At 32.2% G+C, this 144,179-nt stretch overlaps 6 protein-coding genes across 6 annotated transcripts; 2 read left to right on the forward strand and 4 right to left on the reverse strand.

Annotated features, from left to right (window-relative positions):
- The first annotated feature begins 50,591 nt into the window (after positions 1-50,591).
- Positions 50,592-51,208, forward strand: LOC121125644 (cuticle protein 19.8). Its single transcript, XM_040720837.2, has 2 exons — positions 50,592-50,683; positions 50,741-51,208. The coding sequence occupies exons 1-2, from the start codon at positions 50,678-50,680 to the stop codon at positions 51,140-51,142; spliced, it is 408 nt and encodes a 135-aa protein (XP_040576771.1). The 5' UTR covers positions 50,592-50,677; the 3' UTR covers positions 51,143-51,208.
- Positions 51,209-76,350: 25,142 nt separating this feature from the next.
- Positions 76,351-76,933, forward strand: LOC121125233 (uncharacterized). The gene is made up of 2 exons (XM_040720378.2): positions 76,351-76,400; positions 76,466-76,933. Exons 1-2 carry the CDS (start codon positions 76,395-76,397, stop codon positions 76,865-76,867), a joined length of 408 nt encoding a protein of 135 aa, XP_040576312.1. The 5' UTR covers positions 76,351-76,394; the 3' UTR covers positions 76,868-76,933.
- Positions 76,934-84,345: 7,412 nt separating this feature from the next.
- LOC121125224 (uncharacterized) lies at positions 84,346-84,977 on the reverse strand. Its single transcript, XM_040720365.2, has 2 exons — positions 84,878-84,977; positions 84,346-84,812 (listed from the first exon to the last, which is right to left on the reverse strand). Exons 1-2 carry the CDS (start codon positions 84,881-84,883, stop codon positions 84,411-84,413), a joined length of 408 nt encoding a protein of 135 aa, XP_040576299.1. The 5' UTR covers positions 84,884-84,977; the 3' UTR covers positions 84,346-84,410.
- Positions 84,978-88,159: 3,182 nt separating this feature from the next.
- On the reverse strand, positions 88,160-88,828 carry LOC121125655 (uncharacterized). Its single transcript, XM_040720851.2, has 2 exons — positions 88,698-88,828; positions 88,160-88,632 (listed from the first exon to the last, which is right to left on the reverse strand). Exons 1-2 carry the CDS (start codon positions 88,701-88,703, stop codon positions 88,231-88,233), a joined length of 408 nt encoding a protein of 135 aa, XP_040576785.1. The 5' UTR covers positions 88,704-88,828; the 3' UTR covers positions 88,160-88,230.
- A 4,797-nt stretch (positions 88,829-93,625) lies between these two features.
- Positions 93,626-94,294, reverse strand: LOC121125225 (uncharacterized). The gene is made up of 2 exons (XM_040720366.2): positions 94,164-94,294; positions 93,626-94,098 (listed from the first exon to the last, which is right to left on the reverse strand). Exons 1-2 carry the CDS (start codon positions 94,167-94,169, stop codon positions 93,697-93,699), a joined length of 408 nt encoding a protein of 135 aa, XP_040576300.1. The 5' UTR covers positions 94,170-94,294; the 3' UTR covers positions 93,626-93,696.
- Positions 94,295-119,621: 25,327 nt separating this feature from the next.
- LOC121125430 (uncharacterized) lies at positions 119,622-123,010 on the reverse strand. The gene is made up of 2 exons (XM_040720631.2): positions 120,029-123,010; positions 119,622-119,962 (listed from the first exon to the last, which is right to left on the reverse strand). Exons 1-2 carry the CDS (start codon positions 120,302-120,304, stop codon positions 119,681-119,683), a joined length of 558 nt encoding a protein of 185 aa, XP_040576565.1. The 5' UTR covers positions 120,305-123,010; the 3' UTR covers positions 119,622-119,680.
- Between the last annotated feature and the right edge of the window lie 21,169 nt (positions 123,011-144,179).

Consider the following 144,179-nt stretch of genomic DNA (forward strand, 5'->3'; position numbering starts at 1 on the left):
CGGAGCAGTTGTCATGTGGTAGGTGGATTACAGATAGAAGAGAAGCCCAATGAATTTCCTTAGTCACTTCCCCCATCCCTAGATCAAAATCAACATGACAAGAGTTCCCTAGATGGATGGATGAATGATCATGTTTACTGCCTACCTATGCAAGTAGCATGCATTGCCAACAGATGATTTGTGAACACCTTAGTAAGTTTCTGATCAAATAGAATAGTACAAAAGCAAGTTTTCCTCGCCTTAGTTTCGATCCTGTGTCTCATATTCCCCCAGGATTCGTCTTTGTTCATACCTTTTATAGGTCCTCATGTCAAACTGCATAGTGAACATATCAATCATAGCAATAAGAACTGCGGAATTGTATCATAAGGACCTTTGCACTGCCTCATGTGTCCAAAAGGTCTCCCCAAATTTCCCCGTGAGGTTAAATCCCCAAAGTTTCCTCGTCGAAGTAACTTCTGATTATGACATTGCGAATTAGTTGATTATTTTTTTATCGTTAGAATTGATTTACCTGCCCCGGTTTTTTAAATGTTATCTTTTTATTATTACGAATTATGTATATATATTAAATCAAATAGTAACAGAATACAAATTCTAAAGTAAATAAATATATATATTTCATACGTTCATAGATCTGTTCTTCCCAGTCGTTAACTCTATAGTCGTAGTAGTATCATGAAGAACAGGAGCTGTAGGTCCTTCTAGGCGAGGAGGGTCACAAAATTGTGGTAGAGGAAGAGGTACTAAATCAATTATATTGAGGCAATTATTGTTGAGAGACATTATGAGTTGTACATATTATATACGAGTGTTTTTCGTACATATAATTCAACAATTATTTCAACAGCTAAACTAGTTCTTGTTATTGTATCCATCAAATTATTCCGTATAGGAGAACTCGCCATGAACATTTATGTTAACATTGAGTGATTTACTTCTAATGATAAATACAACTTCTGTTAAAAGAGAATATGCCCGAATTTATTGTATTATACAAAGAAATCTTAATGAGATTTTTTAAATTCTGCATCATTACTTTAAAATCGAAACTTGTCAATTCCTTTTCAAATATATAATTTCTATTAAAAATATGATATATTCAAATGACTGGAGGTTACAAAAACGGGATTGGAAGAGTTAACTTTTTCAAATGTATCTTTTTCATCAACAAATAACAGAAAATCCGGTTACCGAAAACCGATTACCCTCTAGTACGCTAAGATAAAAAATTAGAAACTGAAGAATATTAAATGAAAATAAAAAAGTAAGCATGAATGTGAAAATCAATATTTTTTGGAGTTCTACATTATATACATCAAGGAAACTGAAGGATTCTCGACAATGAAATATTTTTCTCAGACTAAAAGACGAAAAAAAAGTCGACTTTGGAAGGAACAGGATTCAAGCGTTTCAACGAAGGAGCTGTGGTGAGAAATGAAACTCTTTGTTCCTCACTGGGTAATTTATTCGGGAACTATTTCCTATTTTGTAACTCTCCAGTTCTAAATAACTATTTATATGTAATATCAGAATAGAATATGCATTGTTGGCCAAAATATCGAAAAAAGAGAAGCACATTATCTTTACAAGTGTATGTAGAATTATCTTGCACTTGTTTTCCAATGACAAAAGAGACTCAGTAGTAATAAATGAGTATACAATGATTCTGTAGAGGATCTGGAGAAATTTATATATAGGGAAAATGATTAACAAGATCCCAAGTCACTATCACATACCTTGAGATGAAGAGGCGCTCGCACAATCAACAATCATTCCATTAAAGGATACAAGATCCACTGACCGAGTGGATCCCTTGTTCAAGGGATCTCGCCTTAAGAGTCGAGATCCCTTTAGAAATAAAAAATTGAAAGTTGATTATATGATTATAGCAAAAATTCCATAATTGGGGGGGAGTCTCCAGTCCCTGTGGGCGCTTCTGTTAGCTGACATGACGTTTAATGAAATTAGGCGCAAGGACAATAATGAAATAAACACAAATCCCACTTTGTATCTAAATAGTATGATCATCTTCAACAATTGTGGGACAAATATTGATGACGTGCTCATTTTTCCGCCAATTGGGTCATAGCGACTACAGCGGCTTTTAGCTAATATATTAAAACGTCATGAAAAATGCTTGAGACGTGAGCTGCTTAACAGTTATGACGTTTCATTAGATTAAGGGCTAGTAGCTATGAGATGAGAAAATTACAAAAACCCCACTCCGCATCTATCAATATTATAGGAAGGAATCTTTCTTTTGTCGATCCTCAATTCTTCTCCCAGTGCAACAAGGACTTACAGTTACTATTGTATCGGTCCCTATATAGTATTGAAGACTACAATCCCCTCCAGTTCACTCTTGGCCCTGTCCGGTCTAGTTCTGTAGTGCATATCAGTCCCAAAATCTTATAAATTTCGGATCTTGATGCCGTTAAAAAACTAAATTTCTATATTTTTATCAGTTAAAATAATAACAGTATAATGGACTGGTCCCAAGACGGGATTTGGGCCAAATAAATAAGAATTAACACAAAGCTAGGTATATTTATAATCCCACAATGAATCATTTTTAGTTTGCTCTCTCTTACATTGTCATATTTATTATGATACTAAAGATGACGTCATTTTATAATTTTTTCTAGTGATATAGGTAACTTTTTCTTCATCAAGTTACAGAATTTGCAATGTACATCCATTTGAAAAGGTGACTTCATCGAGGTTGCATTGTTAACTATAGAGTAATATTCAAGTTTACTCTATGGTCCTAGCCAATAGTAAAGTGTCTATGTAGCCAACTATTATTGGACAAATATTAATGATGTGGTCTTTGTTTTGCAAATTGGTTTAGGGACTGCAGGGGCTAGCAGTTAATCTATTAAATGTCATGGTAGTTAAGCTACTCATCTCTTAAGCTTTTTTCAAATTGTCAGAATTTAAAAAGTAAATTTTTTTATTTTTTTACAACGCCGGCAAGTTTTTTCAAACTTTAGTCATGCTTGTCTAATGTGGGCCTTGAGTCCCAGTTGAAATTATGAGACGACTAAGTTATGCATATAACACGTCCATACCCATATGTGAAAATAAAATAAACCAAAAATAAACGAGGTAATCCTAATAATTTAAATTTGAATGTTTGGGAGGAGGGAAGCTTTATTATATCAGCTGCAAGGAGCCGTGAGAGGAAGAAAAACAAACTTATACCTCTAATTACATAACAAGGACATTCAGTCATCCCATAATTATTGGCACCAAATATTTATACTCAGATATTCTATTATTTTAACCAAAAAACTATAATATAAAATGATAATTATAAGAAATGCTTATTAATAATTAATGATCTAAACTGTGTCTACTATAATAAACAGACAAATTTGTTTATTTTATTTTTAGAGACAATAGTTTTAAAAAATACATGGGGAAAATATTCACAGCCCTTTAATTAATAGTCAAATTGTGTAACTTTTATTTTTGATAACTTCAACTAACATTTTATTATAATTTACAATAAAGTTCAAATATGATTTAGAAGTAATAATGCAAAATGACTCGAGTTCTTAAATATTTTTGGGTTTTCCGGCATGAACCCGTTTTTTTAACTCACCCCAAAGATTTTCAATAGGACTGATGTCTGGATTGAACGAAGGCCAGACCAAATCCTTAATCTTACTCCTTTGAAGATACGAGAACGCAAATTTGTAGGAATGCTTTGGGTCATTGTCTTGTTGGAACAACATCTTACACAGAGGCCTAATATTTTTAAGGATGATTTCAAATTTTTGTCTAAAATATTCACATAATCTTCTTTTTTCAGTTTTCCATTAACTCTGACAAGCCTTCCAGTAGAAAAACTGCCCCAAAGTAGGAACGTAATATAGCTATCGTGTTACACGGACAGAAGGCCTCTCCAGATTTTCTCCAAACGAACTGGGTAGAGCTGTTACCAAAAAGCTCGATTTTTGTTTAATTTGACCACAATACTGTTGACCAAAATGTCATACATATCCTTCTTCAAGTGTTCTTTAGGCAGTTTTAACTTTGATTTAAGTTGTCAATGTTTCAGTAAGGGTGTCTTACATGGACGTCTCTCATGATAGCCTTCTTTGTGAAGCATTCTATATTTTGATCGTCGTGAAACAACAATCCCATTCTTCTCTAAATCATCTTAAGTCATCATAGTATTTGTTTTGGGGTTAATTTTAACTTCCTTGACTAATTTTCTTCGCAATTGAGGAGATAGATGGCCAATTACTTGTAAATCGATGTGTATCCCCCCTGCTTTACTTAAAAATTTAACAATATTATCTTTGACTTAAACACAATGTTCTTTGGTCTTGGCAATACTATACAATACCAGTGAGGTAGTTCATCACGTCTAAAAAGATTTTGAATGGAGGATTTAAAGTACTCAGATTAAAGAAGCTCTCGACTCACTTGATCTTCTTGTTTGAGTAAAAGCATATTACAAATGATGTTCTAGACTCGGATGAAAAAAATACAACAAATATCGAGAACTGACCATGAAAATAGGCAAAACTTTTGAGGGTTTCAATACTTTTGCACATATTAATATTTAAAATCTAAATAAGATAATAAATCTTGAGGAAAAGCTATCGAAAAAGCATCATTTAGTATTCTTTAATAAGGACTTATAATAAGCAGTAATTATAAATGCATAAGAAGACTCTATAAAAATGAATTACTCCGATATCAATCCCCAATTCTACTCTTTTATAATTCCCAACCCTTCTATTATTGTTACTCTCCTTCTTCCATGAGCACAGGAACAGGTTACTACTTCAAACATAGATGTTCCCTTCTCAAGAATTAAATAATAATAGCTCAGAGGCAGATACAATTCGAGTCACAGACCAGAAAAACGTTATCCGTACAAAGGGATACAAATTCTAAGCAAGAAAATAGCTCATTCAGATGAAATAAAATATGTATGTAAACATACACGAAAAACTACCCTTGAGAAAATTGCCATCTTGAAAATTTTCCCTCATTTACCAACAAAATCGCAATACCTTGGACAAAAATTTGTTTTGTGCAATAGTAACCGCCACAGCCAATTCACGAAGCATTTAAACCCCCATCCAAATGCTTCAGAATGAACCCCAAGCCTAGCGGCAGTTTAAGACTATGGGAGGTACGCCATCCAGATTAAAAACCACTCCCACTGCTTCACAATGTATATATACAGGGTGTCCATGATAAATTGGAACTATCTTGAAATTCAACCTGCTTGATAAAAATTGAATTTGGAGTGTATTTGTTAATATGAAAAAGTTAGACACGATATTAAACAATAAATTTATTCAACATGTCCTCCCTCACCAGCCACCATTTTCTCCATCCTGCCCCTAAAGGATTTGTATGCCCTGATGACTTCCGCGGAATCGACTGCATTCCACTCCCTCGTAATGGAGCCATTCAGGGCCGCGATGCTCTTGTGGCTGACCTTGCACATCTCCCTCTCCAACTTCCCCTAACAGTAGTAATCACACGGATTGAGGTCGGGTGACTTGGAGGGCCAGGTGTTGCAATCCCAGAAAGTGATGTCGTGGGAGTTGAAGAGGTTTGTGGTCCTCATGGCGCTGAGTCTTGTTGGAATATGAACTCCCTCCCAGCGGCCGTATCCGTCATCCAGGGGATGACGAACTCCTCCATGACTTCGCAGTATCTTATCGCGTTAACCCTTTCCTTGGGATTGAAGAAGAAAGGAGGCATCACCTTACCGGTGCTGCAGATGACACCCAATTCGAGGATGGCGTCTCTCCTTGCTTGTTCCATGATGACTATTGTTTGTTGTCAAAACAATTGTGGTGGAAGTTATAGTGTATTGTTCACGCAACCTTTTATATTAGTATGATTTAACCCCGAATATCCACATTATGGATCTGAATGAAGTTTAAAGTAGTTCCAATTTATAGTGGACACCCTGTATGAGGCAATGACAAGAAATCATTGCTTTAAAAATATATGTTAAAAGGAGAAAAATGGGGTTTTCTATTTGTAGCTATTTTTATTTCATGAAAAAAGAAAAGACTACTCTTGCAGCACAAAATTTCACCACCTATATATATAAGTTCCAAAAACTGTAGAAACCCCGTATTGTTCAGAAGTTTTAGTGTAATTTGAAAATGCTTCAGAAAAGCCGGAATATGCTCTTAAAGATAGCAGCACATCATTAAATTAGATTAAAGGGATGATTAAAACTTGATGTTGGTCAGATGAAGCTGTTTACTGGCTGATATGAAATCATTATTATTCTTATATTTTCAATCTTTCGACGCCATGGTTATATTGACACAATACATTTTCGTCATAAATTCCTCGATTTATTTTTTATCTATTGACGATATCTCAGATATCTGGACAATGGAAAATGGAAACATCACATTTGTAATGTTGGATGCAGAAGAAGGATGTAGAACTGAATAGTTTCTCCCAAATGGTGGTTCTTCTTCTCTAGGACCATTGGATCCATTAGAAAAACAAAACTTCTTGTTTTAATTGATTTGATAATGAATATCTTTTTTTAAGATTGTCTTCTATTCTTTCCATTAGGTCATAAATCCTATGTGTTACATACCTTTCGGTACATTTTCAACATAATCAACTAATTTATAATGAGTTATCATCTCATTTTGATCTAAAACAAGGACTCTCACATGAATAGGAAACTGAGGTGTTTTGATCACGTGAAACCAAAAGAAGAAGAAAACTACGTTTTCTTGTGAAGAGTATGACTTACATAGTAAATATTTGAAATATTTAATTTGAAAGAAATCGTAGCAATTCGGGATATTTTATTCTAGATGAAGGATTTAAAGTTTGTAAGACAAATTTTACAATTTATTTTTGTTGTGATGTCATCGAAAAAGGATTTTTTAGTACATATTTATATTATAAAATATTGTATTAAATTGTTATTCATGACAAAGCATGTATTAATTTATTTGTAGTTGTTTATTATTGTTTTGCTTTTAAATTTATGAATAATTTTGGTTTTAATCGAAGAATATACTTATACAGAGATGTGAATATGTAATGTTTAATAATAATTAATTATGAGTCGATTTTGTGATCATATTACATTAAATATGTAACTTGAGAGAATCCTTTCATACTCGTAATTTTGTAAGTCTAAATCTAACGTGATTCTATTTAATTAATTTGATGACACATGTTAAGTTAAGGTCTAATGGTCCGAAATACTTAAATAACTGATGCATCATTATCAGTAATAACCATGATCTTTTGCAAGTAAACATCAAGATGAAATAAAAATGAATTATAGTGTCACATCACTTTATTATTTTTATATCTAGGGTGGGAAAATAGGTTTATCTTTTTGTTTAAAATTCGGAGGAGCGTAATAATATCCTTAGTGGCACGTCTATTATACAGAGTGATGAGGCCAATTCTTTTGATTTTGCATTCATAGTTTCGGTATCTCCCAATGAAGGAAAAAACTACACAAACCTAACCTGCACCTTTTCTAAGGACTTAATAAGGTAGTCCTTAGAAAAGGTTCCTAGATCTCAGATCCCTACATTAAATTTGGGAGGACATCAAGTTTATATAGTCTTACCATGAGCGAAGAGCCACGTGTTTTGAAACTCCTTTCAATAATTCCCATGTTTCCATTGCCCTTTTTTATAATGTAAACACATTAACCAATTTGACCAATAATGAACAATATATACAAAGTTAAAAAAAGGGGCGGGAAATACGAAATTACTTTTTCCGCAACCCTATATATATTTATGTGAGCTCCTGAAGGTAAATCAGAATTGGAAAAAAATAAATATACTGAGCCTTAGATTCCTTAACACGCTGAATAATGATAAATTTGTATTACTTTTTGCCTATTAAATACAAATATGGGAGAAGTATAAATATGGCGTGTATATGGAATGGCTTTAGGTTTGTCGGATTAGTTCATCGACGCTTCATCATTGCATCATTATGATCTTCACATATATCACGTTTTGCCCATCGTCCAAAAGGTTGTATATGCCTACAGAAAAAAGAAAAGCCTTTTTTCCAGTTAGGATTCTATGTTTTGTCACTCAGAGTATTGAAATACTTGAACCAGTTGTGCAGCAAGGTAATTGCTTTGATTCTTAGGCAGTTACTCTCTCGTATTAAAAATGATTTCACCTCCATTTAATTCTATTTAACAAATGAAAATATTTATCAAGTTAATGATTTGATGGTTTTATTACAGAGAAAAAGATAGACCGATACATTTTTCTTAATTAATGTAGAAGTTTAAGTTTCTGAAAAATAAAGATCTTGGACCACAAATTTCTTTTCACAGAGCAGGCATTAAAAATGGGTCGTGCAATTGGTCTTCCAGCACCACAGATTAAAAGAAGAAAGGAGCTGCTCAAGTAGAATCATATTAAGATAATGACTGGCTACGTCACATCCCAAAACTCAATCCCATAGAAAATCTTTATCAGTGGACAAACTTACAAAATCGGCTAGGGATCAAATAATTATTTTCTTCTATTTTATACATAAGAAAAGAATAGACATGATAATCCTGACAATTTGAAAAATGTTTATGAGAAGAGCAGCTTAGCTGTAATTACTTTTTAATGGATCAGTTTAAAGCAGTTGTGAGAAAACGAGGAAAGGAAAGTATACAATTTCACTCTGTATCTAACAAGAACATAGGCCGCTAAGAGGAAATGACGACAACTTCGTATCGAGAGCAGAATGGGGGGTTCATGTACTCGGAAATCATGGGCAACAAACCAAGGGAGGGCACTTATAACTGGTCGTTTAATAGGTCTTGCAGCCCGACAATGACTCAAAAAACCTATGGCCAATTTCTCTTCTCTTAAAAATAACTCTCTTTAAAATTATTTCTCTTCCCAAAATCCCATTTACCGTAAACTCATTGTTTTATTTAAAACCTCTCCCAAGAACGATATCTTTCTTTTGATTAACTTATCCGATATATATGCCAATCTGCTATTCTCTAAAACTGCTTCTTGCCATTCCATTCTTTCTAATACTTTCTAAGGGTAATTCCCCATTAATGGATTCTCCTTATATCCTTAGTTATTTGTATAAGTCTGCATGATCCGTTGTTTCTCTCTCCCTCTAGTGCAGTCCCCATTGCTTGAAGGAACATTTGTTTCGAGATTCAAGAAAATAATTTATTAATGTACAAGAAAAAAAAATAATAAGACATTGACTGTCATGCTGTTAGCTGTATTATTATCTTTATAAAGTATTTTTCCCTCCACTAATTTGTAGTTAAATTGTCTCAACACTTCTAAAATACTGTTATTTTATCATAAACTTCTTTTGGTATTCATTTTTATGAACGTAATTTCCGAAAATACCTTGTGCCAAGATTCTCAACTTTTAACCGTTGTTGTATATTGCAACTCTTCCTCAAAAAAGGAAATAGAAACTCCTTGACTCCTCTCTCCAAGGTGATCCAAATCGTTAACAACTCATACTATGTCAGCTATTGATTTGTCTTGGTGTTCTTAATGTTGATTTATTGAACTCAAATTATTTCCGTTGAAGCTGTAAAATTACTAACTATTAACACACCCTTACATATATTATACCTATTTAGTAGGGAAAATATCAAAATAATAGTGAACGTTCTTAGTTTTGTTGTAGCTCCCAACTTTCCCTTATAAAAACGAAAAAAGGGCTAAACTCAGTTTTTCCTAAGCCAATTCTTCCCAGGCAAGGAATTAATATTTAATTGTTGTTGGAAATGTTTCACAGCTTAATAAGAGCTAATTCGAACTCAACCAACCAACATTCAGAATAATGGTTAGGGGGAAATCAGTAGAAAAATCGACAGCTGACAGTAAAAAATCACGTTTTATTTTTTTGTTAGTGAGGTATCACCTGGTCAGGGAAGGAATCGATCAGAATCAGACAATTTGTAAGGTGTTTTTCTATGTAACAAAATGATACTTAATTGTTTTCGTCGTACGTTCAATGAAGTATTCACAGTACTTTGGATAATGCAAATGATTCAACATTCCATGGATGTTCCATAAATATATGGTGCCATTTTTGACATTTTAATACAAAATTACTAAAGTATAAAATTTATGTGGCACATTTTAATATTCGAACGCCATCTGTTATATTACTCATGAATACATAATAATCATACACCAGACTAATTGTTATTATTTACACATTTATCACAGAAAATATTGAAGTCCATGGTAGAATTCTGGGTGAATTAGGAAACAAGTTTATTAGCTATTAATTATTAATTTAAACACAAAGAACAAGGTTTAGTCATCATATCCGGCCTCAGAATTGATTTTGAGCTCCAAGGGGTGGTGGAAGCTGCTGAGGACACTCTGGTTGGACTCGGACCTCATGGAGTCTCACGCTTTGTTGACAGAGGTCTTCAGGGGGCAGGTGCTGCTGTGGCGTCTCCTACCGGCCGTGAAAATGCGCCTAGATGGAATAGTCCCCAAATTTGGACTCAGTGAAGTCTTCCATAGCAATTTGTTAGATGAGTTTCTCAGCAACTCTTTTATGGCCTTCAGGCGACGTGTAAAGCCTGTGATTGTTTATGAAGGTGGTCATATTGAGTGTTGTTTTTTTCTTCAAAAACTTTGTCTTACTAAGAATGATAGTTTTTATATTTTATAAATACTATATATAAGTCGACCTGTATAGGCTTTGATTATTGCTGCTGTCGAGAAAAAAAAAAAGTAAAAGTTTGAGTGTATACTACAAACGATAGTATTTTGCTTGGCTGGTTCAGTCGTGAATTATCGTGCATCGAGTATAGAGGTCTCAAAGAAAAAAAATCGTCATATTTTACATTTGTATTACCTGAAATGAAAGGTGCGTCGAAAGCTACAAAAGAAAATTTGGGATGTACAATGATCTCATATTCTTTCAGTTCGTGTAGCATAAGAAGGGTTCTAGCGATTTTTTCCCCTGTTCAATTCTACCCTCTGCTTATTATGAACAACTCTACTACTTGTCATCAATCGAAGTAATTATTCATGTAGAATAGTTAACCAAAAACCTCAAAAGCCTTGGCTGCAAGATAGGTATTATAAACAGGGGTGGGGAACCTTAACGACAGAGCTCCCTTGTTTTTGAGTGAAAAAATTAGAAAGTTTGTAATCAGGGCTGTTATGATGAAACGATGACATATCTACACATTTCCTACCTACAAATGCAAAGCAACGTCGAAAATGCAAAAAAAATTCTTAATAATAGTAAATACAAAGTAACAGTGGCTGTTTTCGTCAGCTATCGCTATTTCTCCTTATGTTCCCGTAATAAGTGTTCTGAACGTTGATTTGTTAAACTAGAATTATCTATGGGTAAGTTGTGAACCCTTCCCAGCAATTATTCAATATTAATTCCATAGTTTGGAATAATTGGCAAACTACCAATGAATTTTGGGTCTTTTTTCTAATACTTTCGAATGAAAGGTTTCGTGATACGAACAAGGTAACAAGGTGTCAGAGATCCAGTGTATATAATATTACAAAACTTGAAGAAAGTCTGCATTAGTTCATAATGGCAAATAATTATTAACCATGAACGAAACTTAAAGTTGTACTAAACTAATTTATTTGATAAAATAGGCTACTTTACCACCATATTATAATATTAGTAATAATGCTACCTTGCAGAGGAAACATTTGAAATTGAGACTTTTTCAAGGGTCTATAATGAAGGCAGGTGTAAATTGGACGGATAAGTGGGACTAAAGATTTAATACAAAGTGGCAGCCCCCTCCTGTTAACTTTAGTATATTCCTGGTCTTCCAGATATCTGGTTCCCCTGACACAGGATGTCACTTTAAGTGAATCAACAAATAACGTCCCTTTATCATTTTCTCTTTCCCCATTATCCAAAAAGTTTTGAAACTATTTTAAAACTTAATAACTTAGTATATACCACGACAATTTGACTTTTTACCCTTTCTACAGAGAACCCTTTTTGTTTACGTTAAATTGAAAACACAAGAGACTACAAATTATAATGTTGAAAGAATAACAAATGCGAAAGATTGCAAGCTTGCCACTTATTGAGGCCAAATATGGCTCTCCTAGACAAAGGATATATCCAGGAGGTCTAGTTTTTATTTTAACAGAATGGAGCCCCCGCCTACACGGCCATGATTGTCCAGGAGTAATTTGAATACAATTGTAAATTCTGGGACAATAAATCTTAGCCTCCCCAGTCACAGGATCTAAATCTGGTGGTCAGTAGATTCCCAGGCCTGCCAGCCAGTTGGTCCCTCTGAAAATCCTGGAATTCCTTTTTGATTCCACTGATAAGTCCGTCTGTGGTTTTGTTGGGGGATTTGGTTGGTTTGCCAGATAAAGTCGTGAAAAATGTGTCGAATCCATTGGATACTTTTTTTTTTTGAGTGTGGGAGGATGCCCAGTCCTCCTGCTACATTAAGTACTTCCATTGGCGACAATGTCGATCCAGGGGTTCTACATAATCTGTAGCACGTCTAGGGGAGCACATGAGGATGAATGACATGATCTTCAGAGCAAATACCATCACGTGAACTGGGAACTTTGTCTGCAAAAACGACAGGCAGATTTGGGGCAGAAGACCAACCCCTTGTTGTCCCAGAGTTCGAGCTATTTCTATGTTATCACTCCCTGCCTGGATTCCAAGGAGGGCTCTGTGCATTTTCAAAATATTTGGAACTACCGATTCGCCAATTAATTTCAACTGGTGCAATTTTGAACAAGCTATCTATCAAAAGAAAATCAGCCTGTATTTCCCAAGAGAGCGCTATAGTGGCGTCATAGACAGCCTCCTGAAAATCATCATGGTACCCCGAAAAATATGAATAATATTTTGAAAGAGAGCAGCTTATTTGGAATGACGTTTCATTAGATCAGCCAAAATCAGATGTGACCAGGGGGATGAGGACATTTAAATAATTGAAGTCATATGTATGAATAACTAAAATGATGATGCTCATTTCGACTTTATGTCGAACAAGGATTTACAACTACAAGTCTATAACAAATCACCAAGGTTACTATTTGTCTTTTAAGAGCACGCACAAATGTTCAATCAAGTTTTTTGAATATAATGGAATGTAGTAGAAAAGGATGTTAAATACTCAAGAATTAAGTAATAATGATAACAGCTAAAGTAAATAAAATTTACTGCTTAGTTTGCCAACTCCACAAAAATGGCCGAGCAAAAAAATACACGCATATTTCTCCAATTACTTATATAGCACTAGTAATCATAGTTTATTTGAGTACCAAATGTCTAAAGCTATCGAAATAACTACTTTAAGCACTTAAATTGTAAGCTATAGAACGCCCATATATTATTAGGTTTCTTACTTATTAAAAGTAATTCAATAACGACCTTCATTTTTTATACTTATTCCAATAAAGGAAACGATAAATATTGTCGTCTACGATAAACAGAAAAATACTATTAATATCGATGGTTATTTTATATCTACACAGAAAAATTATGAATGTATTTAAGCTGAACCTTCAGGTATGAATCTGTAAATAAGGCGTATTGTCATAAATAAAATAAAACAACTCATTTACATAAATGTAATTAGTGAAGGTATATGTATATTTATAATTATCTTTTCAAAAAGTGCATTCTTGAGTCTAAGCCCAAATAGAGATTCAATTCATTATTTTTAGAATTAATAGAATGGCTTTGTACACATGCATATAACTGGAGTTTTCAAAAATGGAATCTATACAAAGTGTAATATTTTGTTGTAATCCACAATTATTATTTATTTCTTTCCTAAAGTATATTGTTTTTTCTTCAAAGTTTTATCAAAAAATTTGCATTTCAAATAAACTATAATCAACATAAATATAAATTAAATTTGAAATAATTAACGTGATATCCCAAATCAGTTTTAAAAATATGTTTAGTTTAATCATGACTAAAATAGGTTTGCCTTGCGTTGAACGGAGCAATAAGAAATTAAAATTATTTAAGAACTCTTCTGCTTAATACATATATAATAAAAAAATTGAGATCTTAAATTTGAAGAATTATTCTCATATTTGTTTTATGAGTATTAGTGTAGCAATATCTAGGCATTATATAGGCACTCTTCTTTCATGCGAAGAGGAAGTAGCTGTTTATTCTGATTCAGATGGCGAACTCACAGTATTCCAGCCGCTTCTTTAAGCATCAAGAAAATTTCCTAACATCCCATAATAAAGTTGTAGTCCGGGGCCAAATTAAAGTTTATAATCTACCACCGCCCCGTTTCTAGGCACCAGCAAATCCTTCTAATATGATATAGTACGCCCCAGCCCATGAGTTGTGCATTTGAACTGATGCACCTGAGTAAAGTTAAACTTCTCCACCGCCGCTTCCCTGAGAATCAAGATACCCTCAAAGTATCCTAAAATACACCCCGGCTCTCAAGTTGTACGGGTGAAGTACTGGGTATCAAAGCAGTTTAAATTGTACTGTCACCGCATTTTCTAATGCCAAGAGCTCCATTTAATTTACACGAATACATTCCCGATCAAAGGTTGTGTATATGACCTCGTAGTCCCTGAGGCAGGTTAAATTATTCCACGACCGCTTCCCAGAGCATTAAAGAACCCTTCTAATAGATCCTAATGACATCGGGAAAAGTAAATTATTTCATCAATTTTGATGAAAATCGCCAATACTTTAAAAGCATACGGAGAATTGGGACTGATCCTATGACCCAGGCAACTTCTTTTACACTGGCTTTCAAGCTTCCTTCTATTTTGAAAATACAGAGTTGTATAACATGAGTTAATTTAGGACAGGGATACTATAAGTAGACCGAAGTTTCAATACCGTTTGGCCGCAGGAGAAAGTTTAATTATGCAGCCACTTCTAATTTGTTGAAGTAATTTGACTTCTAAAAATACAATGTCGCCAATAAGTCTTAGCACAGCAACTTCATCTTAATATATCTCCGATACAGTTATATATTTTTTAGAGTTATGTTTGTTGTAGGTGATTCACGGAACCTCCACTTTTTTGTAAACGTTTTCTTGAGCTTCTAACGATGACATTATGAACCCCAAGCACGAAATCATTTCGATTCATTTGGAAGGGAAGAGCTCTTGGTCCATTAGTGAGGCCTTGAAAGACCTCAAGGTATCCCATTCGTTCACTACACGATCAAGCAGTACAAATACAACAAGAATGTCGATGACAGGCGTAGGAGTGGTCGCCCGAGATTCATGTGGATAGCGAGGTGATTAAGGGAACGAGGTCGAAGACCAATCGCAAAAAGAAGTACTACATAAGAAAGATGGTTCATCAGACTGGTATCTTTGGAGAAACCATGATTAGGGTGGTCATGGAGGATCGGAGGATGAAGTAGTATCGTTTACATTAGCGGCAGGCTTTCAGCAAGACTGCAATGGCAATGAGGCTGACTCGGGGGAAGGTGCTTCTAAAATTCCTCAATTCTTATACGTAAGTTTCAATCATTTGGACTGATGAGTAGATCTTCACCGTTGAGCTTGTTTTACACTAGCCACATCGATAGGGTCCTGGGTTGGAGCAACTAGGATATTCTTATGAACAAGCACAACGTGTTAACCCAGTAATGATGGTACTGTTACCTTTTTATTTTAATAAATTTTGAGAATACAATATCTGATTATAAAGTTTAATCACAAATAAGTTTACTCACGAAACACAAAAAGTAACATTAGTGATTTGTTGGCTGTTTTAAGTGTAAGCCCTTGTTGGACTCAGAGTAGAATTGAAGGATCGAACACAGAATAACTCCTGTTCTCAATATACTTGCTAAATTTGATGTAGAATTTGCATGTATTCCCATCCTCGTTCTCTCTGAACTGATTGTATTTAATCTAATAAAAAGTGAGGACAGCTAAGCTACTCTTCCTCACAACTTTCTTCTAATTGTCCGGGTGATCATGTCAATTTTGGTTTTCTCATATACAGTGAATGAAATATGTAAGTACTTGATCGTTTACCGAAACTGTAAATTTGTCTACTTATTTGAGGTCTGGGGACAGGGTAGGCCAATCCATGGCCTATTTCTTGAGCCATTCATATGTTTTTTCGGACGTATCTTTCGTGGCATTGTTGTGATTGAAGGCCCATTACACAATTCATTTTCTGTGCCCTGCTCTGAGTCCAAGATTTCCTTTGAATATGTCGACGTCACTATTTGTCTCTAAGCAAAGAAACACCCCCAAAATATAACGTTTCTAGTGCCATGCTTGACTGTGAGGATGGTGGTCTTATAGTATTTTTAATAATAAAATTTCAAATATTAATTTTTTTTGAAAAAAAAAATGATATTACATTTTTTTACTCTGTTGCATAATTTTGCCGAGTGACCTTTTTTAAGAAAATAAATCCTTAAAAAATTATTTTACTCGTTTTTTTCGCATTAATTTCTTACTCTTGACCAAAAAAACAAACAAAAATACAGCCCCTACAGACCACAGCAGCGGATACCCTTACAAAGAAACGACTTACAGCAAAACAGTCCATTAAATTCACTAAACCTCCATTTAAAATGCGTAAATATACGCATAAAGCTTAAACAAGGCCTTATAAAGATAAATCAAATTATGCAAATAATTTGATTCAATGTTTCCGGAGTACATTGAAAAGTACTTTCGATCCAATGCAGATTCAAAGAAGTAAAAGGGATTTTTATAGATCTCGGGTGTAGAATATCCCAGTTAAACAAAATAAAAAAAACATATAAAAATGATTTAAAATGGAGATGACCATTTGGAAGATTCTATGAGATGATCTTTTTTATGTAGATATAGTATAATCTTAATATTCAAGTCAATCTCAAACAGATTTTAAACTCTTCCATTTCCTCCCCTTATAGTAGTCAATGCGATTCTCTAAAATGCATTTTTGAACTGGGTTATGGAAAAAGAAAAAAAATCATGCAACGCCTTGGATTATACGTGTATATAGGTCCATAAATTATGTTTACTTCATCAAACGAGTTCATGAGGAATGAACATAGATACATATTTCCATGTATTTAAGTAACACACATTGGACAATAGAGCTCCAAGGCTCTATTTGATTTGTATGATTCTTATCAACGTTCCTATTTTAAATATGGCCAACTAGGAAAACTATAATTATTAAGTAACCTCACATGTATGAAAATAAATATTTTCCTAAATAGTAGTAATTGAAATTAATTGCATTTATTTATATAAATACAAGGGCTGGTGCAGTACGGGGTGGTACCACAGTTCGGTTCAGTACGCTTTTATCCTCGGTTCGGTACATATATATATGTATAATTACATATTAATAATTATTTTTTTTATCATTCTATATTTGGTTAATATATTTTACGTAACACAAATATATATATAAAAAAACCCAAAGAAATTGCGTTAAAAAATCGAACAAATATTTTGCGTTTTGAGATATAGGTATATAGCCTCTTAATTATTTAGGCAACAACTTTTAAATAATTTAACCGTTCTTTGTACTTCTTTAATTCAAGGTAAACCTTTTTTTTTTTAAAGATTTCGTATACGTATCCTTGCCCAATAAATAGTTATGGATAGCGGATTTAATAATGAGTTGAATATACTTTCTTCGGATACTTACAAGTATGTAGTTTTCTGAAAATATTGTTCCAAATGAATCGTTTAACCCAGTGGAATTACATCAAACATGTCAGGCTCATTTACAAAGACAACATTTTTTCAACAGTTTACAATATTCTGACTGGAAATCGGTTTTGTTTATTACTGGAATGTATAAACAAGCTCATCTTTTTTGAAAAAAAATATACATACATTCATGAATAATAGTATTATTTATCCTGTGTATATTTCATATCAACCTTTGTTTTTTCTAGAGATGTGAAGTATATTTAGGAATTATTTTATAAACGATCAAAGAATAAAATATAGACAAAACTTGAAAAACTACGTTAGTTCTATTAAAAAACCCATTTTACTAGTATACCTTGAAGGGTGTTTGCACTTAACCGTGGGTTTAGCGTACATCCCCTGCCCTGTCAAATAAATATGTTCATAAAAAGCGAGAGTCGGTACTAAAAATTTTCTTTGGAAGAATTGTGAATTTTTTTCATACAATAATATAGGACATTTTTTTTTGTAAAAAAAAAAAAGAACCTTTTGTTCTTCCACAAAATAATAAATAACTTTTTTATGAAATTTTTTTTTTAAAGAAAAGTATTCAATATTACTATATAGATGATAGTTATAAAGTTTCTTTACAATTAAAAACAAACTAAATCGATAAATAGGATGTAAAGACGTCATGGGCAACACTCTTGGATGGAACAGAAGAGGAGGCTGATAAAGGAATAAAAGTTATAATATTTAAGAACTGTACATATGAGAGTTCTCTGCTAGAGTGGGACAGGCATGATTGGACAAGTAGTCTCACCTGAAATGTTACGATGGCCGAAGATCAGGCCATGGGCTAAATCCATCATATTTGAAATTACACACCAGAGCTCAATTGATCGCGCTCTTGCAGTGTCCATGTGTTGTTTCCCTAGAATCTATAAACTGTAGAGAAATATATTGGGAATGAAAGTTGTCTCTTCCAGGATCTGGAGCTCCGGCTGCTGCTTGTTTGGTATTTTGTGCATGAGCAAGGACTGCACTCAAGGGAAGATGCTTGATTTCAAGACTAATTGTTCGGTTTGAAAATAAGTTGGCTCGAGTAGAATGGAAAAATCATCTCAAATTACTTTCTTCATAAATAATTAATATAATTTGTTTAATTTATATTCAACTTAAAAAACAATATGTTATCGTTTTTTAAATGACTTTTTTTCAAAAAGGTCAATTATTTTTTGGGGCCTTTTTCCTCGATTGTGTCAGTATTTAATGGTATGATTTTTTTATAGGTATATATTTTTATCTATTTCTAAAAAAAGTTCCAAATGACTTCCTTTGTTTTCCAGTACTCTCCCTCTTTCCGAAAAAAACCATTTTTCATAAATAATTTAGTTCATTCCTAATCGAATTCAGGTTTTTAAATATCTACCGCACTTCTATATTCGCTAAAAACTGCCATCTTTACAGCCTGGTAAGCCATAGATACGCCCTTCTTCGTCAGGAGCTGTCAATCTGTTTCCTGGCGTATCATGGCTGTTATTGCATGTAAAGGAAGACATATTGAAATGAAGCTAAATAAAGTATTTAAACATATCCTAAATTTGTTTTGAGTTATATTTCCTAGATTCCATAAAAACTACGTTTATTCCTAATTTAGTCATGTTATTGCAAGTTCTGAGTCACGACTCTGTACATTTATTTTTTCTTGTTAACTGTTGATTTTCTCCTTCTTTTCCTCTACTCAGTATTCTGCACGTTGATTAGTTGCATTAAAATAAGCTTCTGTTAAGCTATGAACACTTTTCAAATAGTAATTTCATAGTTGGGAAAAATTGGCCCAGAATTGTTTAACTACAAACTGGTTTTGGGCTATTTCTTTTCTCTTTCTTTCCTATGATAAGTTGCGTAGTCCAATAAATGCATTTCATGGATCTATCGTATGCTTGAGCAGCACTAAATTGAGCACTACTCCGAGCGAACCTAAAAATTCTGCAGTGAGCGCGGGAGCCCCCGCATTGCTTTAAATAATGAACGAGAGCGAGAGTGCACTCATCATTTCAGAAGAAGGATAAAATCACTTGAATTTTAGCTCATTTATATAGTTTTTTATTAATTTTCTATTTTTACTTCCAAAATCTCAAGATAAGCTAGAATCTTTTTTCCCATGCTGTCATGATCTTTGACTCTCTGCTCTTTTCGGTTGACAAGTTTGCCTCTCATGTAGGTAGTCACTCTAAAAAGACTTAGATATCAGTTCCCTCAGATACATAACCATCTCCTTTCTTTGTGAAGATACAGTTGGAAGATCAATCTTTATTTTTTATAAACGAATTTTCGAACTGAAATACGATTTTCTTATATTTTTAAATAGTAAAGTAACATAAGATCTCCAAATCTCCCACATAGGTAAGTTTAAAAACTTGAGAAACATTTGTTCATGCTCTAGCTAATTATCATGCTTTAACTCTTTGATAGTCCATAAATCCATGTAAATACAAGTCCCCTAAGACAGTGGTTCCCAAACTTTGGTGCACCCAAGTCATAAGGAAGCACAAATATCATTTCTTGACACACCTATTTCAATTAAACCAATCATTTGGATTATTATAAGCTATTACAAATAATATTTGATTGTCACCAATCCTACGGTACACTTTAATTTTCAATATATTAAATTTAATTGCAGTCATAAAGAATTGTCAAATTCAAATATACCCATACGAAAAAAAAAGCACGCTCAGAATTTCTTAAATTTACTAATGCTCTGAATAAAGGTAACGAAGTGTTCTTTAAAGTCCTTTAGTTAGAACCAAATATTTCAATATTATAATCACTCAGCCTTAATAATAAATTAATGTAATTGGGAAATATACATTAAAAAGTGTCTGGAAAAGATTTTTTAGAAACGAAAAGTATTTTCATAATCTTTGAATAATAAAATCCCGTATTCATCTTAGATGAATATTTTTAGATACATCAAGGAAACAATTTTAGAGATGAAGATATATGCAATGCCTTAAAATACAGAAAGGCATTTCAAAGAGTTTAGTGAAGTAAAATAGTCATTGTCTGATTCGTATTGCCTGCAATATATGTACGTATATATAGATTTATGAATATAAATTATACGCATATGCATAATATGTTTTCGTAACGTACCTATAGGTATAGAGTGTGTCGCTGTGAATCGGAAACGAATTTTTCCAAAGCTCAACTTCATCAAATTCTCAAAAAGTAAGACAACAAGACTTTATACAATTATTGAACCTTTCAGCTCCCTCCCTCTCCACGGCAGCTTTTAGCCTTTAACAATCACATAGGTGGTGGGACAAGTCTACCTCAGACCACCCTTCCAGATTCAATAGTCCAGAGATTTGCAGTCTGCTGAGTAAGGAGGCAACATTATCCAAGGCCAGAAATTTGTCTAGTTGTCTTAGTTCATTTTAATTTTTTGTGAGGACCTGTGGATTTTTGAAAGAAAAAAAAATAATCCAAAAATTATTTATTTGAAATTTACTATATATATTTTTTTTTTTCAAAAATTTAATATTTTGTGAACAGGAGTGGATTTTGGAATTGCTGTTACTTTACAGCCAATAAAAAAAAAGAGATTGATGGACGCAAAAATTTTCATATGGATTTAAAGTAGTTCACATTGAGTGGATATTTGAGTTAGATATTATATTTAACGTTACTGGCTGTAATCAAGGTTAATAGTATTTCTATTAATCTTGGCTACAAAGTATTTTTTCAATACCGCCTACATTTGAGGGTTTAGTTCAAAATATCTATTTATTTGTATGAAAAAATTCTGGGATGAATTAAAATACCAGAGAGTGTTAGCTGTAGGTTTTAACCTCCATTTTATCTATCTGACCTATTTTGGCCCCAATATTGCATTATAAATATAATTTATAAATTTCCTAATGGAAAACTAAAATTGAGGAACGTTTACAAGCCTGTACGGACGTCAAAATATTAAATGTCAAGACACTTATCTAACAATGCCCAATTATAGAATGTCCATTGTTTTTTTAACTTTATATATTCACTTAGCAACTTAAAATGATTGGATTTCAACAGATGAATGTTCATTTTATTAATCAAAGACAAAAAATTATAAGATTTACAGCAAATAGAAAAATATCTATATTGAATATTCGGTTCTGGGACCTTTGACCAAATTCCATTTTGCCAAACGAACACATTGCTGAACATTAATAATAGTTAAATTTTATAATGATTCAAACACCAATACTATGTAGTTTTGATAGTCATTCCAATATCTTTCATTTAATTGATCAAATATATCATAATTTTTCCTGAATAATGGATTCATTTAATAATTAATAATCCTTGAACAGTTGACTAGAACCGTTGCAACAAAAATCATGACAGCCGTGCCAAAAATAAATAAATTAGAAAGAGAAAAAATGTTTAAAGAAAATAGCAATAGTTGTCTAAAATTAATCAAATATTCATAAAAAGAGCACTTCATAATAGCAATTTGTGTAAATAATTAATTAATAATCTTATTTTTATTTATTTGGCAGGTTTCGACTATTGGCTAAAAAAACCCAATATTTTTTACTCATGATAAAATATAAAAAAACATTTTGATAGAATGTAATAAAACAATATGATAAAATCTAATGAAATAATATGGTAAAATTAAATGACGTAATGTGGTGTTGAATTAAAGTAAATGTGGATTATTTTTTTAAAGTATATTAAAACCGTAAAGTGAAGGGGTTCTTCTCACCTCTTTGGGGAGACTGTTCCATATCCGTATAGTTCGATTTAAAAAAGCTATATATATAATTAGTACTGCTAAAGAACAAACTAAAAAAATTACTTTATTTACTACCAACCAACTGATTTCAGTTCTATTGTCTTCTTTTTATTTAAAAAAGAGCAAGGGATAAAATAAATATCTTATTCTATTGTTCCATCAATACGATCTAAACATCTTTTTCTGAAATAAGTATGGTTCATCAACAAAAAAACAATTTTAAACGAAAATCTGGAAAGTGAGCAATTTTCAATATATTGTTTAACATCATAAATACTAGAGTCGGCTTTCACGGTGTTGCTCGGGTATTAAGTGATTATAACTAATTAATAACTCTTCTGCTTCTTATAAAACAAAAAAATAAAGACTGTCCGCATTTCTAGTCACCAAGGAACTCTTCTAATATGCTATAAATCATGAACCTCTTTAGCTATCTGGACTACATGCAGATGAATCAAAAAGCGCACCATCTACAAGACACTGTTTAAAAAAAAAAAAAAAATGGATTACTAATTCTTTTCAATACTGAAAAATACTATACTTATACCTTCAGGAGTACGATCGTAACTGTTAAGTTAAAGGTGATGGGTTGGAAATGCTGTTCCCACGGATGTCGTCAAGGTTATGACGGCACCCCTAAGATCCTATACCATAGTTTTCCTGGTTTCAATGTTCCTCATAATCTGGATCTTGAATCCAAACGGTGAGAGGGCTATTCCAAGACAGAAAGTGGATCTCAAAGTGAATTCAAAAATATAGTTAATACTATTAATTACAAATAATTCAATTTTACGAAATCGGATTATATTACTCATTCCGTAGACTATAGGCAGGGCAGTAGTGGTCGTCAATTTATTCGGCAACTGGAACTAAGGTAGGGCTCTCATGGGTCCAAGTTCAACAACAGGTTCTAGCTTTGGGTAAAAGGCTAAGTTACTTTAAACGAAAATATAGAACTAATTCAAGGATTGACATATGCACTTAATGGAATAAGTTAACTTTTCTGGAGACTGAAAAAGGATACTATCTCTTCAGTGTGGTCAAACCTTCCGCTCAAACTCTCTTCTCCTCCGCCTCTTCCTGGATCCTGCCGAGCATCCACTTGTGACCTACGACTCCAGCTCGAAAACGAGCGCCAGGAAGCCTAGGAGCTCAAAATGTTTGGGTAAAAAGAGGCGATAACCGATAACAAGGGTTATCTTTAGTTGAAAAGTGAAACATTACAGTCGAGATTTATACTAATCAAATACCCCAAATTGACCCTTGTTAAGCTGGAAGCGACTGAAGACCTTGATATTAAGGCTGTTCTCGAAATCCAAGAAAACCTTACCTTTCGAATTTTTCATGAGCATCATTCGCTAAGCAATAGTTCTGTCTCCCACTGTCTTACTACATTAATTTTGGGCATGTTAAAAAAATGAATCAAAATTCTATAAAGTAACCCTGGTAATTTAAAGAATATTTTGGAGGAGAGCAACTTAGCCGTTTCATTAGATCAGCTGTGACAAGGGAGGAGGGGGAGAAGGAAATAAACAAGGACATAAGCAAGAATTTCCCTGAGGTTGATCCTTAATTCTACTTTGACTCCAACAAGGACCTACAATTATTACTCTGCAACTAATACTTAAGGTTACTCCTAGTCTTTTATGGTCACACACAAATGCTCAATCTCCCTTAGAATATAAAGCAATGTAGAAAAAAGGGAAGTTGACTACTCATGAGTGTTGTCATTATAACATCAGCTTGGGAAATGAAAATTCATTCTATAAATTAATATTTCAAACGAAACAAAACTTGTGAGGTAGAAAATACACACGATTTTCATCCCTACTTATAATGTTCATAGATGATTTTTGCATTTTATATCATAAAGTTGTTCTCATTATTCTTTCATTCTTGAGGAGAGAACATACTATACGTATAAACTATAAAGTGTAACCACGAATGAGTTTGCTTATGAAGGTCGGAGAGTAATGCAGAGGAGGTATAATTGTAAGGCCATGTTGGACTCGGAGTAGAATTAAGGATCCACATCAAAAGCGATGAAAATCCAGTGTAGAATGGACATGTTTAAAAAAAAAAGAAACCAAAGGTCAACATGGTAACCCGGACAATTTGAAGAATAATTTGGAGGAAAAAAGAATAATGCTCTTGACGTTTCATTAAATCAGCTACAATCAGCTGTGAAGGAAATAAACAAACACATTGTCAAGAATTAATCCAATATCGATCCCCAATTCTACACTGAGTTCAACAGGACTATAATATGCGTCTGCAATAAATCCTCAAGGTTTTGCTTTGCCTTTTATGAGCACTCAAGAATGTATAATCATGTTTTGAATATAATTGAATCTATTTAGGGAAGTATGCTCACTACTCGGGAATTAAGTAAGTATGACAACGGCTGAGGAAATGACAATTTATTCCTCTGATTAACAATTCCGAAAAAAAAACCGATCCTGCTAAAAATATACAAGATTTCCATTACTCCACATCGGAGTAATTCCTTCCTACAATATCATTGTTATATGGTGTTTGTGTTCTTAAGATTCCAGAACGGTTCAGATAGTAATTTTTTTGCCTTCAAGGCAATGACGGCCTGTGACTCACCTGTACAACGTGAGGGGTGAGGTGTATTTTGGATATAAGAAGGATTCTTATATCATTTTCATTGGTGCTCAGGGAAGTGGCATTGGAAGAATTTAACCTGCCTTAGAGATCAGCAGCTCATATACAAGACCGGTGGGCATGAGTGTCTTCTAGCTTATTAAAAAGGGTTCTAGGTGCTTATAAATGCGATCTTGGTATAGCTTAAACTGCCTTGAGGCCAAGTACTTCACCTGTACTACTGAGAGGCAGAGTGTATTTCGGGACAATGGGAGGGTTCTTTGTTACTCCCTGAAGGGGCAACCGAGAAAAATATGATTTGCCCGAAAACAATTGTTCGCCTGACAACCCGTGGGTTGGAGTATATTATAGAATATTAGAAGACTTCCTTGGTGCCTAGAAACACATTAGAAGTATAGTTTAACCTGTATTTTGGCACAGTACTTCACCTGTATTTTGTATTTTGGGATATAAGGAGGGTTTCTGGATGCTCAGGGAAGCAACTGCGAGACTGCGAGTTGGGCGTCTGACCCAGAATAAAGCAACTATTTTCTTTTAGCGTGAAAGTCATAAAAACAACAAGAGAATAATTCTTAAAATTTCACAGTCTTTATATATTGTTTTATATTAAGCAGAAGAGTTCCTGATTAAGTTCAATTTCTTAATGTCCCAAGCAACGCCGGGCAAGCCTATTTTAGTATATGATTAAATCAACCTTAAAAACGAACAAATATTCAAGGTGAACTCGACCGCCTAAAAGCAATTTTTTTTTTTTTTTTTTTTGCTTTTTGTTGAATTAAACGCTTTAAATAAACTCCTTTGATGTAAAAACAATTAACAAATCAAAGTGTTATTCCATTTCAAAGAAAACCATTGAACTATACGATGTTTTTTTTTAAATATTTAAATTGCATTTAACCCTCAATTGATACGAAAAATCTAATTAATACAGGGTATTACTTAGATAGTAAAGTATGCAATAATAAAATTGAATATGAAATGTAAAACTTTTCAGAAAAAGATATATTTTGTTCACTTATAGGTAACTCAATCCTCATAACACCTGATAATTCTCTCCCAACTCTTCCGGTTGAACGTACATATATTAAATCAATTACTCACGTGCACTTTAAAAGCACATGTGCATTAAATACCTTCATTCAATAATATTTTTTTAATCATTGTATCAAACTAATACATAGGTATTGAAATTATTTTCCATTTTTTTTTTTTTTTTGTGAACAGCTATGGATATTTGAAATTTTTTTCCAACAATTTTTTTTTGTAAACAACTAAGTACCCTTGAGATTTTTAAAAAAAAATTTAATATTTTAAACTTTCCCTCCCATACAGCCAAGAGGAACTAAAACTTATATACCAACAATATGGCTGACTTTTTCCCTTCTATATTGTGGCCCCTCCTCCTCCGCGCAAGTGGCAGTGCAGAAAAGACTGTTGATACCATTGGCATCTTCATCCAGACTCCTTAAAACATCAAAAGGTCAATTAAAGATGAGAATGATGTTATAATGGACAATATAGTCAAGAAGAACCAAAAAATTATGTACCAAAAATATGGCTGACTACTGTCCAGCCTCCATTTGTCCTTTCTCTGATCCTTACCTCTACCCCCTGGACGTTGCTAGTTGTTTGTTAAGGCAAAGTATGCACGATACACCTCTCATTTAAATTCGCTCCAAGGTGTCATCATAACCGCGTTATACGCCATGGACACAACCTTTATGGTCAAGAGCTGCGAATCTGTTCAACGGCGTGTTGAGGCTGTTATTGCTTGTGAAGGAAGGATATATTTAATACAAAATATTGCTAAATTTATGTAGTATTTAAACAAATCATGAATTAATTTTGAGATGTTTTTTTCTAGATTCTATAAAAATCTCTTTTTTTTGTAATTTAGTCATGCTAATGCAAGTTTTGGGTCACTATTCTGTAATGTTTGAGGTTTAGTAATTTCTTCTGCCATGCAAATGTTTGTTTTCATCTCGGTTTGTTTCTAAGCAGGACGCATCAAAAAGTTACTGACGGATTTTGATAAAACTGTGTAGGAAGAAATTTTGATAGATTCAGGTCACAAAAATCATTAAAAATTAAGAATATATATATATATACATATATTTTCAGGGTAGTTTGAGTAATTTTAAGTTGACTTTAGTCAACTCGAGTTTTATGAGTTCGAGTAACACTCGAATCCAACACTACATTTATAACTAAATATATTTATATTACAATTGAACCAAATCTGTGTATACTTAGGTACATATATATATATACTATGAGCCATCATTTTCTCTGCATGAGATCGAAAACAATAAGAGGAATGATAAGTGTTTTATAGATATTTACTGCATGAATCTTTGAAGTCATAAATAAGGGCACTCTTTGATAAATTATCCTTCTCTTTCTCCTGGGCAAAGGCGAACATCTAAGTATTTAGAAGCATTTCCTTCCTTAAATATGTAGTTAATTACAAAGGGATTTACTTATGTATATAGGCAAGTGAAGCCAATGCCTCAAGGGTAACATTATATATACGACGTGTGTTCAAAAAGTAAGGTGACTTTGTATTTTTGTCCGAAAAAATATTTATTTATTTGTCAATATTTATGTCGTCCCTTTTAAAGTAATTCCCCTCAGATTTAATACATTTGTTCTAACGCTTCTCCAATTCTAGAAGCACTTATCATAAGCACTTTTGGGTATAGTCTTAAGATCTTCCAGTGATGGAGTCTTTATCTCCTAAATCATTGCAAATCTCTGTCTTGTCAATGGTCTCTTCACTTTTGGGAGTAAGAAAAAGTCAAACAGGGTTAAATTTGAGGTATGATTGGGGTGTTGTTTTTGGTAAAAAATATCTCACAAGCATCGATAATGAGCAGGGGCATTATAGTGATGCCAAACACACGAATGGTATTACCACGATTCAGTATATTTTCTTCCTATGGTTTCTCCCCAGTGGCGCATAACTTCAAGATAGTACTCTTTATTGAACACACGACCATATTGTAAGAAATCCTGATGCACTTAAACTCGGTAGTAAAAAAAAAAACAGTGAGCAAAACTTTGCCATTTAATCGAACTTTGCGTACTTTTTTTGGTCTTGGCACATCTGGCCTATTCTATTGGGACGGTTGGGCTTTGCCTTCGATAGTGTAAGCATATATGTATGATTTGCCACAAGTTATGACCCTTTTGAGAGAATCAAAATCATCGTTGACGTCTGTCAACAGCTCGAAAGCGATGCTCATCCGACAATTTTGTCCCCCTCAAAATAATTAAGTAGTTTCGAAACAAACTTCTCCGACACTCGTGTTATGCCCAAAACCTTCAAAAAAAAAAGAATATGGCACGAGCCATTTGTGAATATCCTCAGAAACTTCTCTGATGGTGATTCAACGGTTTTCAAAAACAAATTTATTCACTCCTTTAACGTTCTCAACGTGATTGGGTGTCCAGAGCGAGGTTCATCATTAGTGTCTTCCTGGCCATCTTGGAAGAGTTTGTACCACTTGTAAACATATTTTTACTCAAAACAGTTTCACGGTATGCCATTGTCAATATTTCAAGTGTATTGGAGGACTTCATTTCATTTTTTACATGAAATTTTATGGAAATTCCTTGCTCCATGCTGTTCAATTGCACAAAAATCACCGAATACGCAAAATACTCCCAACCGTTTTGCCTCTCACAAACAAACTAAGCATATTTTATAGCTGAAATAGTATAGATATGTTTTTTTTTGTGAGTGTACTAGCATAAAAGAATAAAAAAATTGACCATACGTACATGGCATATCACGTTGTCCTGAAGACATCGCCACATTGGCGAACGGATTCGCAGCACTTTACGATGAAGGGTTGTGTCAATGGCGTATCACGTTGTCATGAAGACAGCCTCAATATTTTTTAATTTTCTTAATTAATTTCACCCTTTTCAATGTGATTTTCCTCTCCCTCCTTGGCACGAGCAACGCCGGGTAATCCTCAACTAGTTTTCTTTCAAATGAAACTCAGAAAAAAAACCACCAAATTTGAATGAGATGTATGGCAGATATTTATCCACTGTAAACTGCAAAGTCCATGGGGTTGAGGTCAGGACTGGTGAAGGACCACATATAGGCAGACCAAAGTCGGCCATATTGTTGCAAAAGAAGTGATAGTTCTTCTTGCATGTATGGGGGTGTAATGGACTTATTGATGTAGGAGGCAGTCGATATGTAGATAACAGTGGTTTCTGCAGCCTTTGCTGGCACTGACTCTACTCTGAAGGAGATCACACACGTGTTCCTTTTTGGGTGTTGCTTTTTCAATTTTATACCTACAGACAAAACAAAACTTGATCTTTTTTTTTTTTTTTGTGTTTAATTTTCCTTTAATTGTTTAGATGGAGCTGTTTCACTAGTAAAGTCTGAGTAAACAGTATAGTATTACATTTGCTCCATCTAGACTAATAATTTTGTGTAAAGTCCATTTACATAAAGAATATTTCTTTCTCTAGGAATGAACGAGGTGCAAACCATCGCACATTGAGCTCAGGATAATAATTTTTCCCAAGTGCGTTGTCCATGAGCTACGTCGATTGCACTTGCTTATTCTTGTTTCAGCTTTCGTTTGGTTGCTTATTATGACACTTTGTTTAAAAAAATAACGGGATAAAAAATTAATTAAATGCCACTGCGAGATTTGGTTACCCACTCTGTATGTAAAGCCAGAAAATCTGAGACTCCGAAAAAGCCATGGCTCCCTTTTTTTGGATAATTTACAATTATTAAATAACTGATTAAAAAAAGGATACCTGCGTCCCATTTTCCCCAAAGGGGTTCTCTTATTACTTCCTACAAATCCTTTAAACCCGTAAAAAACTGGACATTTCATTCAACTACATATTTAAAAGTAGTTCGGACGCTCTGAATAGGATATATAAAGAAGAGATGTGCGGAAAAATCAGCACGATTGGTGAACCTGAAAAAAAGAAAGCAAGAAAGAAAATACAGTTATTGGCCCCTTCACATTCAAAAACGGATGGTGGAGCCTGTATAAGTCCTTACATTGCAATAAAAATCAAGTTTCCAGTCTTTACTCACAAGTTTATCTTTCAAGTCCTTGAATATTTTTATCTCGTCCAAAGAAAGTAAAAACTGAAATGATTTTTGAGTCCAACCCATAATCTTTCATTGTGTGATGAAGCCAAGTGACAAGTCTTCAAAATATGAACTCGAGTGCAAGGCGGGTTCCAAGTCTTGGATCCAAAGCACCTTACGTCTGATGTATACATATTCAAACTACAGTTATTTAAAGATTTCATCTCGTACAATGTGCTCATAATCGTTATGATTTTTCATATACATGACGTTAAGATCAAATCAGCGCATTTTCCAAAAGTTGTCACTAAGGCCACATTTGAAAATTGATTTGAATTTAATATACGGATGTTAAAAAAGAGCTTATTTGAGGTATCCACCTTCAGCATCAATTACAAGTTGGACAATCCGGCGATGACAACGTAGTTCTTGGGATTATTTGTTTTTTTTTTTTTTTTGGTGGGGTTGGGATTATTTTTGTAAACAAGAAAATAAGAAAAATTAAATTTTTTCGAAAAAAATATATAATCACCAGTTATTCTAAAAAAAATTAAAAATTCTGGAAAAAAATTTAAAAAAAATTAAATTCCAAATATTAAATTTTTTGTAAAAAAAAACTTCAAAAATACAAAGCTATTCTCAACAAATTCCAAAAAATCATATCTGTTAACAAAAAATTAAATATTTTGGAAAAAAATTCAAAAATTAACTATGAAATATTTAAATATTAAAAAAACCCAAAACTCCACAGCTCTTCATAAAAAGTTCATAGTATTAAATTATCTAGTAAAAAGCAAAAAATCCAATATTGGGGGGGAGAATCATAATCAAAATCAAAAAATTTCTAGAATTTGCGAGCTCCTTGCACCCTTTTTGGACGGACAGACAGACAAACTTTGCTTTATTTATAAGGATATGTAATTATTCCTGAGGGAATTTGTAGCTTTATATTGGCAAAATATCCATTTTTAATTGCTTGCTTACAAATTAGAAATTTAAAAAAAAAAAACTACTTGATTTAATTAATAAAATTATTTTATGCGAGCTACTAAAATCAAAGAAAATGTATTGATAAGAGAAAACATGCTTGGGGGTAGAGACATATCGGTGCTCCACTGCCACATCCCAACATCTCTACTTCATCATTTTGTCTGTTCAAGACAGGATCAACAGTCAATGTCTTCTTATGAGAAAAAATCACAAGGAGTCAACAAGTTCCCTGGGTGGTTTTGGATCTTTTTTGCACGTTTCACACGGACTTTTCTCTTCCTGTACTGTCGACAAAGGCCGCGGAATACGGCGCAGATACTTTCTTTTTGTCTTTTTTAGAGCCTAGACACCACAGATGAGGACTAATTCATCTTAATTCAGCCATGTCAGCAATTGGGGTACTCTAAATTTTTCTTAAAGGCCGAATTCAGGCAATCGACGGACACAGAGGATTCTTGCCTGAATCGGAAGAGTGGCTGAGGTCCTCCCTGACCTTCAACTGCATGGATACATTGTAAACCGTCTTCCTCGAGCCTCCAGTCTGCTCCAAGACGGCCATCTTGGACAATCTCCCCGGGAGGAGTGCTGCGATCTAAATCGTCTTCTCATACTCCACGGTGTTGGTAGCGACTAGAAAAATTTTTTTCTTAGTTATCGACAGCTTATTATGTATGCTATACCATTGTTCATCGGAACAATCGTCAAAAAAATGATTTTTAACCTCTTAAAATTTGAATAATAGAGATGATTAAATAATAACGGTTGGCTTGGCACGTTGTGCGTTGAGTACAAGTTGAATTATTTACTAGTACATTGTAAAATGTGCAATTTAGTCGTCTTAAAATACTTTATTTAATTACAACATTAGTCATTTTCAATGACTAATATTATTAGATACAACTATTTTATTTTGCTCCATTAAAATTTTCTAATTTAAAGTGTATTTACGAGTAATATAGCTCCAGGTATTTGAACGTTATAATGTGCCATTATCCTCATCATATGTAATGAATAATCTTCATTTATAATGCGTCCTTTCATTTTACTTTGTTAAAGCTTTTGCAAGTTTTGAAAATTGCAATATTACTTATAGAGACAGTCTGCAGCAACCTAACTTCCTTTTTCTAAAAGGCAAATAAACAAGTTTTATTAATCAGAAAAGTTTTATTTATGTTTCATAATAATAGTACACATTAAAAGTTTTGTTTTACACAGCTTTAAATATCACATCCAGTGAGTGACGTTGCCCATTGTTGAATACACCGTATGCTCCTGAAACATTAAATTCGAAGATTTGCAATTCTTTATTTTAAATGGAGGTTTACTGAATTTAATAAAACGTATTGCTTCAACGTTGTTTCTTTGTTTTTCCTTTTGATTTCTCGTATTATTCTTTTTGTCAATCTGAGGAGTCGGGTGGTCAACGGTAGCCAATAAATGACAATATTGTGCCTAATATTTTATATAATTCATGCAACCTCATCATTGCTGATGTGTACTAAAATTTGAAAATGGAAATGATGTAACTATTATAATAGTTCAGCTGTTTAGCAGGTAATTATATACGGTTTTTTTAAAGGCAGGGAGGGGTTCTTGTTTAGCCAGCTCATTAACCCCGTTATAAAAAGGAAGTCCCTTAAAAAAGGCTTAAATAACTGTTTATGCCCCTCAACTGTTCTATGATTTCAAACACTATATTTCTTCTAATGCTTCACCGATGAACAACATTTAACTTTTAAATTAACGACGAATAATAATATACAGGGTTGTAGGATTTAAACAAATCTTTGAATTTCTGAAGAAAATTATTGAACATGAAAAAAAAAAAACGTTCCCCAATGATTTATAAACTGAACTTTGGTTTTTCAATAAATATATATATTTTTTTTTTGTTCATTTTTTCGTTTCTCATTAAAAACTTGGAGCTGGAAGTTGTTAAAGGGATACTTTTTTTATAAAAAAAGTTCCAAAGTCAACTGTCAACATCAACCATAATATAATATTATAGTTGTATGATGGTTTATATTTCCCCTCATCAAAAGGCAAAGGGTAGGGTATTTATTTCAAAAACGGAGACAGATACAGACTTTAGACACAAAATAAAAGTTGTTCAGAATTATGAGTTACGTACCTAATGCTATGTTGAATTCTGGTCAGATAAGATTCTTAGGCTCTGGAGGGGGGTGGGGCATTTTGTTTCCGTAAATAAGTTAATTTTTTTCATAAGACATTTTTTGTAGGTTGGGGTTGTTGATTCGAAAACCCCTCATTTTTTTAAGTTTCCAAACGACTCCAAAAGCTGAATAAAACAGACACAGGGATGGATATCGGTCATGAGAAATCCATTCACAGATTTAAGAGAGAGATGGCTACGGTATAGTCTTCATACGTCAACAGTCTTCACCAACAAGTCGAAATAAGATGAAACGGAGAGGCTCTGCTCTTTTTGTAAAGATTGTTCGCAGTCATCCTTCAATCTTTTTTATGAATGCAGTTGAATGATACCTGTAAGGGAAATCGTGGAACAGAAAATTGGGGACGCACTCAGAATAAAACTACATAACGAAGATTGGCTGGTGGCTATGCCTCTGACGATTCAGGCTCACCTAAAGGCTGACGTAGTCATTACGAAAGTTATATGCATTTAATACTTCACCCGGACTATGGACTCAATAATATAGAGGACAAAACTCGATGATTTTATTCACGGACAATTGAGGGTGCTTTGTGTAGATAGATAATTATTTATGAGAACTGGGTGGATATCCTCACTTCTCTTCAGTCGCATGGTAGTTTGCCCAACAGATCTACTGGTTTTATAAGTTATATGTATGTATATGGAAAAGGGCAATAAATCCTATTCTAATTATCCAATTTAGACAAACTACACAAATTTAGAATTCTTAAAAATTGGATTATATCAATTTTAACTATTTGACAGTATTAGATATGACGTAGCCCATTGTTTAATATACCAAAGTGAGGTATTTTAATACAAAATGTTGTTTTTCATTTTTGGTTTCTCTGGAAGTTACTTTTCATTTAAACGTTTTAGAGGGATAACTATTTCATACAAAAATAATATATATATATATATTGCCAACATATTTTATTTTATAATTGTTGATAATTAATTGATTAAACAATATCGACTTAGTTTTTTCCGAGTACATTCGTTTCTAATTATTTGATGAAAAAAATGGCACAAATTATAATATTATTCTGATGACATGCATTTTAGCTGTCTAGAATGCCTATTTGTTGAGTTATTCCCTTACATTTTTTTTTTGTAGATTTCTAATTATGAAATTTAATTTAAATAATTGTTTGGTATATTAGAAATTGAAGTAATAAACTGAGTTTCATAAATTGCAGCCGAGTGATTCCAAGTAAAATCTATCAAAAGACTGACTTTTTCACAGTACCATCTTCGATTTTTTTTAATGTTGAGAATATACTTCCTTATTAGTGAAACACTCAAAAATCCAAACTTTTTTTATCATCTGGCTTAGGATTTAGAGGCTTCTTAAAAGTTGGTATTAACACCGTCCCCTATTTTTAAATTGCTATATTTTTTATATAAAAATAAGTTTTTAGTGATGTATTCGATTCCACTTAATTACTGCATGCTAAAATCCAAGCATGTGCAATCGTACAAACTCAAATATAATACTTGGCCTATATCTTCAAAAATCAGCTCTTCCTCCGCACAAATTTTTATCTATAATATAGTGGTGCATCAACATAAAAACAGTCTTGAGCAATAATCAAGAAATCAATAGAATGCCTTATTATTTTTTAGCTAATAACAAGAAAAGGGATTTGTGTATGAGTGCAAGGAGAAGGCGGGAGCAAAATATATATGATATTTCTGAATTAAGATCCTTGTTACTATCATCTACATTTTATATGATTTTGCTAGAAGAAAATGAGTTATTACTATAGAGAAGAGAACCTTCAATATATAAGAGAGTGCAGGGAAAATATCATAATTATTAGAATTAGAATTTGTGAGTGGTAGCTCAATCGCTCAGAAAATTGTTCTCTTTCACCTATTTGGGAAAAATAACTCGTTTTGCTCTTTTTTCTGCGAAAATTATTCATTTTTCTAAAATTGAGAAATCCTGATCTTCTGTTTAAGCAAAAGGTTGGACGTATAGTCAGAGGTGGTAATGATGAGATACCTCAATCCAAAAATACTTTTGGAAGATTACACCAACTGTAAATTTGCTCCAACTACTAATATGGACGTTGAACACCCTTTAGTATGTTTAAAAATACCAATACTAATCGAATGGAAGATGAAGAGAAGAAAATCCTTCATAAATCTTGATTATTCGATAAGATACAGGGTGTCCACGATAAATTGGAACCATCTTAAAATTCAACCTGCTTGATAAAAATGGAATTTTGAGTGTATTTGTTAATATGAAAAAGTTAGACATTATATTAAACAATAAATTTATTCAACATGTCCTCCCTCAGCAGCCACCATCTTCCCCATCCTGCCCCTAAAGGATTTGTATACCCTGATGACTTCCGCAGAATCGACAGCATTCCACTCTCTCATAATGGAGCCCTTCAGGGCCGCGATGCTCATGTGGCTGACCTAGCACACCTCCCTCTCCAACTTCCCCTACCAGTAGTAATCACACGGATTGAGGTCGGGTGAGTTAGAGGGCCAGGTGTTGCGATCTCAGAATGTGATGTCGTGGGAGTTGAAGAGGTTAGTGGTCCTCAGGGCGATGTGTGCGGGCGCTGAGTCTTGTTGGAATATGAGTTCCCTCCCAGCGGCCGTATCCTTCATCGAGGGGATGATGAACTCCTCCATGACTTCGCAGTACCTTATCCCGTTAACCCTTTCCTTGGGATTAAAGAAGAAAGGACGCATCACCTCACCGGTGCTGCAGATGACATCCAGGGTCATCACGGAGGCCGAAAACTTTGTGGTGAAGACTGGAGGGACCTCTTCTCTCTCCTTGGCAAGCTACCTGTCATTCTGGACGTTGTAACTTCTGTCGACAGTCCAGTTCTTCTCATCGGAGAAGAAGATGATTCTTCATCCATGGCTCTCCAGGTCATTGAGGAGACGCTTACCGTTGGTGAGCCTGGTGGTCTTCATGGATGCCGTGAGGATGTGTTGTTTGGCCATTCGGTATGACCTGTACCTGAGGTCCTCATTCACAGCCTTGGATACCAGCTGCTTGTTCACTCCACGTTTCTTGGCCAACCTGGACAAGGAAGTCTCCGGTGAAGCCTTGATGGACTTCCAGACGCCTTCAAGGAAGCAGACCTTCCCCTCAACCTCCCAGGCATTGAAGACCCGGTACACCGTGGTCTTGGGGTAGTTAAGAAGCTTGTAGATAGCAGAGGGCTTGTGTCCCGCGCGAGCCAATTCGAGGATGGTGTCTTTCCTTGCTTGTTCCATGATGACTATTGTTTGTTGTCAAAACAATTGTGGTGGAAGTTATAGTGTATTGTTCACGCAACCTTTTATATTCGTATGATTTAACCCCCAATATCCACATTATGGATCTGGATGAAGTTTAAAGTAGTTCTAATTTATCATGGACTCCCTGTATAGCAAAATTATAGCAAATCAATAAATTATGATAAATTTAAAACAATTTTGATACTTTTAGTGTTCATTTTTTTTAAACTTTAGCACTATTTTTTTTTCGCTGATGTGGGCCAAAAAATTATTTAAAAATCAAAATTTAAATTATTATATTATATATATTTAAAAATGTATAAATTTATTTTATTAAACATTTGAAAAATAATTTACGTCAAAGATTGGCAAGAGTTCTTCTTGTAAAGGGAATGGTTGACACACCAACGATTCATTAATTAATAACTATAAAGGAAGAACGGGCTCACGCTTAGCCGTTTTTCATTGTTTAATCGCTATGCTTAGCATTTTCTTTACACAAATTCTATCTTTACTCATAGCTACTACATACATATATGCCAATATTTAATAGTTTGAATCAACTACGGGCTTTGTACTGAAATTAGTGGGATTAACTAAGACACCAATGAATTTTAGATATCACTTTGAACTTTTACTTTATTTAAGATACTTAAATTAGTATATTGTATAGGTTTGCCAGCATCTCTACAATATATCTTTCTATCACGAAGCTGGAGATAGGGACAGAGAATAATTGAAATTCAATTATCCCTACCTTTTAATAATAAGAAAATAACATCCCTAGAAGTGTAATTGATCACAATGACTGGATTAAGTTTCCAAATAAGTTTAGATATTCTTTAGAGTTTGTACTGCATAATTCTATTAATACATATACATGTGCATAGTAATTTTCTGTTTCAGAAGTTAATGGATTTGATGACAGAAGTTCATCCCCATGATAACTATTACGTTCATCCTGTAATTTTACTGTAATGGTTCGTGGTATATACAAAAGTTGCAGTCCTTAATTAATGCTATGTGAGCTCCTCGGAAACTCACAACTTCCTCCACATAATGATCATTCAAGGTGCTAATTGTTTGAATATTTATAGAAAGTCAAAATCCTTTATTCCTACACCAGGGGCATTCAAAGGGGGGGGGCCAAAGTACCCCCCAAATTAAGGAATTTGTGCTCTTACAAAAAAAAATATATTTGAAATTTAATTTAATTTTTTCCCAAAAATTTAATTTTTTTAAAATAATTGTGAATTTTGGAAATTTTTCTCCAAGAAATTTAATTTTTTTACGAGAAAGTTTATATTAAAAATTAAATTATTTAAGTACAGCTGGGGATTTTTGAAATTTTTTTTGGAAAAATGTAACATTTTTTTCATAAAATTTTTTACTTTTGGAATTTTTGCAAAAAATTATGAAAATTTAACTCCCCTCCAAAAAAAAAATAAAAAGATATTTTTGTGAGTCAAATAAGCACTGTAATAATAATATGCCCAATAATATGTTTCTCATTATATCAAATCATTCTTGTTGGGTTTTGTGTTGACAGGACACAAATATATTTTCAAAGGGTCACCACTCTTTTTTATATGGGATGCCTTTGTCCTATTTTTTATATTTCAATGTTTAACCCGAATGAATTATAAGCCAAAAATAAGCAAAGTCAACCCAGAAATAAGAGTGTCATAACCAAAACATGTGGAGCAACACAGATCTGCAATTCTGGAGCCATCTGCGTGCGGAAAATATCTACATCAAAGATCATACTATATACCAAGCAACCATTTAGTAGGCACACCAAAAGCTTCCACAAGGTCCAAATCAAAGCCAAAGAGACCAAAAGAATAGTTTGAGGCAGTTAAAGGCACCATTGAAGGCAGAAGAGGCAAGGTAACTGATAATGGTCTTATTTGTGAATTTAACAAGAGCCAGACTACTATTCCAACTTGTTGAAGCAAGAGTTTTAATGCCTATGAGAAGACTCGTTAGGGTTTGAAGCCTTTGGATCGAATAAGGTGTCCCAAAAACTTTTTTTTTTTTTTTTAATTTGAAAATTTAAACTTCAAATTATTTAGAAAAAAAAGTTCAAAAATCCATAGATAGATTCAAAAATTACATTTTCTGGGAAAAAAAAATTCAAAATTAATTTCAAATATTAATCTTTTTGGGAAAAAATCAACAACTATTTATAGAAATTCAAATTTAAAAAAAAAATCCGTAGTTATTCTTACAAAAAATAAATGTTTGGAAGAATAATTTCATAAATTCTCAGTTATACACAGAAAATTAAAGTTTTTGGAAAAAAATTGAATAAAAATCCATAGTTATTCTGAAAAAAATTTCAACTATTAAATTGTTTACATTTTTTTTTTTTTCAAACATTCAATTTTTTATTAAAAATCAAAAAAAAAAATTTTTTTTTTTTTTTTTGGGGGGGCTATATCCCCTCCGCCCCACCCCCTCTGGTAATACTTGTTTTAAATATTTAAAAGTTGCTCCTGTAATACCTTTCCAGGGACAAATATTTTCCTACTTTTTAAATAATATAATATATGTTAATACTTTTTTATTATAATTACTTTTTATTATCTCCAACTGTGATGAATAAAAACATTAAAGCCTCATGGAACATTTTCATAAGTGATTATACAAACTTAAAATGTTATTATTCAAAACGACCTTACTAACCAAATAATATAATAAAATAAATAAAAGATTCAACGTGCCATTGCTACGACTTAAAATGTATAAATGATGACATTTTATGACTTAAGGAATTTTAATTGACTCTATCATGAAAAGAGTGGTTCATCTAAACGTTCGCAACCCAAGAAAAAAAAAAAAGTTAAACTCTGCTGAGACTTTATTTCTAAATTGATTTTATAAAAAACTTCACAAAAATAAACATTATGACGTAAACTTGACATTCAATCACTAAAAGAGCCGTTAGCTTGTATTACACATTAAAAATGTCCCCAAAAACGTCCACACAATCTTATTGACTGTCCCACTGAATAAAGTCCGGAACGCACTCCTTATAGCAGCTCTGAAGCATCTTGTAGTGCCATGATTTCAGTCCAAATATGTGTAATTGACATGCCTTGTATTTCTAGTTATCTTGTATTACTCTATCTCATCTAGGAATCTTCTTTGCAGTCCATATACATAAAGTATGTATATTTCCTTCTCTAGGAACAACCGGGATACGAACCTACGCACATAGAGTTCAAAAGAATAATTTTATACAGAGTCCATTGAGCTACGTCGTTTTCAATTTTTAATCAAGTTTTGATGAACATTAAAAATGGTCAAAATTATTTTTTCTTAATGTTAGAACCTTTCTGTGCTGTCAAGTATTATAATATAGCGCCTCTATATAATATGAAACATATAATTATGCATTTTAAAATAAATATATTATAAACTTTGAATGACATACTAACATATGTGCATGACAAAATTTGTGTAGATGAGAAGTACATCTTTAATTTTTTGTAAAAAACATGCCAAATCGAAATTCGTGTAGAAAGTTGCAAAAAACTTTTTTGTCGTAATTCAAGGAAATAATTTCTTGTTGGCCATTGAGTTACATCGTTCCATCTAGATTCCCTTACTCTTCCTTTGGTTCTAACTCTTGGAGAACTCAGAGGTCCACTTGATCTGGTCTTAATGTTTTTAGAAAGATGAAGGACCACAGCAGTTGTCAAATCAATAGCATATCCAATTTCAAATTGTTATATATTTTAGTTTTAGTGTTAGAATTCCATATTGTAATATATGGATTTTGAATTATTCAGACCCTTAAACTTTAAATTATTTTAAAGTTCGTGTAATTTTTAGATGTTAAAGATTATCCAGGTCTTATAGAGTACAATATGAGACTGGGAAAAAGTTGGTCCCTAGAGTAAGATCAAAAAATTCTGTAATTGATATGAGACCAAGAAAATATTGCTTCATAAAGTATGAACGAAAAATATCGTTCCTAGGTTTGAGACCCCAGAAGGGACAGAAAAATATGTCTAGAAAAAATCACATAACACCGAACAAAAACTTTTTTTTTTTGGTGCTCGACCGATTCTCAAGACTATTAAAGAAAATAATATTTTCTGAGGAATAAATATCTAGACCCTTTAAGAGGATTGAATTTAACAGGGAAATAATTAAGGAGAAATTTTGTACAAATGAATTGAAGACATTAATCGAATTTATCTATCACTGCAGAATCCAAAACTGATTTCAGTTTTTCTAATAGTCACCTATTATCGTTCAGAGTCATTTTCACCCTTAAAACAATCTCCAAATTAAAAGTAGGAATAATAATACTTATAGATAAGTGTTTTTATTGATTCTGTATCTTGTTCTGAACTTGATATATTTCCATTTTTAGGCTGCAAGTGTTGAAAGAGGACTCTCTTCTTTAGACCCTCATAACTTATTTATAATACATAGTAATGAGAAATTTCATAACTTATATTATAGAAAAATGTTCAATAAATCTATTGAAAGATATATATAAAAAGTATGCATCTCAAGTTATTTTTGTACTATGACAGTTATGATATTATTGATCACTATGTATTATGAATAAGTTATAAAGGTCTAAAGAAGAGCGTCATTTTTCAGCCAAAAATGGAAATATGTTGAGTTCATAACAAGATATGGAAACAATAAAAACACAAACAGCCTGGCGTTGTCTTGATAATATCTTGTTGTCTCCTATTCACCAATGCTGACCGCAGCTTCAAATTGTCGAGTCATCACAGAAGTAGGGAGAATTGAGAGGGGAAAAAATTTCTCTCGCCACTGTCGTACCATATACATCGCAAATATTCTTGGTCGCTTTTGAAGTGTTTTTCCCTTTCAGGTAGCAAAAATGTAAAATAGGGTGAAAATATTCCTGTAAGACCTCCATACTTGACGCACAATAATTCACGTTTGAACCGGCAAAGGGAAATACTATTGTTTTTAGTACCATTTAAACGTTTGTATTATATAGTGTCACCTTTAGAACGCCTTATCGTATGATCCGACTAATAATGAACAATATATATTTATTGTTCATTTCCCCCAACCTAATATATGCATGACTTGCAGACATATTTGTAATACAATTATTGGATTCAATCTTGAACAAATTATAAAAAAGTATTCAGATATGTTCATTTTGTATTTAAACGAACAAAATTAAAAGAAATTTTTTTTTCGATTATATAGAAACAATATGCCTTTAGCCAATATTGCATTTAGAACGCTCATATTTTTCATTTACTTTTTATAAAGACTTTTGCAGTTTCTTAACTAAGAGGCTTTCTCTAACTGTTCCTCTCAAAAATAAATGGAAATTGGGTTAATATGATGGAGGAATTATAAATAAAGCAGAAATATATTTGTTGTATCTCTCGTCCTGATTCAATTATACGTTCATCGATAGCTGTTATTGCATCCAAAAGATCAATTCCTTATATGCCCTTTTGATATTTAGAAACATTATCAGGAAATGTCATATTCAGTTACTTTTTTTTAACTCTATTCTACTAAATAGCCATAATTAATAGAATATCTTTGAAATCACATCTGTGTTGAGTTAAACACCATGAAAACCATTAGTCTCGCTCCTGCTTTCTCCCTAAGCTCTACAATAATCACATCCCTTTGAGGCATACCCTCACAGTAACAATAGTTTGCAAAATCATATGAATATTAGGTTGCAATGTCAACGGGAATGTGTTTTTCTGTAAAAAATCTTAAATTTCCCCTTCCCTAATTATATTTACAATTGTAATGGGTAAATTTTAAAACTAGTAGTAGTTTATTTATTCAAGGAAAAGGCCGGCTGCAAAATTTTCTCAGTCACCTCCTATTATTTGTTAGAATTTCCTTACTTATAGTTTTATTTGCACTTAAACAAACATTATAATGACCAACATATAATTATGAGGGAAAGAACAAGTTATGACCACGAAGTGTATAATTAAAGTTCCTTAATGTCTTTATAGAAACTGTAATTATAAATATTTCTATAGTTAATGCAGAGGGTTTAGCTGTTATAATTATATCTTTTTGATTAAGGTGAACGAACTAATGCTCGTATATTTAATAAAAGACGTAATATAATGTTTTTTGAACTTTCGTCTAGAGAAACAATTATTCTTTGAGTTTTCAGAAGTAACAAAAATTAGCAATTTTTGCTTTTAAAAAAATTATAAATTGAAAAGTTTCCTAAAGTAATCAGGGTAAAACAAAACAAAAAATTAGTTTTATTATTTATATATAACTCTTTTATTTTCAACAATTAGGTATGAAAATCAACAACTAACAAATATGTAGAGTGAGTCCTCAATTCTCACCAATTAGCATCCAGGGTGCGATCTCTATCCAACAACCAACAAAGAAATTCATTTACAGGGTGAGGACTTGGAAGTCAACTACAAGGTTGTTATGCAACATGTCTTCCCATGGTTGCAGAGCAAGTTCCCGAGGGACAACTATGTGTTCACCCAAGACTGCGCCTGGCACACATTCCAAGAAGGTGTAGTATTTCTGAGGGAGGACATGGCTCCCTTCGGGCCAGTAGACTTCCGGCTTTCATCCTCACCCGACGTGAACTCCCTGGACTTCACTATATGGTCATTTAGGAGGGCAAGGTGAAAAAAACTTCCCGCCCAAATGTCCATACCTTGAAATCCGCGATCACAGACGAGTAGACAACTTGTTCTTGGACTTCATCAAGGTCAGTTGTGCTTATGTTTGTCCCCGTATTGAAGCCATCATTCAGACTGGAGGGGGACAATGTTTAGAAAATTGTTGAAACTTCAAAAGTTTACCGTGAAAATGCCACAAAATAAAAATATGAGCAAGTGAAAACGGCTTTTAAAATTTTCTAATTTTCAAGTACCAAACCTGTATATAGATTTTCTCCTAAACTAATCATCCGATTTCAATAAAAACCAAAGCCAAATGAAAGATGAATAAATATAAAACTAGTTTCATTCAATATAATCGTTTTTGGCCTCAATAACAGCCTCAAATCGACCTTGGAAACGGGAGAAGATCTTTTTGACAGTCTTGTTTTGCAAATTCCCGTTTTTCTCACTGATCCTGGAAATAAGCTCGGATTTTTTGTTGCTGGAGGATCTGTTGGCTAGTTGCTCAACTTCACTCCACACAAAGAAGTCCATGGGGTCAAGGTAGGGTGAGCTTGGAGGTCAAAGACTGGGTCCAACGGCGCCAAAAGAAAAATCAATCTGACAACCAGGTCAACGTTTTCTTTACAGTACACTTTGCTGTTGATTCAAAATCTCCTCCAGACTCTTCCAGTTCGTTTCTGTCTCTTCAGATAAAGGACTTGTCCAGGTTTACAAAGTTATCAATCGCTAAAATTGTCTCGTTTGGTGCGGATCGCAATAAGGGCAATCTGCCTTTTCCATAACTGTGGAGTAAATACTTTGTTGATTGATGTTGTTGTTTTTTAAGACACGCCAAATACTGCTGACTAGCCGCCAAAACAACGAACAACATCCTACCTTTGCACAGAATCAAATTATTTTGTTAAACAACTGTTACATGCAGTAATTCAAGTTGTTACCTTTGGTGACTCACACAACCTTCCATCCGAAAAAAAACCGAAAAAAGGCCCAAAATCAGTGGAAAACTCTGAAGTTAGTATTAAATAATAATTGTTGAGCTTAAAAAGAGCTAATCATAATTCAACCAATCAACGTTCAGAACAAAGATTCGGAGAACAGAAGAAGAAGAAACCTCGACAGCTGACAAATACAATTTTTTTTGTGTGTTATTCAAGTAACGTTGCCACATATATAGAACTAGAAAAAAATTGCATGAAGTTCATTTGATTTGACATCCTGTAGTGTGTTAAACAGCTCAATTTCAGGTCAAAATCACATTATAAAGTATTTACTTTTATGTATAGATATTGTCTTCTGCTCACTCCTTTCATTCAGCGTACACGTGGCTCTCCAGTTATTTATATATTTTAATTGTCCTTCACACATTCGCAGTTTTATTTTAAGAATATAAATATTCAATAATTATGGAACATTCACTTATTCACGGTTTTTGAAATAACATTTATTAAAAATTATTTTCAATTTTAAAATAAAAAATGGACTAATCCCTCAACGCCAAATGGGCAGACATTTAGCCTGAGTGCGTAGAATAGCACGAAAGTTTGCTCCTCTGCATGGTCAATGCACACCCAGTTCGGAAGGAAATAGTTTGAAGATTGCGTAGAATCATGGAAAATACGTCTGTGGTGCATCAACATAAAAACCTTCTGAAACAAAAGTTTAAAAAAATCCCAATTTATTTTTTTACGTCCTTTATGTATATATTGAGCAAAATATTTCATAGACAGTTTTGAGTCAATTATAGGCTTATTATTCAAATTTGTGGTAAGAGTTAAAATACCCAATACTTTTAACTGTAGTTTAGAACATTCATTTGATTTAAGACTCTATTTATTAAGCCTTTCAAATAAAATCTATCAATTATATAAATTTGTTAATGTGGCGATCCATTTTGGCTCCTTAAGTTCAATTTTTAGCGGTTGCAATGGTTTAGTACGAATAATTTGTTCATATAAATTGACGATAATTTGTTGACGGATATAAATGTAATCTATTCTTTATTTTGAGATAAACAATTCCTGCTTAATTTTGTGTTGATGTGCAACATATATAAATAATTATTGACTTGTATTGTCCATGGATGACTAAGATACGTAATGTACCTTTGAATACTTACACTCGTAAATGGGAGCATGTGCCTCGATGCTTTGGCATTAATCTTTATTGAACCCTCAGGTAAATACAAATATATTCATACATTGTATATATAAAGAAGTCAACATTGTTTCACGTACAGTTTTTATGGGAGAAGGGGGGAGAGGTAAATTTATAATTATTGTATTCATTTTTAATCTTGGTTTTCCGGATCCTAATAAATATATAATTATTCGCCTAAATACAACTATTAATACACTCCAAGAAATATAATACTCTATTCTTATAATTTTCAAGGCTAAATGATGATTGAATCCATTTACTAATATTTCAATACATGAAAATCTTAATACAATATCGATATAATACATATAATTAAAGACTAAAATTTACTTAATCTAAAAAAATAGCACATATTAACATCCGTTACTTCTCTGGACTGATTATTCACCGCAGAGATTAATATATCCTCGATATATCAAGTATGTTTTATACATGTTTCCTTTGCCTTCTATTTAGATTCTTCATTAATAATCCTAATTCCTGAATTCAATTTTGGAGTTACTATCAAACTACATAATTAGTTATTGGGGTTTCAAAGAAAATATATAAAGATTTCTTATTGTTTATTTTGGCTAATGATTCCTACCCTTGTGCAGTTTATTATTGTCTAAGGGTCTGCGATGTTATCAATATTTATTTATTTTTTGTAAAATTAGGCAAGAACACCAGAAATCCTTTTCTTTTCATTTCTAAGAAATGTATGTGAAGTCATACCCCCTCTCAGTCAGACAATAGTATTCTATTAAAATAAGAGACTGACATACGTAAATATAATATATTTAAAAAAAATGAAATATTATGAATTTTATACATGAGATATACTAATAAAATTTAAAGATATTTGATATAGGTCTAAAAACCTTTGAGTAAATGTAAGGACAAGTATTAAATTTAATTGTCCTTTCATTTTCTTAGATCAGTGGTTATGAAACAGAGATAAATTACATCAACTGTGTTAATTTAGAAACTTTTGCTGGTAATCTACAAAGATTTTTCTTGTGTGGCATTTCCATGCCCTAAAGAAGGACTTTTACTTCCTAGTATTAAATATAATAAACATCAAGCCACTAGTTTGGGCTAAATTAGTTTTAATACAAGTTCTTTAGGTGTAACACTAAAAAACGTTACCTGACTCCCGGATTAGATCAATGTTCATTCCTTAAAGACGGAAACACATCCATGTTATTTGAGAATTAGGACAAAAAAAGAGAATCGAGATACTTTCTCCTCATCAAGACATGCTCAATTTCTGATGTATACGGGGATGATGATGGGACGAAAAGTTATCCTAAGAAGAGAATCAAACTAAGCTAAGCTTCATACGAGAATAGAGGGGATTCATTCTTTTGTTAGGAATCTATCTATCCATTTATAACAATGAATATATTCAGGGGTTGAAACTATGACGGGATCCATTCACTTTCTGAATCAGATATAAGGCTCTGGATGTGAAATATTAAATATGCTAAGATAATTTCAAATAAGTACTATAGAAGTTTGAAGTTAATACCATATAACTAAAATATATGAAAAACAACACTTTTAAAGAATTGAATAAGGGAGACCAAATTGATATTTATATGTGCTTTTAATTTGGCAGATCCTAAGGCCTAAGATCATTCTTCAATCTTTAAGACCGGAAGAAGAGGGCATCTAAGCTCTCTATGAGTTAGTAACAAAGGAAGATAGAGGGAGTCAAAGAAAGATACTTCTAATTTCATCATCCATCTTAAGCGATGATCTTATTCGGAACTCCGTATTCCACGAGGGACGATCTGATGAAAATTCATCAGAGGAAAATAACCAAACTTTTAACTTGATCATCAATCTCAAGAGATGTTGGAACTTTGATTTCTAATTCCACGAAGGACAACCCGATGAAAATGCATCCAAGGAAAACTACTCAACCTTATAAGGGACTAAAGGTAACTCCTTCATTGCCAGCGAGACACCAGGATCGAAACAATGAAAAGATTCATCCACGTCGAGTAGGGATTTTTATTATTTCAAATGGTATATTATGACATTAATTCAGGTATGACGTCATGAAAATTAATACTGTTGTATATTTGGAATAAAAACAAAACATTTTTTTTTTTTGATATGATATATTCATTACATTGTGCAAATTTTAAATATCAAATTAGTGCAGTCAGTTTTTGATGAGGTTGCATGTATTGATAAAATAATAGCTACAGTTTCATAATTTTGAAACTTAGTAAGAAATAAAGTATGGAACGTTTATTTTTTTAATTTCCTCAATATAATTTTGTCTAATTCCTTATCACGTAAAATCATACTTTTAAAACTTATGAATAACCTTGTTTAGTTATTCACTTATATCAAAAATTCATTAGGTACTAGGTAGATGAGGAAGCAAGTGATCAATCAACCTATTGTCAGAACCTTTCAAAACATAAAATAGTACAATCAGGTATGGTTATTATATGTGTACATAAATACTTTTGAAAAATAGATATCTTTATAGATTATAAGTAGTAGGCGTTGAGTAAAAGAAGGGCCTAGTTCATTTCTTTTTGAACAAGAGGGATTGTCCTTTTCAAAACAGAAAAAAAAAAAAATCATTTATCAACTGATGGTCATTGCTCTTTTCAAAAATAATGATTAAAAAATGTTGATTTTAATGCATCAAAAAAAAAAAAAGATTGTTAATACTACGTCTCGAAGACTATTATTTTTTAAACATTAAGTTAATCACTTTTTAAAACTAATTTTAGATATTTTTTTGTGAAAAATAAGTTAAGCTACAAATAAACATAGTTCAAGGGTATCCGGAGGAGGGGGGGAGGGTCTGTAGTTTCTTCAGCCAAATTAAAGAATTTTTGATTTTTAGAATAAAATTTTTGTCTAAAAAAATTAATATTTGAAGTTCAATTTTTAGAATTGTTCCATAAAAAATTTATTTTTTTGATATAAGATATGAGTTTTTAATTTTTTTTCCCAAAAATTAAAAATTTATGTGAACAACTGAGGATTTGAGAACTTTTTCCCAGAAAATTTAATTTTTTAAACTGTTTTCACATAAATTTTAGTTTTTGGGTTTTTTTTTTCTTCCAAAAGTTTTCAAAACCCAAACCCCATCCCCCTTCAAAAAAAAGAAACAAAACAAAATATATCTATATATAGACCTGCGGACGACCCTGCAATGGGAACCTAAAATTTTTAGTCGCATTTAACTACGATTTACGCCCTGTTATATTTATTGACGAGGTTTCATTACGCAACCAAACGACAGCTGAAAAGAATAAAACAAGTTTTACTTTTATTCCATGCCTCTAAGTATAAAAATTTCGGAGCAACAACAAAAAAGGCAAATGTCAAGAAGGCTCCAGAGACTGTTGTCATCTGCATGCAAACTCTCCATAGCATCAAAAGTATATTACCAGGACCAAAGGAACCAAATATAGGAGAATAGATCACCTTATACAAATCCCAAGTTTATTTTTTAGTTCAAAGAGTCGACTGATTTACTCTAATATTAAAGGAAAAATATCAATTTAACTGCTAGGGAAGGCGAAACAGTAAAAGAAGGGAAATTATCTACTTCAAGGTCCCTATGGAGACGTCTTATGGCGTAGCAATGATTGCAAAAGATGCGAGGACATATTTTTTGAAACCATATGCTTGTACAAAGTGTGACGGGAAGTCTGTGTGTACTTTTTGTAAAATAGAGAGAAAAACAAAATTCCTTACTGCACCAGGGGCATGGGTGGTCTATTTCCTGAACGTGTCAGCGCAAAACTAAGAGCTAATATTGTTCAGGAGGAAATAGAAAAATACATCGCTGATCATTAAAAAAAAATTAAATCTCCAGGACCTTAGGGTCTCCCTTTTAAATTTTATGACCCTTTTAAGAAATACATAGCTCCAATTCTAACCCACGTATTAACTGATATATTTGACAACGGATGTATCCCTATTTTGACGAATACTGGAATAACATGTATACTCCCAAATAAAGATATGACCTGTATATCAGACTCTGGGCTAATTACATTGTGAGCTACCTCATATAAAATCCTCACTGGAATTCTTAATAGCAGAATTAGTCTGACATTACTCTTTGTTGTATCTCCTTCTCAAAATGGGTTCATGAATGGGCATCATGCAGAAGATATACCTAGATAATTGAAGGATACGATGGAATTTGTAAAACAAAGAAACGAGGGTATTGCCACTATTTCAGCCGATTTTGAAAAATAATTCAACTCTAATAATACACAAGGTTATTATTTGATAGGTTTTTTCAAAAAATTTAATTTTTGAAAAAAAAAAATTTGAAATTTATGTCGAACAGCTTTGGATTTTGAAATATTTTTTATGGAAAATTTAATCTTGTACGAACAACTGTGGACTTTAATATATTTTTTCTAAAAATTAAATTTTTCAACTATGAATTTTTGAAATTTTTTTCCACAAAAAACTTTTTTCTTGTCCCCAACATTGAATTAAGATTATTTTTTCAAAAACTTAATATTTGAAATTTCATTTTTTGTTAACAGCTGCGGATTTTTGAGATTTTTTCGAAAAAATTTAATTTTTTGAGAATAGATATGATTTTTTTTTCAAAAAATTTAATTTTTGATTTCTGTTAATAACTATGAATTTTTGAAAAAAAAATAATTCGTGAATTTGTGAGTATTTATGAATTTTTGGAGAAAAAAATAGTCAATTTTTTGAATTTTTTTCCAAAAATTCTAGAAACAAAGAACCCCCCCAAAAAAAAAAAAAAATATATATTTATATAGATAGATATTTAATCCTGCGGACGCCCTTGGTTACAATCATTAAGAACAAATACTTTTCTATATACACCGCAAATGATGAGGGCTTACTGTACATATTATAATCAATGATTCATTTCTCAAATCGGATGAAAACTCTTCCTCTATGAGAGTGTCCTTCGAAATAGACATAACTCTTAAAGCTAATTTCTGCATGCTATTCCATTTAATGTTTAAAAGTCCCATAGATGCAGTTTGTATGGGTTCATAAATTATTAATTTTTCTTGGCAACATGATTTTTGAAGTATTCGGAGTCTTAATTCTTGGTCAAAGAAGGAAACTGACCAAGTGGTTATCCTTGCATCATCCCATAGAGAGGGGCGTTCCTCAAAATAGATTATTTCATTCCTTCTTCAGTATTCTTCTTATTCATTATTGTTGTTTCTTCATACACAAATGCGTACATAGGTACATATATGATACGCAACAATAGCGTCTATTAATGAGTAAATGTATTTTACATACTATTGCCTATAAAAAGACTCTTAATAATCAAATTACACATTAGTTCATCCAACAACATCAAACAACATGAAGGTACAATTGATGGACTTATCTATTTTTATAAATCTTAATATGTACAACCTATTCTAGGTCGCCGTTATTGCCCTCGCTCTTTTCGCTGCTGCAGTCTCTGCTACCAGCCCTCCTGCTCCCTATGCACCAGCTCCCGTCTACCCAGACACACCTCCCACCTACCAATACCAATATGCTGTAGCTGATGACTACGCTGGACTTAACTTTGGAGCCAACGAGGGACGTGATGGCTATGCCACATCTGGAGAATACTCCGTTGCTCTTCCTGATGGTCGTATCCAAACCGTCAAATACACCGTCTCCGATGCTCAATCCGGATTTGTTGCGGATGTAACCTACTCTGGTGAGGCCAAATACGAGACCTACAAGCCTGCTCCTTCTCCACCAGCCTACAGACCCGCTCCTCCAGCTTACAAGCCCGCTCCTCCCCCACCACCAGCATACAAGCCAGCCAAGTAAATGGTTGATAATGAACTTTTATTTATTAATTATTTATTTATTGATTAATAAAACTGCAAAAACTTATGTTAAGGTTTTTTTTGTTATTTTAAAGATACTTGTTTCCGCTTGAGTCTTTTATAAGAAATTTAACTCATAGGACACGGTTTTATCTGAGGTTAGCTGTCGATTTTTCTGAATATTTTCAATTTTTAAGTATTCTGAAACTAGATTGGTTCAATTAGAATTATATTTTGTTAAATTTCATACAACTTTTAACAAATATTATATGATAATTCCATTGTTTGGAAAGGTCTGCTATCTACTGCTAGGGATGGGTGTTAACGTCAAGTTACTTCCCCCCCCCCTAATTTACGACTGCAAGAGCATATTCTAAACATTTCAAAAGAAATAAATTATTTTGTGGGCAAAAGTAGAATACGCCAAATGAGATTGTTAAATTAAATTGAATGATGAAAAACGAGAATGCTTTCATGTATATCTGGGGTGCAGCTTTTTTCCGTTTAAAGTGTCTATAGGAATTATAAAAAAATATTATCAAACTCAAATTCAAAACACTAATAGCCGCCTAAAAGTTACAATATTTTTTTTTCACAGAAGTAGAATATCTATGTCCATTGTGATTCATATCGATCTTCTCTTAATCCCAGTTATAAAAATATTGATGAATTAAGTCATAAATAATTATTAAAAACTATTTTATATAACTTATGACCAACTCTTAATAGTACTGAGTCATTGTAATAAAATTGCTTATTTGTAGCACGTCAACCCAAAAGGAAAATAGAATAAACTTTCTTAAAATTAAACATAGAATATATTTTCCAACAAATTATAGTTCATTTCAATGAACAAATGATTCTGATTAATTCTTTGGAGATGCTGCTAATTGTACTTTAAGTTGCCAAAATTTACTACCACATTTATAGAATTAGGAAATTAATAAATTATATTTATAAGACAATATAGGGCCAAATTAAGTCAAACAGATAAAAAGGAATTTTTAAACTGCCAAAATTAACACTCTGGGGCATTTCATTTCATCCTAGAAATTTGAATTCAATGCCTGTAATTGACCGTAATATTTCTTTGAAATATTACCTGTCATTTTATAAATATAAATGATTGAAAGTTTGTATATATGATTCTTGTATTTTTCATAAAAATAAATTGTTTTTTTTTAACTAAACCCTGGCATATAGGCGACATTGAAGTAACGTTAAACATATTATCTAACTCAAATATCTACTCAATGTAAAGTACTTTAAATCTATACGAAAAATTACAAGCAAAAATTAAAAAACTAAGAGCGTGAGAATGTGTTTCATTGAGTACAAAATAAATTATATAATTACTGGGTAAAAGGGATATAAATAATAGTTATGTCCTTTTTAGAGTTCATTTACATGAATATTAATATCAGGGGTATCTGCAGGGGTGGAGGCTTTAGGTCCCTCCTCAAGTTCGAAAATTTCCCCATAATTTGCATAGTTGTGTTTCTGGGATACTTATCCCGTGGACAACTACGCCCCTACCAAAATAACCATCACCTATTTGAACAGAACGGCAAAAAATTTTCTATTTGGGTTCGACGTAGGTTAAAAAAAATATATATACGAGGTGTGTTCAAAAAGTAAAATGACTTTGTATTTTTAGGAAAAAATATTTATTTATTCATCAATATTAATGTAACAAAATATAACCTCAGGTCTATTCCTAGTCAATTTGTTGATCAATTAGAAAAGGGAACCTAGAAAAAAAAAAAAAAAACACTAAAATATTATTTTTCTCGTTTCTAGCACCGATAACCATAAAATCTGGTAAGTACCTCAGATAATTAAAAAAAGAAAATAATCGATGCGAACCGGATTACTTATATAAAAAAGATTATGGAAGTACAATATTATGAAATAGAATAATAATAAATAGGAGTGGCTAACCATTCTTTTTGAAAAATCTGAAAATCGAATTAATCCTTCAACAAAGAACATTCAATGTATATATAAAAATGTACTTGATATGATGACATTTTCGATCGAATGAGAAAGGTTTGGTCGCCCAGAATAAAACAAGAAAATAATCTCTTTTTTTTTATATTGAAGTTCCCCCTCCACTTTCAAAGAAAGAATTTTTATGAAGTTTTGGGAATCATTGTGAATGTTGCATCAAACATAAAGAAGATTGATTACGGTGTTGCTCCGTGACGATAATTTATGACCAAAAGGGAAGGAAACTGTTAGATATTGGCTTTGGATCTGGCAGCAGGACTCAGGTACATTGAATATCAAACAAATCGAACATATCGCGCCATCAACAACTCATTATCAAGGATACAATGATCAACTTGATAAGGAACTACTTTGTCAACGCTTGTTCCTTCTTCTGGTCCCGGATCCAGACCATGATTGATGCTGGATACAATAAATGACCTCTTTTTCAACATTCATTTGTACAATTCAAGCCAATTTTAATGTAAATCCCACGAAAAAATGGGACCTCAAGGATAATATAAAGATTTTTGAAAAATGCACTGATTTGATCTGAATACCAATGATATTGTATTACTAAAAGAAAGAAATATATTAAAATATAATTAGATGAACAGCCGGGTTTTATAAATTATTAGATTTAATTTGAAAAAATTGGGCTTGAAAAAACGATTTAAAGGTTTATGATCAACGTGTTAAGTAAGAATAAGATAGGGAACATTAAATGCTTATTTTTTATAGCCTTGAGAAATTAATTATCTTAATTTTATTCAATTAATCTTTTTCTTATACCTTTAAATGTAATTTGCTTTGCTACATAGTAGATTTCCAAGAATGAAAAATATACAATAAAGAACCCCATTTAAAATTAATTGATACATTTAGTTCTCATTACCTGTTAATGGTTCATTCATTAAACGCTTTCAATGAACTTTTGGATTAACGTTTTACATACATTGAATAGAGAAAGAAAAATGGAGAGACGAAAAGTTATTCTTGATGGTAGTTTGGCATTGTGAGGCCCACGACTTGTTGAGTATAAAGCTTGGGTAGAAGACTTCAACTGATATAAAAAGAAATTTGGTAGACCTTTGATCTTGACTTCAACAAAATTGAACAGCCTATTATTGTGACCATATATAATATTATGCAACAAAATGAATATTTAGAATCGCCCGCAGGCTAAAATCTACATTTATTAATCTTAAATAAGCCGTAAAACACGAACATGACCATTAAAACTTTCAACGGTTATCGATTTGGCCTTTAAAGTCTTTTAAAAAAAAATATTTTTTAGAGTATAACTACGATTCAGTGCCATATTTCGACATGAAAGAACTACATACAGGGAGCGGGGATCAAATTATCGCCTACTTTAAACCTTGATAACTTGAAGACGACATTATCAAATAAAAAAACCGATTTCCAAATAGGAAAGCTATTCTCGTCAGCTGACGATACGTAGTTCAGTTAGCATCATGCCGTCATCATATGAGGAGATAAAGAGCTATAAGTGGAACAAGGAGCTTTCGAGGTCCACCGTAGTCATGGCATTGGTTAATAATGGAGGTGAAATCTCCAATTCAACGATTGCTTCAACCTTAGGAGTGAATTTACGGACTGTTCAGCGTATCTGTAAGAAGCTAGAGGACACCTGGGATGTTGATGCCACCATAAAGAGGGCACCCAAGGAGGAGGGCGCCGACAGGAATGTCAGGGACACCGACATTGTCCACAAGGTGAAGAAGGGATGACCCTACCAGGTCCATGAAGGCCGGAGACAGGCCCTGGGTGTGGCTACAGGACTCGGCACCCAACCATGTGTCCAAAATCTCCATGCAGTGGTTAACTGAGAACTGTTATGACGTCGTAACCAAGGATTTGTTGCCTCCTAACTCTCCCGACCTTAATACTTTGGACTATTTTGTCTGGGGCTATGTCGAGAGACATACCAACAGACATCCCCATAGCACCAAAGCCAGCCTGATAGACTCCATTAAGGAGGTATTCGGCAACATGGACAATGAGATGGTCAGAAGAGCCTGCGACCGGTTCAAAGGCCGTGTTGAGGCCGTTATTGAAGCCAACGGTGATTATATCGAATGAATGGCTACTCTATACCTATATGCTCGTCATAGTTTTGATTTTCAATAAAAAAATTAAAAAATGTAAATTTTGTGTTGTTTTTTTGTAGAAAAATATTTTACCGACAATTTGATCCCCGCTCCCTTTAGATGAAAATAAAAGTAAATAACAAATTGATAAAAACATTCATAATTTGAAAAAAAATCAACATTCATTACTTTATCTTGATTATAGTTAATAAAAAATGTATATAACAACCAAAAAATTGAGTAAAATGAAGTATCTTACTTAGAAGCTCAACAGTTTATATAATCAACACATTTATACTTTACTAAAGTGGGTTATAAGCAATATATGTTTAGTGACACTGATGCTTATTGATATGAATGCACAATAATAAAAATAGGGATGTACGGATACCAAATTTTTGAGCCGGTTTTGATTCCGATACAATCTTTTTGGATGAATCCGATATCGCTTCCTAATTATGTATATACATAAACTAATAATTAAAAAAATTACTTTTTATTAATTACCGAATTCATAAATTTATTAATTATATTTCTTTGTTAATAAATTTATATATTTAAATTTTAAAAAGTTAATTACTCTCCGTGTTCATAAGTCAATTAATTTTTGGTTGGCACATATTAAGGAGTTAGACATTCCTTCTTTGTTAGATATTTAATGTCAACCTCCTTGCCCCGCGGCCTCTACTCTAATTTCAACTGTCTCACTACTAAACTACAACACTTGCAACACAAACAAAATGCTATTTTATATTATTTTATTGGTTCGCCTCACATGAGATCAAATGGTCTTGAACAGTCGCCAGTTCCTAACTGAGTTTGATATGCTTGCCTAGGAATTGATGTATGTATAAACCAATGCTTGAGTCCGTACTAATGACTTTAACTTGACTCAGAAAATAAGGACTTGACTTGAGTTCTGTTATAAACAATATTATTCAACAAACATACAAAAAAGAAATATTTAGTAAAAAAGTTACTTAATGGTTTCAGAGTAGAACACTCAACCCAATTTCTACCGTTACATAATTGTTGGTTCGACTCATTTTACACTTTAAATGTATGAGGTACTAAAAATGTGGTTATTTCTAAATTGTTGCTTTCGAGTACATTTCCTGTACAGTCTTATATATATAACCTTAATTATATATATAAGATTAATATATTAAAAGGTTTACATTTACTTTTTACATAACGATTTTTAGAAAGAAGAAATTAATTTTAAGAAACAATTTCCTATTAAGTAACAATAAGATTATGGGTAACCATATCATCATTCTTAACCGGTTCAGATGAATCAGATTTCTTCATCATTAAACTTTTTGAATCCGAATAAAAGAAATACTGAACACATTGAATTTTAAACTTCAACATGATATAATTTATTAATTAACTCTAAAATTTCAACAAAATTATTATTAACAGGTGTGTGTCTGAGCTCTCTTAATCATTAATGTTATAGCCTTTAGGGGTAATGGTGGTATCCTGGTGGTCACAGAAGGCCTTGCACCCGCTGTGGAGGTATTCCTCTGTCATGACGTCCCAGTACTCGCTGACAGTGGCTTTAAGAGCCTCTTTACTTAGATGACGGACACTGCAGGTAGTCCCCTCAATATGCATCCAAAACTTGTAGTCGAAGGGGTTGGATCAGGGCTGTAGAGGGAGCAAAAGTGTCGAAAAATAAAAAAGTTTCAAAGAACTCAAAAGGCTCTTGCAATGAAGGAGAAGTGTTCCTTTCATTGCTGGTATCCAAAGTGGTCTCTCCAACTTTACACAGCCCTTTCCACCCACTTTTTGATAGCTCTATGGACAGTTTGGATTTCCACCCTGAGATTTCTTGCATGGGCTCTCATGGACATAAATATAACACACATGGCCTGCGTTGTTTTCTCTAATTCCAATAAGTTTTTGGAGATGCATTCGATAATACTTTGTTACTAGATGCCAAATACAAATCATATTTGGTATATTGCAAAACCTCGAGCTTAATATTAAGTATATATATATGTATATATAATATTGAGAAATTTACTTTACCTAAGTACACATTTTGATTTGTAGTATTTAAGTGAAATCGAATGCATTTCGAAAAATTCAAAAGACAAACATTTAAAAATAGAGTAGGCGTAAACTTTAGAAGCCTCTTCATCCTGAACTGAAGGACCAAAAAGTCTGAATTTTTGAGATTTTAACTAATATTAAAATATGCGCCCAATTTGGAAAAAAAATGGAAAATGGTAGTGGTTTTTTGAGTGATTGAATTGGCTTGGAATGACACTTTTATAACTCTAAAGCAAATCCTCAGTGTAATTTTCTATCTTTTATAAGCAAGCGCACAAGTTATGACTTTATACTTGGATGTTTCCTTCTCAAGAATAAAATAATGATGATCACAGCTTTAGAAAATAAAAAACCTTGTTCAGGTTGTATCTACAAAAAGTATTTCTCGCTTTGTTGAGTATATATTATCACCTCTATACATATATTGACCTATGAAATAGCTATGTAATAATTTTTGTCACCGCTGGCTGGCGATTAAAGAAACCCATTTAAAACAGTTTTTTTTGTTCTTTCTGTATATGACCATTTACTCTAGCCACACGCTTCAATCAGGTGACTGTTATTCAGACAATGTTACCCTTCCAATTCATTCCTCATACTTTAAAATTACAAGTCAAAAGTTTGATACTCGCAGTTTTTGATTTTTTACGTAAATATAAATGATACAAGAATTAAAAAAATTATTTGTTCATGTAATCGTATAAATATTTTCTATTGTCTTATTTAATCTATATAAATCTAGTTTTATGAGTCGCTTATAAACCAAAAGCACATTTCTAAAGTCTCAATTTATGTGATTTCAAGGGGATTATATTTATTTTTATGTTAGGGTGAGCTTAATTTCCTAAAATTTGCCCTGTTTTGTTGGATAACTTTTGTTTATTTCGACGGTACTTTAATAAATCTATGGTTGAAGAAGTCTTCGTCCTATTGGTAAAAAACTAGACCAAATCATTTCCATAAGCCTCTCTTGAGGCCGGTTTTGTACGATTAATAAAATTTTGCAAATGCTTGAAAATGTGATAATTGCTTGTTGCCAGGTCTGGACTATACCGTCGGTGATATATCCTCCCATCCAAGCTCTATGTGGTTCTGGCACGTCGTTAAAGATCTGTGTGGCCTGGTGATGTCTTGATGTAATACAATGCTCTTTCTATGGGCCGATTCTGGCCACTTCTGGCCGATCACCTGCTGCAATCTGATCAGTTGTTGACAATATATAATTCCAAATTGAGTGTTTTGTCCGATGGAAGCAGTTCATAGTAAGTTATTCCTGTCCAACCCTACCAAACACAAAGTATACTCTCCTTGGCTGTTAATTCTGGCTTGGCGATCGTTTGAGCTACTTTACTGTCCTTTGACCACAACCTTTTTCGATTGGATTTCTCGTATGTGAGCCCTTTGTCATCGCCAGTCCCCATACACTTCAAAAATGGATCGTTTTTGTTTCGTTTCAGCAAAGAGTCGTAAAAATCAATTCGATCCAAAAGATTATACGTGTGGCACCAATACATCGAGCTTCTTCTTAAGACCAGCCTAATGCAAATGGTTCCAAACAGTTGTTGGCTAACTTCAGTTCCTGAGCAATTGAATAAGTGCTTACATGAAAGTCCAACTATACGATTTCATTTATTTTATTGACATTTTCGATGATTGGCGTACCAGAGCATGCTTCATCTTGACGCGCTTTTATGTTGCATTGTATACTACTTTCTTTCTTTACTTCCATTTCGGAAAGCTGTAACTCACAACCAGAATTGCCAAACACGTAACTGTAAATTAACTTTTGTTAAATGTATGACTAACCTTTCAGCATACTCTAAGCTTTTTAAATGCTATGTATATATCTATATGTAGCGATATACGCCCAAAGCATTATACTTTTTCCCTGAAATTGCATTTATTTGGCTCTCTAACAAAAAAGAGTAATATTCTTTTCAAATTTGTGTATGAGCTTCATTTCGTGGAGTGATTGCCAAATTGTTGTAACTCTTAAATTTACTTTACAGAATGAAGCTCGGAAGCATATTTATTCCATTATGAATATGAAGGATGTTTCTCATTTTTTTACAATAATATGGATTGGAAAATTCATTCCAACAGTCTAATTTTCCTGCTTTTAGCCTTTTGTTAGGGAAGATTACTTTTTACATACTTAGTGAACGGAGGTTATACGTTACCCTTGATATTGTTATTATCTGTATATATAAATCATATAGTTGGTGTGTATTCTTTATGGGTGCCCATAACGTTGGGACTAAGAGGCTGAAACATTGTATGGGTAAATATTTTTATCATGATCAGGTTAAGACGGGGTATCATTAAGGGGCATATTAGTACCCAAAACACAAAAATTGTTCTTTGGATCTCAAGTAGACTAAATCAGGGGTTGAGTTATTTATCAATAAATGACTCGTGTCACAGACAAAAACCATACGAATAACGATGTTTTCTATGTTATTGAAAATCAAAAAAGTTTTAGTCAAAAAAAAAAAAAATTGATGAAAATTCTGCAATGATAAAAATTTTTTTTTATTTTTAATAAAAATCTGAAAAATAAAAATTCGTTGTTACGTGAAATATCTGTAATTTTCGGCATATTTCTTTCTTTTTGATTAATCAAAAGTGCATTTTCTATATTTAAGAAGAAACGTCACAAAACGATCCATTTTTGAAATAAAATTGTAGACTTTGACAATACATTACAGTATTTATAATTTCCAGAACCTTTTATTAAATAATTAGTGCAATTTTCGAAGAAATTAAGCAATATTATTTTTTTTAAACATTATTCTCCATAAGTTTTTTGAAGCATAAGTCAATAATTGATTAAATTTACGAATGAAATCTTCTGGAATATGTTTATTTAAAAAAAAAAGAAGAAGAGATTTCTTCCTCTTCTTGATATTTGTTCAAGATTGTTTTTATGTTGACGTACGACAGATGTGTTCATTATGCCCAAAAACCATACCAAATAAAGCCCATCCTTCCTCACCCTAATATAAGTATACATGTGCAGTATTAAATTGCATCAATAAAAACGCATTGGCTTGTTTGATATTAATCATTAACTTAAGTAGCTTAATCAGTTTAACAATAAATAAAAATCGGCAATGTCAATATTGATAAATCTCCATTACATATCTATAAAGTACACAAATTTGAAATATCCTAATGAATCATCGGAAATTTGAAATAAGCTGTACACTTATATTGGATAGTTAGTGTTGAAAATAATTTGTATTTTGGAGATATTAAAAAAAAAACAAAGAAAGGTAAAAAAACACAACATAAGTACCAACATACTATTGCAATTCATTGAAATTTGAATGCATACTAATTCACTAATAATTGATGAGGTTGAGTGATGGAAATTAATTCATATTTCGATATGATAAACCATAAACAATTGGGTACAAAAACAAACAAATCTGAGCTCTGTAGATTACGTAAAAGTCAAGAAAATGATACGTGAACAGTAACGACGAATTTCCATTTGCGCACTCCAAGCAGTTGGGCTACTCTAGGACACCCTTTTACGCCATCAGCAAGTCCAAAACGTTGGAGAGGTAGAAGGGATTCGTGAAAAGGTCAACTGGCCCCGGAGAAGTGAAGGAATACAGCCTAGGCCAATCACCTCAATTCCATGTGGCCACATGCAAGAAATCTAGAGGTTTCACTCTAGACTGTCCACAGACCTATCAAAGGGTGGGTGGGAAGAATCTTATGAGGGTAGAAAGGTCCCTTTTGACACCAGCAATCAAAGAACCCCATCTCCTTCTTTGCAATACTCTTTTAAATGAGTATTTTGATCCCTTTTTTTACACTTTTGCCTACCCCCGTTAGGCCTGATGACCTTTGGAATACATGTTGAGAGGAAGGCCTGCAGTATCTGTCATCCTAACAACGAGGCCCTCAATTCACTTTCAGCCACAAGTGGGACCCCATGACAGTAGAATACATCTACAGTGTGTACCAGGCCTTCTGGCGCGTGCATGGAAGCCATCATTACTGCTGTGGGCGGCTACATTAATAATTAACTTATCTCAGACACACATCTATTTATCATATTAATTTTATTTAAATTTATTGTTAATTAATTAAATTTCACTCAGTTTAGGCTGGAATTAATTCTTTTTTTTTTTTTGTGATCAAATCAAGTCTATTTAAATTTTAGAAATGGACTGCTAAAATTAGGTTCATAAACAAATAGCAGTGGTGCAAATCAGTTTGCACTTTTTAGATATTTTGTTTTCCATTAAGTTTACAATCTGAGGGCTGTTATTATTATGATTTAATTTCGGAGGAGTAAACGTCCTTTTCCACTACAAAGAAGCTATCATTAATGTATACGAAACTGAAGTAACCATTAGTGTGTGCCCATAGAAGACAGATAGTAGTAACCCCAAGGATTTTTTGCGAAGCTTTAATTGTAAGTCCATGTTGCAGTCAGAGGATCAGAGCTATGCTGGTCTCTTATAATACATTCCTCATATCGTAAGGGTGACCACGTTCATTTTCGGTTTCCCTTTTTTATTAGCATGCCCAAAGTTTATATGCATTTTATTGTAAGCTATCGATTTGCCGAATCTTGTTTTTTATTAGTGTTATAAACATATATAGTAATTTAACTTCAATTAAATCTTATTAAACTGTATGTAACTCTCTTCAATAGGCTAACTGCCAATTAACATGAAGCTTATTTTTTTCTTTTTTGGGTAAAAGGGTGGAGGGTTTCCAACCGTGTGGCCATGGCCTAGGATTGTGACAAACTTCAACACTTGTGAGTTACATATATTTTTAATATTCTTTCACAAGAGTACACAATTGTACTATCGCACTGGGTATCCTCAATAAAACTGTTCCTTCAGTTTCATACAAAAAACACCATATTGTTGGCGCAGCGTAAATACATGTTATCTAGACAAAAGCTGTAGCTGAAACTTTCAATAGGTGGATGAATATATAGACCAATATTGGATTTTAATCCAACAACACATCCACCTATCATTGACTGAGTGCAAAAATATGTAGTCTGGATTAACGAATGATATTTAACTTTCAATATTTGGGTATCTATATCTTGGCCAATATTGTAGCTAGGAGATCTAGATGTTAATATCATCATTGACATAATTTAGACACTAGATTATAAGTTTTACAATTATTTAAATACTAAATTTATAAAAAATACTTCTCAGAGAAAACATTTTTTGCAAGCAAAATATTCTTTATACTACATAATTGTGCCATCTGTTATGGACTGGTTTGGTTGCTGCGCGATTTAGGTTTAATTGGTCGCATTTCTTTGATTTCAACGGTCACGGTTCAGCTTTATCGGTCTAAGTTCTTTTTTAAAAGGCTCAGTTTGTCGACAGACGGATAAAACAAGGGACGTCGGCAGATAATTTTGGCCCAGGAAATGATATTAGATACAAACAGGGCCTCAACTACCTTATACGTAAAGTGTGTAGTCCCCCAAGTTCCAGCCGGGCCCCCAAAAACTAAGATTGCTTAGGACAATGTCTTTCAAAATGGGGGCCGTGAGGAGAGGGGAGGTTTTAATATTAATAATATATATATCTTTAATTCTGAATTCATTTTAAAGATTGTGAAGAAATAATAGTATCGTAGTACAAACTACCAAATGATTTTGGCCCTTATTTCTGTTTCTTTTTGGAAGAAAGGTTGGGTGATATAATAAAAGTAACAACGTCTTTCTTTTATATAAAATTATGTGGATAGATTTTTAAAATGTTATAAATATACCAAAAAATACAACAAACAAAAATATGCAATAGAACCGAGCCTATAATCAATATATTACGGCCTCGGTTCAGCTCTCAGTTCGACTTTATCGGCCCAGTTCTAGCGCTTCAAGGACCGGAACCGCTTGAACTGCTACACCGATAAGTCTGTATTGTATTATACAATTTGTATTTCAAGGGTATATAACTATTTTATTGTAGAAGAGATGATTTAGTTTACTAAATTTTTTTGTTGTATACTAGTACATGTACCTAGTGAAGTAAAATATTATTTTAATTTTGAAATTGTCTGATTAGGATAAATTTTTGGAAGTGGTACAAACTATTCCATGATGGCCGGGAAGATTCGATCAAATGTTATAGTTTTGCTCACTGTAATTTCGACTACACGGGCGTTGTGCATCATGAGATGATTCTATATTGTCGTACGGTCAATAAAAGAATATTATCTTAAAGTTATGCTCCAGAAGCAATAGAAATAAAACTTCCAGAATTGTGGAAAAATAATTCATGGCTTTTGGATCACTATAATGCTTTGCTCACCCACCTCTGCTTGTGTTTATATAGTGATCATTAATGAATATATATAATTAAAAAATATTTTTCTGCAAAATAGCACTAATTAATTTAGTTAATTGATATATATAGTATGATAAACAATACTTGTTTATCATACTATCATTTTAAATCGAATTAAAATACAAAATCGTATATCAATAAAGAAATATTATTTTTCGGCCAAATGTCCCAAATGGTCCTTCGACAAAAAAAAATCGGGCAATTGTGATAGAACCTATTATCACTCCCATTTCTTATTAACTAATGAACTTAGTAGAAAAAATATTAGGCACATCAACCGTTTTTCTTTTTCTAATCAGTAAACATAACTTTTTCTTTACAAAGATCCCTTCTTTGGTATTACCTTTAACCCGAGAGTAAACCTCATTGTTTCTCTCCGTCTTTTATGAGCACACGCACTAGTCATAAAGATTTTTTACCGTCCGCAGGTCTTGTCAACTGATTATTTAAGACGAGTCAATTACGGCAAAACCTTAACGGATTTCAAACGATGGTTGTTGCTCAAAAAAATATGAGAGTTAAGAAAAATTCATGATTAAAGTATTGCTTATATCACAAGGACACTATGTACTACAGAATATTTTTAATTTTACGACAGAAATTCCGAGTTTCTTTTAGGGTTTACAATGGGATATCCTGTCAAATTATGATTGTATAGAGGGCACTCTAGTGGGAGTTATTGTACATGAAACAGTCCTTATTAATTTATGATTAATTGTTCCATTCTCAAAAAAAAAAAAAAAAAATACAAAATTATGTTGAGGTTGCAACCACAAAAAGGCAGTCCTGCAATGTATGACATATTTTATACATGTATATATTTATATATATATACCTATATATTAATTATAAACGATCTATTTCACCCCAGAATTTGTTTCTAATTGAAGAAGTCATTTTTTATGTGATTAGAAGGATTGTCTATAGAATAATATAACTACATGTTTTAAAAATAACCACACAAATCCCTCTCAGTAGTGGACTCCTGCATTATCCACGTCAGTTAATTTTAAATGCACTTTGATATAATTACAGCTTGAAATAGATTTACGGTCCTTGGATATAATGTTATACAGGGCGTTATGATCATATCGACTATAATAAATACAGATAGAAAGAAGATTGAATTGCCTTGCGCCGAGAGGATGATTCAACATGGAGCCTTCAAATTGAGAATTCTCAAATGTGACTGACATCCCCCTACAGACCGTGGAACAAGACTCAGCACCTCTTCATGTCTCAGACAGGTGAATGAGCACTGCTATGACTTCAGGAAGGAAATATGTAGTGTTGTGCCGGTGCGTATTTAGGGCCGATGAACGCAGTTCCGTCCAATCCCACTTGCCGATCCTTCAGGAAGGTAATTCGATCTCTCATTTCGTAATGAGGGTGTCTTTCCTTTTTTATAATTTCTTTATATATTAAAATAAATAATATAACTAATTAACAAAATAATTTATTTTTTTTGCAAGATATGTGCAATAATCTTAAGACCTACTATAAAAATCTTATTTAGATTAATAAACAATCGATATTTTATGAAAAATTCAATAGGCCGATAGTTTAGGACCGATCCCAAAGACAGATTTCAATTGATAAGTAGTCCTATGGACTACTGATAGGACCGGTCCTGAGAATGACTGGACCGAACAAATAAGCATCGAGACAAAACTAGAATACGGCTTTATATTTTAAATGTATACTAGAATTCGATGGATTATTTTGTCTTGGTCTACGTTGAATCTAAAACAAATCGAACATAACATGTCATCAAAGACTCTTGGATTGCCTCTATCAAAGAAACAATGGAGGATATACAGATGAAATACCTCATCAACGCTTGCTCCTCCTTCCGGCCCTGGATCCTGGCCGTGGTTGATGCTGGAGGCTATGAGTTTTCTCATTTACAATTCAAGTAAATTTGCCAAAAAATGTTGCCTCAGTAACAATTTAAATATTTTTGAAAAATGCACCGATTTGCTAATACACACCCTGTATATGTGTGACTATTGCATACACAGGTACTTCATAAATAATACAATATTTCATCATTAATTGTGGCTGAGAGTAGGAAATGCGGATAGGGTATCAATATGTAAATTTAATCCTTTTAGTAGATACATTGTTTCCTATTGAGTTTTCCGTAAATTGTTCAACGGTCTACTTAATTGGGGTATGTGTAGCCCTTTATAATCAACCGATGAAAAATTGGCATATTTTATTTGAAAGGCCCTATCGGGGCCAATATATGTACGTTCAATCAAATGAAGGTTATAAAACAAGGGGTAGGTAACCTTTGAGACATGGAGTGCCCACTTCAACATTTTTACTCAATGAGTGTGCCATTATCAACAATAATGGTAAAAAACAAACCCACAAACTACATGAACATGTTTTAATTTGAGCGTGATAGTGAATATGCCTCCACATGCCAGCAGTGGCACACGTGCCATAAGTTGCCGACCCCTGTCATAAGCTATATTTACAATTTTTTAGTTTTGTAACTCATCCCAGTAATTTCAATACAAAGCATATCATTGACACAAATATACATATTAAATATTGACCTGTTCTTATACAGGGAACGGGGATCAAATTGTCGCCTACTTTAAACCTTGATAACTTGAAGACGACATTATCAAATAAAAAACTGGTTACCAAATAGGAAAGCTATTCTTGTCAGCTGACGATACGTAGTTCAGTTAGCATCATGCCGTCATCATATGAGGAGATAAAGAGCTATGAGTGGAACAAGGAGCTTTCGAGGTACGCCGTGGTCATGGCATTGGTTAATAATGGAAGTGAAATCTCCAATTCTACGATTGCTTCAACCTTAGGAGTGAATTTACGGACTGTTCAGTGTATCTGTAAGAAGCTAGAGGACACCTGGGATGTGAATGCCACCATAAAGAGGGCACCCAAGGAGGAGGGCGCCGACAGGAAGGTCAGGGACACCGACTTTGTCGACAAGGTGAAGAAGAGTCCATGAATGCCGGAGACAGGCCCTGCGTGTGGCAAAAGGACTCAGCACCCTGACATGTGTCCAAAATCTCCATGCAGTGGTTAACCGAGAACTGTTATGACGTCGTAACCAAGGATTTGTGGTCTCCTAACTCTCCTAACCTTAATCCTTTGGACTATTTTGTCTGGGACTATGTCGAGAGACATACCAACAGACATCCCCATAGCACCAAGGCCAGTCTGATGGACTCCATCAAGGAGGTATTCGGCAACATGGACAATGAGATGGTCAAAAGAGCTTGCGGCCGGCTCAGAGGGCAGATTGAGGCCGTTATTGATGCCAACGGTGATTATATCGAATGAATGGCTACTCTATACCCATATGCTCGTCATAGTTTTGATTTTCAATAAAAAAGTTAAAAAATGTATATTTTGTGTTGTTTTTTGTAGAAAAATATTTTGACGACAATTTGATCCCCGCTCCCTTTATATAAAGTAAAGAAATATATTAAGATTTTCTCTTTATTCCGGATTTTCGTTCAAAATTGTAATTACTTTGATATGATTTTTAAAAAAAAAAATCATACACATTTTTAGGGGGGGGGGGACAAAGTTCTATTAAAGATTTGGACAATTTTTACATCAATGGAAACAGTTTACACAAATCCAGAAAGTAACATCATCATTGACGTAATTGAGTTTCAATATCTGTTTATTAATATTTGAATGATATTTTATTGAAAAAAATCACTGTGTTTTGATAAAATGGATACTTTAACCATTAAGTTTTAAGAACTAATCAAGTTTTTAGCTACTCTCCCTGAATATTTTTTTATTTAAAATTTAAAGTGTTCAAAATAAACTATTATCAAAACGAATTGTGCCATGGCAAGGCAAGAGTGATTTAAATAATACAAAATAGCATGCGAAAATAATTTTCTATTATGAATTAGGAAAACTCCCAGCCAAATCAATCATTAAAAAACAATTTTTTTTTCAAATTTGGCCCATATTTTAATATTATTTAATAAATCAAAAATTCCAAAAAATTCCATGCTTTTTTGTTTTCTGGTTCAGGATTTAGAGGCTTCCAATGTTTGGGCCTCTGCGTCGTTTACCTTATTTTTAAATTGGTGTATTTTGAATGTTTTTGAAGATATTGATCTACTTTTAAAACCAATTAATAGATAATTGGTTTGTTCTTTTTTTGTATTTTGTGGCCAACAAAATATGTATTTACCAATAAGCTCAATATTTTGACCTCAAAAAAATCAAACATATATGTTTTTAGAGATTGCATTCGATGCCACTTAAATACTAAATACGAAAATGTGTACGTAGGTATTGCTAATTTCGGAATAAATGTACTCTATATTACCGTCGATTTTTGATATGTAAATAGGATAATCCTAATTATGTTAACTTTATTGTCGAACTAGAGGTAAAAAGGCTCATCACTTTTTATTATACGATCATATGAATTGATTTTGAGGACAACAACAGTTAACAGCTGTCCTTATCTCTCTAATCATACATAAATAAAGTTCAAACTCTGCCTATGGGTGTGTGTCTTTTATGGGTAGCCACACTGTGGGCCTAGGAGGCTGAAACTTTGCATGGGTGCCTCTTTTGAAGTATGATAGGCTAAAACGGGTTCCAATTCGTGGGAAGAGGTTATATATGGGGCTTATTCTATACCCAGAACACACAGATTGTTTTTCAGAGCTCAAGAAGACCAGATAGGGTTTGATTTATTAATCAAAAAGTAAAAAATAAATTGTAAACAGGCAGTTTTGTTTTTTTCAGGTGCAAAAATATGGATTTCCAATGGAATATTGGATTTGTAAATAAAATTTAATGATATTTACTACTTTTTCTACAAATTTGTGGTAAATATGTTTTTGGAATTTTCTTTGCGAATTTCAAAGGACTTGTCATCTACACAAGTTATTTCATACATATATGTTGGTATTAATAAATTAGGGAGTATTAACTATGATTTTATCTTTCATTCCAATGTTTGTTGATTGATTTAGAAGCCTAGATCAAAAGTGTTATAGACAGTTACGTCTAGCATGCTGCAAAAAATACCTATACGTCATCTCCAAGTTCCAAGTTTGGGGTGTCTTGAAGAAGAATACCTGCCATACTTCTCATCCAAATTTGGATCTCCTCTAAGCGGCCATCATAGATTCTGGTACGGGATGGACACAGTATTCATCGTCAAGAGCTGCATATTTGTTCGCTAGATTGGCCACGCTTTTATTCCTTGTACAGGAGGACATATTGAATAAAAAAAAGTATAGCTAAATAGAGCATTTAAACATATCAATAATTGGTTTAGAGTTGTTTCAATAAAAATCAAATTTTTCGTAATTTAATCATAACTTTTGCCCCTCTATATTGTATGCATGTGTTACGGCAATGTGGATTATTACAGGGCAACCTTATAAAATTTCTAATAGAGGGGTCATTTCACGATCATTTACATACATTCTCAGGTAAAGTAATTGTGGGTAATTTGATTGTTAACCAATACATTGGAACCCCTTTGATCATTCAAGATTTGATTATGATACAAATTTATTGCAAGCAATTTGATAATCTCGTACATTTTCATAGAAATTTGTATTGTATTCGAACAATCAAAGCATTATAAGATAAGAAATTACTAGGAGAGACTCCATTTTATTTTGCAAAATATACTTTGGCCTACAAGTTGTGCAGGTGAACAGCTGGTTCCTAAACGGAATCTAAACCTATTGCCACTATCCTGAGTATCAAGGACCTTTCTAATATACTATAGTACACCCTGGCCCACGGCTTATACAAGTGGACTGGTTGTCCACAAACAAATGATCTAACATGAGAGGTGTTATAATTTTCATAGAGATAATTTTATAGTTAGAAATTTGATAGTTTTTAATTTCTGTTGAACGAATTATGATATCAAACGATATGGAGGCAATCAAATACCTGATGAAGATACGCATCTCAATCCAAAATGGTTAACTTGGGATCTCAGTATCAAAGGAGGCTTAAGAAAAACCTTTATTTATTTTTTTATAATTCGTGCTTTTGTAATGATCTGAATTTGCATAGGGCCACGGAAAATATTATGGTGGGCCTGGAGTTGGACTAAATTTAAGACCGATATAATCGTACTTGTACGTATAAAAGTCTTGAATTAATACATAATGGGTCAATAAAAATACATTTCCATAAGCTAAACCACAAAAGTAACTACTTAATTCAAAACCCAGAAATGATTTTGACTTGTAAATTTTTTATTGTTGAACAAGAATAACATTAATACTTCTAACGGAATAATTGTATTTATGTAGTTTTTTTTATATGTAAGTATACTCATTCATACTTAAAATTGTTAAACATCATCATCTTTTACTGGGCGTTCCCACTAAAAAATACCATACGCTTTTTTTTGCGTCCGTTTTTAAGCAACAGATAGTCCACCTATAAAAGGATACGCGTATCAATATTCAACATCAGTTGATCCACAAATAAACAAATCATCACAACAAATATGAAGGTGAAACACAATATATTTATTGTTATAAACTAGAACAAAATACCAATGAACCTTTAACTTTTCAGGTCGCCGTTATTGCCCTCGCTCTTTTCGCTGCTGCAGTCTCTGCTACCAGCCCTCCTGCTCCCTATGCACCAGCTCCCGTCTACCCAGACACACCTCCCACCTACCAATACCAATACGCTGTAGCTGATGACTACGCTGGACTTAACTTTGGAGCCAACGAGGGACGTGATGGCTATGCCACATCTGGAGAATACTCTGTTGCTCTCCTGATGGTCGTATCCAAACCGTCAAATACACCGTCTCCGATGCTCAATCCGGATTTGTTGCGGATGTAACCTACTCTGGTGAGGCTAAATACGAGCCCTACAAGCCTGCTCCTTCTCCACCAGCCTACAGACCCGCTCCTCCAGCTTACAAGCCAGCTCCTCCCCCACCACCAGCATACAAGCCAGCCAAGTAAATGGTTGATAATGAGCTTCTATTTATTAATTATTTATTTATTGATTAATAAAAAATGATAATTCAATTTTTATACTTATATTATTTTATACAACATAATTTATCGAAAAGTGTCTGATTCCTTGATTGAAAATGTTCGATCTTTAAATATGGGTTTTTATTGAACACAATTGAATCAGGAAAATTAATATTTACATAATTTATCAAAAAAGTTTTAAGTTAGAATTTCTAAGTTTTTTTAATTTCGTTACTTAGAACCATTCTAAGATTTTTTTTACGATTGAATAGTGCTGTAGTTTTGATAAGTGTACCAGTTGATTGGCCGCCTAGATCATGCGATTTAATGCGTTTATATTATTTTCTTTGGGGTCACGTGAAGTTATTGGTGTGCATCAATAAGCTATCGACGTTACAAGAACTCAGACAAAATATAGCTTGTAAAATTCTTGCTTTATCGCTCAATTTAATGGAAAAAAAGGGGGAAATTAGGTTCAGCGATCGTACTTCTGTAAACTTTCTCGTGGTGGTCCTTAATCTTTGCTTTACTTATATAAAAAAAGTTGAAGTGCTCTTAATGAAAAACTCTTATAACTTTTATGATTTTCACTTTTGGAATTGCTATGAGTTTTTGCAATTTTTTTTCTAATATTACTAAAAATTCTATAAACAGATACAAAATTCAATATTTACACTTTTTAGACCAAAATTGGTAATAAAAAAATACTTTCTTTTATCATACATAGGTAGAGTCACTTATTACCTGTGAAGGACTGAAAAAAAATGGATTAAATTTTTAAGGCTTTTAATATATTGAATGGTTTATAACAAACCGTTTATGGCAATATTAGCATCGTTTATATGGATCACATCATTACAATTTGAAGGAAAGAACACTTCATTGGCTTTCTCATAACTGATTCAAAATATTAATCCTTGGGTATGTATTGAGAAAAAAGTCAATTACAATATTTGTCAGGGTATTGACTCTAAAATTTAAAAAAAAAGTATTTTGGACTCAAATATAACAAAAGTTTTTTCAGAATACAACAATAAATTTATATCTGACTAATTTACCAAATTATCACCATACACTTTATCAAGAAGAGTACAGATTTGATCACATGTAAGATCATCATTAGTTTGAAAATACATTTTTTTGTTTTTGTATTCCATCACATATATTTATACATAATCAGCACATATAAAAGAAAAATGACATAAAAAATTAAACATTTCCTTTTTCAATTTCCCTCAAATTCTTATAATCTTTTAGAAATGTATTCGGTTCAACTTAATTAATTCATTCTAAAAACAAAACACTGTAATATTGAGTATATATATTGAAAAGTTTGCTCTACCAACGCAAACATTTTTATCGGTATATGTTATATGTGGAATCGAAAACATCTCTAAAACTTATTGTATATATATATAATATGATTTACAAATTAAAATATAAAAATTTGTTTCCAATTCAAAATGTACATGTTTGATATTTTTGAGGTCAAAATGTTGACTTCCTGACAACATTTGATTAAAAAATCCTTTTGTTGGCTTACACAATAAAATACTACAAAAAAAGAAACATTATCTATGTATTAAGTGGTTTTCAAGGTAGATTGATACCTTCAAAAACATTCAAAATACAGCGGTTTAAGAATAGGGTAGACGGCATCAAGGTAAAATATATAGAGTCCTCTTAATGTTGAACCAGAGGACAAAAAGGTTGAAATTTTGGATTTTTAATATGTATCTAATATCAAAATATGTACCAAATTTGAGGGAAAAAAATCCAAGATGGTGCTATTTTTGAGGGAGATGAATGACCCTTTAAATTAACAGTTTATACATTGACCGAAATTATTCATCTCTCCACACCCAAATGGACATCTGTGTCCAAAAAAAATCAAATGTTAATAACTTGAACTAAACAAAATTTTAAAAAATAGGTGTGTTGATATTCAAATAAGCATATACCTATTTGATTATTAAATAATTTATTTTTAATATTACAAAATATGATATTCAGTAACTTATAAAATATTCAAAATTCACTTTTGATCAATTAGTTTGACATCTTAGCTTAAAAAAATCAGTTTAAAAGCTAGAGCAGGTAAAAGTATTTAATATATTAGACATCTGGTCCTACAGAATGTGAAAGGGTTAAATCTTCTTTGTTCAGTTTCTAGACTTTTTGGTTTTGGTTCAATTACCTGGGTCCGATTTTACTTAACATAAATTACCAAAATATGTTTTCTATTGTTTGAATCTTTTTACAGCCTTTTTTAATTTTACTTTAATTAGTCAGATGGAGTTGCACTGATTTAGAACGAATACACATTATGGTATTACAATTACTAGATCTGTCTTAGGAATTGTCTTTGAAGTCCATGTGCATTATGTCTATGTCACACAAGATTTTCATCACTGCACATTGAGTACAAGAGAATAATTTATGCCGAGTTCGTTGTCCATTGAACTACGTCATTCCATTCGTTTTCCATAGTTTGAATCATTTTACATACCAGTCAGTAATTCTTCAAAAAATTGCAATTCACTACACACTCAAACAATGTTACAACTGTTTCTAAAGCCGGGGAACAATGAACTTGATTTAGAAATACAGAAAATGAAAATAACTATTATTTTTAAGCAATAAATCAGTAGACCTTTAAAGGTGATTAATGTTTACTTATTAACTTAAAATGTATTATCTGAATACATAATTTTAATCAAAGATATTTGTAGTACTAATGTAAATTATGTAATTGTAGCTATTTCTATTTATGAAAAAAGTCTACGCTGAAACTATCCTCAATCTAACTTACTTGATTCTGAAAGCACTAATACAGATTTTACATAAAAATAAATATCTTCATATTATTTCATTAAAAGATATGAAGATGATTTAATTCTACTTTTATTTATTGCATGCATGACTCAATCCGAAAGGAAATCGATACCTCAAAATATTTCGGGCGTTGTATTTAACCTACTGCGTACGCTTTATTGCGTCCATTACTGAGCAACAGGTAGTTCACCTATAAAAAGATGAGCGCTACGTTATTCAACATCAGTTGATCCACAAACAAACAAATATTCACAACAAACATGAAGGTGAAACACAATATATTAATTGCAATAAACCAGAACAAATTATCAATGAATCTTTAACTTTTCAGGTCGCCGTTATTGCCCTTGCTCTTTTCGCTGCTGCAGTCTCTGCTACCAGCCCTCCTGCTCCCTATGCACCAGCTCCCGTCTACCCAGACACACCTCCCACCTACCAATACCAATACGCTGTAGCTGATGACTACGCTGGACTTAACTTTGGAGCCAACGAGGGACGTGATGGCTATGCCACATCTGGAGAATACTCCGTTGCTCTTCCTGATGGTCGTATCCAAACCGTCAAATACACCGTCTCCGATGCTCAATCTGGATTTGTTGCGGATGTAACCTACTCTGGTGAGGCTAAATACGAGCCCTACAAGCCTGCTCCTTCTCCACCAGCCTACAGACCCGCTCCTCCAGCTTACAAGCCAGCTCCTCCCCCACCACCAGCATACAAGCCAGCCAAGTAAATGGTTGATAATGAGCTTCTATTTATTAATTATTTATTTATTTACAAATAAAACTGCATAAACTATTTTAAAATCTCTTTCATTCATTTTCAAACACAAATTAGAAATGTGTTGGGTTTTTTTTTTCAATTAATTAATTACTTTAAGACTGTATTAATGATTTGATGGGATTGATCAATAGAAGCACTTAATTCTTGGTTATTAATGATGAATCGCTTTCGTATAATGTTGATAACCGTCCTTATAGTAAAATAATGCAGAATTTAGTTGTTAATTTAATCAAATTGAAATCACTTTTTAATCACTTCAAAAACAATAAATTTATTTTGTAACAAATGTTTATTGAGGAAAAATAGAAATTTATATTATAAAAAGCCATGTCTTTTAGAGAAAGAAATATATTTAACGAAGATGTACTTCAAAGTGTTTTTACTAAATATTGATTTCTTTACGTCTCTTGGGTAATATTAACATTATTCAAATTAATAAAAAAAATCTAACTCATCCTGTAGCCCCACAGAATTATACCTTTAAAAAATCTATGTTGCATTATTTATCCATACACTGACTTAACCCCTTTTCACGGTTCTGACATGACTGACGAACATGCTTACTGTGAAGACAAATAAACAATATACAAGAGAGTTTCTATGATTATTCATTTTTTTTTTTTTGGGGGGAGGGGTACAAGCTTGGTTGCGTGGATTTTTTTGAAAAAAAGATAAAATTTTGAAAAAAAAAAATTAATTTTACATAAAAAAATTTCCAAAATTTAATTTCAAATATAAAATTTGGAAAAAAAATTCCAAAATCTACAGCTATTCACAAGATTTAAATTATTTGGAAAACCAATTTAAAATATTTTATATAAGCTGTTTTTTTAAATTAAAATATTACATTTTTTAAATATACGCAGTTAAATTTTCAAATAAAAATTTTTAAATATTACATTTTTCTTAGAAAAATTTCATAGTTATTCCCTAAAAATTAAATATTTTGAAAAAACAAATTAGAGAAATTAAAATTTTTGGGGAAAAAAATTGTAAACTGCATTTCTAGTAAAAAGCATAAAATCTTTATTTATTTTATTATTATTTTTTTCTTGGTTACAAACTCTCCCTTCCATGAGTGTTCTTCATAGAAGGAAAAATGCAATATACTCTATGTCACTGACCTTTTTTTTTAATAATTGGTAGTAGTATTTCTAATGAGTTAGTTTTGAATTTTCATAAAATTACATGTCAATGTTTGTTGTTGTTTTTTTGGTCGAAGAAAAGTTGTCAAAACTTATTGTTATACGAGGGTGGTCTGAAAAGTTTCTGACATAACAAAGATCCAAGAAATGTTTTCTGAATTTTTATTTTTAATATAGTCTCTTTATAAATACTACAAACTTCTCCGAGGTATGCTGTAAGCCCTCCAAATAGTCCTCTACAAAATAATTGTTCACGATACACTCTTTGTTTTTGCTTCCATTAATCAGAGTTGGATTGACTTAGGCGCGTCAAATTTTAACACAACAACCCTCGATACAAGTATTATTGTTTTAATCTATATAAAGGTTACACTTTCAGAAAAAAAAAAATATATGACAGCTCAAACCGCGACTGTATCCGTCTTCACAAAAACACTCACGCCAACTCACCCAGACGACTGCTGTACCACAAATACGCTTCCAAAATGACTGAAACTTAAGTGAGTAACTGTCAACAGATGTTACATAGATGAACAAGCTTTTATTTATGAGTGCTACCGTATTAACGTTGAGGTCGGAAACTTTCAGACCACCCTCCTATATCTTAGAAACAGTATACATTATTTTAGTCAATAAATGAGCAGTTGGCTTATTTTTTTGATTTCTGAAAAACGTATGTTGTAACTGTCCCCCTCTACCCTACTTGATTCTGAGATCTCTAATAATGATTTTCTTCATCAATCAATATCTTAGTATAATATTAATACTTTGAATAACATACATAGAGGAAATTTAATTCTACTTTTCATGTATGGCGCAATACTAAAGGAAATAGATACCTTAAAATATTTTGGGCGTTGCATTTCACACATTATGTACGCTTAATTGCGTCTGTTATTGAGCAACAGATAGTCCACCTATAAAAGGATAAGCGCTACATTATTCAACATCAGTTGATCCACAAACCAACAAATCATCACAACAAATATGAAGGTGAACAAGAATATATGAATGGTAATACACCAGAACAAATGATCAAATATTCTTTAACTTTTCAGGTCGCCATTATTGCCCTTGCTCTTTTCGCTGCTGCAGTCTCTGCTACCAGCCCTCCTGCTCCCTATGCACCAGCTCCCGTCTACCCAGACACACCTCCCACCTACCAATACCAATACGCTGTAGCTGATGACTACGCTGGGCTTAACTTTGGAGCCAACGAGGGACGTGATGGCTATGCCACATCTGGAGAATACTCCGTTGCTCTTCCTGATGGTCGTATCCAAACCGTCAAATACACCGTCTCCGATGCTCAATCCGGATTTGTTGCTGATGTAACCTACTCTGGTGAGGCTAAATACGAGCCCTACAAGCCTGCTCCTTCTCCACCAGCCTACAGACCCGCTCCTCCAGCTTACAAGCCAGCTCCTCCCCCACCACCAGCATACAAACCAGCCAAGTAAATGGTTGATAATGAACTTCTATTTATAAATTATTTATTTATTGACAAATAAAACTGCATAAACTATTTTAAAATCTCTTTCATTCATTTTCAAACACAAATTAGAAATGTGTTGTTTTTTTTTATTAACAAAACGAATATATTAATGATTTGAAGGGATTGATCTATGGAAGAATTTAATTCGTGGTCATTAATGATGAATCGTTTTCGTATAACACTGATAATCGTCCTTATAGTGAAATAAAGCAGAATTTAGTTGTGAAATTTGTTAAGGGTCATATTGATTATGATTAAATTGGCTCAAGTATCATTTCATTTCGTATGTATCGATGAGTACAGAGCTATTAAATTAATTATACCCCTAGATTTACAACTACGAGACATTTTATTTTATTTGAAACTTTGTTCGTTCATTTGAAAGATTAAATACATCCTTTTATGATTTCCTTTAAAAACAGTTTATAAAGATGACAAAAAATGTGGTACAATGAAGCTTCAACAACATACCTAGAAATGAATATTTATTTTTAATTTCATCTTTTATTGTAAGAAATATATGTTAACTTGGTACCCTTCAGGAATTGTAAGACTTCACTGAAATTGTAAGTAATTTTGTAAATTGCATAACAATAGTTCGTATGTACTACAAATATTGGAGAAAATAAGTATTTGATCGATCCATTGTGGATTTTGTAAATTACCGACTGCTAACGAAAAGTATGTAATTTGAATGGTGGACTTATTTTTCGTGATCGGTAATTTAATTTCAAGTAAATTAATTCCCTGTCTTTTCATGTGTATGCCTCTAGAGGGAGGCCTGGGCACTTGACACTGGAGATGAATAGTAATGGATGGTCGATTGGAGACGGATATGCATGATTTATGGTGTTTATCGATTAAAAATGACATCAGGATCAATCTTAATAGTGAGTAGTGAGTAGGAATGGAATCTCGATCCCTGGATAATATTGATACCTTACCAAAGAAAAGTAAATCATGGTTTTACTCATCTTTTTCTATTTCCTAAGTTATAAACACAATAAATTATTCATATCCGTCTCCCATCCATCAGAAGTCATCGATGACTAATCTCCATTGCCGACTGTCCAGCCCGCCTACTATTGTCCTACATAAAAACTACTAAGTATTTTACAGTTTTTTCCTAAAAACCTTGAAAGGGTTACAATGTTAATTATCCCCCCCCAAAAAAAAACCAGCATACCGGCTGGTCATATTTTCTACAACTCTAACTCTACATCTCAATATATAATAATAAAGTAAACACTTTGATTGTTGACATGAACGTATGTATAGTGCTTCTTGGAAAGCACATCAGCTATTAATTGATGTAATTAATACATTTTTTGAAGTGATGGGCTATTCTTTAAAGGAGAAGAAGCACTTAGTATGAGGTTACTCAGTCAACTAATTATGGACTCTAATTCCTTTATACATATTAGTGTTATAAGCATCAGTTTAAAAAACTTTAACACAAGAATGACTTACTAGAAATTATTTCCAACTTTTATGGGAAATTATTGTTAATAAATCAACAAAAAAAAAAAAATTCAATAATTTAGAAAAATCTTCCAATTTCATGACAATGATATCGTGCCTTTTTTGTATCACACAATTATTAATAACGAACTAAACAAAAAAAAAAAAAAACAGAAAGTACTCATATGAAATAAAAAATAATGAAAATGTTTTAGATGAGGTTTAGAGACGAGCGCTTGTAGATACAGTACAGCAGTTGAGCGCTCTAGATACTTAGGTACTGGCTGGCTCATAACCATACATGTCAATCCGGCGTGTTTTTTGTTCATAACATAATAAAACAAATATTCAGCTGTTATTATTCTTATTTTATTCTTGAGGAGAGAACAACTATTGGGTGAGCAAGCTAACCTTACCGCAAATATGATTTTTTTCGAACGCAATTTTCCTTCCAACCAGTTATCATGCTAAAAAAATTAAATTGCATCCTAATTTTAATGGATTACGACTTCTTTTATATAATAAAATCACCTCAATCCTTAATTAAGGTCTCTTATAAGAGGCTGAAAGCGACAGAAGGCCTTCACCACTTAATCCCTTGCCAAATCCTGGAGTTTTTTCTTAATCCGACTGATAATTTCGTTCTTAGTATTGCAGGGGGTTCGGTTGGTTTGTCGTTCGATCATACATCCCACAAAAAAAAAACCCTTAGATTCAGATCCGGCAAGTTTGGAGGCCAAAAGTCCGGTGAGATGAAGTCACCAAAATTGCCTTGGAACAATTTGAGACTTTTTTTTAGATTTGGCAGGGAGATGAGCCCTTCTGCACCATGTAAGGCATCCCATTGACAACTATATCGATCTAGGGATTCATCTTGATCTCTAGCACGGCCAAGGAATTGTTTTGATGTCACCCCCGTTGCAGAATCCAATCCGTACTCTTTCCAAATATTTGCAACGACGAATTTTTCAATTGATTACATTACTTCCACTGATGCAAGTTTGAAGAAGCTATCTAACAAAAACAAAATCCGCTCCCTAAGTACCTACGTTTGCCCAAAAGAGTGTGCTAAATAGCTTGCACACACTGTATTTATTGAGTAGCTACTTGTGAATTTGCTCACGAAAAACGAAGAGTTACCCTGAGGATTTGTTGAGGAGCAATATTATTTATCTACTAAAGAAGCAACATCTGTCTATTCGTCGACCCCAAATTATTCTGTGTGATGTATTGAATAATTACAAAAAAAAATTAAAAATGCTGATTTAAACAACATTTGTTCATCATTTTTACTTCAGCTATGGTTAAATTTTGTACTGTTCCGTTAAGAATTCTAGATTCCAGAGCTCTAAACCAAGTGTCAAAACAAAGACTGCGTAATCAAAAATTTTTTTGTCCGTGGGGGTCCTTGAGTATACTTGAATATTGCTCTATAAAGATCTACGCCGGCTCTATGAACTCATATTTTTAATTGAATTAGAAATGTAAATTTAGGGAATGATTCAGAAGTTGTATGATGGGAAATGACAGAAATTTATAAGGTGACGTCATTGCAATACCATAGTGGGAAAAAATATGTCAATATCACCAAAAATCTACACTATCTAAGAGCTGTGTGTCCCCATTTTGTTATGAAGCATTATGGCAATGTGACTGGTGGTTTTTTTCTTTTTCCAAATTTTTATTCTTGAGGAGAGAACATATAAGTATTAACTATTATGTGTTACAACGAGTGTCTGTGTAAACATTAATGGATGGAAGTAACACTGAGTTTTTGTAGGATATTTATAAGTGTAAGCACCTGTTGGACTCTGAGTAGAGTTGAGGATCGACATTTAGTCATTCCTGCATGTATCCCAGTCAATCTGCAGGGTTTTTTTTGTATGTGGGAGGGGGAGACAGTCCTGTATCCTTGTTAGATACGGAGTAAGAATTGATTTTACTTCCTCCCTCTCATAGCTAATTGTAGCTAATCTAATAAAACATCATGACCACTAAGTTGCAAAATAGTTTATAAATGATCAGGGCTATCACGTTATTGCTCGGTTTCTTTCATTTTTTCATCACAATAATGTTCACTAAGGAGTAAGTGGAAGACGACACTTTCCTGATTTCTGCAGAGGCCCAGTATAAAGAATAGATATGTGATCTACATCATGAAAGGTAAGAACGTCCTCATTAATGACAATCGTTTCCAGCTTTCTTGATTATTTTGTAGGTTCATATAGAATGGCTTCTTGTTTACATTTTGGTGGATAACATTTACTGTGATATTACAATCAAACACGGTGCTTTACTCCATATAATTCTTTATGCAGCTGGCCAGTCCATGGAGTGCATTAATTTAAAGTTGAATAATTTATATCACACATCAATATTTTATTAACAGACAACTCAGATTTGAATCTCCTCCATTCTAACTGAAGTATAAACGTGAGGTATATAAAAATCTTTATATACATTTGTAATATATTCGAGACGAATACTGCTACTTTGATAAAACAAGGAAACTGCAAATCATTGATCCCATTTATACGTCTTACATTACAAGGCCGTTCAGATAAATCAGCAGCATCTTGAACTACATGGTGAACAATAAAGAAAGCCTTTAACTCCGTTATTTCTAGTTTAAAGTGAGAGGTTGAATCATAGCTTTCAGGTAATAGCGTAACTTTGAATTCAAAGCAAGTATTTACGATGAAGGAGACCTGAAAAAACACCATTGCATGGTACACAGCCCAGCGTACATCAAGAAGATGCTCGGGTATCCAAAGAGCACAGTCTATAATGTCTACAGCCCCTTGAAGGAGGAGTGGCATATAAGAGAAAAGCCCACATTTCCTGGAGTAATGAAAAAACCCAGTACCAGATTCATCGTAGGCTTGAAACAGTCCATGAAGGCATCTCCTGGGAGTGCAATTAACGTTCCTGCCAAAAAGCACCAAGTTATCCCTGCAACAGTCTTCAGGACCATAAATGTAGGATTTTAATAATTAGTTGGGGAAAACGTAATTTCACATTCTTTTTTTTAACTAAGTATATCTTGCTCATTATTTGTCATATCGGATCATCCGATAAAAAGGTTTTTAAAGGTGTGACTCTATACTATCAACGTTTTTCTAACAGTATTACTCATAGTCAGTTCAGTCATGAATTATCGTGCGTCGACTATGAAGGTCTCAAAGGAAGAAACTCGCGCCATATTTTACGTTTTTACTACTTGAAAGGGAAATCGAACACGTCGAAATTGACCAAGAAAACTATTATTTACTTTGCAAAAGCTGTCTCCAACATAAAAGATTTTCATGCATAGATACGGAAATATGAACACGAAAATATGAGAGTCTAATATACATGTATAATAATAATAACTATGTAGGCAATGTAACATTTTTGATTGGTTCGTTAGTAAATGACACAACTCCAATAAAGAACCCATATTAATTAGATTGTATAAAGAAATATAATCTTTGTATACGACAACAAATATAATTAACGATCCAAAAATAGAAACATGGAATTATATATTCGTACATAGCAAAAGGAATGGTTTAACATCATTTCATGAACATTTAAGCAAGTCAATAAAAACTGAGTCTTTAATGTGTCTGACTATATACTTTAAAACAGGTACTTACTTTAAATTAACTAATAAAAATATGAATTAAGATATCAAATCTACGGAATGGAGCGTATCTTTTTTATTAAATCTGGAAATATAATATACTTAGGAAGGATTACCTGGCTTTACTCGGGTAAAGGAGCGAGGGGTACTTTCTCGGGGGGTAAAAGATAAGGGGTAGTCGTACAGTGTAGGAGGCTGGAACCATATTTTTATCTACTTTCAATCCATAATGAACATTCAGACTGTTAGATGTACAAGAATAGCCATTAGGGCGCCCTCTATCGAATCAAAACCTAACAGGATCTCAAATTTTAAGCGCCTAGACGAGGTGGAATTTCTGTCTAAAAATTCTAATGACCCTTGTGACATAAACTTTGCTTTGAGCTATGATTTTCCACATTTTATAGTGTTTTCAGCCATAATTATCGTTTAAAATCCTGTAGAGTTTTTTTTTCTCGCGAACCTGATCAGACTGAACTGAGCCTCATAAATAAGGACTGACACGACCGCAGGGGCTCCTCTCCATAAAGCGAATAAAAATGTTAAATATTAGTTTTTAAAAAAACCAATTTTGAACAAAAAAAAAACCAACATTTTTTCCTTGTTCAGTACGGTACTTTTCAGCCCATTCTTAATATACAATTTTAAACTAAGTATCAACCAATATTTCGGTATTGGGTTACTCCTATTGTCATCATTCAAATATCGGTGTTTCTATAATTTTTTGTCTAGAAAAATAAACTGAAAAATGTCAATTCACGTGAACTATGTCATCTGCAGTTCAATATTGTTACTACGTAATGACGTTGCAAGTACGAGGTCTAATCCAAATTTTATGTGGTACCGCTTTAAATGCGTCAATATACCGGCATACCGAACAACATTACTAGCTGAATATATATCAGTGTAAGTTCAAAAATAATAGTAGAGGGATGTAAGCTAAATCTAAATCGGTTTTATATGTTTTAGGATCCGATTAGGATAAAACCTTCGACGGTTTATACAGTGGAAATCTGGAGGAGTTTTAAAATACACTATTGTTCCTTTTATCAAATATTTGAGAAAAAGAAACATCAATACGAGAGCATATACCCTCATCAAAGTGATCAAGAATAAATATTTTACATCTTCCGAGAAGTGGTACAAATATCCCTTACTCTCAAGAAGGAACGTTGGAGATTGGAGTAAAACTCTTCCACGACCAGAGGAGTATCTACACGTTTTGCAATGTAGGCGGCGAGACTTCTAACCCTATCTTTTGGAACTGTGTGTTTTTAAGAGAGTTTTATGAGCAGATCTCATAACTTGAGGAGGATTTACCTCCTCAACCGTTTTGTGACAATGACTTCTAACGATGAAAATCGACAGCAAGTTTATCGTCATTATAACAAAAAATCAGCAAATAGTTTATGCAAAAAGGACTAAGAAAGACTCTAACATTATAAAAGTTAGGACTGGGATGGTACATTCAACCCACAGTTCGGTAAGAACTGCGGTACATCCTTTACGGTACGCAACGGTCCGGTATAATAGTAAATGTTTACCAATAAAATATATTAAATTGGTTTTTCAAATTATTTAATAACTTCTTTTGATACAAATACATAATTCTTAAATATTCTTAAGTTCTCTAAGAAACAAAGGATGATATAAATATACATTAAAAAACACTAATCCCCAGTCGCCATGTAAAAAAAAAAAAATATTTGGGTTGATAGAGATGTACCAGTAGTTACAAAGTATCGTGAAGCTAACAGGAAACATTGGAAAATTTATTTAAAAGGAATCAACATTTAATAAAAAATACTTTGAAGTCCAATGTATTGAATAAAGCTCAGAGATTAATTTCTCCATTGAAATACAGTATCCCTTGAGCTACGTGGTTCCACATCGAACGCCTTAACTTATATTTTTATGTACTTTTTAAAAAACCATTTCGAACCTCTTTTTCTTTGATAAATAGTGTCACTCTGTCGTTATAGAAAAACAAATGCAGAAGCCTATGGATTTTTTTTTGCTAATAACCTTTATTCAAAAATACTGATTTTACCTAAAATGGGTTTTATAATATAAATTTCTAATTAACATTTGTTAGAAAATAAATTAATTGTTTGTGAAAGGATTAAAAAGTGATTTCAATTTTATTAAATTTAGAGCTAAATTCTGCATTATTTTACTATAAAGACAATTATCAACATTATACGAAAGCGATTTATCATTAATAACCAAGAATTAAGTTCTTCCATACATCAATCCCATCAAATCATTAATACATTCTTCAACTAATTAATTAATTGAAAAAAAACACAACACGTTTCTAATTTGTGTTTGAAAATGAATGAAAGAGATTTCTAAAATAGTTTATGCAGTTTTATTCGTCAATAAATAAATAATTAATAAATAGAAACTCATTATCAACCATTTACTTGGCTGGCTTGTATGCTGGTGGTGGGGGAGGAGCTGGCTTGTAAGCTGGAGGAGCGGGTCTGTAGGCTGGTGGAGAAGGAGCAGGCTTGTAGGGCTCGTATTTGGCCTCACCAGAGTAGGTTACATCTGCAACAAATCCAGATTGAGCATCGGAGACGGTGTATTTGACGGTTTGGATACGACCATCAGGAAGAGCAACGGAGTATTCTCCAGATGTGGCATAGCCATCACGTCCCTCGTTGGCTCCAAAGTTAAGTCCAGCGTAGTCATCAGCTACAGCGTATTGGTATTGGTAGGTGGGAGGTGTGTCTGGGTAGACGGGAGCTGGTGCATAGGGAGCAGGAGGGCTGGTAGCAGAGACTGCAGCAGCGAAAAGAGCAAGGGCAATAATGGCGACCTGAAAAGTTAAAGAATATTTGATCATTTGTTCTGGTGTATTACCATTCCTATATTCTTGTTCACCTTCATATTTGTTGTGATGATTTGTTGGTTTGTGGATCAACTGATGTTGAATAATGTAGCGCGTATCCTTTTATAGGTGGACTATCTGTTGCTCAATAACGGACGAAAAAAAAGCATACATAGTACGTGAAATGCAACGCCCAAAATATTGGTGGTATGTAGTTTGTTTCATACAGCCAATAAAAAAAAGGATCATTCAATAATCTTCCCATTTAAAGTAGTAAGGTCTTATATGGATTTAAGAAACAACTTCCGATTTTTAACACAGTTTATTCATGAATTTCGATTTTATATTTGACTTTATAATGGTACAGCCGTATTATGTTGAAACATAACATACGTTACAGAGTGAAATACTGTTTTTTTCCTTGAACTAGGTGGACACTTAATATGGAATAGATCTTGAGAACTATGTTATTTCTTGTAATATGTAGTAATATGAACAGGAATACAGAGTGTTTGCAAACCAAGATCTGATTCATATTCAATAGTAATTTGTTGTTGGAGAATATTAAGTTAAAATAAAGCAGAAGAACATTTTTATACTTTACTCTATGTTTAAGCAATAATTTGTTTTATATTAAATTTTATAATAACTGACATTGATCATAGTCGATGAATTTTTATTGACCTACTAGCAGTATTACCTGGAATTTCCCAAAATTATTAGGCATTGTCAAACAGACAAACTTCACCATAAAAACTCACCGTTTTTTTTCTACTCAAAAATTAAAGAATTATAATTAACAACTTGAAGAAAAAAAAAGTTGATATAATGTTAGTACCAGAGATGAGATTTGTATAATAGCACAAGGAAAAGGTGAGAGCAAGACATTTGGTATTACTGAATTAAAATCCTCGTAAATATCAGCTGCCTATAGTATGATTTTGGGTGGAGGCAATGAATTAACATTTGAAAAAAGAGAACCTTCCAGATTTAAAAGGCTTTTAGTAAAGGGAAAATATTATAATATACTCAAATTCATATGTATTTATTTCATTTTACAGTTTTAAATCAATTTACATCATAGATAGGCAATAATTCTTATTTTAGAAGGAGATGTTAAAACCCCATCAACTTAATAAATAATGAATAAAAAGGAATTAAGAACACGCACATCATCTGTTTTTCCTTTTATAGTCGATATAACTCGTTTTTTCTTTACACAAATCCCTTCTCTAGTTATGACAAATGACTGCCAGGGATTATTTTAATCTGTAAAGCACTGCTTGGTCAAGCCTTAGCTACACATTTTGATGCTACATGCAAAACAACTCAAATATTTTGTTTATTTGTTTACAATTCTTCAATCAAAAATGTTTTATTTTCGTTTAAACATAAATACATATAAATTAACTTTGCTTCGTTAATGTTGAATAACATTTACTTTTTTCGTAGAGAAGTATATTGCTAATTACTTTTTGATTAATTTATATTGTATACAAGGTCCTCACCTTGAGCAAATATACCATCAGGATTGCCCTATGTTACTTGTTTTAGGTGAGAGCCTCAAGGTATCTACTAACAGAGCAAAATAAGGGGGACATAATGAGTAAAGTCAAGATTCTTATTAATCAAATGAATATCATAGGTGGTTTTTTTTGGAAGAGAAAATCTTCACCATCTATGACAAGCATAACCGTAGAAACGATAAATGGATCTGTCTGGACCTTGATGGGATCCAACCAGTAATTAAAACAAAGAATCAGGCTTCGGTTATGGTCCTGGTGATCATCAATATGGAGGGAAATGTTTCCCCCCTCCCCCCACTTCTTCCAAAAGGGTCAGGAGGTGGACAAAGAAGTCTACGAGGACGTTCTCAAGGACTAAGTCATCCAATGGATGAATGTGATCACCGATGGGAAGCTATATACATTCCAGAAAGACTCAAAGCCACCGGCTTATAAGGCCAAGATTTTTCAAGAGTTCTTCGAAAAAATGTGCCGGATTTATGGCCAGCTAGCTGCTGGAGCTAAATCCCTTGCCCTTTTACTCTGGTAGAGTGAAGAGGATGCCCTTGAAGGCCCCATTGTTAAGACAAAGAAGAACCGGGATTTGCACAAGGTAGCAAAGGAGCACAATGCATTCAGGGGCTGTGTGCAGATCGAGAACGAAGGCGTTCAGTTTAAATAATTATTTTACATTTATTGTGGCATTCAAATGAATAAAAAATAATCAATATATCTCTTATAATAGTCTCATAATTAGCCGTTACAATAATTTTGGATTTACCTTGTCCACCCTGTATACAATTCTATTAATGGAATACGCTATATTTACACTATACATCAAAAATCCGGTCCTGGAACACCGCTGGATAAAAGCACATTGAACAATTTAAAATTATGTTTGAGAGAATATTTTTATTTCAGAGTAATATTTCAAAATAAAATAAATATGAAAATCAAAGGTGATTACAATTGATAGAAAACAATCCAGCATTCAAAATATGATTAAGTTATCTTAAATAAGGTTCCTACAAGAAGTGTCTAATCATACAAAAATTCAGTAAAACGAAGGGTCATAAATGAAAACTAATATTTATATTATAGCTAAAACTAAACTATTACAAATTCAAAAAATTTGCCGTCAAAAACGTTCAATTTTGATTGATTTTTATCATTCATCTTATTATTTTCTAATATAATATTTAATAAAATAATCAGTGCAAACTTTAGTTAAAAAAATTCCAAAATTAAGTATAAATAAGTTGATAATATGACCAGATATTTAATACACACTATTCAAATCAATTTGATATGAAGCCTATATAAGTTACAATTAATCTACTTGTCTCTAAAATATTAATGAATTATGACTATTAACCAAATGATCGGCTTACCTATATTTAAGTTCCTTTAAATTAATGTTTTTTATAAAAAAATTAAATTTTAAATATTAATTTTCCTGGACAAAAATTTCAAAAAACCATGGCTAGTCGCAAAAACTCAATTTTTTTGGAAAAACATTTCAAATATCCACAGATATTCACACAAAATTCAATTTTTTGGAAAAACTTATGATAGGATAAATAATTACAAAATATTTTCATATTATTAATTATCCAGCATATAATATCCCCGAATGAATTAATGTTGTTTCACACAACATTAATGACTATTATATTTATGAGCTGTTCAATAAATTGGATTTAAATGAGTCAGTGTTGAATATAAAATAATATAAATATAAAAATTGAATTATCTTAAATTACCCCACAACAAACAAATCAAAATACAGATTAAACCTAACTCCTCACTTTTATATAATAAAATCACATCTTTTAAAGGTTTATGCAGTTTTATTCATCAATAAATAAATAATTAATAAATAGAAGCTCATTATCAACCATTTACTTGGCTGGCTTGTATGCTGGTGGTGGGGGAGGAGCTGGCTTGTAAGCTGGAGGAGCGGGTCTGTAGGCTGGTGGAGAAGGAGCAGGCTTGTAGGGCTCGTATTTAGCCTCACCAGAGTAGGTTACATCCGCAACAAATCCGGATTGAGCATCGGAGACGGTGTATTTGACGGTTTGGATACGACCATCAGGGAGAGCAACGGAGTATTCTCCAGATGTGGCATAGCCATCACGTCCCTCGTTGGCTCCAAAGTTAAGTCCAGCGTAGTCATCAGCTACAGCGTATTGGTATTGGTAGGTGGGAGGTGTGTCTGGGTAGACGGGAGCTGGTGCATAGGGAGCAGGAGGGCTGGTAGCAGAGACTGCAGCAGCGAAAAGAGCAAGGGCAATAATGGCGACCTGAAAAGTTAAAGAATATTTGATCATTTGTTCTGGTGTATTACCATTCATATATTCTTGTTCACCTTCATATTTGTTGTGATGATTTGTTGGTTTGTGGATCAACTGATGTTTAATCATGTAGCGCTTATCCTTTTATAGGTGGACTATCTGTTGCTCAATAACAGACGCAATAAAGCGTACATAATGTGTGAAATGCAACGCCCAAAATATTATGAAGTACTTAGTTCCTTCCCTTGCGTCATACAAGGAAAAAAGGCGGAATTTATTAATCGTCCCATTTAAACCAGTTAGGTCTAATATGGAGTTAAGATACAACTTTTGATTTTTAGAGAGGTTTATAATGAGTTCCGATTTGATATTTGACCTTAAAATTGGAAAACAGGATCTATTTATTTTAATATTGAAACAAGGCATAAATGCAGAGGAGGAATGATTCTTTTTTCGTGTACTTGTCTCTGAATGTTGAATAGCTCTTGAGATACATGCGGTTTATTTTTCATTATGCTGCAAAGTGTCTTGTTTTTTTAAAAACCCGTATATTTCCATTTTGAAATCCATGAACTTTAAATAAATTTTTCATAATGATGTCATTAAAGTATGAGGATTGAGTACCCTGTGTGCTAAGCATTCTCTGGCAACAAAAAATTGAACATGATGTTTTATTTTTTGTATTCTCTCCTTTTTTTCTAATTGCACCATAATAAATATTTGAGCAGATATCAAAATTTCTTATATATTTTTTATACCGATTTTTTATTTTGCTTAATATATCCATTTTCCAATTTTAATCCGATATATTAACCCACGATTAAACTGAACTAAACTTTCATCGACATCATAATTTCTCATCTTCCGCATCAGGAAATCTTGAGAAATCAATTTTTAAATTTCTAGACCCTTGAAAATTTCAAGATAAGTTAGTAAATTATTTTTAAATATTTTGAAATTTATGTTATTTAATTCATATTTTAAGAGGAGAAAATAAATTGGAAGCTAGTTTTATCCATAAATTCGTGAAATATAGAAAATTGAGTCATGTTTGCATAGTTAAAAGGGGATTTCTTTTATAATATTTATATTCATTTCTATGTTTGTTATAGGTGCTCTGAAGTTGGGCATCATTTTAGTTCATGTCGGTATACATCGTTAAAAACTAAACCACAAAGTTTGAATCTTTAGTATGTGTTCAACTTTTCATCAAATGGAAGCTTATACGAGGGTGTTCTGAAAAATATCTCACCTAACAAAGATACAAAAAAAGTCTAAATTATTATTTTTCAACATAGTCTCTTTCTAACTTTACACACTTCATCCGAGGATGCTTCCATATTTGCAACCCGCCCAAATAGTACTCCGCGTTCTTTTCTGCAAAATAAATGTTCAGGCAACACTTTTTTTTTTGGGCTCAATTACTTTGAGATGGATTAACTTTTAAAACAACAAGGTGTTGTATGTTCGCTATGTTTGAAATCTATTTAAAGGTTACACTTTCAAAAAAAAAAATTCCAACATCTTTTTTCTCCGTTTTCACAAAAAGAATCACATCAACTTACCCAAACGAATGTGTTACAAAACAATTGTGCGTCCAAAATGCCTGAAACTTTGCTAAGTAACTGTTAACCCATGGTAAATAAATGTGACTAACTTTTATTAACGAGTGATGCCGTCTTCACGTTGAGGTCGGAAACTTTTCAGACCCTCCTTGTATTATCAAATAATGAAATGCAAGATTTATTTGGAATCTTTCTTATGTCTAAAATCTTGAGGAATCCGGTAAAACGGCGTCAGATAAGAAAATTCTTATTAAATATAGAAGTGGAATACTTTTTTGATACAAATTTTAGGGGGTAAAACATTCTTCGGATTGTAATTTCTTTTATCCAAATCATCAGGTGCCCACAAATGACAATACACCTATTGCTTATTTTGCATAAATATTTCTTTGTCTCCTTCTCCAGTTTTCAAAAATTGACCACTGCCTTGATAAAATTAGATGGTTTATTGTGTCATTCCATGAAAAATTTACAACCCTTTTATATTTTTAATCCGATTTGAATAAAATAGACTATCTATAATAAAAAATTCTTTCAAACCTAAAAAATGAAAGTTTAGATATCTAACTCAATCAGCTCTAAGTTTGGGCTTCTTTTAATGATAAACTTGATCAAAACTCCTACTGAAGACCTTTACGTTTTAAATTGATGTCCGTAAATCAGGAACTCAAGTAGTATGGCTGAATATTTAATTAATCAAATATATCTTTAAGATCATTTATTACTTTAGTCAACTAACAGAAATATATTACTTCTAATAATGATTTAGTTTAAATCATTTTTTAAGTTATTCACTTTTGACATTTATGCCTTATTAGAAATACACAGTAAACCCTAACTAACGGGAACCTGTTTCATTGCATTTAACAAATATTAAGTGGCTGAATTCAATTTACAAATTTAGAATTGTACTAAAATAGAAAATTTGGTTTGAGAGGGGTCATCTGCAGTTTGTACAGTTGCCTTGTCTTACCGTTTCATACGGGTTTGACTCTACATACTCCACCAATAAAGAACATATATTAAATACTATTAATTTAAATTATATTGAGAATATCTTGTAGATTCACCTAGACCCAGGAATTAGAAAATCCAAGGCTCTTTGCTCCACATAAACGATGACAAAGGGTTCACAGCATAACTTCAAATATAGGTAAATCTTATTTTTTACGACACTCCATGCTAAGACTCTGGGAAAACTTTGAATTCTGTCATTCATTACTTTATTGATTCTCTTCATGTTCGTATTTTAAAGGGAGCCATCTGATTGAATGTCACCGGGTAAGAAAACATTGAATCGAATTTAACAAAGCAATGTTATTGTTTGGAGTATCAAATATTAAGACTTCTTAAAATAATATTGAGGGATGGGGTTTTGCTTTGTCTAACTCCAAGGCCCCTATTGCAAACAAGTTATGCACTTATCAACAACCACTGGAGGCGAACAATTTTTATACCTGATGCAGCATGATATTTCGCCTTCTTTTTTAAATGTGTCGGTTATGGATAGCAAATATAAAGAGGATTTCTTAAGATACTTCCCGGAAATATCAACAAAATATTTGAACACTTTAAAAAGAATTATTAAATGTTACAAAACTTTTTTTTTTTAAGTAATTGTTTTAAATATGAATTTTAGACTCTTGACTCGGTTTTTTCGTGTTTTAAATATTTCAATATTTAGTATTGTTTTACTTATTATATTTAATTTCTATTTAATAGTACTATATCTGATTATGTTTTATTAATTATCCGATTTTTTTTGTATTGCTGTGTATCAGCACGTACTGAAAGGTTCTTCGAGAGGAGAATAATATTAAAATAAAATGTTTATTTATGATACTTATAATTCAATTTTTCTATCTACATATTTATATTATGATATAGTAAAAGGATTCATGAATATTAATAATAATAAAAAAATTGAGCAAAAATAGCATATTTCCAAGAAAACCGTTACGAAAATGACATGTTAATTTCCATTCATATTTTATCCTCCAACTAAAAAGTGACCATGATATAGCTTTTGTTTTTTTTTTGCAATTTTTTGCAGAAAAATATGGTGCACTGATCTTCAGCACATTCACTTGTTGTTACATTTTTATTTAGTTAAATCAAATAGTTATGCAGTTTTTAAGTTGTTAAACGCTAAGTTGAAAGTGATGCCTTTTTAAACACCCAATCAAACTTGCTTTATTAATATTTTTATATCATAAAATGTTTATAAGATGTATTATTTTATATCACATTATTAAGTATAAGTTTATACTCCATAACTCCATTTAGAACCAACAAAAACTATTGAGAAATTTGCTCTACATATATAATCCTACGGACGACTCTGAACAGATTTTGCCCTGTTTTGAAGCACTTTGGCCTTGAAAATAAGATTTGACCTTTTTTTTAATATTTGCCCTCTATGTGAAATAAATATATATGTATTGTTTTGTTTTATGAAGCCATTTTTCATGAAATTTAATTTAATAGGTTCTGTGGCCCATTAAAATATTTCAAGTAGCAATGCCGCCATTATATTAAAAGGTTGGACATCCCTGTTCTAGTACATAATTACTTTGTATTGGAGCATGAATCATCATCAGATATATTCATTACTATTTTCGGGAAATTTGTTTTCGGTAAAGTGTTCCGTTCTGTAATAAGGTTTTGGGCAAAATGTCCTCGAATTATATTTAAAAACCCCGAAAAATAATTGTTTAAATACCCAAGGATAGTGGCGCCATCTTGTATACAGTGTGGGGCACAAAACTTGCTGTAGCGTTTAATTAGGCTTTTACCCCTGTAATTCATAATAAGAATGTTTATTACGCAATCCAAGGACAGCTAAAAAATAAATGAAGACATTTTGTGTATATCTCATGTCTCTATGTGTCAAAAAGTCGGCACTACAACAAAAAAGGCATCCTGTGTGCGAGTTACTATGTGCCTCTGTTGCCAAGACTGTTAACATCTCCATCCGGAGTGCCTACAACATCAAGAAGCCAATTACAGGCCCATAGAGCCAAGAAGAAGCAAAGCTTTTGCAGCAACAACATGGCAAACTTCTGGGCTGTCTCCATGCACCCTACCTCCATCCCTGATCCCAAACCAATAACTTTGCAGTTAGGGGTATCTTGAGATTAATGTTTGCCGCACCTCAACTCCAATTTGGATTCACTTATATTTTATTACAGCAACTTAATACAGCTTCACCATCTTCCGGTTATTAATATTTTTTTAATTTGATCATCCCCTATTTAACCTAATATTTTTTTTTGTTAAGCCATAATAAATAATTAGTAAATATTGGATAACTAGGCAACAGGATAAATGTACTTAAAATGGCTTAAAATTCGTCAGTAATGTTTGTCGTACAAAATTATCCTTTCTAAAAACAAAACAAATCCAATAATATTACTAAAATATAATAAAATCACATCTTTTAAAGGTTTATGCAGTTTTATTCATCAATAAATAAATAATTTATAAATAAAAGCTCATTATCAACCATTTACTTGGCTGGCTTGTATGCTGGTGGTGGGGGAGGAGCTGGCTTGTAAGCTGGAGGAGCGGGTCTGTAGGCTGGTGGAGAAGGAGCAGGCTTGTAGGGCTCGTATTTAGCCTCACCAGAGTAGGTTACATCAGCAACAAATCCAGATTGAGCATCGGAGACGGTGTATTTAACGGTTTGGATACGACCATCGGGAAGAGCAACGGAGTATTCTCCAGATGTGGCATAGCCATCACGTCCCTCGTTGGCTCCAAAGTTAAGTCCAGCGTAGTCATCAGCTACAGCGTATTGGTATTGGTAGGTGGGAGGTGTGTCTGGGTAGACGGGAGCTGGTGCATAGGGAGCAGGAGGGCTGGTAGCAGAGACTGCAGCAGCGAAAAGAGCAAGGGCAATAATGGCGACCTGAAAAGTTAAAGAATATTTGATCATTTGTTCTGGTGTATTACCATTCATATATTCTTGTTCACCTTCATATTTGTTGTGATGATTTGTTGGTTTGTGGATCAACTGATGTTGAATAATGTAGCGCGTATCCTTTTATAGGTGGACTATCTGTTGCTTAATAACGGACGCAAAAAAAAGCGTACTTGTTCAAAAAGCAACGCCCTTTATTATGTTATATAAAATATATATTATTATGTATATATGGTATTTAATTAATAGGATTTAATTTGAAGTACAAATTTGATAAAGTTATCTCGAATATATTAAAAAAAAACTTCAGTCTCTATTTTTACACAAATCTCTAACATTTAGATACATTTTAATCAAAAAAATATTCAATTCCAACTACATAACTATTATAACTTATAGATTTTTATGAATAATAAATTTGAAAAATGATTTTAATCTAGTTATTTTACATCACAACTTAATTAAAATATGATTTTACTACAAAAAAAAAAAAAAAAAACGTTCTAGAAAAATTAATTACTCGACTACTTTTTTTTTAATTTGTGTAATCCCTCCCAAAATTCACAAAATATTCCAAATGTTCATTTAATTTTTGTACTGCTAATAATTTGTTATTATTTTAAACTTTTGAAATAATTTTTATCAAATGAAATTCTTTTTAAAGGAGTTTTGTGTTTGATTGATATATAAATTAGTTTCAATATATTTTGACATTAACAATTGGATACCAGGGATCAAAATAATGATTGTACCTTCTAACACCAAAAACCTCTAAATTTTACGGCCATTTCTAAAATCAAACTTTTTCTTTTTAATTTTTACATATCGATATTTTTGAATTTTTGGTTCGATCTTAATATTTTTTTTCGTTTCAAAGTATCTGACTAATAGTTTTTGCATATATTTATATAAGAAATTATTTAAAAACTCTCAAATTGGACGTTTGATCCTGTTCGACGCCGAAATATGTTTGTAACCAGTATTTGATTCTGACAGTTATTCCATATGTACTATCATCTTTTTCCAAATTTATTATATTTTCTACAAGATTTTAGACATATTTATCGATGGAAGTTTTTTTTGTTTACGTGGTCCTTATATTTAATTTTTTATTTTTAAAAAGTGATGTTCATTTTTTCTTGAAATAAAGGTCAACTGTTTTGGTAAAAGATCATCCCATTTTTTTAAGACTCAAATATGAAATGATCTTTCTTTAAGGAAAGACATTTAAATTTTTTCCAATGACTACAAAAATAATGAAAATGTTTCCGAGGCGAATAATATAAAGACGGAGGGGGAGGGGTGCTGCACAACTGCCTAAACTAAAAAACTACATCACTATTAGTGTTGAGTCTCGTCCAGGACGATTTTTTTCGGTTCGGTCTTAATTGATTTTTATATACCGATTTGAACAGATTTTCGGTCCAAACCGCGATCTAAGATCGTGGACCGATTTTTTCGTTCTCAATTTACTGTCCAATTTTTTTGTTCTTGGTTTCATTATTATGAAACACCAAATTATTTTTTTTTTCTAGATCAACCGTCATTGATTTTTTCAAAAAAAATATCAATATGTTCTAGAAAAAATACTAAATACATATAAGAGACAATTGGATTAAAAATCATCCAAACTATCTCTGTTTTAACTTCGTATGACATCATTGTACTTGGAAATGCATATCATGGCCATACAGATGTTTAATTTGTGAAAGACAGATTTTTTTTGTGACCGATAATGACCAACTTTTTCTATGAGACCCGTGCAGACTGAGCTTTTTGGTTGGACCAAATTATTTGAGGCCTACCAAAAAAATTAAGGTATTAGACTCGCTAGAATTTCAAGACCGAAACACAACACTAACTACTGTATAAAATTAATAGATTAATATTATCTACTATGGCACACATTTTTTTCAATGGTTAGCTATATATGTGATGTTAGTTATAAACTCATTAAATTATCTTAAAGTAACTATATTCACAACAGGTGTAACAGGAAACTTTTCCGACTTTTAATACTTTCAAAAAATATGGGCAAAATAGGAAAGGATGTACATTAAAAAAAAAAAAAACTCTTTGAAAAAAAAAATACGTAATTCAATGTGATCACCGCAGATATATTTTGTAAGTACAGAGTTCAGTTTTTCATAAAGGTAATAAAACATGTTTTATAAATCAGAAACGTTTTAATTGTATTCTATCATGATAGTACAAAATTAAAGTCTTGTTTAATACAGTTTTGAAAGATATATGACGTCCCCTATAGTCCATTCACTGAATAAACCGTACTTTAGTATTTTAATACCTGGTGATTCCGTCATTCTTTTTGTTTCTATTTAGAAAACTTTTCATTATGAGGCTTTAGAAAGATAAATTAATTATAGCAAAATATACAAAATTTAATTGGCAACATACTTTATCCTTCATAAATGAAGATAATTGGTTGATAAATAATTATTTATTTACTCTGCAAATGTCTTTAATATGTTGGTTTTTTTCCAAAATAGATCCAGTTTCAATTACCTTATTTTAAACAAATTGGACAAACTTATCATTTTTGTATTGCAGGAGATCTGAGGGCATTTATTAATTATAGCTCTCTAATGTCATTATCCCTGGAGTTATTTGCGTTCAAATAATTTTTCACATTTCAAATTATGAAATTAATTGAAAAAAAAAAATGTATATTAGAAAATGAAGCAAAAAAATCTCAAAAGCTACATAAATTGCAATTATTTTAATTTTATAATGATGTTTTTGGTAACATATTTTTTTTTTTGGACACCATACAAGTATTTTGATGACTAAGCATTACTTTATGTCCAAATTAGTGTAAATGTAAATATCCTTTTAACCTCAAATGTTGAAATGGTGTTAAATTGTTTAAATATTGAAAAAAAGAATAAATTTTTGCCTAAATTAAGTTATGCTCCAATTTTGCTGATTAACACTATTATTTCCCATTATTGATTTTTCGATAACTTTTATCACCTCAACTTGCCCGAAAGCTATTTGAAATATACCTAAGAACAAGGTAAGTTGAGACAAAGAACTAAAAAAATTATGTATTTTACTCTGACTGGGGCAACATTTCATACAACTTCCAAAGTAAAATAGTTTTACTTAAGAAACTTTGCTTCTTTCCAGGCCAACCCTTCTGCAGGGGTTCTTCGCGGGATGATGTATATATTTTTTTTAAGGGGGGAGGGGGGCTTAATTTAATATAATATTTTTTGAAACAAAAATAACAAATATTGCATTTTTTGCAAAAAGAAAATTTGAAAAATTAGATTTTTTGAAAAATAATTACAGATATTGCATTTTTTGGTAAAAAAATTGGAAATTAATTTAAGAAAAAAAAAAATGAATTTAATGAAAATTTAATAATTAATTAAATTTCTAGAAACAAAAAACAAAAATCCATAGATATTAATAACAATTGCCAAAAAAAAATTTTAAATATTTAATTTTATAGAAAAAAATTTCAAACATCCGTAGATTTTCACAAAAGTTTAATTTCATGGAAATAAAAATCAAATATGAAATTTTTTGTTCTACTACATAATTTGTCGAATGTCGAAAAAAAATTATATTAAAAAGCAAAATCTTTAATTTGTGGGTAGGGGAGACTACAGTACACTTTCTGCGGACGTACCTGTTTTGGTGCCATTCTCTCAATTGTCCGGACTATATTTTATGTATCGTTTTAGTGGCCAAGGTAGTTTAGAGGTCTTACTGCAATGTCGACATGTTGAAGGACAGCATCATAGAGCACTGGAACCAGATTTATAGGGTGTAGCAATTTGAATTCCTCTTTTATAATGCATTGCAGTCAGGCTGAAAAAGTAATAGGGGTGGGCGTTGCTTCACAATAAAGACAAGATTCTTTATATAGATTTTTTATAATATAAATTTCTATTTTTCCTAAATGAGCATTTGTTAGAAAATAAATTGATTGTCTTTGAAGTGATTAAAAATTGATTTCAATTTAATTAAATTCACAACTAAATTCTGCATTATTTTACAACATTATACGAAAGCAATTCATCATTAATAACCAAGAATTAAGTTCTTCCATAGATCAATCTCACCAAATCATTAATACATTCTTAAAATCATTTGTTAATTGAAAAAAAAAAAAAAAACACTTTTCTAATTTGTGTTTAAAAAGGAATGAAAAGATTTTTAAAATAGTTTATGTAGTTTTATTCGTCAATAAATAAATAATTTATAAATAAAAGCTCATTATCAACCATTTAGTTGGCTGGCTTGTATGCTGGTGGTGGGGGAGGAGCTGGCTTGTAAGCTGGAGGAGCGGGTCTGTAGGCTGGTGGAGAAGGAGCAGGCTTGTAGGGCTCGTATTTGGCCTCACCAGAGTAGGTTACATCTGCAACAAATCCAGATTGAGCATCAGAGACGGTGTATTTAACGGTTTGGATACGACCATCGGGAAGAGCAACGGAGTATTCTCCAGATGTGGCATAGCCATCACGTCCCTCGTTGGCTCCAAAGTTAAGTCCAGCGTAGTCATCAGCTACAGCGTATTGGTATTGGTAGGTGGGAGGTGTGTCTGGGTAGACGGGAGCTGGTGCATAGGGAGCAGGAGGGCTGGTAGCAGAGACTGCAGCAGCGAAAAGAGCAAGGGCAATAACGGCGACCTGAAAAGTTAAAGATTCATTGATAATTTGTTCTGGTGTATTACCATTCATATATTCTTGTTCACCTTCATGTTTGTTGTGATGATTTGTTGGTTTGTGGATCAACTGATGTTGAATAATGTAGCGCGTATCCTTTTATAGGTGAACTATCTGTTGCTCAATAACGGGGGTAATAAAGCGTACATAGGTAGTGTTGCAAAAGCAACGCCCAAAATAATAGGATATATATAATTCTATCACTTGCGTCATTTATAGGTATTAAGTCATAAAGATTTCCTAGTTGAAATAGTTTTTGAACATGTATCAAATAAATTTACTTATATGTGTGGAATTGGTTTTATTTTTTATATTGTTATATTGAGTAACAATAAAATTTTAGGCAATTTATCTCCTATTACAAGAGCATAATTAATTTGATATATAGATTTACGGAGATGTATTTAAATAGAATGATTTGACAGGCGTCATAAATTGAATCATAATTTCAGGCATAGTTCATAGTTGATTTTTTTGCCTCCTCCATAAAATGGACAAATCTCCAGTCAATATTGATGACACTTCATCAAATGTCTTTAAGTATAAAAATAACCTTATTACCCGCATTGAATACTCCTTTATGCCTAAGATAAACAGTGATATTTGAATTAAATCAAGAGAATATCTGCTGAAAATCCCTAAAAACGGCTCGATTTGAACAATTAGTTTTGTTTTGGATCGATTAGGGACGAGAAAAGTAGGACAATCAAATACAAATATCTTATTCCTTCCATTGTAATATTTAATTTTTATCTACATACTATATGGAAATAAGGTTGTATAACGATGTAGTAACATATTTTGAATTCATATTAGGATATGATATTTGATAAAGCTAGACAATAGAGTGATATATTTTTGATAGACAGTAAGGTTTAAGTCACTTATTATTTGTTAGTTCCGTATTTTCTTTAATATTAATAAAAAAGTGTTTCCTTTGTTATAAAACTTGGTTGTTTAGGCCCTTTCAAAATGGCTGACATAAAAAATCATGACATCACATTAAAACTCTCTATTATATCCAACTGCTAACAAAATTATTTGTTGATTTTATGAATAAAATAAACGTCAAAAATAAATATTTTAACCAATGGGTTGCGGATTTAAATTCTAGAACAAGTGTAGACATCAAACTGTTTCCAACTCTGATATATATAATTTCGAATGTGTGATCATATAATTCAGTTGACAAAACTGTATAAGAAAAAATATACAATCATTAAGATGTATACCGAATACAAACCCTGTGCGACAACTATTGTGTGCATTTCATTGGGACACGTCTAAGGACATTAAAAACTCCATAAAAAATAATGATAGACCCAGTGTCATCAAGAATTTTAAATTGGGCCTGTTTGTCCAAATCCAGTAATTGGAACCGAATGTATTCTGGAAAAACAAATACTTTTACGTTCTTTATATTTAAGAAAGTAAATGTTTACTCCTATCTACCAAGATTTGAACTCTATTGGACTGCTATGTCCGGGCCGTCTTGGAGAAAGAGTCCAATCAACGTACGCATAAGACTGTCGACTCATAACGAGCTTCTATTCTCGAGGTAGAGGCAAAAATGTACAAAGAGTTCCTAATCAAGGCCTGTGTCAATCGTTGAGCCAGGCTGGAGAAATATCTTGTAATATACAGGGAGTGGGGATCAAATTGTCGCTTACTTTAAACCTTGATAACTTGAAGACAACATAATTAAATAAAAAAACTGATTACCAAATAGGAAAGCTATTCTTGTCAGCTGACGATGCGTAGTTCAGTTAGCATCATGTCATCTTCATATGAGGAGATAAAGAGCTATAAGTGGAACGAGGAGCTTTCGAGGTCCGCCGTAGTCATGGCATTGGTTAATAATGGAGGTGAAATCTCCAATTCAACGATTGCTTCAACCTTAGGAGTGAATTTACAGACTATTCAGCGTATCCGTAAGAGGCTAGAAGACACCTGGGATGTTGATGCCACCATAAAGAGGGCACCCAAGGAGGAGGGCGCCGACAGGAAGGTCAGGGACACCGACTTTGTTGACAAGGTGAAGAAGATGGTTGAGGATGACCCTACCAGGTCCATGAATGCCGGAGACAGGCCCTGAGTGTGGCAACAGGACCCAGCACCCTGCCGTGTGTCCAAAATCTCCATGCAGTGGTTAACCGAGAACTGTTATGACGTCGTAACCAAGGATTTGTGGTCTCCTAACTCTCCCTAACCTTAATCCTTTGGACTATTTTGTCTGGGACTATGTCGAGAGACATACCAACAGACATCCCCATAGCACCAAGGCCAGCCTGATGGACTCCATCAAGGAGGTATTCGGCAACATGGACAATGAGATGGTCAGAAGAGCTTGCGGCCGGTTCAGAGGCCGTATTGAGGCCGTTATTGATGCCAACGGTGATTATATCGAATGAATGGCTACTCTATACCTATATGCACGTCATAGTTTTAAATTTCAATAAAAAAGTTAAAAAATGTATATTTTGGTTTGTTTTTTGTAGAAAATTTTTTTGGCGACAATTTGATCCCCGCTCCCTTTACATTGTCCTTCAATTTTTCGGATTTAAATCCTCACTCTATATTTCAGAATTAAAATTTATTTTCAAAACTGTAAGATAGCTCCTTCTTCTTATCAATACTAAGTATATATGTAATATATATGTTGTGTACAAGTTGTAACTTGTACAAGGAAATTGTACAAGTTACAACCTAAAAAGTGAGATGAATAATTTAGAGTAGGGAGACTGTAATGTTTACAATAACGGGGGTGGCAACCAAGGTGCTGGAAGGTAAAGGTGCGTCGCTTAGATTCTCCATTCTGATTTGATGAACTGAGTGACGTCACAAATATACTAATTACTCAGAAATGAAAACAGTAGTATAACAACTAGTCTTGGGTTTCTGTCTGGAAATCATAGACCGGTCTGAGACAAATTAGTTCGGTCCAACAAAAAAGTTCTGATTTTACAGATAAATTGTTTATAACATGACGTCATCTATTTTTCCAAATACAATGATGTTATACGAAGTTTAAGCAAAGATAGCTCGGATTCATTCGAACCCCACCATCTCTTATATGTATACAGTATTTTTTCTAGAACTTATCGTGAACTTTTGAGATTTATTTTTTTTGGAAAAAATGAATGACAGTTGATCTAAAAAAAACCACATTCGACCGAACCAAAACATAAATTCGGTGCTAGAAAGTGTCTTCTCAACACAAATAAAAAAGGTGAGTTAAGAATTTATTGACCCCTTTTGCTCTACAAAATCAAAAGGTCGATGATCCACCTCTCCCTCCCAGTACAGTGAATGCTTGCAATTCTATTGAACAAGAGGAACCTGTGGAACAGCTAAAAAAGAAAAAGTCCAAAATGACTTAGCAAAACATGAATAATTGCTTTAATCCACTCGATAAAGGGCCTCTACATCTACCTTATAAACAATATGAAACTATGGAAAACCTTGAATATGATAATTCAAGCCTTTTTGGTTCAGACTATAAGTCCTTAGAATTCCACAACAAAAAACAAATGCAAACAATTGAATCAGCCTACACCTGCCACTTTCAGGGGATCTTCAAATAAAGAAATAAGCAGCATTATTCGAGTCACTAGTTGGAGGAGGATTTTGAAAGAAATGTCCTGTACTGGATTGACAGTTAGGAAAAGTATGATGATTTTGAATTGGCAGGAAATTCTAATTAACACCATTTTGTCTCTGACTAGAGGGACTACAACTACCAAGGGTTGGCTTATTTTGCCAGTTTTCTAGCATGGAAGTTCAAAACAACCCATTTTCATCTAATTACTTACACTTACAAGATCAGTGAGTCCACCCAAACACCTTGGACCTTTCTTGAGGTGCTTTAATTTCTCCCTTAGATGTATTCCTTGCAGATGTCGCTTAGTTCGAAGAAGTATTTTGTGACATGCACATGGAAAAAGTTGACAAAAACCCTCGAGAGTTGGAGAGAATAACCCAAAATATGCTATACAAAAACGCATACAGGAATTCGAATCAAAGATTTGAACATTAAATTGAAGAGCAAAAATGAAATTAGGAATTTAAAGCAGTTTGCACAGTTATCAAATTAATCAAAAACTCCGATAACAAACACAAAAAAAATCATAATGCACTAGCATGTAAAATGTGTCTAAATGTCATTACCATATCCGAAAAATATATACTAAAATATTCCTCGTACAAACAGGTTGTACCATTATTTATTTGAATTAGTTCGTAAATATATTTTTTTTCTCATGCTCCTGCCGAACTTGACCTCTGTATAAAATGGTATCCTAGATATGCCATCATAGATCTGCAAATTTTAAATCAGTGAGTTGTCTCCATAAAAATGGCTTATACCTAGTTTATAAGTAGCAAACCTTACTTTTTGAGTTAGATTCCTTGTAATCTTAGAGTAAAATACAAGTATGGGCCAGCGTTTTCTATGGATTTGTTACGTTATTAAAATGGGGATGCTTACTCCCAAAAAATACAAAAGTAGTGAGGGACGAACCTTTATGATCCACACCACCTTGTTTGCAACTTTCCTTTTTTCTCGAACATCAAAAAAGATGCAGTGATAAAAGTTGTAATACGGATATATCATTAAGGATGGGCGTGTTTGGTCAAATAAATTACTGTTCTCTTTTATTTCGTATTTATTCATTCTTTCTCGAATTATTGTAGTGTTCACATCTCCTCTAACAAAAAAATCTATTGTTTGATGAGTAACTTTGTGTTTGTACAATTAAATTAGTGAAATACCCACAAAAATTCTTCCAACTCCTGGTTTGAAATTAATGGAATCCATGAAATTTGGAGCTACCCACCGGACAACAACAAAATATTTTGTCAAATATATGAATGGAAGTACTCTTAAATCCCTCCATCCAGAAGGCAAAAAACACTTTAATACCCTCGTTCTACATCAAGAATATAAATGTATACAAAAGATATTTGACTCATGATGATTCTGACAACTTTAACACCGACCACTTAAAGATACTAGTTTCCTGTAATATACCTTTTTTACCGTGCAGAACCCCAATTTCTCTAAATTTATCAAGAAATATGCCGATCGAACCGTTCCCTAGTAGAAGGACTCTACATAGATTAATGGAGGTTGTCAGCATGGATGTAATCTTCAAAATTCAAGGGAAGATTGGAGATCAGGGTATTTTCATAACTGTTGATGAGACTAAAGATAACCTGGAACGATCAATGACATTAATGGGTCCTTTGGATGGCCGTTTCTTGGGTTGTCCTTATCTAATATTCTTGATAGACATTATTAATTTCATTAATAATAAGTCATATTTGAATTTGAATTTTTAAAATATATTTTTCTAGGAATAGCTGTTGGTTTTGAGATACATTTTCAGAAAAGTTTAGTATTAGAAATTTAATTTTTCTAAATATTTTCCAAATAATTAAAATTTTGGATTTTTTTTTTTTGCAAAAAAGTTCCAAAAACCAAGCCTCCTAAAAATATAATCCTAGAAACGCCACTTGTATAGGAAAAAATATAATTAATTTCCTCCAAAAAGAGCTTATATTTTTTTTCATGTTTTTTAGTCCCCAGGAAAAAGTATCAAATTCATTTTTATCAAACTTGGTATGAAGATGATATACCAGCAGTATTTTCACCGTAAGGGGGCATTAAAATTTTGTGAGGTCAAGGTAGTACAAAACGTTAAAATACATACTCGACAATAACTGTATAATATATTGAGGTACAGAGCTCAAATTGATTTTAGGGAAAGATTTGGCGCTCTATTGAATATCATACTAGTTACTTCTACACCGAAGGTCATCCGAGGTTATGTATTTACCTCGATTTGCCAGTTGGTTTGTTTGTTTGTCACCAGGGTTACGGCAAAAAAAGTTACAGATCAATTTTGATCAAACAGGGTACGAAGATTATATATGGTTAAAGTAAGAGGCTATTAGATTATGAGAAGTCGAAATCAAGGTAACAAAAACGGAACGAAAATATATTTTCGATCATAACATTGTAGCCAATTGGAATTTCCAAAAAGGAACAATGAACCAAGGCTTTAGATTTTGCTTTACTAAACTCTTAAGCAATGATAGCAAACATAAAAACAATTGATGATGTGTTTACATCCTAAGGAGATGAGAGCAATTGTTATTAATGCAGCAGTAAGATGTGGTGCACTTTCCATCAAAGTTCCGTCTCTGGAGAAGAATTCGTGGACTTTGCCTCGAGAAGAAATTATGTACCTCCCATCAACTTCAAGACACCATTTATAGGCTTTAATAAGGATTTTAAGACAAGCTAAAATTTTAATTTGAGTGTTATTTTCAGTTATTTCATCAATTATCTTAGTTTTATTTTAAATTGTTTATTTATTTTTCTCAGATTTTTAAATTCGTATTTTTTTTTTTTTTTTTTTTTTTTGCAATTTTAGAATAACTGCGATGTAATCCTACCCTGAAGCTTTAATTTTAAACTCAAAGATTTATTTTTGTATATATTTTACGACAATACTTTGGGATTTAAGTGTAAGAACGAAATAACAATGGGAAACATAACTCGATTTGATTTTTGGAGAAGGTTTTCCGTTCCACCGCGTGGCAATTTGTTCTATTCTGCATTTTTAAAGTAATTTACAGCAAAAATAGGCAAAAAATGCTTAAATTAGAGGTATTAAAGTTTTAATATTGACTTTAATAGGTAACTAACAGTTTAATAAGTGTTTAAATCTTTGTACCTATGGAGATAAATATTTGTTTTATTTATACTTCCAGCACAGACACGCTATCCTAAAAAAGATGTTATTAATATTTAGTTTGTTAATGATAAAATTATAAACTAGAACGATCTACTACAAATATAAATAATAGGTAAATTTCTATGGTAAACACTCCTTGTAAACAACATTTACTGCTGTTTTCTGTCCATTTGATGTAAATATAATCGAACCTGCACCTCCTTTTGACATTCTTGAAAATACAACTATAATTGCTAACTTAATTGGGAATTGTTGTCTTATAAGTGAAAATGGAAACTCATTGTCACCACAAGTAAGCGGGATTTTTGGAATAAGTATAATTATTATATAAGGTGTTCCTTCTTCAACAATAATAATGAAGATACATACTAAGACTAACTTGCTAATCCACTTCTTCCCTTTCTTAATTCGTATGTGATATACGTTCTGCCTTTTCCACTAATGCAATAATTCGTTTTTTGGATTTTTAATCTTTTTGGTGCATTTTCGAACCATCAACCCATACCTTCCTATTTACAAATAAACCCCTTATGTAAATTACAATACAGACATACCTCTACTTTTAAATTTCATCCTTTCCATAACTACACTCGTATATTGGGTTTATGTTAGACGTGGGATGATATATCCGATAAAATGTTGAATATATGTATTTTATCTGTATGGGAGATTTTTTTAGAAATTTTGATATTTGATAATGCAATCAGAAATAAGGGAGGAATAGAAAACAAATGGTTGATCAATTTTTGTCGTCAGAGAATTCTTAATACACAGAGGAATTCGACAAGATATTCTAAAATACATTATATCTTCTGTATACGTGGTGTAACAATATAATTACGCATTTTAAAAATTTTTACTTTTAAAAAATTGACCATCAACTAATAATTTATTTTTATATTTGTATAAGCATAGAATGGCTTTAACAACTCGTGCAAAATACAATTTTCTTCTTTTTGAAAGTGTTTGTGACTTTAGTGAAACTCACCTACCAAGGTATGATCAAGTGCCTTTATTTGTATAAGGTGGGATCTAAATCCTTAGCTATGAAAGTCATTGATATCTACTTAACAGCTTCAATCCCTATTTGCCACTTTTGCAAACAAAAGTGGCAAATCAGATAGTAATATATCATAAAAAATTCCATGAAATATTTTACCAAGAATTTACCAAGAAAATATTGATAGACTTTATATGTCCAATTGCTAAATTTAAGTCTCATCTGTTCAACCATTTTGGATTCCATGTGTGATAAGACCAAAGACAGAATTATAAATATACATATACAAGATATGATAAAAAAAAATTGTTGGAGGGGCTACCTAAAATATTAGGGGCTCAAGCTCCCCCAAGAAAAAAGGGTATCGACGTCATTGGCCAAAAGTCTTTGGCCCAGAAAAACTCATGTTTTAATGGTTCCAATATTATTGTTCCACGACTTCTAGCTCGATCCCTGAGGTTTTCTCCATCCCTCACATGCTACCTGACCTTGTACACTATATGAAAGTTAACCTTCAGCTTCTTAACAATGTCGGAGTTGCTATGGTCCAGTACAGACCAATATGGCAATCTCAAGCCTCCTTGCTTCCATTTTTATGAATAATTGACTTATAACCATGATACGCCACTTTTTTGTTAGCTAATAAATCCTGCTTTAGATGATATAAATGACAAATTTGATTGGAACTTTAAAAAACCTCATAAACCGTCGTCCTATTGGTGGTAAAAGTTGAATTGAACGCCCAGTATGTGTCACGCAGGTCAGAAACATTTATTTTTATTGATTTACTACCATAATATACGATATAATTTTCAGTGAATTTAAAGAGAATTAGTCAAAATATTAATATAGTATTTAAAGAATTTATTTAAACATTTCTATGTATATTATCAAACCCGTAAAATAGATATGAAATAAAAAATATTAATTATGTTAAGAAGATATTTGATTTGTTATCTTCAATACGAAGGAAGTATCCTGTCGGCAGTAAAGAGGTAAAAGATGGAAGTTTCACTACACCTGACCAAGTTCAATCACTTCAGTCTTTAGGTATACTATCCACAGTCATAATTGGTTTAGCTGGGGTCACCATTGAAGTTTCCAAAGACACCTCTAGAAGAAACTGACTTGTGAACATGCTGAGTACTAACTTATTACTGACTATTAAATACAGTTATAAATAATACAAAAAATAGAAAAGAAGCACAGATTAGAAACACCAGAAAATCCCCTTTCTAATATTAATATAAGATACATATATTGCAGTCACTACAAATATTAGTGTTGAGACTCGGTCCATCACAGAATTTTTTTTCAGTTCTGTCTGTAGTGATTTTTTCTAAGCCGATTTGGACCGATTTTTTGGTCCTGAACGCGGTCTCAGACCGTGGACCTATTTTTTGAGTCTCACTCTGTAGACGAATTTGTATTTGGTCTCACTTTATGGACAGACTTTTTTCGTTCTCATATATTATGTGATACCTTTTTTTTTCTAGATCAACTTTCATTCAAATTTTTTTTTAAGTCCCATAAGTTCTAGAACAAATACTGTATACCTATCAGAGACGGCTGGGTCCAAATGAATCCAAGCTATATCTGTTTAAACTTCATATAACGTCATTGTATTTGTTAAAAACATACGATTGTCATGTTATAAACAATTTATATGTAAAATCGGTCTAGACCGATTTTTTTGGGACCGAAGTAGACCGAATTTTTGCTTTGTACGGATTTAGGCTGAACTTTTCCTTTGGACCGAAATAAGGTTCCAACTCGAAATGTTCTTAGCACTAGCAAGCTCATGTACCTTTACTCTTCTGTCATCCATCACCATATCATGGGTTTTATTGATGATTTCAGGACCAATAATCTCAACAGAACGTCCAGAACGTTCCGCGTCACTTCTGCCCCTATGTCCACTCTAACAATTTTGAAACCACTTATAAACTGCTGTAATCAAAGATGCAGAGTCCCCATAATGTTTATCAAGCTTCTTTTTAGTACCTTGAGGCGTTTTGTCTTTTATAATGTAATGTTTAATCAACACACGAAATTCTTTTTCCTCCATCTTTGAAAATCACCCCACTTCCTGGATTCAACGAATCCCAAAAGAAAAAGACCGATCTGGGTGACATTTGGTTTGTGCTCTTCCAAGAGATGCTTATAACTAAACATAACCTCGATACGCGCCAGTTATGAAACAAAACGTAATTTTCAAGCGAGTTGAGATAATGGAAAGTAATCAAATGTACAAAGAGCAAGTAAATTCTGTTTTTGATGCAAATGGAAAACTTATAGTAAATCCAAAGGAAATCCCTTCCCTGTGGTAGAACATTTTCAGAGCCAAAGCGACCCAATTTCACCCCTTTTCTTTTCATAATTGCATTGAACCCCCCTAATAATGACGATTGAAAAAATTTCTGCCATCAAAAGGATTAAAGTAGGAAACTTAGAAATGAGAGTAGAAGCGTTTGCAGAACCCCCTGAGACTTTATACTCAGGAGACGCAAAACAAATTATTAAATCATATAACTGTACCGAAAATATCCTGAAAAAGTTCAAAATCATCTCTGGATTAGAAGTCAATTTTAAGAAGTCAAAACTTATGACAAACTGCTCCAATAGACTTGACTTTCAAAAATTAAAAATTGTAGAAGTAATTAAAATACTGGGATCGTCTGTTGCACTAGAAAGAAGGGTTGAGCATGAAAATGGGAAAAAATTGAAAAGGAATTGGTCAACACAATGTCTAAGTACCTAACTACGTTTACCTTTAGAAATGTTACCTACAGAATTTTTATCTGGAACACATTAATATTACCTAAAGTCATTCATCTGTTGAGGGTTATAGGATTTTCTGAAGGATTAGATAAAAAAGTGGATATAATAAGCCAACATTTTATATTTCCTAATGAACCAAGCAAGCTAAATTCGTGGAAAAGAATATATTATTGTATGAGGAAATTTGCGGGGCATGGGATGATATTTTTCAGAGATTTTTGGAAGACTCTTTTATCTCTCGGAAAAGAACAATTTTTGAGGAGGGCTCTGTATGGTCAGAGTTCCTGAAGATGAAACTGGAGGAAAAGATTGGGCAAGACTTAGACATAAGGAAAATCAAAGGTACATTTAAGTTGCTCTTAATCATAAAGGACATGGTATGTTTTGGTCGGAAGACGATGGAATTAATTGTGAAATTAATACATTTTATCTACTATCAAGTAGAAAGAACTTGTGGATGGGAATGCAAGACTGGACTACATGACGAGTTTTTAATAAAAACAGTTTTTTTACGTTTAGTGAAGAATTGAAAAAGAGGAAAATTTTGACAAAAATAGATTTGAATAAAAATGGAAGTTTGACCTAAAAATTTTTTAATTACGTGAAAGGAACGAAGAACAAACCAATTCGAGAATTACTGATGGCAGAAAACGATAAGAATCACTTTTTATAGTTGATTGAGAGAAAGATCGAACTACTATAATTAGAATCCAATCCAACAGATGTGTTGAGGGGCCTCTGGAATGTAGGGTTTCATTTTTCCTTATATTGGTTAAGATATCGAATTATTACGAGCACTCTCCCTTTTGGTAATACTCAGGCAAGGTATATCAAAGAAAGCATTTCTGTGGGAACAATTCAGAGACGGCCAACCATTTTTTATTTGAGTGTAAAAAAAGGAATAAGATACAAGACCCCTTAAACCGGGATTTGGTTCCAAAATTCAACTAGATTTTAAGGCCAAAAGAATTCTATTTTATTTATATTGGTCTTGGGTCCGCTAAAATAAATTTTATTGTAATCAAAAAGCAGCAAATTTTAAATGAAATAAGAAGTACGAGAACCTCCGGTCTCCCTGTTTGTTAAGGCGTCTATTTAATATGATGAAAGTGTGTATTGAATAGTTGTTGTAATTATGTTGAAAAATTGTTATACTGTTGTGCAAAAAAAAAAAATGTTTCATGAACAGACGAAATTTTTTTCCTCCATTTTTTTATAATCACTCCACTTCTTCGATTCAAACGAATGACGAACAGAAAGAAATTTACTGACCTGGCTGAAAGTTGGTGTGTACTCTTCCAAGAGATGTTACTAAATAATCATAACCTCAATACGCGCCAGTAGTACCATTTGTCGCACTTTGCACGGACTATTCAAACGACCCTCCTATTTTGGTTCTATTGATTAAGTATTAGCTCTAGATAACTGAATTTTGATTTTGTTACTAACCTCAAAATCCATTACGACCCATATTCTTTATATATTAGAAAAAATGTAAAAATCTCAATTACTTTTACTGAATTTATTAGTTAATTAATCTCTCAAAACATTAGGTATAAAAGATGCCAAATTCATTACGATCCTCACAAGTGAAATAATTTCAACTATCATTGTATGAAATACAAATGATTCATTTTATATAGGTACTTATATTATTACCTTAAAGTAGTTCCAAACAATGGAAACTGATGAATGACATTGGTGTTTGAAATGTTGGACCATCTCCTCCTCTATTGTTCATTATGAAGTGAGTTTAAAAAATCTTATTCATAATCACATACCCGGAAATACTGAAGAGAAAAGATTTTAAATAAACGAACGGGGCCGTCCACAGGATTATATATATATATTATATATATTTTAAGGGGGGCTTGATTTTTGGAATTTTTATAAAATAATGTTAGTAGCAAAATAGTTGATTCCTTTAATAACTTTGATGGATAAATTAATATCCCCACCATCAAATTCACTGTCTCCGATGCACAATCCGGATTTGTTGTGGATGTAACCTACTTTGGCCCGCCCAAATACGATCCCTACCTGTTTCCTTGTTCTCCAGCGGCCTACAGATCCGCTCCTCCAGCCTACAAGCCAGCTCATGCACCTCCACCAGCCAACTAAATGGCTGATAATCGGTTTATATTTATTATTTATCTATTGATGAATAAAACTGCATAAACTCTTAAAATGAGGTGCTTTATTATAACTAAATGACATGTTTAGGCTACCCTAATTAGATTTGTTGGCAGTTTTACTTTTTGACTAATTTTAAAAATCAGCTTTTTCTATTAGAACTTCCGAAAAGTTTTTGATATATTATTCAAATATTAGATAATTGAATCTTATGTAGTATTTTTTTTTTTCAGTTAGCTGGCCTAACTAATATTTAATCAATATCCAAAGACAAGGATTTAAGTACCTTGTACAACACAGATGTGTAGTATCAAGAAGTAATAAAAGAAAAGTAATCGTATATATAAAAACCTCAGGTTCAAAACAATGAAACAAATAAGAAAATCAAAAACTAAAATAAATAAAGATAAAAATAACCGAAAAACAATTAAAAATAAAATAACATTTTTAGAAAAAAAGCCTTTTTTTACCGGAAGAACTAGTTTTCTTATAAGTGAAAATGGAAGCTACTTCTATCAAAATGAAGATACATACTAAGACTAACTCGCTAATCATCTTCTTTCTACATTCATCTTCATTCTTTTTTTAATTCGTATTAATAAACGTTCTCCCTTTTTCCGTTTGTACAGTAATTAGTTTTTTGCTTTTTAAATTTCTTTGGTGCATTTTCAAATGGACAACCCATTGATTAAAATTATTATTATTTTTTTATAGAACAAGATGGATTCCTCCATCTTGTTCTATGACAAAAATAAAACAGCTTATTTTTGAGAAAAAAAAACTTGCCCCCCCCAGAGCCCAGGAATCTGGTGGAATCATAATGAAACATAGCCTTATGTACGTAATCCATAATTCTAAACAACTTTTATTTTGTGTCTAAAGTCTGTATCTGTCATGATGTTAACTTGGAGACATTAGTAAATTTATCTCAATAATTATCCCGCCACCATACAACTGAATTTTCATTAACTGGACTGCATTTGATCATTTTGCAGGTCATAATCTCTTTTCTATTTCTTTTGTATAGTGTTTAATTTCTTTTGACTCAGATTCGTATGTATAATATCAATATTTCTGGTTCAATAGATATTTATGATGATAAATATATGTTCGAATTTATAAAAAAACAATCACTAACGCAATTCCTCCAGTTTATTTATATATCATTGTTATGATGTTATGTATCATATATAGACCATATAAAGAATCCTAAAAAAAATAACCAAAATTTTATAATATCAAAATATTTCATATGTGCCTATATATAAAAAGTACTGCACCGAGGATAATAACGTACAGAGCTGAACGGCGGTACAACCCCGTTACATACAAGGCCAAATAGTCATGGTACTGCAAGTTTTTGAGTTCTCACTTTGTACTATGTAAGTTATTTTGTTGCAGGTTGGATTACGGAATTGAGAAAGTGGGGCCGAGGACTCTAATTAAAAAAACCTATTAGGTGGTAATGAGAAAAATAAAAATGAAGAAGATATCTATATCTACTACTGAAAGTCTTGATTCTTGTAGGTAAAACAAGCTTAAAATTTATTATATCTTTCTTAAGTGATCTAAATAAATAACTCAATATCACTGTATTTTCAAGGGATCAAAAAAAAATCCTTAATTTTTTTGGGGGCTGGAGGGGCTATAGCCCCTCCAGCCCACCCCCTCAGGACGCCCCTCCCAGGATACAAGTTTTTTAAGATTAAGGCAAAGATTAGCATCTACATACGAGTAATTCTTTATATATGAGTTAATGAAGAGAGCCGCTTCAAGATCCATTTTTATAATTATTTCATATAAAGACTTTATGAGTTGTTTGACTTACGAGCTCCATCCAAGGACAAATTAAACTCATGTATCAAGGTATTAATGTGGTATAATATTTTGAACGTACTGAGGAGGGCAATATGTTATTTTAATCTCTGTTATTATTTTACTATAATAGGATTTTTCCAGTAAATCTCCCATTTAATATTTGCATAATAACACTGATAACTGAAAAGTTCCTGGCTTTACATATAGATGGCGTAATTCCTTCTTTCTTTTTTTCTTTCCCATTTTCAGTTAGTAATAACCTTCAAAAGAAAGCTGTTTAAACTTTATAACAATCTGATGTTTAGTTTGTGAGTGATTGTGCTATGTGTGGATATACTTTTGTTATTTTCAAAACAATGGCTCAAAAAAAATTTCTGTGTTTAAATTTTACACTGTTTTACACCCAAGGCTCGAAAAGTGTTATGACGACTCTGTTCCATAAAGCAAATAAAAATTAATAGCTATGAATAATTTTAAAAAAAGCCCGTTTTAAACGAAAAAAAAGTTTTTTATTTGTTAAGCCAAGTAAGTTTCACCCCATATTTTATAAGCTGGAAAATATCAGAAAGATTTACAATTTATTAGAGTATCAGAGTCGGAAAAAATGGGACGTCAGTATGAAATTTTTTGGATTTCTGCAATGATTTGAAATTTGGAAGGCATTTGGTAATGAATAAAATATAATCTTTTTTTCTTACAAGAAATAGATAAAACGATACATCCTTTAAATAAAAAAAAACATAATTAAACTAAATATTGACACAGTTTAATTAAAAGGGCTCCATAAATGGATTGACCTTTTAAAAAAAGAAAATATGATTTTCCTAAAAAAATACGTCATCTAAAAACTATGAAATTATTATAATTTTTAGGAAGAATACTAAATATAGAAAAAATGGAATATCAGTTGGAATTATTTGGATTCATGCAATTAGTTGAGATTTGGAAGGTCTCTTGAAAAAAAAAACTTTTTTTTGTAATAAGAAATAGATAAAAATATTTATTCATTAAAGAAGTCGTTAAATTAAATATAGACATACATAGTATAGTTAAAAGGGATTGACCTTTTTTCAAAAAAAAAATCCTGTGGGCTTTTAAGTTTGCTGATTCTGAATCTCTTGGACATCTATATGTAGGGCATCTTGTAGAGAGAGTCCAATAAACGTGCATATAATACTATTGACTCCATGTAGGCTTCCATTCTCGAAGGAGTGGGCAACAAGTTCCAAGGCATGTGATAGATTTAGTAGCAGGTTGGAGGCTGTGGGCTTAATGCTGGAGATGGTTGTTTTGAGTTATTGACTTCACTATGGACCCTGTCATGTAAGATAAAAATATTTATTGAATGTTGAATTAATTTTGGGGAATAAATTATAACATACTATATTCTTCAATTTTTCCGGATTTAAAATCCCTACGCTACATGAGTCAACCAGGAATAAATTTACTCCTGGTAATGGGGAGGAATTACTTTTCTTAAATTTTAATTTGTAATGATCTAAAAATAATTATATCATATACATGATTTATATAAAAAGTCCGCAGAAAGTTCTGTTAAATGTTTATTAAAGTAATAATGATATAACTAATTATATAATTTGCATATACTTATAGACATAGGTCGACACAAATTTCAAAATAATTGACATAACTTTCATTCGAAATGGTCACCCTTAGTCTTGACCACAGGCTGAAGTATCTCTGGAAATATCCGCGGAGATAGATTAACAGACAACCACCAGTTTGGCCTTCAGGTCTTCCAAATTCTTGCTGTGGGTCACGCAGGCTCTGCTCTCAAGAATGGACCACATGGAGTAATCCATGACATTTAGGTCGGGCTGGAGAGGAGCAAGATGTGATTTGAAAGTCTTCTCTTTGAAGCCACTCAAATTTTCCTCACACTACCGCTACGTTTCTCTGAGTGGGTTAGAGGGGCACAATCTTTTTGGAAGGTCTATGACGCATTCTGGAAGTGCTGTTGGGTCCAAGGAACAAGACCTTCCTCCAGGATGGTGCTGATATACTCCTTGGTGTTGATCTTTACCCGAGTCGGCACAAACACCAAGGGGGACTTCTCAGTCACGGCAACCCAAATCATCACAGACTATGGCTTCTGCATTCAATTGACTCAATAGTCACTCAGCTCACCTTTTTGACCAGAAGCCCATCACTTTTGGGGGTTAAAAGCCTGTTCCACAGTGAAATTCTTCCCAAATGTTTTTTCTCTATAAATATGAACGCATATCCAGTAGAATTTATTTTCAATATATTTACATTCGTTCGAATTGAAAGACCATCCTTTTAAATTGAGCATACCTAAGATAGTGGACCCCTCAGTGCTCCTTAAGGAGCTCAGGGGCTCCAAGATTTGGACTTATGTGCCGCAAAGAAAGTATTTGCTACGCAAGCATTTCGACTTTAGCCCCAAAGCCAGCAGGAAGTGAGTCCTTGAACATCTTGGGAAGTGCGTCAGACACAAAATAATATCGATTTATACAACAAGAGAAACAAAGCTACGTTATAACAGCGGCAATAAAAGCGATGGTGTCTTCAACACCGACCTAGTGAAAGCTTTGGTCTCTACTGATATGAACAACAGCGAGTTCACAGACTTCTTGGAGAAGTACTCTAAGAAGAAGATGCCTAGCGCACCACCATGACCAGGATAATGGAGAAAACGAGGAAGGAGGTAGTGGGTAAAATCAAAAAGAAATTTAATGATAAATTATTGTTTATCTCCATTGACATCTGTGGACCATAAGAGAGCATTTAGTTTTATCAAAGATCTCCTGATTAACAAGAGGAATAGGCTGACGGACGACCATCTGGGGGACCAGATGATAATTCAATGGAGCAAAGACCTGCTTCATTGATAAATTTTAATAAAATATTCGTTTTTACCAGATTTATTTGCATTTTTTGAATTTTTTTACCATTTTTATTGACATATTTAGTCCCATTTTTATCCATTATTTGGACATTACTAAGAGTTAACTAATTACTAATTTTCACATTATAATTATATATTTTTTTAATCTTTATTTTGTAAAATAACAACAAACCTTTATAACTAAATCGGAGCAATTACGATGATTATTATTTTTTTAATACAAAATCAATGGTAATATTGAGACTACTAATTGTTTTAATTTATAAACAGAAAATGTATATCAATTTTTAGCAAAAAAAAAAAAAAAATTATGAATAATGAATTATTTAAATGCGAAAATATTAATATAGGAATAGTTTGTTATTTTAACAAATAAAATTACTGGAAAACAAGTTGTTTGATTGACAAATATATGAAATAATATGTATAACCCATGTATATCATATATCACCCTTCGTTTTTTAGATAGATTAAGTATATTTACGAATAATTTATTTGTACAGACAATAAACTATTTAACAAAAAAAAAATGTAAAAAACTTGAAAAATTACACTAATTCTATTAAAACAACATTTTACCTGTATACCGTACCGAAGGCTGTACTGAGGTACGTACAAAATCGCGGGCTTAGTGTACTCATATCAGAATCTGAACCAGAATCGACTCAAATTTTAGTATCGGTACATTTGTAGTCTAAATATGTCTTGTTTGTACAAGTGTAAATCCCATGATAAATTTAATTGATACTCGATATACAAAACTGTAATCAACTTTTTGACTCTATTTTATCAATTTTAATATTTATATGATGCAAAATGACTTTTGCATTCCTTTTTAACTTGGTCATTGTATCTGCAATGAACGCCAGACTAATATTTTTACCCTGGATCTCTTGAATCGTCTTCATCATCGAGGATCCTTAACTACAGTTTTCCTCTTTTACTCTTCTACCTCTGACTTAGTTCTTAAACTAAATTTTGAGTAAAACATCCTTTTACCACTCTGGGAAAAGGAACACCACTTTCTACCACAACTCAAACTCCTCCAACTTCACAAAATACTCATCTTCACAGAACCTACAACTCTTCAAAGGATCAAGAAGAAAATCCGCAGATCAATTTGGATAGGCCTTCAAATTATAACTATTCTCTTAATGCCTCTCATCTAACAAAGGACACACATGTCTCTGACCCTGTGTCTCTTCCTGACTCTGAATCCTTTTTTTTATATGATTAAATAAAACGGAATCAGCCGTTTCGGCTAGAGCGCCACTCATATTAATCCTCATGTCAGTTCTCATACTGTTTGCTTACTTTCACTATTGCAGTCAATTTAGTACGAGGAAATTCTATACCACCATGGATGAGCACGAGTTTAATCCTGTTTCTCTCATTTCAAAGACCCTGGACCACAAATCATATCAAACCATGAGCATAGAGGCTTTAAACCAAAGAAAAGACGGATACTGTGTGAGACTTTATTTATTTTTTCAATTGCATTCTGTATTTATTCTTTCAACTAAAATCTGTAGCCTCTGTTTCTTGAAGATTTTTCATTTTTTCTTAAATTATGTAATATTATAAAAATCATTGTCCTGTTGATCATATTAAGCTTACTCTCTTTATACACCAAGATATATATAAAAAAATTAAAAAATTCATAGAAAATAAAAAAATTTTAGAAAAAATATGAGAAAAAAAAAAATTATCAAAAAATTTCTAATATTATTATTTTTATTTTTTGCTCTGCTGCATAATTTTCTAAATGAGTAAAGATTTTTAGGAAAAAGTAACAATTCCTTAATTTTCGGGGGTAGCTACAACCCTTCCAGACCAACCCCTGTGGACGCCCCTAATATCCTAAATGAATTTGCAAATCAAGGCTAATTTCAAATGACTCAATTTGATAATAATATCTCTAAAATAAAAAAAGTTTCTTACTCATCAGAAAATTAATATGTAGGTACATAAATATATTTTCTACATGTTGTCCCCTTTTTCGGCTTGCCATTTGTGCTTATGAGAATATTTATTATTTTAAGCATGTACAGGGTGATCAAGAATCAGAGTGCAATTCACTTAAACGTTGTTAAATTAACAGTATTGTGTGTAGAAATTTCGGTACCCATGTACGAAATATTGTGACAGCGTTTTATCGAGAGAGAAAAAATATCCCAGTGTGGGCCCTAGTCAACATTGCAAATGATGTGCGAAGATAATTTAGAGATTTTTTGGCCTACCTCCTCCCCTGCTCTTAACCCCTTTGACTCTGTAACGTAGGTTACGGTTGAGTTGAGGGGAATCCAGTTTACAGATTCAGCAAGGATTTGCTGTACCTGCATCAAGTCAGTGATTACCAAGGCTGTGTCCTTATCGGTCTGGAGATTCAAAAGCTTCCAGTTCTTCAGCCGCTAAAATCACAACCGAGAGCGCAATATATTGCTTATTGGGCTCAGTTCTTCTGCTTTTGTTCCTATACAGAATATATAAAGAAAACACAATATATATTTAAGAAAATACATCAGCTGTAATCGATAAAACAACTTTCATAGTTGTTTTATTGTGAAATTGCAGCGGCTACCAATGATTATTTTACGTCAACCGAGTGATAAAGTTGTATTTTAGTTCCAAATAGCTAAGGGATTCTTATGGATTTAGAAATGTGGCTCTAGGCATCAGACGGTTTAAATAAAAGAGGGAAGTGGTGGGTTAGATTATGGATCCAGGTCCACTACTAAGGGCCCTATAATATATTTACTATATTATTTCTTAAGCCAGGGTTTCCCAAACTTTACTATGCCAAGGCCTCCTTACAATAATACATTTATAGCTGAGGCCACCTTATTAAGAAACATGTACACTATGTATGTGTAGATTGAAACTTATCCTCAATCCTCCATTTTTCTGTAGCCCGCCTTTAGCCTCCCCTCACGGCCCCACTTTGAAAACCATTATCTTAAGCAACTTTATAAAAGCCTTGATCGTATTACATATCATTTCCTGGGCCTACATTTTCTAGTAAAGCCTCTTAGTTTAAGTGCCTTTTACGAAACTAAGCATGGACATAAAAGAAACGAGACGGGAAACGAGATCGATAACCCTGAATTGAGACAGAAACTCTTGAAATGAAAGAACTGAGACCGATAGAATCGCTGAACCAGGCACACCTGGGTTATTAATGGTTTGGTCTCTTTGCCAAGTTCTTCTGAACAATTACATTTTTTACAGAATATCTTAATGACATACATATGTAATTTAAAATATTGTTCCCCTCTTCCCACCATATGTGGAGATCACCGGTACTTTTAGTCAGATCAGATTGATTATATCAACATATCTACTTTATAGACTGAATATAGCCTTCCCCAGAGATCATTCTACAGCGACACTAACGTGATATGAGACGACTAAAATAGTAATCAATGACAATCGTATAGATACTTTATATTCCTTTATTTTGTTATGAAATTTATATTCTGTATAATCAATATTTTTATTTAGCCAATTCTAAATTTCCTTTAATACAAAACACTTCCTCCTCGTTCCGATTTACGGAAAGCGTAATTTTAACCGTTCCCTTGGCAAGTGCAGCAACTGCATCAGATATCTCTGGAAGAGTAATTTTCTCTATTTTACCACCATATTCTCCTGCTTGGAGTGGAAAAGCACATTCCTGCCCCTCTGGGAAAAAGTTAGGACATAGAAAATCTTCATATTTTGTTATGATTTCCTCAAGCTTATAATCGCAGGATCCCAAAAAGACACCCGGTCTAATCTGGAAATAATAATTAATTCCTCATTAATATATTTTACATACATTCAATTTATGAACAATAATTACCTCAAGGCATGGAATGGGAATACTGATAATACCGGTTTTAACCATTTTGATTTTCACATCGACATCACCATCTAGTTTTTTATCCAATTGAAAGAGAGCTTTAATATCAACTTGAGTTCCTTCAACAACAGGAAGGGGATATGGATTTACATCGATGTTTCCTTCCCCCCAATTATCAGGATTACATGGCTCAAATCCCAAGTCATCTTTCAATTTGAGGGATGAGGCGGAAGAAACGACAATTAGAAGAGCGCAAAAGCTAAGTAAGATCTTCATTTTTTAATTAGAGAGAAAAAACTAAACTAATATATTCTTTGGATGAGGATGGCTTTTATATAGAGTTGTGTTATCTAACATTATTTGATTAAATAGTTAATAAAACAATTAATTCCGCGCTATTAGTATTTATCTATGTATTGACCTTGTTATTCTGAGACTAATCAAAAATTTGTACACTAATTTAAATAATGATAATAAGCCATTATCAAGGTATGTAGATAAGATTAACTGCGTATTTTAATTGTAATGGGTATGAGGGTTGTTTGAAAAGTCCGTGCAAACTCCAAGAGATGGCGCTACAGGCGCGTATTGACATTCCTGGAAATTTTAGTATAGAAAATGGGATAGAATCGGAAAACATAGAAGATTGTTGTCGAAAACTTGAGAAATTTAATAAAAGAAAAAAATGAATTTTCCTTTTATAACAAATTCTTCAACTGTATATAACTATACGATATAAAAGAAGTGTTATCTGGTGAGTAAATATTAACGTAAACTTGAACAAAAGTAAAATTTAAAAAAATTCTAATTTATTTTTAACTTCATATATATGTACATACATCCCAATATTTTATATACATATTGGAGTGAGTCAATTAAAGACATTCCTTTCACATTTCTGGATGAATAAAGAGGCCCAAGAATGTATGTTATATTGTAAAACATTTACTTGATTTAAGAGACTAATATTTACCCCCATATGACCTTTTCAATAAAATCTATCAATTCCTCATTATTTATTGTGGCAATCTATTTTAGCTCCTACTTTAAGTGTTCTTTGCAGAATACATAAAGGGTTAAACATAATATTTTGTAGATATGAATTTACGATAATTCATCAAAGAATCAAAATATAATTATCACTCAATTTTGAAAAAAATCATTCCAGCTTCTTTTTAAGTTGACTGCCCATATATGTAAAGCTAAGGGGTAGCGACTTTAGTTATTTTGTTTCCCTAGCCAGATTGGGATTTGAGTCCCAGAAAATCTGGTTTATATATGGTGCCACAATAGCTGAGACTAAACTGGAGTAATATCTGTTAAAATCAGGAAATAATGGTTCTGCTTTATGGGTATAAGTATATGAGTTATTCCACCCCAAATCAATCAATCAAAAACAGCACCATCTTTGGAACATATTTTAATATTAGTTAAAAAATCAAAAATCAAAAAATTCAGCCTTTTTTGTCCTCCGGTTAAGGATTTAAAGGCTTCCAATGTGTTGGTCTTGACGCAACCTACACTATTTTTAAATAGCGATAATTTGAATAATTTTGAAGATATCGATCTACTTTAAAGACCATACAATTGATTTATTTTTTCTTGTATTAAATTGTATAAGCCAAGAAAATGAGTTTTTAACAATAAGGTCACGAGATCAATGTCTCCATTTTCAATTTCACTCAAATTTGTTTATGTTAATTGGTAATATATCATAAACATATACAATAACTTTATAGAGGTGGATTCGATTCCACTCAATAACTACAGATGAAAATTTGTAAGTAGTAGAGCAAATTTCTAAATATCAAGTAGAGTTAGCATATTTTTTTTTTTTTTGTTATATTGAAAACCTAAATTAATTTATGCAAAATAAACATAATAAATTAAAAGCATTACTTATAATATAATCATCCAAAAATAATGTCATATATAAATATAACAATAATTAACATCAGAGGCGTCCGCACGGGGTGAGCTGAAGGTGTTGTAGCCCCTTCCCCCCAAATAAAGGATTATTTTCTTTTTACTAAAAAAATTTAATATTTACCATTTTATTTAGTTTTACAAAAAAAAAATTCAAATTTTTTTTTTTTTTCAAAAAAATATATTTTTTCTATTTTTTTTTCCAAAAAATTTAATTTTCTTAGAATAACTATAAATTTTTGAAATTTCTCTTCAGAAACTTTAGTTTTTAAGTAGTTTTTTCCAACAAAATTTTTAATCAAAAATTTTCTTTTGAAATTTTTTGAAAAAATAATTCACAAATTTCAACACTTAATTTGCAAATTATTTTATGTTGCTCTCCCCTTTTATTCGACAGACGCTTTCACCTTCTTGTTATTTATAATAGGTAAAGAAAACCGTTCAGTTCTGAGAGTTTTTTGCTTTATTTTGACAATAAAATTAACATGGTTAGGATTCTCCGATTTAAATCAAATATGCGCAGTTTTGTCGGATAACTTTTGTCCATTTTGAAGGTAATTTCATAATTCACCGATTCAAAAAGTATTCGTCCTTATCGTATACCAGCTCATTTTCACAATTCTCTCATGAGGCCAGTTTTGGTGCATCAAGAAAATTTTGCAAATGCTTTAAAAGGTGATATTGGTTTAGTGCCACGTCTGAACTATACAGTGGGCGCAATAGAACCTCCCATCCAAGTTCTTAGACCTTTTGGCGCGTCTTTAACTATGGGGAATGTCTAGTGTTGTCCTGATAGAATACAACGCCCTTTCTATTGGCTAATTTTGGCTGTTTTTGGTCGATTGCCTACTTCAATCTGGCCTGTTGTTGACAATATAAGTATGACTTGAGTGTTTTGCCCGATGGGAGCAGTTCAAAGTGGATTTTTCCTTTCCAACCCCGCCAAACAGTAAGTATAACCTCCTTGGCCGTTAACCTCGGCTTGGCAATCGTTTGAGCTGTTTCTCTGTCCTCTGATTAAGATCCTTTTCGGCTGTTGTTCTCTTATGTGACCCATTTTTCATCGCCAATGGATCGATTTCGTTATATTTCAACAAAGAGTCGTAAACATCTATTCCATCCATAAGGGTATTTTGCGTCAATTCGTGTGGTACCCATACATCCAGCTTTTTCTTATGAGCAGTCTTATGCAAATGGTTTCAAATGGGTTTCTTGCTAATATTCAATTCTTGGGCAATAGAATAAATGCTCACATGTCATTCCAACTCAACAAGTTATATTATTTTATTGACATTTTTGATGTCCATACTACCAGAACAGAATCGTTGGAATCAAACCTTTGCTGCTGCATTCGATACTGTATCTGGTACATAAACAGGACATTTTTTTGGCGGCCTGCTCTGCCTTTTCAACTTGGTTGTATTGATACAGAAGAACGTATCGATTTTTTTCTTTTTTTACTTCCATTTTGGAATTTTGTAACACCTTTACCAAACACAAAACTCTAAATGAACTTTTTTTTAAGTGTCCGCTTAACTTTACAGTATACTTGATGCTACTTTTTTATGCTATGTATTAATGGTGAGATATAGCTCACTAAAGATATCTAGCAAAAAAATTATCAGAACTTTTTACTCAACCTAATATATATTTAATCAGTATTATTTTCTCGCCAAAACTTTATATTGTTACTATTAATCTCTTAAACATATATTGTCTTTTAATTATTTATTGCTTCCATTTTGAACTTTTCTGGGTTACTTGACAACTGATTCTGCAGTTTCACTGCTTCTATACCATCTTCTCTAATCTGTTAATTAGTCACCGCACGGTCGGACATGGGAAGAATTTTTGATGGAATGATTCCTACATCCCAAATGATATTTATATATGTATATTTATCATCTTGAATAATTAAATTAAGTGAAAAATATAATATTTAATAAAATCAGGAATTTTTTTTTTTGAATACTTTCGATTCTTATTCGATTATATCAAATATTTACATATATTAAATCTAAATATGTATAATAAACTAATACTTGAATGCAATAAATTCAAACTATGTCATTCAACTTACATTTTTTAGATAACTAATTATTCAATATTCATTCTATACAACTAACAGATAAATATCTTACGTACACAGGGTGTGTAACCCCTGGTTACTAAATTTATACACATCCAAATACCGGGTGATCCATTGAAATCTGAACACATACTAATTCAATAACTAATTAAGATGAAGAGATTAAAATTAATTTATATTTCGATATGTTGAAGCATAAACAATTAGAACATTTATCAAAAATTAGATGATAATTACTCAAATAAGAGAATTGCATTATAAACAACTAGAAAAAGAATTCTGGGACTCCGATAGGAGCTGATTAATTGATTAACCGATCGCCAGTATTATTAGAATTTAGATTTAATATGAAATATATTACTTGTTGGATTCAATCCATAAAAGTTATACTGGATCGTTCAAGTAAATCCAGACCATCTTTAACTACATCTGAACAATAAAGAAAGCATTTAACTCAGTTATTTAAATTTTAAATTGAGAGGTTATGCGTTAGCTTTAAATTAGTTCCGGAACTTTTAATTCAAAACAAGTATTTACGATGTAGGAGACCCGGAGGAATATCATCATTTGCCTACGCAGGACACAGCTCAGCTTACATCAAAAATATCATCTAGTATTCAAGAAGCACAGTCTACGACGTTTACAACCACTGAAATGATGAAGGGGAACAACCCCATGGAAGAAAATTGATGAACGATTTGAAGTCCCATGGTAACCGAATCATCTTTTATTCGGATGAGAAACAACAGATAGTTGATAGATCACACCAAAGAGAAAATTAATGTCCCCCAACGTCTTTAAACCCAAATTTCCAGCCTGTATCATGACCCTTGGGTTCATTGGGAGAAACGGGAGTGTCTTATCCACATCTTCTTTCAGCCAAAGGAGAACGTGTTTTCCAAGAGGTACTGTGAACTCCTGTCTGACCAAGTGATATCTTGGATGAATGCAGAGGCCAATGGAGTCGAGCACCCGTTTCAACATGACTCGTTCCCCTTTCACAAGGCCTGAAAGACCCAAAACTTGTTGAAAGCCCTTTTGAAACCCCCATAGCTCCCCCTAATATGAATCCCATGGATTACTTCTTTTAGTGGGAGTTAGAGAGGAATGTCTCTTCCAAATTATACAACTGCATCGACTCCTTGAGGATCTTTATCATCAAGTACAAGGACAAAGTATCCCCTGCAGACGTGGTCAAGGCCTGCAAATTCGTAGGGCTCGTATCGAGCGAGATGGCAGACACATTGAATGATTTTTTTTTTTTTTGTATTACCAGAAATTGTAAATAAAATTTCAAACCTCGACTTGCTTCCCTTATTCGTCAGGATACAATTAAAGGTAGTCAAAATTTACCTGAACGACCCTGTATTAACATATTTAGATAGATTCACCTTGTGCTTACACGAACTAAATTTCAAGAAAAAATATAATAATTACTAATATAAGGGTTATTATTTAAGGTTGTTTTAGAAGCAATGGACATAGATGTTTTTGTATTTTGAATTGAACAACACTCTCCATTTGTACTAGATTCTTGAGTAATGAGGTAGAGTAAATAACACAGAGGAACAGTTAATGGGGAAATCTTATACAAATGAATTCAAACCAATAATCGAATTTGTCTATGACCATAGAATCCAAAACAGATCTCTATTTTTCTTGCAGTCATCTGAATTCTGAAATATCTGGTATTGTAGTCATTTGGCACTATTATCGTTCAGAGTTGTTTTTTTACCCTTAAACAATTACCAAATTAAAAGTAAGATTAATAAAAACTATGTGAAATTATTTTTTTATGATTAAAAAGTGCTTCTAACGATTCTGTATCTTGTTCTGAACTCGATATGTTTCCATTTTTAGATTGAAAAATGATGATCTTCTTTAGACCCTTATAACTTATTCATAATAAATAGTACTGAAAAAATTCATATCTTATCTTAAAGAAAAATATGCATCTCCAAGGATTTTTCTTCCTTTTTGTATTGTATAAGTTTTCAAGCGTTCGACTTACAATATGCAGCTGTAATAGTTTTACCCATTTCCAGATGTTCGATAAGGATTTTCCTTGCGAATCCAAAAGACAGTCCCCATAATCTTCAGACCGATTCCTCGATTCAAACGAATGTCAAACAGAAAGAAATAAATCGATCTGGCTGAAAGTTGGTGTGTGTTCTTCCAAGAGATGCTACTAACTAAATATAACATCCTTACGCGCCAGTAGTGTCATTCTCTTACTTTGCACGGACTTATCAAACGACTCTCGTACAGTCAAATCCGGATTTAATGAAATTTGAATGTAATATAAGTACAATGTTCTTGGATGCTTATTTTTTACTAAATAAAATACTTTGCATAGAAAACACAAAAAATTTATAAAATCCTCATAAAATTATCATTTTCTTCCTTTTTTTTTGGTATCAACTTCATAAGAATTCACGAGAACGAAGAACTCCAGTAAGGATTTTTCCTTTTTATAGGTACAGATAATAAGCTGGTGCCATGATGTTTGCTCTGTAAGTTTCTTTTCAATCAATGGGAATACATACCCAGAGTGCCCTAGAAAAACACTTTCCCTTAACGATAAGTTAAAAATCCTGAATGATCAGTTAAAAATAGTATCTGATCAAACACTGGTTGCCTCAAAATCTGCAGTTTCAAATTTATTTCTTGCCATAAGTATCCAGAAATGGTAGGTTTTTTTTTAATATTTTGGATATAAGAAAAATCTGTATATAGTCCACTTTTTATCTAAAAATAGGAGTTCTCTTATCTGGACTTGCCAGTACAGTGTATGAGGTAAAATAGTTAATCTGACTTTAAACCAATGTGGATTACTTTAAGGCGAATAGTTTAAATACTAAGTCGCGTTATTAAAAGTAAGGGCTATCCAGTTAATAAACAATAAATAAAAGCTGTCAAAAATCAACAGCTGTCAGCAAGGAGGTCAAAAAGCAAAGGGTGACTGGTTTCCATGACGCTCATGTGAGTGTGAAGGAGATCACAAATGTTGTGGGATGCTCCCGGAGTTTTGTTTAAAAATTTAAAAGCATAGGCACTTTAAAAAAATTCAAAAATCCACATCAATTTACAAAAAGCGTCAAAAATCTATAGCTATTAAAGAAACTTGAATTTTTTGAAGAGAAACTCAAATTTTGAAACATTATTCAAAAATCCACAGTTGTTTACAATATTTTTATGAAAAAAACAAATCCACACCTCTTCAGAAAGCATTTTCAGTATTACATTTTTTGGCAAAAAGTTTCAAAAATTCATAGCTATTAATAGAAAATTTAATTTATTGGAAAAAAAATTAAAAAAGAATCCAAAAATCTGCAGTTACTCAGAAAAAAATTAAATATTTTAAAATAAATTTCAAAAATCCACACTTATTTAGGAAAAATGTCAAAAATCTAGAGCTATTAAAAAAAAATAATTTTTTGAAAAAACAATTCAAAAATCCACAGCTGTTCACAATAAATTTTTGTGATAAAAAAATTTTTAGTTTTTTGAAAAGAAAAATCCAAAGTCCACGGCTGTTTACAATAAATTTTTCAGATAAAAAAATTTCAATTGTTGAATTTTTTGAAAAAGAAATTCAGAAATCCAAAGATCTTCATAGAAAATTTATTTTTTTGGGGAAAAAAATTGATAAATTATACTTTTTGGAAAAAAATCAGAAATCCACAGCAATTTAGAAAAAAAAAAAAAATTCGAAACAAATTTTTAAATTAATATAGAAATCCAAGATTTTATATGACACACTGTTTGTATATGGACTTCAAAGACCATTTCTAGTACAGTGTGAGTAATTGTAATACAACAATGCATACATATATAGATTTAATGGGCGCAACTCCATCCAACAAATTAAATCAAAGATTTAAAAAAATAAATCCTTCATCCGTACTTTTGGGTTAACACGACGTATTTGTCGAATTACTTCATATGTTTTCTAACAATGCGCGTAATTAGATTATATGTATTTAAATTGACCCGGAAGTATAAAGTCATGAATACAAATTAATCATTAATACAAACCCATGCATAGGTGGATGCTTATATGAGTATATGACTGTAAATTAGAATTTTATTTTGCTTCATTGTATCTATGAATATACATCTATTTAAAATAGTCAAGGAATAATTGTCCCAAGAAGCATAAGGCATTTTGATTGACTACATATTAGAGTGGGTTGCAAATCAGAATGTGAGAAATCAATATTCCATAAAATATTGTAAATAAAGAATATAAAATAAATATAATTTGTAAAATAAAAGTCATCAATGAAGAATTGCCTTTCATTATAAAAAAGGAACCCAAAAAATATATACATATTTGAAATAATATTAAATGATGATTTTTTTTTTTAGTATCATAGTTCCCAATGTTAATTGAAATACAAGTTTAGCCCATCATGTAATTGTAATTTTTTACAGAACACGCAACCACTCATAGTCTATGACGTCACTATTCCTATAATTTTCAATTTAATGTATCGTACCAACTGCTGAGCAAGAAAAACAGATTTTGATGCAATATTACGTCATACGTAACCTTGTATTTCTAATAACCTTGATGGTACCAAATGTATGTATGCAGCAGGGTTTTTCGCAGGGAAGTTAAGGAATTTTTGCTTTGGAATTAAAATACTCATACCATGCGACAAGTTAAAGAAAGATTGTAAATATATTGTTGCAAAATATATGTTTTATGAATAATACTTAAAAAAATTAGATTTCTGTAACTAGATTTGAATCAATAATTTGAATCAAACAACACCAAAAATTTCCTTTTTTCCGAATCAATTGCGTTATCAATTTCCCTACTTTTGTTATCTTGGTACAGTCTAATATATATATAACTCTACGGACGCCCCTGATATGTTATTTGTATTTTAAATGTGTGCGGGCACTTTGGCTTAAAAATAATATATCCATTTCATAAATGTTTTTGCTCTATCTACGTACACAATTTTATCTGTGGTATTTTTTATTTTTTTTTCGGTAGATCATGACTAATGTGTTATTGGCAATAAAATAAGATCTTTACTTCACTCCCCCGCTCTCAAAGTACTTGGTAATAATAAAAGAAAATAGTCATAAGTAGTAGTAAATAATTAATAAAATCCGGCTTCTTAAGTCCTGTGTGCCAAAATAGTTAAAAAATACAACTTAAAACTACTTTAATATTCTAAATTATCTATCTATAAAGTAATCGCGGGTAAACGTTCTTAAGACTTTGCCTGTCATTCGGTTGAAATACATTTTGCATAAAATTTTTGTTACAACAAACTCCCCTTTTAGATAAGTCAATGTTGGGGGGGGGGGCATAGAAACAAGCCGATCCTCTTTCTTAATTTCTATGCCATACACCTCTTCTATTTTTATCTCTAGAATCTTCCTCGCAGTTTCAATTCTACTAGATTCGTAGAACAAATGGAAGAATGATTCAATATACAGGGTAGAAACACTCCTACGCCCGTTTTTTAAAAGTGAAATATCTATCCATGAATAGGCCAGCCTTTCTAACTACATTAATCAGCTGATATTCGGTGTACAGAAGCTGCATAATCAAAACAAACAGAACGTTCAACTATGAGCGGGAATCTGCAGGAGGCGATTCATGGAGCAATTTTGTTAGTATTTTGCACACAGAAGACATCCTCATCTTTTGCTCAGATGAAAAAAACTTATCCCAGGACCAAAAGGTCAAATCCCAGAACAACAGATGCCTGTGTGCTGATCCTCAGGAAGTTATCATTGTTATGTAGATCAAGTTTCCGTCCACAGTTATGGTCCTGGGCCTGGTCAGCAACAAGGGGGCGTCATGCCCCCTCCCCACGTATTCAAGAGCGGCTTCAGGGTGATCCCTGAGGTGTACCTCAATGTGATGATAAACGTTGTGAAGCCCTGGATGGATGAGGTGGCCGATGTACATCTTCCAACAGGATGGGACACCGGCCCTCAATGCCAATAGGACCCAGGAATGGTGCAGGCAGAACCCCCATCACTTCTGAGTGAAGGATATCTGGCCCCTAGCAGCCCCGACCTCAACCTCTTGGACTTTTATATGTGGGGCATGGCTGAAAGGGATACCAATCGTCACCCTCACAAGAGCAATGCCTTCCTCTATTATGGAGGTATTCAGTCATATCCCCAGGACGGACATCATCAAGGCCTGGTCCCGCGTGGGGTCCCGCCTGGAGGAGGGGGGTTGCAGGTGTTGGTAATTTTATCCGTTACTAGTCTTTTATGTACATTAATAAAAGATAAATCATACCCAATTTCAAGTTTCTATCTTTATTTTGAAGAGAGTTATAGAGATCTAAGTAAAAGGTTAAAAACAGGCGTCAATAGATTTCCCCCCCCTTCCCCCTCTAATTCTTACAGAAAGAGTATAGTTTATCAGCTTCATTTTCTGTAAATCTGTTAGTGAAGATTTTGGAGGTTGCAAGACGAAATCTCAATCATTTTTCCTTGGAGTTGGTGAACAGAGTCCTTAAAACGGATTTCCATCCCAATTGTCAGAGTTAGACCGACCCCGATTCTGGAGACGTTTAGAGACTAAGAAGACTGGAGGGTTGACATTCTGGTTATTTTCCATCTCTCTCCTGATCAGTCGCATCTTAAGAGCCTCTAAAGCAATATAGAAAGGTATATGTGGTCCGTCCCATGGTTACTTTTGCCTTTCCTATCCAGATTTGGTTTGCTGTAAGAAAAATATCGGAATGAAAACGCCGAAACATACCTCTTACGATTTGAAATATTTAAGTGGAATCGAATCCGCCACTAAAAACTAATTGTATATGCTTATGATATATTACGAGTTAACATATAAAAATTGGAGTGAAATTGAAAATGCCCATGTTTGGTTTTGTTGATTTTTGTTAGCTTATACAATAAAATAGAACAAAATAATAAAATATTTAAATGGTTTAAAAAGTAGCTTAATATCATCAAAACATTCAAATACAGCAATTTAAAATAAGGGGGTTGAAATTGAGTTCAAAACTTTAGAAGCCTCTAAATCTTAAACCAGAGGACAAAAATGGCTAAAATGTGGAATTTTTGAGTTTTTGGCTAATATAAAAGTATGCACCGAGTTTGAAAGAAATCGGTGATGGTGCTGTTTTTGTCAAGATTATTGAAAAAAAAAAAAAAAAAATCAGGTAGGTATCCCTACAATCAATGTCACCATTATATAATTTGGCTCCCACATGCAAATACATGGCAGTGGTTTGAAATTCAGATATTTAAAAATCTGTAATGGGGATATTGGGAGATTTGTAATATCATGAACACTAACACAAAAATACCCACTGTAATGTTGTTTGTTTTTTTTTTTTTTTTTGGGGGGGGAAACTTTTTTTTTTTTAATACAAAAATTTTTTTTTGTTTCAATTTCAAAAATCCAAAGCTATTCCATAGTAATTCACACAAAAATTGATTTTTTTGGGAAAAAAATTCAAAAACCTTTAGGTACTCTTAAAAAATTAAATTTTTTGGAAAAAAAAAATTTCAATTAAACATCTTTTGACACAAATTTCAGAAAATCCACAGCTGTTCAAAAAAATATATTTTTGGAGAAAAAATTAATGAAGTTAAATTTCAGATATTAACTCAGATATGACTGAAAAAATATCAAAAATATTATTTAATGAAAAAATATATTTTAACAAGACTTTGAGATCCATTTGGTCACATTATTTTAACAAAAGTTAATATTTATATCTATTTACCATGGCTTTGAAAGTACATTCGGGTGAATAACTATAAATAATATCATTATAAATTCATAAAAAATAATAGAAATATTCTAAACATGGAAAAATATATATAATTTCCTTCAAAAACATAATCTTTATAATGACCATAAATAATCTTTTATTACGATAAAGTAGAAAATATAGATTTAGAAATTAATGCTCACACATGTATATTTAAAAAGAGAATTTGAAGTACACATACAGCATTAAGCAAAAAAAATGTAAACTTATATTTTACAGAAAAAAAGTTCAAAAATTCATAGTTATTCACAAAAAATCTAATTTTTTGGAAACAAATTTCAAAAATTTAATTTGAAATATAAAATTTTTAGCTCTGCTGCATATTTGACCCAATTTTTTCATCCTGACCAAAAAAAAATTGCAATAATAAGGGGACACAGCCCCTCGAGCCCAGCGCTTGCAGACGCCCTTAATTTTATTGTCAGCTCTCGACTCACTCATCTCACTTAACGCGTCATGCCTATTTCATAATTTATTCTTTTTGAAAAATAAACGACGACTACACATAAATATTCTAAAAAGACCAACTGCACCATTTTATCTGCATAGTATGTCTAAATCTATTATTTAAATCTCATTGTGAGTACGTTAGGAAAGATATTCAAGCGTGAGGTAAACAGTCAATATTATGCATTTGTGGTAGATATTTTCACGCAAGGGAATACCAAAAACTAGGCTCTGTTGCCACATATAGGTAGGTTATATTAAATATTTAAGATAAAATAATCGCAATATTTGACTATGTCTAATCAGTAATGACTTGAATTTATGTGTAAATAAAAAAAACAAAAAATAAAAAAGCAGGAGATATTTTGTTATTAAAATAAATGTCGTAAAAAAAAAGAATAGATATCAATATTTCATTCCTTTGTGTATAGAAAGTATAGAATAGTTTTGGATACTATTATTTTTTTGAACCGGGTAGACAAGAGTCATTAAACGTTGGACTCTTGTAGAACCATGTGTTTTAATACCCACAAATTATTTTTAGAGATATCAAGGGTCTGCAGGAATATATTTATATATATATATATATATATGTATTTTTTTTTTATAAAAATTCAGAAATCCATAGCTATTCGCAAAAATTATTTTTTTTGTACCAATATTTCAAATAAAATATTTTGGGGGAAAAAAAATCAAAAACGATAGCTATTCACAGAATTTTATTTTTTTGGAAAAAAATTTATAATATTAAATGTTTTCAAATAATAAATTCAAAAATTTATATTTATTTACAAAAAATATTTAATTTTTTGAAAAAATATCGGAAAATTATTTTTTTGTAGAAAACTTTCAAGACTTAAATTTCAAATAAAATTTTTTTTCAAAAATCAAAAGCTGCACACAAAAATTTAGATTTTTCGTTTTAAAAATTCATAAAGTCCATAGTTATTTACAAAAAAATTCAGAAATTTACTTTAATTTATTAAATTTTTGTAAAAAAAAATCAAAAATTCATAGCTATTCACAAAAAAATTCAAATTTTAAATTTTTTACTTTGCTGTATAATTTGCCCGAATGAGGAAGAAATTATCTAGCAAAATGCCAAAATTCCTTAATTTGAGGTGAGGGGTACAGCTCCTCCTACCGTGCATACTTTCTTGTATATAGCGTTAATAAAAAATAACTTTAAAAATTACACAGTTACTGATGAGCATAGTAATACAATATTGGAACAATATGTGGGCAAGTATATTATTGAATATAAAGGCCAAATTTGAAGTCTGTCAAAAAGTTATTTAAATATATATATCTATATCAATAAATATAGTTATTATTTCAATATATCTATGTACTTTGCTTTTGAATTACAGCCTCCTAACGGTTCTTCAGAATGTTGTAGGAGTCACAAATAAATTGTTTGTCAAATTTTGTTCAATTCCTGTACAATAGCACGTTTTAAAGAGCTGACGTTATCATAGCTGGAGTGCTTAACCGTCGGCCTTCATCACCAGATATCCCTATTTAAAATAATCTATAGGAGTTTAATCTGGTAAACAAGGCATTCAAATTTCCTTAGAGCTTGACTGGAGTGGAATCTTGTACAAACATATACTTTTTTTATTATTATTAAATTAAGGCTCATAGACAATTAAATGATATAATATATGTATGGAGAAGAATTGTGTTATAATTAACATATATAAACATTTTTGATTGAAATGATTCCCTTTTCGAAGAACCTTTAAGTACGTGCTGATACACAGCGATAAATAAAAATTGGGCAATTAAGAAAACAGAATCAGATGTAGTAAAACAAATGGAAATAAATTATAAGGAGTAAAACTATCATAAATGATAAAACTTTTTTTTTTAAACCGGAATCAAGAGTCTAAATTCACATTCAAAACAATTACTTCCCAAAACTATCATAAGAATTAGTCATTCCTTTCAATGTATTCAAATATTTTGCTGATATTTTTGGGTAGTATCGAACCAAATCCGCTCAATATTGCCATCCATAATCCGACACATTTGGAATCCTTAAAGAGAAGGTGGAGTATCCCGCTTCAGCAATTATAAAAATTGTTCACAATTCTTCATCTTCCAGTGGTTGATAGGCGAATCACTCGTTTGCGGTAAGGGCTTTGGCATTACACAAAGCAAAATCCGATGCCTTAATATTATCAGAAAAAGTTCTACTATTTGATACTCAAAAACATATTATCGGTTTTCTTAAGTTCGATTCGATATTTTATTGCCTGTTGACATTTAATGATATGGCTACCTTTTAAAATCCGAACATGAAGACAATCCACAAAGGCATAAATTGCAGAATTAAAAGGTCTCCCACAGTCTTTGCATGGAGTGTCGTAAAAAATAAGATTTCCCAATTTTTGAAGTTGTGCTGTGAACCCCTTGTCATCGTTTAAGTGGCGTAAAAAGCCTTGGATTTTCTTGTGGCAGGATCTAGGTAAGTCTAAAAAATTCATATAATAGTCACATAGCTTACTAACACTACTTTCTAACTCTTGCTAATGATATATTTTTACTTTTAATTGCTTGTATTTTCAACGAACTAAGGGTTCACTACCGGCTCCAGGATTGTGCTTATTTATCTTCAGAAATTGATCTTTACTCCTTGATGGAGAAAAATCATCCCTTTGGCTGAAATGGCTTCCCAGACCATGACAATTGGAAGTTTGACACGTCTAGCTATTATTTTCTAGAACCTTAGAGATATCTCTACCTAGGATTACATGTCCTTGAAAACTTTTCGTCACAGAAAACCCAATGCCATCCTCGCGTGAATTTTTAAGGAGGTTTGGAAGTATTTCCTTTCTTTTCCTTTTAGAATCGTCAGAAAGTTAATATCGGTGTCAGGATCAGTAGCAATTCATCATAAGATCCTCCTTGACAATTCTTCTCACTGACTAATTCCCATTGAATGAGCAATCATATTCTTTAACTAAACACAGTTTCGATAGATTATCATTCTTAAGGGTTCCACGCAAGGTAAATTCTCTTTTTACGAGGCTTTGGTTGAGCACTTCCTATGTTTAGGATTTTATAAATCTGCCTTTTGCTTTTAAGTCCATCTAAGATACGAAAAATTTTAGAAAGGCTTATTTCTTTCTTGATATAAAGAAATGACAGGTTTCGTTTGATTTCCAATCATGATTGACAAAGTATTCTGAAGGGTCAAATCTTTTTATTATATTTCAGAGAGGTAGTATTACTTGCCATTGCGCATTTTTTGCCACCCACTCAAGATTTGCCGCCTATTTAAAAACATGTGCACGCTTATTTTCCTAATAATAGTATTAACAGTGATGTAAATCTGACTTATTTTTTAGCTGATCCATATTTTTTGGAATTGGTAATCTCGGATACCTGATTGAACATTCATGTGAGCTCATAAAAGACGGAAGTAACCCTGAGGATTTGTTGTAGAGTGTTAATTATAAGTCCTTGTTCGACTCAGAGTAGAATTAGGGATTTATATCAGTTCTTGACGATGGCCTACTTTATTTCCTTGACCCCCTTCTCCCTTGCTACAGCTGATTGTAACTGATCTCATTCAAAACATTCTTCAAGTTGTCAGGGTTACCGTTTTGATTTTGGGTTTCTTTTTTTAACATGCCCACTACACATAGGATTTTCATTTCAGTGAGTATTACTTTAGATGAGTGCAATAATCCCTTTTGTAGTTACAACCAGAACATGTTTTTTATTCCTCACCTGTTTTATCATTTTTGCATTCTTGAGAAGGGAAAATCCTAGTATTACGCACGTTAGCTCATGGAAAGTGTAGAATAACACTGAGGATTTGTTGGGGAGTTATATGTGTAAGTCCTTGCTCGTCTCTGAAATAAGGATCTACAGTGTTGAGGTTCCTCTCTACATCCTTTACAAGTCTTAGCAAATAAGTTCTAATACTATCTTAAGGAGCAGAAACTCCAATCAACCGACCTGTTGTAGTGAAAAACATCATTTTAATGATAAATTCAACTAGGTGATGTCATACGAGTATGAACTTTCTACAATTGTTAGGATATAACTATTGAAGAGTTTCCTAACGTCAAATTTCAAAATATCATTAAACCGATGAATTTGTCCTTCAAAAATAAAGCATCAAGTTCAGTTCAAGATCATGTATTAAGTTCTATTCAAATAATTAAATAAATCTGAAATAATATTATCTAGTTGATGTTTGGATACTAATGTGATTAATTCAATAGGATATGTCGAGTGTATTTGTACAAATCGAATGGATTTCGTGTCGAATAATATTAGATTCAGAACCAAGATCACAAAATATTATTTCAAATTGAAACTATTATTTAGGTATAATTTATTTTTAGATGTGTGCAGTTATAATGAAATTGTTTATGTTTCTTAATTATTTAAGGACTCAAAAGTAAAATTTAATTGCTACAGTATGATTTTTATAGTTTCTTCAGATTGGATTTATAAAATTTAGAGGTCTTTGCTCCGAATCTGCAGCTTATTTAAAATATGCAAATCGAAATGATAGATAAATATGCATATTATCTATGTTCCAAATCAACTCCGTGAGTAAATACATGTGACTCCCGACTCAATCATCAGCCATAACTATTCATTCATGGGAATTAGATGTACCTAGTTACTAAAAATTACATTATTTTCATCCTTTTCAGTTCATTATTTTTTTAATGTAATAGTGTTGTGTAAAAAAAAAAATCTGGAGTTATTACTCCTGTATGTACTTCAAAGTAGTTCATAATATGTCAATTTTTGCCATTAAATAGTCATCATTGATAAAAATAAAAGAACCAAACAATTGGAGATTGGATAAAAATTTGCTATACTTTTTTGACATAACCAAATTTCCTTCTCCTATATTAAACATTACATCAAATATTGATAAATTAATAAGTATATATCTATTTTACAATGATTGGAGTCAAGACATATTTTTATTCGAACCTATCTGTCTAAGATTTTAAGCATTGCAGGAATATCAAGAACATATATTTGTATTTTTATAACAGGAGAATGTATAGTAATCATAAAATGTGAAATTTATCAATTCTAAAGTTTAGAGTTTTATCTTGTGTTCGTGTCAATAAAATTATTACTAAAGACCTCTTTAGAAACACAAATTTCTCAGACCCTATCAACAATTAATGTCATTTTTAAATATACTATGTTTGCACATTATAAGTTTGGGACTTACAAGTATATTTTTGGATATGATTGATGTAATATTTTAAATATCCTATTTTAATTGAATTTTTTTTTTTATGTGAAACCATAAAGATTTCTTCCTCACTTATTAGATTTAATATGAAACAAAAAAATAAAACTTCTTGAGCCGAATCCTTTTCTTGAGATTTATAGCCTTCGAATGAGAGCACGCAAATTAATAGATTTATCATCATACAACGGGGGACGTATTGAGTTGTGAACCCCAAACACAACGGCGTACCTTTTATAACTTTGTTGTTGAGTCGCTCTTAAAAAGGTGTCTCACTCTCCAGACCCATATCCCTGAACAGAAGGGCCAAGAAAGATAAAAACTTCGGAAAATAAAATAAATTAACAAAAAATTAAAAATGGAGCTCACTTCCTTCACTCTCAAAGTGGAGTAGAGGAAGGCCCAGTAAAAAATTATTTGAATTAAACTTGAGTCTATTAAGAGTCCTCTCTAAAGAGAGAACCCTGAAGAAAAAGTCTTCAGAAGCACACCCTCCATTCAGAGGAAAGTGATCTGAAGAGCTTGACTTCCTCTTAACAACTGAAGATATTTGAAAATTGAATTTTTATTCATTTTTTTCATTTCATTTCCTTTTCTACAAATTATAATTTTAATTTTTTAACTTGTTATTCTATAATGCTTATGTTCATTATATAAGAATCGATATTAAATTAGGTATTTTGTAAGGATATCAATTTATGTAAATACATGATTTAGCATATCCCAATGGGCCATGGAATAAATTTACTAATCTATGTATATGTAGCTCCAACCAAATACATCTACTAACCTAAAGCATTAAAAGAAAGTAGAGCATCGAAGCAGGTAGCCTGTAAAAATTGAGTAAACCCGCTTTACTATTTTTTCTAACAAGATGTTGCATTAGAATAAACATTCGTACATTATAATTCCAGACATCATGTATGGAATTATGATGTAAAAATAACATGTATGATAAATGTAGATAGTGTCATTCACATATAATTTAAATTCTAATCCATTTAATTATACTTACTCTATTTAATTGTATATTAGTTTCAGTACTTGTAAGGAAGGACCTCATGTAAGAGTGAACAAATTGACTAAATACAATTTTAATAAATTATGTCAATTGATTTATAGTTGCTCAAATAATATGTAGAATGTCTCTTCTCAAGAAGCTCTATGAGGTTGGAAATGTATAACAATTCTAAATACCATTGAAAATGAAGAAAATAGTTTTCAAAGATATATAGAATCTATGGCTGAACAGTTGAACAATATATCAAAAACCAAAACATAGAAGATACTCTATCCAGATTTCAATAAAGTCTTTGCAATGGAAAAACTGAAGGCCTTATCTATATAGAAGAATTGTACATGATAACTGTTAAGGTATAGAAAGCATTTCATACTTGAGAAAATTGTATGGAGTTTTAATTTAAAATTCAGGGCTATCATTTTCAACATGTATAGATCTCAAGTTATGGTTAGACTCGCTTCCTTCAGAACATCGAAAAGTAACAATAATTTTTGATGAAGTATGTTATTCAAAACGCAATTGCTAAATTTAATTCAGATTTCTAAGTTTGTTGTTGATTTTATTTCAATAAAGTAAAGATACTTCAGTTTAATTAAATCATTACATCAAAAAACATTTAATAAAAGTTTTGAGGTATATTTAATACTAAAGGTTGTTTGCTTCAAGCCATCCTTGTACATAGTCAGTAATTGAATTAATTGTTGTCTTTTTGTCACTTTAAACGCTCACTACATGTTAAGAGTTGAGTGATACTGAAAGAATGTCTATGATTAATTATCCATGATCAGTATATGCTATTATGTTCCCCTTTAGACCAATGACAATTGTTCTTTAATGCGGGGCTGACAAAGTAACACGACCTTTTCTTAGATTCAATTCGCAATGGAGTCTCTGTGCAAGTATATTTTATTTGATGAAGAACGCTTATGGTAATGGATAGGTATCCTAATAAATGATAGTCAATACAAATTACTTATTAGTAATTACAAATAGACTGACTATATTTGGTCTTGGATTGAATGGTATAATTGATGATGACAAGGCTAAAGAATTAAGACAGAATAATCATTCAATTTAATTTCCCTAATGGGTTTGTGTGAAATCAAACAGTCTTCTTCGTTGATATCAAAAAGACATAAATAAATTCAAATACCGATTATGTACATTTCAATCGAAATAAAATGAATAAATATGAGAGATTGTGTTGACAAGTTGGATGACATAAATTGTTCCGTACATTTTCAAAATGTACTTAATAAGATACCCAGGATTACTGTTACTAAGATCAATGTGCTTTCCAAAATAACTTGGCTCGAAGGACCAAAAGTTCGACATAATTACTACCCTTCTTTATCGTTTGGGCTGACCATTGATTATTAAATAAAATTGGATTGTAATTTGTATGCCATCAGTCTAGTGTATTCTGTTTATTTTCTTAGCATAACATGGGAGTCACACTGGCAAATTAATTGATTCACTAATGCAAGAGGATATAATACCGTTAAATGTTCCTCCAATCACAGCCCAGTGATGTATACAAACATTACTCTACAAATCACTCACTCATTTACGAGTGCACAGAAATTTCTTACGGGTTGTGTTTGATGGTCATTGTATAAGTAATAAAGATATTTTTATTTTTGAATTTTGACTATTATTATTTATAACAAGACATAACAACTCATTTTAAAATGTTGAGTAAATTGTTTTATATCTACATAGTTTTAAGTTATGAACAAAAATTGAGCTTTCTATTCAAGCCAAATAACAGAAATTCCTCTTGGAACGCAATTCAAATCCAGTTTTTCCTTCAGTTCAGATAAAGATGAAACATAATCGTGATCTAAAAAATTCAGAGATATGATCAAGATTATTCGTTGTCTTTCTGTGTCGTACTTCATCTTAACAAAATAAGTTTTTTTTTAAATTAAATAACAATTTATTACAATGATTATGTCTCTTAAATTTTTAATTTGGTTGTGTTAAGTAAGTTTAATTTTTTTAAATCTAATTCGATTATATATTGGAGTGTAATTATATCGAAAAATTAAGAGAAATATCCAAATTGACTTACAAAGCATCTAATTTCAAGATATGACAGATTTCTATTTTTCTAAAAGCTCGCCATTTTTTGCTTGGAAATCGATGATAAGAAGCTTTTTTATGCCCGTTAACATCTTTTCCAGCAACTTTTCTAGTTTAACAAAATGAAACTACTTTAGTAGACGGCATCTAGATTTTTAATGAAAAAAAATGTTTTAATATTAATTCAAATTTATAAGATTTATAAGGTACTTATAGTTGCGAGACGTCATTGTTAAAATTAGTGACACTACATATTATGGCGACGGGTTTGATTATATTTACATTTTTTTTTTCAATTCAAAATATTCCAATGTAAGACTTCGAACTCACTCCTGTGTTTAAAAATTATAATACAACTATTTTATTATTTCAATCGTCATTGTTTTTATGGAGGTCTTATATAGTTGTCTTAGGTTATAAAAAAAAAAACAAGTGTTATTCTATAACCTTGTTTTTCTATTAATTTTGGTTAGCATACTATATGTAAATAAGCTTGTTGAACTCAAGGAAATATGGACAAATTATTTAACTTAAGCTATTTTTTTTTTTTTTTTTTTTCTAATTGATTATGTACAACTTTTTGACAAAAAATAAAGGAATCGAGTATCGAAGAAACCAAAGTACAATTGTGACTGCATTAGGGGTCGTTAATACTTTTTGAAACAGAATATACCTAATTATTTATTCTTACCATTCTAATTAAGCAAAAAATTAGGGGCTCACTTTTTAAACTAAGAAAAAAATATTTTGTAACATTCCTGACGCTAATTCCAATATGTTTCTCCCATAATATCTTGATCAACTTCAGTTCTACAATTACCAATGTATAAATATTCAAGATAAGTTATAAAAGTAAACACAACCTTCTCTGAGTAGTAGTATCGAATATATTCATGTGAGCATATACTGAGTTTAGAATTTAAAAAAAAAACCCTTGAGGTAAATCCTTGGCAGATATGCTGATATCCATGGCCGCAGTTGTGAGCCGGGAGTAATGTATTCCATTGGCGTATAACAGAAATTGTTGAGCTTCTTTTGTAGTAGGAAAACGAGGAGGAAGAGTATCAATGATGAATATAGAGAACACTTTACAGCTGTTGACAAAGAAGAAGAAAAGAGAGAGAAAAAGAAAAAAGATTGGCTTCAAGGATTCACTTGAATGTCTGTTTTTTGAAATCCCTCACTCACTACCAGATATGCAAACGAGTCATCTTTTGTCAATGAAACTTGAAATAATTTATTTATACAGTTTCAAACATGAGGTTTAATGTTATAACAAATTGTATAATATATCTTTTCTTTATCTCCTTTTTCTTTTTCTCTCTCTTTGTTTCTATCTCTTCTGGCTAGAGCATACGAATATTTATGGACTTTTGTTATGAAATCAATTCAAAAAGGAGTTTTATCCTTTGAATATTTTCGTGGTCTTATCTCAAATTGACACGATATAGAGCGTGATTGGAGAGGCTCTTTTTTTTTAAATTAAAGTTCATACTTTCAACTAACTTTTAGACTTTTTGAATCTATTCGTCCCGAATAAAAAGCACCTATTTTTTCACTTAAAACAAAGATAACTTAAGTTATAAGTATGATGCAGACATTTTAAAAATGATTTTAAATTTTTTTAGCATTCGGCTTAAAATATATTATCATAATTTATCCCTATCTTTAATACCGAGGGCTTTAAACAACTTAGAACCTTAAAAATAGCCAAAAATTACAAAAAATGTAAGGACTTTTTTTGAAGGCAATGAGACTATGAGAGAAAAAATAAGGCCATAAATGGAATCAGGGGATCAAACTGTACTAAGTTGAGCATATGCTGTTCTTGTGCATAAAAAAAAGTGTGATTTTGTTGAATAGTGTAATCAGTTATTTAAACCAATCCTATTTTATTCGTGTAGTAATTTAAATACTCCTGGGGACATAGGCTGCTGAATTTAGTTCTCCAAAAATTAGGTGAATATCATTCATTTTTACTACGCTTTTGAAACAAGTGATTTCATATCACAACTTAAGATAAGTTGCAGCATCTATTTAGATTACTTAATTTTGCAGGCCAATGCGTTTGTGCACGCCTCGCTGTTATACGCAATCCTTGGTTTCGTTGTCTTTATTTAGGAGTAAGAAAGCAACCATTCCTCGATAAAAATTATCTTAACTTTCATGAGAAGAAATTTTGGTCTCCTTCCTCAACTGCACGGGAATGAGTAATTGATCCATGGACTATATTTGTATTATCTTGAAGATCCTGATTCAAAAGGATGATAGCTCTTAGTTATCTGGGTGAGTCAATCTTTGCTTACTAAAGAAAACTGATTTCAATGATTGAACTTAGCATCAAAATGAGAAGAGGTGGTGCATACTCATCTAGAAACTCTTTCCGAAAAAAAAAAAAAACCCACCATTTTCTGTTTCCCTATCCTTGTAATAGTAACATTGACTAATAGATGTATTAGTTTTAATGGATTTAAATCCAAATTATAATTCAAGGACTATTAGCAAGAAGGACTTCATACGTTTTTTTATTTCTTGAAAAAGTAAATTCTTGAAATTAATTTATTGGGTTGTCCAACTCATCTTCGAAAGATCCACTTTGAGTTAAGAATACTTTTAATTTTATGTCATAGTGCAGCTATACATTTGTAACTCCGTTCTACCCTTGCTATTTTAGAAAAAAACACCAAAACTAAACAATAAGAATCTAGTAACCCTGAATCTCACTACCTCTTCGACATGTCTTACTTCTTATATATAAACCTCTTTCTGTTTCTACTCTTTAAGAGCCCAGTCGTATAAATATTAATAGACAATAATTAATTTAAAATTTAATAAACATGAGCGAAAAATTCGTGGAAATAACGACGCAGGACAAGCTATCGTTCTTCTATACATGCTGCATTTGCGACTCCCTTTCAACATCAGCGGAGACTTTGCGATACACGGGGCGACCCACTCAAAATATGACATAAAATTCAAATCTTTTATAGATTTATTTTATAAATTAACGGAGTCTGTTGATTTACAACTGGCTATTCGATGGCAAATCCAGAAATTAAGTGCATGGAGGTAGTTTTACAATTATCGACTCTAACTGACATGCACAATAATTTAATATTGTCTCTTAGACCCATTATGAGGGCCTATGAGGAGATAAGTGATATATTTGGAAAGTTAATTGCGATCCCTACCTCTGCCGATCTTTTAGATAAAGCAGCAAGCAAGGAAGAAACCCAAGATTTCTTGAAAGCCATGCCCATGTGATTAAGAGAATGGGATAACTTCTGTGTTTCCTTCATGGAAAAAGTTCCGTTCTGTAGAGGTACAAGAAATCTCTAGGACTTTAATAAATTTATTCTAAATTTAACTAATTTGAATAGGTTGATTGATTAAGATCTTGGTCAGACCAAGTTTCCTTTTTTTATGCTCTTGAGATCTGTTTGGTACGTATCATTCCTTTAAGAATTTTCTTGACCACCGTCGTCTTTTCAAGTTTCGATGGAGACGCAGTATATACAGATTTAATGTTTTATGTTTTGTTCTAACATCAGCACCAA

This window comes from Lepeophtheirus salmonis, chromosome 10, assembly GCF_016086655.4.
Source record: "Lepeophtheirus salmonis chromosome 10, UVic_Lsal_1.4, whole genome shotgun sequence".
Classification (NCBI taxonomy): domain Eukaryota; kingdom Metazoa; phylum Arthropoda; class Copepoda; order Siphonostomatoida; family Caligidae; genus Lepeophtheirus; species Lepeophtheirus salmonis.

Excerpts from the sequence above, each read along its gene's own strand:
- LOC121125430 (XM_040720631.2), bottom strand. The coding sequence starts at position 120,304 with ATGAAGATCTTACTTAGCTTTTGCGCTCTTCTAATTGTCGTTTCTTCC. Across the intron at positions 119,963-120,028 it reads TTCCCATTCCATGCCTTGAG|ATTAGACCGGGTGTCTTTTT; the intron begins GTAATTATTGTT and ends TATTATTTCCAG.